Source organism: Gossypium arboreum, chromosome 12 (genome assembly GCF_025698485.1).
Source record: "Gossypium arboreum isolate Shixiya-1 chromosome 12, ASM2569848v2, whole genome shotgun sequence".
Taxonomy (NCBI): Eukaryota; Viridiplantae; Streptophyta; class Magnoliopsida; order Malvales; family Malvaceae; genus Gossypium; species Gossypium arboreum.
Genome location: NC_069081.1, coordinates 112,163,542 through 112,296,581, shown reverse-complemented (window position 1 = coordinate 112,296,581; position 133,040 = coordinate 112,163,542). Strand labels below are relative to the sequence as shown.

Below are 133,040 nucleotides of genomic sequence, written 5' to 3'. Positions count from 1 at the left end.
TACTGTTAGATGGATGATAACTGTGATACGATGAAATGTTTTGCTTTATAGTTAAACTAATCATTAGCGGTAAAATTGGATCAATGATTTGTATGGTAAAACAAATTATATATTTTCAATTGCTTCTTCGATAAATAGAGCTGTATATTGTATACCAATAAAACATCTCACTTTCATTTTGAGTCAATGTAGGTAATTTGAATGGTTTCAACTTTCAATCAATCCCTATTTATTAAAATTAGGAATCGGAAATAATATATATAACTTCAAAATATTTAATTATTAATAATACAAAAATAAATAAATAAATATAAAAGGAAAAAGACTATTATAACCCTATTTATTCTTATGACTCTTTCTAGAGCTGGTTTTATATTAGATATAGAATTTTAAATACCATATTCATCACTAATTTTAATAATAATTAATTTTTATGTATGTGTGCAACAAGTTGAATTATTTTTTTTTAAATGTTGAAAATGTAATTTTTTTTAAAAATGAAATATGGATAATTTTAAATTTTCCTGTTAAACATATTAATTTGTTTAAATATAAAATAATATTATATAAATATTAAAAAATAATATTGATTATATTCGTAGTTTTCTTAAGGGTAAACTATAAAATGGTCATTTTGTTTGCCTCAGATTATATTTTAGTAATTTATATTTGAAATGTTACGTTTTAATCACGTTATCATTTTGTTACAAAGTGGTCACTTTACAGTTAAGCTCCATTACCTCCCTAACGGCGGTCTTATGTGGCAGTCCAAATGAGTTTTAAATGCCAACTTGGATGTCCAGTTACTGGGATGAAAATAAGTTTTTAACTAAATAAATTTAATTTGGACTACCAAATAGGAAATCCAAGTTGGCATTTAAAACCCATTTAGACTGTCACGTAGGACCATCATTAGGGAGATAACAGAGCTTAACGGTAGAGTGACCACTTCATAACAAAACGATAACGTAAGTGACTAAAACGTAACATTTCAAACATAAGTGACTAAAATGTAATTTAAGGCAAATAAAAGTGACTATTTTTAAATTTACCCTTTTCTTAATTTTTAAACTTACCATTTATCGGTGAGGAGGCTTAGACTTAGTTGACAAACGAGAGAGTAACATGTTGTGATAAATTTAAAATCATTTCCCTGACTATTTGCTATATTAATATACGACTGTTTCATTTTCACATGCAGAGTTGTGGGAAGACTCAAATAGACTTGTCAATTTGGTTTTTATTTTTGCGGTTCAGTAATTTTAGATTCAAGTGAATATTAAATATAAATTATTTTAAGCTCTAATTATTTTAGCTTAAAATTTAAGTTGTTTTAACCAAATTAATATAAATTTAAATAACTTCAAATTTATTCAAATTAATTTGGGATCAAACTAATTTTTAATTTGAGTTGGTAGATTCAAATTTTAGTTTTTAAGATATAATCAAATTAATTCAAGATGATTAAATCAAAATTTAAAGTTAAAATAGGGATGACATATAATTATTTACCTTCGACCCTGGTACGAAGTTTGACCAATTCACTCTAACCTAACCTCAATTTTTAAAAAAAATTCGTCCAAATCTAAACTTGAAATTTAATAGGAAAGCCAATTTTAACTTCGACTCGTTCAGAATTTAATTTAATTGTTTTATTTTTATTTTGAAGTAAAATTACATTTTTATTTGTTTTATTTTTATTTTAAAGCAAATATTTTTTTAAATTTAAACTTAAAAGCCAAAATTTAATATTTTATAAATATTTTGAGACTGACGGAATTACCTCAAACCCAACCCGTATCAAATCTCATTTTTTTTGCCACCAGATCAAATCAAAATTGACCGTGGGAGGTCATAATAACTGGTAAACCCAAACTAAAAGGACGAGGGAAAAGGTACGAAATAAAGGAAAGATTAAAAGGAAAAGAATAAATATAATGCTGTTTACAGGGTACAGACATTAAAATTCCAGAATGCAATAATGAAGTGTTTTCCGTAATAAAAGAGTACATCAACATTTGAGTCACATGAGCATCCTCTGTTTTGTTGGCCAACCTAGTTAATACCCCCACTTATTGGTCTTACAGAAACTCTTTATATTACAAAGTTAGAAGTAGAGTAACATCAGCAGTGAAATTCTGCACCTTATGTCCTCTTGAAAAATCTACCACCTTTCTTTCCCATGCCGGTTCCTACAAGACTCGATGCAAGCAGTGATTTTGCATCCGGCCTCCACCTCAACTCTTTCAGAATGGAGAACAAAGTTGCAAGTGCAGGAGATATGTCGCTTTCATTTATGTTCTTGCATGATACCACTATAAGATTTTCAAGGTCCTGCCATGAAAGAATCACCGCTTCCAGACCTTCAGTTGTCAACAACAAGCATCCTTCTAAAGATAGCAGCTTCACTCTCCTGTCACAAAAGAAACTAATAACTGTAAAACTTTCAGCATGCCATCATTTCAGACATGTCAACTTCACGATCCATGCAAGTGATTGTAAATTAATTGATGCTCATTATATTGCAACCCAACAAGAACCATGATAGACTTATCATACATTTCAATAACTAGTTAGCCTGCAAATTGAGTGTAAAAAGTAAAAACAGGACATATATCATAATTGCATTGATCCAGTCCAACATAACCAGTCATATCTCATCTATCTGCATACCGGTGTGTTACGGATAACTTATTACTAGAACAATCAACAATTGTTCACCATGATTTGAACTTCATTGCATTGCTCAGCATTTCAAAATCAATGGCCAGACAGAGACTCATCATTGCGACAGAAAGCAACCCTTTTTTCCCCTTTATTTCAGGCCATGTTAACAGGCACTAAGGAACTGCAGAAGTGAAATATAGAAACTAAATGATTCCCTGAACAACTCTAACACAACTTATATGAAACTACGAGATGAGACAGAACAAATAAGCAAGGGAAATCATAAAGAACAATGCGAAAACAATCCAATGCATTACCTGCAAACACTTGCAAACCTGAACATATCATTATTCAATCCCCAGCAGTCCTGAATAACAATCTCTCTCACAGCTTCGCATACTCTAAACAGTGCTCTCACACTCTTCTTGCTCCGCAACTGACATTTCTGCAAATGCAACCGTTCGAGAGCAGGACAAAACCCCAAATACTCATCGCGGCCCGGACTCCGATCAATTCTCTTACAAGACAGTAACTTCAAAGTCTTCAAGTTCTCACAGTAAGACAACCCAGCCAACCATCCATCATCCATTTTATGATCACAAATAGTCAATTCTTCAAGCATCAAACAGCATTGCCCAATCGCTTTAATCCCATCAAAACTCCCTTCGCATCCACTAAGCTCAAGCCTAACCAACCTTTTACACCCTTGAGCTACGATGGTTAAACCAATGTCGGTAACCGACGAACTATAGAGTCCATCAACGTTGGCAACGAGTTTCACGATTTGCAAATTCTCACACGCCGCAATCCCACGTAAAACGTTGTCGTTGCACTTATGTAACTCCAATTCTTGCACAGTCAAACATTCTTCGGCCACCGTTAGCAGCCCCAACTCACTGGCGTTAATCACCACAAGCCTTCGAAGATTTGGACAGCCATTGGCAAGTGCTTGCAGCCCTTTGTCAACAGCTTCGACAGGCAATAGATCTTCTTCCAGAAACTTGCGATTTGAACAAAATCCAGAACCCATTTGCATAGAAACCAGCCGATGAGTCAACAGAATCCCAGAATCTCGCGGCGACAACAAACAGCCGTTGAGCAAATCCACGTGGGTCAAGTTGGGAAACCTCGTGAATAACCGCCCAGATTCAAGAAAATCCCAATCCAGGATCTTTAAGGACCGTATAAGGCGGCCTTGGAGATTGAGCCACCGCTTGCAGACGAGGGAGTTAGGGTTCCGTTGCAAATGCGGCAGCTTTGAAAGGATTTGTAGGAGGAGCTCGTCGGACAAGAGAAGGGTTCGATCAATGTTGGCGAAAGTTGGGATTATGGATTGGGATTTGGGGTCTTTCGGAGATAAAGACTGAAGGGGCATAGTGAACACCACATGCTTCAACGGCTTGGTGTTTCTGAGCCAAATGTCTGACCAGCTCGGTGGCTTCTTCTTCAATGGCGAATCTGCGTTTTCCGACAAAGCTGACATCGTTTCAATCAATGCCTTCTTCTTCTCCGGTTCTACTCTACTTCTTCCACTAAGTTTGACCTTTCTTTCACTGTTTTTGCCTATTTCACTAAATTACCATCTTCAATCTTTTGGATTATCCTTGCCCTGCAAAAAAGCGTAAAGTTTGAATTTCTCTGAAAGGATTTGGAGATTTTGGGGGTTTATTTTTGGGGCAGAGAAAGGGCGAAGATATTCTGAGTTTCAGTTTAGTGTCAAGAGAGAAGGCCAAGACTTTTATGCGCCTAACGGATTTCTTGAAGCGGTGGGGTCGGGATTTTTTGAATGTTAAACTTTCCATTTTACATTTCCTTTCTTTTTTTGTGGCGATTATACCCTCTCTTTTTTTTTATTCGAAAATTTGTTGTTATCTTCACGATCAAGGATTCTGGGCACCACATTACATTTTGTTTTTTTTAAGATTAAAGACACAGCTTTTCTTTTTAAAATCCGAATTTCTATTTAAACACGAATTATAAAAAAACTGTGATTTTCTTTTGTCTTTAAACTATAGATTCATCCATTTGAGATAGTAAACAGCATTAGAAGGCCACTCCTTTTTTTCTCTCATCAGATCTAATTTGGAAGTCTTTCCCAGATTTTTTATTTCCAACCACATCTGTTTGTTAGGCCAATATTTTTTTCATTCATGAATCAAGCTTCTTTTTGGCATCCTTCTTTTAGGGATATATCTCAGTGTAATATATAATCTTATGATTTTATATAATTATATTTACGAAATTTTAATTTAATTTAATTTAACTTTCATAAATTAATAACACAATTATTAATATAATATTATTTTATATTTTTATATTACATGTACAAATAATTATATTTGTCTAATATATATAAAAAAGATGTTGTACAATTAAATAACAGTTTAACAAATACTAATTACTTTAACAGTATTAAAATAACAAATAAATAATCTATTTACTCTAACCTTCTATATTTATTTGATTATTTCTTCTCTTCCATTTAACATATACTAATTATCTTATTGTTATAACAGAATAAACAAAAATTAATATATGTTAAATATCAGGAAAAAATAATGCGTTTCGACAAGAAACGAAAGCAAAATTACGTAAACATTTTTTTTTGGATAACTCGGCTTTCTTCTATATTGTTCCACCTAGGTTCAATGAATTTTAAATCTACCAATTTAACATCCTTATAATAAATTTATGGTTTTCAAAATTTTAATATTTTAATCTTTTCTAATTAATTTGTAATATTAATTTCTAAAAAAAGTATAATATCAATTTAAAAACTTTATGAATAATATAAATTAAAATGAGGAAGGATTTAAAGGCTATATTGAAAACATTTGGATCAACAATTAAATATTTTACCTATAAATAATATAGGCACCGTATATTTTTTTAATACAATATTTAAAGTAGGACATAAACTGATGAAGTTCAAATCTATATGTTTAATAAAATTTAATCACCTCTTAATATAAATAAATAAAATTTGTACAAACATTATTAAAGATAATACAAGGCTTCCGATTCATCACTATTTTGAGTCCATGATAATAACATCACATTATAAGTGAGTAAGACCGATTACTATTGGTAGTAAGCATTGAAAATTAAACAACATGAGAAATATCACATCACCACTCACTAAAGATGAACATTGTACCTACCTACCTGCTAAATTAAATTACCAACAAACTAATTACCCTTTTCAGAAGAGGTTTTATCGAGGGAGGTAGGTTTTTTTTAAGTAAAGTTTTTGAAGTGATGTCGAGTAGTTGATCATATCTTTAAATAATGGAGGTAATGTATATATATATATATATGGTGTTTATGCTCTATTTTAGTTTCAAGCTTTGTCCATGGATTCAAATTTCACTAAAGTAAAATGCTAAACATTTTTTTGGTGGTGAAGTACTTCCTAGAACTTGAGAGAAAAAACTCGATGCTAAAATCAAATATAAATGCCCCGAGTATAATACCTCAACTCTTTAAAAGTTCAATCGACTGCTCAACAAATGATATTTTATTTCCTGAAAGAAAGCCCTCAATAGGCTTTGATATTATTTGTAAAAGTTGAAGTCTTAAATTTTTTTAATATTCAATTTCAAATTTCACCGTGTACAATTGATGTGTGGATCTACTTCGTAAATTTTTAGACATTTATTATAATTGTATTGCGTTTGTATTGTATTTACTTATAAAGTATAAAAAAAATAAAAATCAATGACTTATAAGTAAAATTTTGTGTTCAAATATTGTCAATAAAACAAATGCTAAAAACACTTGCATTTAAAATCAAATACAATCCAACTCAGCTTCAGATTTAGTTAGAACCTTTATAGCTTACAAACATCGAAGGACCAAGACTCGAAAAAAACTCAAATGAATAAAATTAATTAATTTTTGCCCATATGAACTTTTGACAATTAAATCTACTTTGTACCTAAATTTTATTCTGATTCAGAACTTAAAAATGGTTCAACGTATAAGCCTAAAACATTAACGTGAGAAAGATGATTTGGTAACCTCAACCAGTAAGGTCCTTTTACATGTAATGCCACATCACTATGTTTGAAATATATATAAACATATATTAATTTTCGTTTTATTTTAAAAAATAAAAATGCTCTTTGACTATTTTAGAGTAAACTGTAAGTTACTTTATAATTCCTATTTTGATCACTCTTATTCTTTTATTAATTTAATCACTTTAATCAAAAATTATTCATATTAATCAGTATTATTAACCAATAACGGACTACTGACGTGATAAATTTTAGTTTCTAATTAAAACTATAGGCATCTATATAATTAATTCAAAACATTTTTATAATTTAATTGTAACAAATAACAGAAAAATTCCACATTGAAAAATAACCCTACAAAGGAAGAAAACTTCCGCCGACACCATGATTTTTCTAACCATTACTTGTTAAAGTTACAGTTATTTTTTTTTTTTTTTGAGATTAATCAGATCGGTTTTATTATTAGAGTTATTTATTTCACTAGTAAAAATAATTTTATTTTATTCAAACATAAATTTTTATTTGAAAAAAACCCTCATTTAGTTATAATAATAAATGCAAATGGCAATTTAATACAAAATTTAATATTACACCTATAAACTAAAATAACTTAAGAAATAAATTATAATCAAATTACATCCTGTATTAAGATATAAACGTCTTGAAATTATCTTAGAATATAAAATTATAGAATGACCAAAAGTTAAATAAAATAATCTTATTATAAAATATAATATTACAAGTCGTAATGTAAGATGGTCTACAGAGAAATAAAAACAAAGCAAATGACAACATCGCTCCTCTCAAAATGTAAAATTAAAATATTAGAAATTGAAAAAAAAGTAAAAAAGTAGGAATACTTGATGAAATAAAAAACAACAGAATAATTAACACAGAAAAACCAAAATTAAACCGTCAAATCTTAATAAACTTAAACTTATAAAACTTCAGTAAAAAGTTTCGAAAATAAACAAAAAAATATCCTTTCCCGTGCCGAAAAGAAGCCATGAGTGAGTGACTAAAAATTGAGTAAAATTAGATTATTGCTATTTATATACTAAAACGTGCGTATGAAAAAGTAAAATGATATTCCATAACAAGAGAGGTTGCAAGGGCCGGGCCAGAAGTTTAGCTTGTCTTGTTCTTATCAAAGCAAAAGTCCATAGAGATGGGTATATAAATATATTAATTTACATTAAGTTTGCCAAAGTCTGCAAATTCTGCTGGACTGTAAGCCGAGCATCCATGTTAGATTACCTCAATTTGCATAACCCAAAAGAGAACCTATAACTGATTAATGAAGAAGAAAGATAAATCTACATTGAGACATGCATACAGCCTTCCCCTGTGTTGATATTCATTTAACTTCGCATGCGCTTGAAGCGCAACAAAAATGAAAAACAGAAGCTTCTTAAGTGGGAAGGGAAGGGGGAGGGAGAAAGAGAAAACATGAATAATAATCATACATTATATTTAGGGAAGGAAATATAAGTTAGCTTTGTCTTACTGCAATAACAATCATAAGCGAGGAGCTGCCATCTGCTGTTTCTTTATCCTCTCTCCATTCTTCACATTGCTGTACAAGGAATCAAAATAATCCATATTTGTCAATCACAATCTTCATATTCTTCAATATCAACAACATGATCACAACTTCATATTTTGGCCGAGTGGCAAGTAAATAAGACGATCAGCCTGGCTTCATAACATTATCATGGTCTATGAAATTTGAACAGATTGTTGCTGGATATTATCAATTTAACTTAGGAACATAACTGTGCAAAAAAATAAACAGATGGAAAAAGAATTGGGTTGGGGGAGGAGCATCACGTACGCAGAAAGGAGAAACCGGACAAGCATACACAAAGTATAAACAATAACCTGATATCATGAGGTGTGATAAATATCCATTGGGATCCTTGAGCCAATGCAAACTCGACTAACGTGTCCAGGCTGATTTTTCGGCTAACAGCATCCTAGAGGAAAATATACATATGAATAGGAGTGTGAATGAGACACTAGTACTCGCACACTATTACAGTTCGACGCAAAAAAAATTCAAACTTGATACAGTAATTATAGAGCCGAGTTCGAGCAACTCGAACTATCGGTCGAACCGATTTCGAACTTAGTAACACTTTGATTCCAACGGCTTCAAAGCCTTACAAGCTTTTCATATTTTTATATTATTAAATTACGTTATTGCTTTTAATATATATTATTAATCCTAAGTTTAATTATTGAGATGAACTCGAGTACAAACATTGGTAAACGAGCTTAAAAATAGATGTTTGACCAAGCTCGAGCTTGGCAGTATTCAGGCTCAGCTCGATTACACCGCTACATATGAATCTGCTCAGTCTATAGTTTTATGCTTCTTGATGGACGATCACATTTACCTCAATCCCCAAGGGATAACACACACACCCCAAAGAAAACTCAAATCTCACCATGAACACATCAAACTCATCCATAGCTCGAAATGGGGCTTCAGTCATATCATGAAGAGCCAACGCAAAACATAATGTTGAGAAGGATCGCTCTCCTCCTAATCAGCAAATTATCAAAATAACACTAGAGTTAAACATTAATCAATTATGAAAATGTCTCTGACTGCTAATTTGGATGACATGGGAGTAAAAATTTTCCAAATAGATAAACATTTATGCCGGATTAAACACTAGTCATGAGACCACAAGCAGATAAATCTATATAGTGTTGTGAACTTGAAACTCTTACGAACACATTCTAAAAGGTATATGGAACGGGAAATATAAAACCTGAGAGCCCTCTTGTATCACGAATGATGGTGCTTGATGCATCTTGAGGCATTTTAACCTGTTAGACCAATAACAGGATCAGAAAATTCCTTAATAAAATGCAGAGAACTTTAAACTGGCACGGTGACCTGGTGAAAGACATAAGTAGTCTATTGAAATTACACCTTAAAGAACAAATAGAAGTTAGATATACTTACCTCTACTGAAAGGGTCTTTTCTTCATAACTAACATTAATGTGTCCACTGATACCTTTCTTTCCCAAATGGCCATTGAATCTAATTGTGAGGATTAACCAAAAAGGCATTAGCCATTACCAAATAGTTTAGATGACTCCCCCAACAAGAAGCAATAAAATATATACTCTTAAAGAACGCAACTTAATAATTGCAAGAAGCATGATACATACTGCCAAGTCAACTCGCGTCTCAGAAGTGATGCGTTACGTTGAAATTTTTTCCAACGCAAGTCGAGAGCTTTTTGACAAGCCTACAAGACAAGAATGACAACAGAAGGAAAAAGGCAAGAAACATTTACCAACATAAAATAAAACTTTATATAAGTAGACATACAGGGCACAAATAAGTTCTTTAAGAATTTACAATGAGCCGAAATAACTTTAAAATAAAAAAATTATCAAATGCCATATAACCTACAAAAAGGTTAAAAAAAGGTTGACATCACAATCCAGAAGCACGAATACTAGAAAAGATTATTTGACATTACTAAATAGAGAATTCTACAGAATATAATCTTCATCATAGAAGTACATTAGACAACAACCTTAAAGCTCCTAAGATCTACAAAACAATGTCTAACTGTTATGTCCTAACTCAGGCTAATTATATTGTATGTCAATCACTCTATAGTCTTTCAATCACACGTATTAATTCAAACAAAAGACAAGCAACAGATTGTCATTTCCATTCAGCATATAGGGATACTTAAATCGAAGGCTGTGACAAAACCAAAACTGAAACAAATCCAAAAATTCCCACCCAATTTGGGTTACCTATTTTGATCTCACTGAGCAGGTTACAACAATAATGCCATCCACATCACAGAAACTATACTAACATGTCTTCACTAAAAGAGACAGTTTTTATATCAAAGTTACACTTATTTCATGGAAGGTACTGTTTCCCTGGAATCACTGCCCACCCCCAACCAAAAAGAAACCAAAAGAACAAGCTTCTCTTCCTTTGTTGCCCAGACTCTCTGTTCTTTTTTGAAGTACCCATGTCCAACACATGGATACAAGGATGTGACCTCCAAGAATCCTTAAATAGAAAAAAAAATTCTTAATAAAATCTAACCATACCCATGTTGGATACATACCATATCTGACACACAACCGAGTCCAAGTAACATAGCATCCCTCTTTTCTTTTTCTCTTTCTAGGTCTCTTTCTCTTTCACTGCCAATTTGTCCCTCATGTTGCAATATTTATGATTGCAGATAAGAAGTAACGAAAGAAAATTAACCAACATAATGCAGAGAAGCACTTGATTTTAAGACCAGTGGACCATTAAAAGCTTGCACAGAAATGACAAACAGCAGCAAAACCTAGTGCCTCTAGAGCTTCTTTCCCCAGCAAAACAATCATCTTTCATTGGTTTCTTTCTTACTTACAGCATGTTCAGAGAGAACAACAAGAATATTCTATGACAAATGAATTTCTACAATGCCCTAGACGGCATGGAACTGATCCACTCTGAAAAACTTTCCTTTGTCGTACAACTCATTTCAAAACAAAGAGGGCCATGGGAAAAATGAAGCAAACAGAATTATCAAAATCCTCTAGATAGAAGGGGTTAACCCTGAAGTAATTAGGAATGAACACCAACAGAAACCACAGTACATCATGTAAAACAGATGTAAAAGCTCAGATCATGGTTAGCAATTTCATTGAATAAGAGTCCAACTGTCAAATTCTGGAGCAAATTGAACAACGGGTGGAACTTACATCTAATCTTTCTCGAAAAGCTTTATAAGTATGCAGTTCCCTCAAAATTCTACGCTCTTTCTCCTGATGCAACATCCTAAGATCATCAATCGATTCCGAATATCTGCAGAAAATAAAAAGAAAACATAGAATCTAACTGCAAGCAGATATTTGGGTATTTTACGAGTGAAAAATGGAAAATTAACAGCCCATACTGTTGGCTCTCATGCATAAGTCTCTGATTCAGTCTCTTCAGCTTAGCATCCAGTTGCTCAGTTGTGGTTTCATCCCTATCTCCTAAAGCTTCAATATCACTCTCAGGGCAAATAACAGAAGCCTTTTTATAGCTCTCCTGCAATGTCGCCAAGACATAACATGGACTACAAAATTATAAAGACACTCTAAATGATTGGTTCTATATCTAGAAAGGCATAAAAATCAACCTTACGATCCTTTTCAAGTTCCAGATATTTTGCCTCTGCCTCCTTGATTTGAGGAAGAACCTTGTTGTTCATAATATTTTCATAATGGAGCTTATTCTGAAACAGAAACTTTGATTCATGAATTCAAATTTCTACACTGTAGTTATAGAAGTAAATGAATAAAAAATTGACTGAGAAGGAAAGTAAACCGCTTCTGCATTGTGTATTTCTTTCTCTATCTCTGTTAACTCCTCCTCTGCTTTCTGAAAGGCTTCAACCTCCCCCTTTGTTGACTCTATAATACATATAAGGAGTAAATAAAATGCAGGTAACGCCACGTTCAGAATTGAAGTAAGCATTTAACATAATATCATTGAAATAATACCCCCTAAATCCTCAAATGATAACTTAAGAGTTCTGGCCTTTTCTTCTGCTTCATTGATCCTATCTTTAAGTGCTTCTAGCAATGCTTCCTTCTTCTTGATCACCATTTTACCATCCTAAATACAATTTAACGAGGAAGATACCATTAGAAAAGGTTTATAAATTAATAGAATCAAAGTATAAAAGCATGATTTGTAAGCCAAGTCAATCATGGAACAAACTGAAATTTCTTGAAGAAGTTCATTAGTAGTTGACTCGGGCAACAGACTAGCATCAACAGCATGTGACTTCTGCATATCCTGCAGTTTCATTCTCTTAGCCATGAACTCCCGTTCCACATCCAAGCGCCTTTTCTGCGGAACACAAAGAAGTAAAGCACGCAACACAGCGCATACTAGCACACATTAACCCAAAAAGAGATGCAGACAACAAAGAGAAAGATTAAAAGATACGACAAGGAAGATGAAAGAAATTCCCACCATTAGTAATTTTTACACCCATGAGCCTATGCAAGGAATTAAGGCGCAAAAAGTCAGCAATGATGACGCAAACTTACTTTTCAAGGTAGAAGACATTATGTAGAAGTGTTATCAAACCATAGAAATAAAATATTTTAATCTATTTTAAGTAATAGATATATGTTCTACAAACTATATAAACATCATAGTTAAGCACTAATACAAGCATAATTTGAGAACAATACTTCTAAAAACTGAATACACTAATAGGACATGACACAACAGTCAACTTAAAGATTCTCAAAATTGTAGTTAAAGTCTCTTACTGGTAATATCAACCAGATATTGAAGTAAAATGAAGAGATTAAGTGACGTTCTTCATTCATACGTAAGTAATAGATATTGAAGTAAAAAGAAATGAATCTAGATTGCAACAGGTAAGGAATACTTCATGCAACTCGATTTCCACTCTTAATCTTCTACCATTGCCTCTATCCTTCATCTTCTTAAACCTTCAACAGTTCAACAAATTAACAAGGAATGAATGAATCTTAATATGGAATTCATTAGTTGTTTGGTTTTATAAACTGTGGCTTCTTATTCTTCCTCAATTGATTAAACTCTGATGTTTTGAGAAAAATCTGAGGAAAAAATCCCTTCTACTTTGGTGACCCCACCTTGTCTGTTTGTATATTGACCATGACCATTTTCTTTTCTTTTTTTAAAGAATTATTTTTTGGCGTGTTTATGCATGTCCAATATGAATCCTGCTGTTCCAGCAGTCTGGCCAAGTTGGATACCGGCATGAGGATGCCATATCCTTCAAATTCTGTCTACAGGTCTAAAATCACATGCAATTAAAAGACATGTAACTTCAAAATCAATAACATCATGAAGCCAAGAAAGCTGGAATTGTGTTTAGCCCCCTAAGGGACAAATTTATTGAGACAGCGCAATATCGCAAATCAGACTCATGTCCATGTGCTTCCAATAAACAGCAATGCAAAGGAAAAGTTGCAACATGCTTTTAGACTAGTATTACGCTTCAAACAGAATTTTAAATAAAAGCGGAAAAAATTATAAGCATCCAACCTAAAACCAATTGGTAATGGCCGGTAGAGCTCGACTCGAATATAAGACAGCAGGAAACCCAATAATTAATATATGTGAAATAACACCACTCAACACTACCACTCATTTGTAACTCAAGTTCAAAAAGGGCCTAAACAAGGGCAACCTCACAAGGGGTCATCAACCCATACAGGATTAGTCAAGAATAACATAACACACCTAGGTTTTAATACCACGTTAAGAAGCATCCAACCAAATCCAATTGATAATAATTGGAGGGCCAACATCATTATAAAACCAAAGAAAACCCAAAATTTGATAAATCTGGGATAATACCACTTAATAAGAAGGGAAAGGAAATGAAATAAATTTCAAAAAGGAAAAAATATCGGCACCCAAATTTTAACACATTATTACCTTCTTATTATCCAGCTTCCTGTTAAAATCCTGAACCTTTTTCTCTAGCTCCCTCTTCCTACTTTTGCGCTGATCAATATCTTGTTGAATATTTGACACATGACTTTCAAACTCCTTAACTTGATCGCCAAAAGAACCCCGAAGACGGCCAATTTTAAGATTTTTGTTTATGGGAAGAACTGTCTGGACTGAACCCCGTGAAAACCTGAGAAATCAGAAAAACATCCAACTAAATCACTTAAAATGCAAGTTTAGCTGGTGGGAATTATAACAATCACATAAAGCATCCAAAATTACAACATCCTGTAACCAATCCCATGCTAGGTCAATTTCAGTAATAAAGCCAGCACTTGGATCATTCCTGTAACCTTTTCTTATACATATCTTTTGGCGCAACTACATCTGGATGGGATTGTTTGACACATGAGATGGCAGGTTTGGCTAGGTAATATAACGAAAATGTATTGGACTGCAAAACCAGAAATGAAAATTCAACCACATCCAACAACATAGCATTTTAATTAATCAAGTTATTTTAAATTCTTAAACTCCAAGCTTTTTCAATTATATTTTATGAATTCAAATAGCTTCTTAGGATAAATGTAAGTTTTGAATTAAAGATGAGAACAATCTTAAGATTTGAGAACAGAACTAATTATCTTCAGTTGGAATTTGACAGAACCAACATAAAAGAATGATCTAAGGTCTTAGATTTGTGCCTTTCCTATTCAGCACAGCTTTAAATCCTCCTAAACAATATATTTAGATTCACAATCCAAATTAAACCCTCACTCCCATCAAAAATTGGTTCAACAATGACCATTAATGAACAGTAGAAGTAAATAAAAAAGATAATACATGAGAACATGAAAAAGATATAAAATTAGTTCAACTTACATTTTAAACCCGTCTAGGGTAAAAACCTCCAACATATTCGGTATTCTTTGATCAAATGCAACAGCTCTTCCCATATTGTAATCCTTGACAAGAACTTGCCTCTCAGCTTTACACTGAAAATACAGAGAAAGTGCAACACATAAACCAGCAGTAATAGCTCCTTAAGAACAAGTATGAGAAAGATTCAAGGACCAAGCTCATTGATTCCTGCCAAACTAACAAACCTCTGCATTGTGAATAAGGAATAGAAGTTCTAAAAGAAATGAAATAGGTAGAGAAGGTTCTTAAAAAAAGAAACTTATGAGAGACATAAAATTACCACATCTACCAAGACATTGTAGATGGTAGGATTATCTGAATGTAAAACAGATAGAGTAGTTGGGTGGCTCGTCTGGGGGAGTGAATGATTTGGTATTATCAACCTACAATGAAAGCAGAACCAAATATCAAGACGGAAACAATAGTAAAACACCAGTGCTATAGAAGGAGGCTTTTTAAGAAAATTAGAATTCTCATCCCTTCACCTTGGTCTTGAAAACCTCTGTATGACAATTGGAAAGAAGTTATATCTTGCCTCCCTTGCACATTTTCTAAGAGCACAAGCATCCTCAGAATTTGTAACAATGAATGCATTTAGCATCTTCCCAATAGCTCGTTCAACAGCAGGAGCCCATGTATCACCATTGACCAATGTCTGCAATGCAATAACCACAAAGCTAACAGTTGCCAAAAAGTTGTCCAGAGTTTACACAATATGGAAGCAGTGATAACTGATACCTATGGTTGTACTTATAGCAAAAAACAAAAATGGAAAAATTTGAAAGTAAAAAGCCTCTGAAGTCGGAAAATAAAAGAACTAGGTTCAGATAAGAAAAACCCACTTATTTTTCCAGCAAAAGCTTCAATACAATTCCTGCAAGCAATTGTTCTTTCAGGTATGAAATCCTAAATTGTCTATACCATTAACATGGCAAAAGAAAAGTTCAATGATTTTCAAAGATATCTTGAGATAGGAAAACTTGAAAAAGATCCAGCATTCTGCAGCCAACACCAAATGGACAAGCAGATCTTATACTATCAAACAAAGCTCTAGACATTTAGTTCCTTCGCATACAAAATTTCTGTAGCAATTACCCATTACTCACCACATGAGCACCAATTGGACCAATTGGTGGCATGCTAAATGCCTTGTGATGCCTCTCAATTTCACGTAGAAGACGTAGCACTCCGTCACCACCAAAGGCAGTGACCTGTCAAAGAAACACGGAATAGAATCACAGTTGAAAGATGCTCTTAAAAATGTTCAGGGGAAAAAAGCACATCCATCCTCATTTGTTTCATCTAAAACCATAAAAAAAAGAGTTGCCCAGACCTTGTTGGTTTGATGTAGACGGAGCTCACAAATTTGATGATGAACTTCACGCTGCTTTCTTTCGTAGTAATTTATCTATAAAAGGGAAAACAGTATCACTGATGTGAAGTAATTCAAGAGGAAACTATTTCCATAGGCTAAGAGAAATTAAGCATGAAATTAGAAGAACTAAATCTGGAACAAAAGAACAATAAAAGCAATTTGCAGAAGTCAAAAATAACTCCTCTACACACAACTGAACAGGTTAAAAAATTAACTGTAGTCAGGAGTAATAAGACAAGGGTATTTTGAAGCAATAAATTGAGAATGTTCCAAAACCCTTACTTGGCATGTTAAAATGCAAGACCCTCTTATGTTCCACAGTCACTTATCCTTTAAAACCTTTACCAGCTAAAGATACCATTGAAGGGTACACTTTGCAGATGTCTAGCTATCAAACATAACAGCAACAGTAACTAATATCACCACAAAATAAAACATTGCATTTTATAACTCACATTCAAACATTTCACATGTGCACATAGGAACCGCACAACTATGCAAACTCCATGTGGCCATTTCAAAGTACAAGCAGAAGCTGAACCGTCCCAAAATCAGAGAGACTTCTAGGAGCTATAACAATATAATAAACTTATAAATGAATATCCAGAGAAAAAAAATTTGGAGGGGGGGGGAGGGTTTAACCCCACAAACAGCTTGCAGTTGTTGCCTGAATTTTGAGCTACACCGCATTAGTGGGAAGAGCATTAGTGAATTAGAGTGACTCATTGACAGAAAGAGTAATAACAAAATTGATCAAGGCTAAAGAATATTGACTGAATGCTCTTTCCTTCGGCAAGCTAAGAGGTACAACTTGAGTAAGGTTACAACTAAAGAAAATATAAGCATGATACTCGAAATCAGTACCATAATCCTCTTCTAGGGTCATATTGTAAAATCATAACTCACTACCAAAGAGTCAAAACAGAAAAGCAACCTCACATTCATAAAAAACTTAATAATATCTGAACTTCCCCCTACCTCATCATTAATCTTCTTCATTGCATCCATTTCTGCTGAAATCTGTTCTGATAAAGTATTCTCCTCATCCTTCAAACTGTAAGGTAATTGTATTTTAAGGGTCAAGGCAGATCTAAAACAACAAGGTGGTAACAGGAGCATAACGAATAAGGAAATGAAAAAGTGGATAACCTAGAGAGCAATGACTGGACATTATCAACAGCATATTCCAGTTCCTTAATCTGCTCTTCTATTTCTGATTCTTCAGCCTGCAGAACCACAAAAGTAAAAATATAAATCCCCCAATCCAATGAAGTATGCCAAAATTAAGCAACCATTGACCTTCCACTCTATATTAGGAGACCAAACTAATTGTATAACAACTAGATTAAGAATAATCAAATAAAGACCCAGACAAAAGAAGCATCATGGTAGTACTCTCTTCAGTTGGTTGGGGAAAGTTATTCAGCAATACACCAAAGACAACACCATTTTAACTGTTCAAAAAATTAGTACATTAAAAGGCAATGTTTCTCGAACCAAACATCTTTCATACTTACAATGGTTGAATATAAGAACAAAAGCTTGCAAAGCATTAATCACTGCACTTTTATGTTGCTACCAATGAGAAAGGTTATCATGAAATAGAGGCCAAAGTGAACAAAAACATAGTATGGGCATGTACTTAGAACTCAGAATACATATATCCTTCAAAAGATATCAAATTAAAAAAAGTGCATGTAATGCATGAATATTATGTAAGAAAAACCATAAAATTTACACATTTTATTTCAAAATGAATATAACTCATCAATAGTCAAAATAACAACTTAACAAGTCACATGGAAGAAAAAACCATGAAAGACCTGTGTGTTTCTAATATGTTTATCCTGAATATCACGGGCTTGCTCTTCAAGCCTCCTAACATCATTCCTCATCTTGTGAATTTGCTTAGTGCCGCGGCGATGCTCTTCTTCAAGCTCAAGCTTTTCTTTCCTTGCCTTAGAGAAATAAAGAGTGAACAGAACTCTATAAATATTATAGTCAGACCAATGATTACACAGCAAACACATGAAAGCCTACGCAGAAATTATAGGATGTGATGACAGATTAAATGAACAGACAAGAAATAATAAGAGTTCTTTATGAAAACTCAAAATTCAGCTTTTTATTCCTATTAAACCATGACTAAACCAATTAAAATAAAAAGTAGTACAACATTCACTCTCAGTTAAAGATTAAAAAAATAAACTGATAATAAGTCTAGCAACAACATAAAGGCTAATCAAGTAATCCCCAAAGGATTACAGCCCACATAAATTATTCAACCTGTCTTCTGAAAGAACAAAGATTGAAAACTATTCATGTACCGAGCAAAGAGCGTCCCACAATTCATCTTTCTTTCTTTTCACTTCAGATGTTTTCTCCACCAAAGAAGCAACTTGAACTTTCTTCTTCGAAAGGCGTTCCAACAACTTCTCCAATTTATCCTGCAAGTGATCAAAGAATTCCATTGTCAATGAATGAGAGCTAAACTTTTGGAAAACTAGCTTAAAGTAAGAGATTAAAGACAACAATAAACATTCATTATCATGACTCGGGCATAGAATATCAGACTAGTAACCAACCAACAGATGCGCAAAGTTATTCTTTTGCTATGTATTTAAAGACTAACAAATGACTTCTAACAATAGCACAGCAAGGACAAGTTGTTATGACATGTTTGACACAAGAAATTATTACTCACTAATGTTGAATCAATTTTAGCCTGGCAAGTGGGAATGCGCTTTTTCAGCGTTTCAATGTTCTTTGCTTGCTCTTGTAAACGCTTATCTTCATCATACACCAATGACCAAGCAAGCTTTTTCCTTAACAGCTGCACCTCCTGTGAAATCTGTTCTACACGCTTTATGTTTTCAATCTTTTCTTGCAGTTCACTCAATTCAAGCTGTGCAGGTCTTATCAATTTTTCCAACTCATCTACAAGAGCACATGCATCCTTCAATTGTTTAATAATACTTTGTAAAAGCTCATCAACTTGTTGAAGAAGCGTAGCCTTGAAAAAGAACTGAGTGATAAATAGTGTCAGCACGATGCCCAAATGGTTCATTTCAGAATAAAATTCGTAGCATTACCTTGAATTTATCTCTGTCATTCCCAGAGTGCAAAAACTCCCTGCTTTTGTCTTGACTCATAATAACACACGGATTCTCGACGTCAATCTACAGGAGTAGAATGCAAATTTTCAAATATCTGTGTAATTAGGCTCACAAGAGAGTATAGTTTTCAAACTAAGTGTGAAATCAAAGTAAAATGGTTGTCAGTAATTGATAGACATGGAGAATACTGTTAGGAGGAAAAACACGATCTTGGTCCGGTGTTATGCACCATCAAAAATTATCATAAATGCAACCCCATTTGACAATTAAGATTTCATCATGTCGCATCTTAGATCAAACAAATTAATGACAGACCATGTACTATCAAGAAAACAACAAAATGATGCAGATAAAGAATTTAAAGCATACTTCTTAGATAAACACTCACATTGAAATGTTCAACCAGCTCACGAAGGTCCTCTTTGCGGCTAGCAACTTTTCTACCTGTCCAATGCCTCAGGAGTAAGAGAAGATAGAGCAAATACAATAACCACTTTAGCATCACATTTGCAACAAAAACACAAAACAAAAGGAACTCATGAGATGATTAGTACAACACATACAAAACATTGGCTATTAAAGGAACTATTAAGACACCAGACTACTAAGGCCACGTTTAGCATTTCTTTCGGCTGTCCAAAAGCACTTTTTAACAGTAAAGGCAAATACTAAACAATCAGCTTTTAGCTTTAAAGCGGCTTTTCAAATGCCCTCTTTCAACCAAAAAGCTGAAATTAAGTGCTTTTGGCTTTTGAAAAAGTAGTTTTGATGTGAAATTATAAAATCACCCTCTTCATTTATGTTGGGCATACAATTTACATTCAAACATTAAAAACTCCCTCTTTCCAATTGAAACTTCGAACATCGTAGGTGACATTTGTGGGGTCAAACTTCTAAATTATTTTAAATACTTTAGTTAATTAAATTTTACAAAAACTATATTTAAAAATACTTCATTGAAAATTTTTATTATATAGTTTTTAAATTCTTATCCTTCTAAAGAATGAGAATCCAAAGTTGAAAATTTTTACCGCTAGAAGTTAAAATGTGACACATTCAGGGAACCAAAAGTATTTATAATATCTATATTGAATATACAATTATTTTCTCTTTCAAATTTTATATGATAATATGAAATATATAGTATTATATATTTAAATTTGTAATGATTATGTTTGTATGTAATTTTAATACTTAAAATATGGTTTAGATATTCAAATTAAATTTTAAAACAGTTTATATTAATTGCTTAAAAAATTAGATTTATACTTCATATATCATAAATTAACAAATTTAAATAATATTTACACTAATTAATTTTTAAAATTCAAGAGTATATCTAAAACATACATTTAAATCTCACTTACTTTTCGATAGTAATACTAAACATTTGAAATGAAGAGGCATACTTTTTCACAAAACATTTCAAAAAACACTTCACTGCAACAACAATACAAAAATAGCCCTAAAGCAAATTGATATCACAAGGGAAAATGATCCAAACCTTGTCGATCTTTCAAAACAGTGGAACTCGTAGTGTCAGAAATCCTGCGTTCAATAATTATGGTATCACCAAAAATTTCTGGCTTAAAAGAATCAACTCCTTCGTTTTTGATATCCACTTGAACCGTAGCATAACTGAGAATTAAAATGTATATAAGATATATATCACACAAATTACCCGTCACTAAACCAAGGAAAAATTAAAGGCAAAAAAGGGAACCTGCAACCAGTTTTTATGAATTCCTTCAACTTAGACGCTCTCTGAGTTTCTCTAGCGCGGCAGCCAAACGCGATACATAAAGCGGTCAGTATCGCGCTCTTCCCGCCTATGAACACATAAACCAAACATGTTGCTCATATTACAAAATTTTCACGCAACATAATTCAAGACGCAAGATGTATATATATATATATATATATATATATAAAGAGAGAGAGAGAGAGGGAGGGAGGAAGAGATATGTACTTCCGTTTTGACCGGTGATGAAATTAACCCACTCGCCGAGTTCGATTTCGAGACTACTGTGGCACATGAAGTTCTCTAACCGGATCCTCCTAATGGTACCCGCCCCGGATCGTTGAGCGCCATACATCTGACAGGAAAAAACCCTAGAACTACTCATGGTTGTATCCTGGGGTCTCCCGACCACCAAAACCCTAGAATCACGAGAAACGGAAAAATTAAAGTTCTGAACGAAGACAGTACAAGGAAACTTGCCCTTGACTCTTGAGATGGGGAGGTGTTTAAGGCGGGAAAGAAAAGGGGGTGCACCACTCTTGTCTATCAGACAATGAAGAAGCCCAGGCCCGATGCCTCCATTAATAGTAGATTTTAAGCCGGTTTAGTTAAAGGTGAACCTGATATTGAACCCTACACAATAATGGGCTCAGATCCGCTGATCTGCAAATGAGCTTTCCCTTGAGCAAATATTTTCATAGCAAGTGTTTTGACCAAAAACGATATGCATGTAACAAAAATGTTACTATGGATGAACATCAATGAACATCATCCTTGTGAGTTTGTCATTGGTGCATTTAGTCTGGCTTTCAATCCAACGTATCTATAGTGTGTTGGGATTTTGTGAAATTTTTACATTGATGCAATTATGCTGCCTTTCGATCCAGATGTGTTGGGATTTTGTGAAACTTTTATTTTTATTTTTTTTACAAACTGGTCACACTCATATGTAAATTTCAATTAGTGAATTTGAGATTTAATGAATTCACTAGACCTTCAGTGAAAAGGGCAATTTTCCATTTTCACTATTTAAATATTACTTTTATTATATTAATTTTAATGTAAATATTATTTTAATTATTATTTAAAATAATAGAATTTTAATAAATTTGGTTAATCAGTAAAATTGTTTTTAATAGTTTAATATATAAATATAATTTTAATTATACATTTGTTTAATCTAATTTCTTTAAATTATTTTCTACTTTCACCTCATTATCATTGTCACGTTATCCAAACATATACCTCATCATTGATTTTAATCTCTCTACTATAATAGTTAATCTCATCGTCACCGCTATTTTCAATCTCACTGAAACTAATCTTATCGCTCATCTAAACTAAGTGTTAAAGTAAATATATTACAGTTACTAACAAACTTTATATTAAAATTAAATATTTTTATTCTTCAAAAATATTTCATTTTTTAATAATTTTAAATTGTTTTTAAAGTAATATATAACACAAAATACTACCATATCAATATCGATACACTTGATATGCCACATCATCAAAATTAGTTAAATTTTATATTATGATAGTCGTTAGGATTTAATGTTAATGGTTCCTCTTCCTCAAAAGGGTTAATATATAGTCTTAATTTGATGCCTTAATTGAATGAAAAAAAATCACAAGAAATTATAAGGCAATGACTTTTTTAACCTTTAAGGCAAAACTTCCAAACCAATATTGTCACGAGTAGTGCTTACCATAAAGTATGCTTACTCGGTACATAATGAATTGCTTTTTGAAGTTAGCATCATTATATTAGGGTGTTATGGTAAAATTTAATTAAAAATATTATCAATTAAACATGTTTAAGGATTGGATTATCCGGCTGAATCTGAAGAATCGTTAAAATTAGATAAAAAATATGAGGTTTGGAAAAAGGATTTTAACAATATTTAAGATCCTTTTCTATACAAACAGCACTTTAACAAAATCTGGCATAGGATAGATCCAACTTGGTTATATATTTTTATATTTTAAACTTATTAATTACTTAGGTAGTGTTTGAAAGTTATTTAGTAATTAGATTTGTACGTAATTGTTTGTAATTATATAACGATAGCATGTTTAGATAATTATTGTAATTGGTGAGTCTCACTAAATTTGATGTAATTAGAGCATCCTAATTACACTTTCTAATTCTCTCATTATTAGGGAGTGTGAGAATTGAAATAATTATACTGTAATAACACTCAAATTCAATTTAAATTTTTTATACAAGTTATATAATTCTATTATAAGCATGAATATATGTATTCATGTTTGGGATGATTCTGATCAAAATCTTTTATATTATAAATCCTAAAAGATTCTATTATAAAATAATTTGTGTATTTTACAAAGTTATACAATTTTTATTCACCCAAAAAGAAAATAGAGATATGCAACTTTTATTAAAAAATAAATATGGCCTAAATTGGATTTAGATAAAAAATTTGAACCCATATTTTAATTTGGATTGAGCTTGGACAAAGGTAATATACATAGCAACGTTGTCTAGGTCTTACCGATAAAAGTACCACAAAGCTCTTATATTAATTACTTATGTTAAATCAAACAGTGAATTGGTCATTTTGTTGAAATTTCATCCATTTTATTATTAAATATTGGTCTATGTATGTCAATATAAAGAACACGTGAAACTTTTTACTTTTTCCGTCAATTACACCAATTTTAAAAACAAAATAGATAAAAATTTTAATAAAAATATCAATTTATCAATTTACTTTTGATTTAACAAATAACGACTAATTTATCTATTTTTAAAATAAATATGACAAAATATAAATTAACTATTAATTTAAAAATATCCATAATACTTTTTCGGATCCGACTCAACTAACCAAACAACAAATTTAATGTTAACAATTAAATTATTATTATTAAAAAATAACTTCTAAAATACAAAACGAAAGAAGTAACTTACATTTTGATCCAAATAATTTATTTGGCAGTTTATGATGGAGAACAACCATAAAAATGTGTGTTTTTCTGTTGGCTAACGATAAGATTTATAGGAGAAATGAACCTTTGCTTTATAAAATTTACCTTTATTTTTTTCCTTTTAACTTCAAAGTTGATGTCATTTCACATACTAGTCCAAAAACAATTGTCTTTTGAATTCATTTTATGGATCCTTACTTAGTGGTAAACATCATTAGCACTCTTCAAATATAATTAAGCTGCAATATCAATGTCATAATAGTACTGATTCAAAGAAAACATCAGAGAAATTAGAGCAATAACACTTGAAAATTCCATTAAAATAAAAAAGGAAAATGAAAAAAGAAAATCACTTCTCCTATACCAATTCCCCACCATTTTTAAAAATACCCCCCACCCCCAAAAAAAAAAAAGAAAGAAAGAAAGAAAGAAAGAAAAAACCCTCGTAAAATTAATCATATATTAACATTCGACAGTAGCCTTTTGTGCTAAAGAATCGTCAGTCCCATCAGCACCAACACGAATCACATTGCCTCCATTAACTACACTCTCCATCATTTTCCTCTTGGGTTTGGCTTCTTGCAGCATCAGCACCACATCCCTCATCGACGGCCGGTCCGCCGGGTTCCGGCTGGTGCATAGCAATGCAATTCTAAGCATCTGCATCATTTCTTCCCTCACCGATGCACATGATGCCCCTGCATTTTTATCCAAAATGTCAATAACTCCGTTTTTGTTCTTGATTTTAGACCTCACCCAATCCACAATGCTGTTTCCGTCTCCAAATTCTGAATCCACCGATTTTTTTCCACTTAGAATCTCCATCAACACCACCCCAAAGCTGTAGATATCACTCTTTTCATCAACTTGGAGAGTATAAGCATATTCTGAAAAAAAGAAAAAGAAAAAAAGCAAACGTTAATGATTTAGCCGAGAAACAAACATGATCATATCACAAGCCACAAAAATCCAAAACGAAGGCTGAAAGTCAAACAGGTAATGCTAAGGAAAATGATACGAATCAAAAGGGTTTGACAAATTTCTCTCCGGGGCCCATTCTATAAGAAGCATCATTACATGGATTTTAAAAAGAAATGAAAGTGCCACGCGCAAAAGTGCGTCATCGGCTGTGCAAACAAGTTACAAAAACCGCGCGGTGCCGAAAGAAGCGAAACCGAAAGGGACTTTGGCTGGTTTAGGGTTGGTTTGTTGTGCGCACTAAGCTCCACATAAAAAGTCTATTATTAATTATAAACTTATGGTGTTGTATGGTCTGGAATGGAAAGCTAACAATGTATAGGTTTTTCCAGAACAAGATTAAAGCACTTGTTTTTTTGTTCTTGAATTGTAAAAGCAAAGTATGCACTCAATAACAACAAAGAGAAAGCAAATCATGGGAAGATACAGTAAAGATATCAGAGTAAGAAAAAAAGTGAGATTAATGCCAACACTTTTGGACCCAAAAAAGTAATAGTAATAAGTGCACTAACCCCACCCAACAATATGACAAGTGTGTCAATGTCAATTTTTAATTCTAGTATTCTAACTAATGCAATCACTTAACTATATGTTGTCAAATCATAAAAGAGGTCAATGACAAAATCATGTTGATTTATCAAGATAAACATCATTATTTAAATTAATGACACAAAGTTTTTTAATTTTATTTTATTTTACATTAGATCGCTGTTAATTATTAGCTAAAATATAAAGTTGACTAGTTAATATAATGGTGATAGCTAGTATGGACCCATTAGTTATGGTAAATCAACAAAAGGGAAGAATAAGATAGATTCACCAAACCTAGCTCTAGCTGAAAAAGTTGGCATTATCCTCGAGGCTTATTATTTTTAATGGACATACAAAGCGAAAAAGTCTACCAAACTAACAAACAAAATTCATATTATGCTACCCCAAACAATGTATTAATGTTTAATATCTTTTACTAACGTGCACCAAATATTACGCGCAGGATAGCAAGATTCAATAGTGCTAAACTAAAATGAGCCAAATTAAACAATGCACCTGGAGCAATGTAGCCATAGGACCCAGCAATGACGGACATGGACTCGTCACTTTGAATCAACTTGGCAACCCCGAAATCTGCCACTCTGGCCTCCATCTCACCGTCCAATAAAATATTACTGGGCTTGAGATCACGGTGGACGATCACCGGATCACAGTCATGGTGAAGATAACAAATACCTTGAGCCACTCCAAGAGCGATTTTGTACCTTGTCACCCAATCCGCCACCAAGTTCTCCCCTTTATTCTTACCATGCAACAAGTCGTCCAAGTTCCCGTTTGGCATATACTCGTAGAGCAGCATCGTACACTCCCTGTTGCTGCAACATCCTAACAACCTCACTATGTTACGGTGCCTCACGTTCCCCAGCACGTCCACCTCCGCCAACACCCCTTTCCTCCGTCTGATGTTGTCTTTGTGCTTACCCCATAGCTTCTTCACCGCTATGATCTCGCCACCTGGCATCTCTGCTTTGTACACTGTTCCCGTGGAACCCATCCCTATGATCTTATCCGTCATGGACAGGCACTCTAGCACATCATCAGCCGTGAAATTCAACCGCTGGAAAGCGGTCAATCTCCACGGTCCGATTTCGATATCGTCGCTGAACCTACGGCTGTAATTTGCGTGGAAACAACGGGTCCCAGCTACGAGAACAAACAAACCAATCCCGAAAGCGGCTGCCATAATCCAAACGATTGCTCCAGCCGTTTTCTTTGGCTGCTGCTGCTTGTTACGAACTTCCATGTCACCTGTGGACAACGCCTCAGCCGGGCACGGTTTCGCTAAAATTCTGCCGCAAAGTCCGTCGTTGCCGGAAAATGAGGAAGGGTGTAAGTTGGGAAATATTGGACCGGACGATGGGATCGGGCCGGTTAGCAAATTATAGGAGACATTGAAATTTTCTAAAGTGCTACAGTTTTCGAAGTTCGAAGGGATAGTTCCAGTGAGCATATTATGGGAAAGATCAACTGCAGTTATTGAAGGAAGCGTCGATATTTCCCATGGAATTATTCCAGTAAACAAATTGCGGCTTAAATTCAAAGACAAGAGCTTTTCACAATGATCAATGTCCCAGGGGATGCTTCCGTTTAGAGAATTACCTTGGAGCTCGATTTTGTACACGTTTTTACAGCCGATGAAGTCTGGGATTTTGCCTGTTAGCTTGGCTGAACTGGCCGAGAAAATCTGCAAGCTCGGGGCACCCCAAATGTTGCTCGGCAATGCGACGTTGAAAGAGTTCTCGGAGATGTTGAGGAACTGTAAAGTTGGTGCATAGCCAAGATCACGAGGAATCTCACCGGTGAAGTTGTTCTTACTCATGTCCACGAACGTCAGGTTTGTTAGGAGTCCGAAGCCATATGGGATGGTACCGTTGAGAAGGTTGTTTTGGATTCGGAACCTTGAGAGTGACGTGCAGTTTACAAGGCTTGCCGGGATCTCATGCGTGAACATGTTGTTAAAAAGGATAAGCTTGAAAAGCCTGTTTCCATAGCAAAGATTTGGAGGAATTGGACCCGTGAGAGAGTTCGACGAGACATCAAGACCTAGCAACTTCCCATTTGAACCTAGTTTCTGTGGGAGAATGCCGCTCAGGTTGTTGTTCCAGAGAAATAAAGTGCTGAGATTTGGTAACTCACCGATGCCTTCCGGGATTGTACCAGAAAGGTTGTTGTTCATTAATCCCAACCATGTTAGCTCCGTTAAGGAAGATAACCCTTCTGGAATTGTTCCACTGAGTTGGTTGTCGGATACATCAAGGACCTTGAGAGCTTTCAACTTGGTGTAGCTCTCCGGGATTTCACCTATGAAGCTGTTCTTGAAAAAGTACAAAACTTCTAACTTAGTTAAATTGCCGAGTTCTTTCGGAAGTGAACCTGAAAGAGTACAATTAGAGATGTCCAAGTACTTGAGGTTGGGTAACAGTGCAAACTCTACTGGTATGGTGCCTGAGAAAGCATTGTAGCCAATCTCTATGCGCTCAAGCTGAGTCAAGAACCCAAGTTGACGCGGTAAAGTGCCTTGTAGTGCATTCCCTGCCAAGTCAAGCAGCTTTAACCTGGTAAAGCTTCCATAACCAGCTGGTATTTCACCTTCAAAGTAGCTGCCCCCAAGATTGAGCTGTTCCAAGAACCGTAACCGTACAAACTCTTGCGGTAATGGACCCCTGAAATTGTTGCTGTATGCATTGAAGACTTTCAAGAACCTAAGCTTAGAAACCCCGGGCGGGAACGTTGAGTTGAAGGAGTTGTGGCTTATATCAAGAGTTCTAAGTTCACCGAGTTTAAAAATAGCTGGTTGGAGAGGCCCATCAAAGTAATTCCCACTCAAATTCAAGTTCACCAAGCCAGTCAAATACCTTATTTCCGGGGGAATAACACCAGAGAGATTGCGACGAGAGAGATCAAGAGACGTGACTTGAGCTGTTTTAGGATTGCACTTGACACCTGACCATGCACACCAAACCGGGTCTTCAAAACTAGGCTTGGAAAACGTGGGAGTAGGGTCCCAATCTCCAAAACTTGAAAGAGGGTCTTTGAGGGATGATTTTAACGACAGAAGAGAAACCAAAGGGAGTGGAGGTGGTGATGCAGAAGCTGAGAAGACAAGCAGAGATGATTTCAGTAAATACAAGAAAAATGGGAGCAGAGATGGGAGAAAAGGAGGTTTCTTCATGGTTATGTGAAATAGGGAAGTGAAAGACATATGGAGCTGTTTTAGAGAAGCTTGGTGTTTACAGAAGGTAAATTTAAGGGAAAGGAGGGTTTGATGGAGAGAGATTCATGCTCTCTCAGGTTGCTGGGTGCATGGGAGGTTTCATCATTATCATTTACTTATGTTTTTTTTCCTTGATTGGTAACAGCAAAGAAATTGTGAAATAAAGAAAGAGATGAGAGAAACTACAACTTCAACTTCCTTGTATACTATATAATCAATTTCTTTCTGCTTTTTCTACTGCTACATGTTTCTCTTTATTTGCAACAACTTCAATATCTCTTTCTCTTTATTTCTTTCTCTCTCTCTCTCTCTCTCTCTCTCTCTCTCTCTCTCTCTCTCTCTCTCTGTATTTGTGCTTTGTCTGCTAAAATATTATCTCTATTTATATTTGATATATTGAAAATTTTAGATTTATCATAAGAATAGGATCGAGAATATTTGATTTTTCGTTTAATTATTATAAAATTAATTTTGAGTACATGTCATTACTTGAATCCATTAAATTATATAAAAATATTTGAATAATAGAAATTGATTTTTTTTAATAATATCTCAAATAATTTTGAATATCAAAATTTTTTGATATATAAATACTATTAAATATAATATATTTTTTATTTCTTGGGATTTCTTTTTCTTTTTTTTTTCCCCTTTTCTTTTGCTACCACTTTTTCATCATTCCTTGTTTCCTTTATCTTTGGGTATACAAGATTATAATTTTCTGTAACAGTAAGCAATGTCTCTCACAGGATCCAAGAAAAGACACTCCTTTCATTTTCCCACCATATCACCAGTTTGTTGTTTTAAAACAAATCCCTATTTTTTTATACCTCTAGATATTATATTTTATCAAAATAAACATATATACATACCTTCATTCTGTGATCTGTAAATGATTGAAAGGGATATTATAACAAAAACAAACAAAATCCAGAGTCTCAGGTTTAAAGGTAGAGTGTATATTAATATTTGCAAAAGCAATAGCCACTTGATGTTGGATATAACTGGTGTTTACGTTTCAGATTTTTGGTTATATCAGTCGTATATTAACTTCTTTTTTATAGGTAAACTGATATTTTAATGCTAATGAGGATTTAATTTATCATCATTCAATTATGTTTTTTTCACTTAATTACTATATTTTATAAAATGATCATTTAATTATTTAATTTTCATATCATTTAATTGTATTAGATTAATTTTTGATATTTTCATTTTTACCTTAGTCAGTTGGTGATAAAAAGACAAAATTAAATAATTAAATGACTATTTTGTAACTTTTCAAAGTTAGATGATAAAAAAATTACTAATAATTAAATGGCCATTTTAAAACTTTTTATAATTGAATGAAAAAAAATTAGATGACCTTTACTATACTTTATCCTTAATTTATTGATCCAAATCATATTGAATGTATTAAAATTGTTATTTAATATAAATAGAAAATTGTATAATATTAATTTTTAGGAAAATATGATTATATATTTACATTTTATTACGAAAATGTTCTTCGAAAAAATGAACGATTAATTATATAATATATTCTATTTTCATAAATAGATTCAACCTCCAATCACCGCACTAATTTTTGAAATTTTCAAATAATATTTATTTATACACATTATTAACCATGTTGGCAAAGATATAATTGTGGTTTTACTAGCACTAGTAACAAACACTATTAGTTATTATAATGATTGCTTATAATTTTGTATACTCTGAATAATTTACTTTTAAATCTATAAGGCATGGTAATTATGTCTCTTACCTTTCAAGTTTGTTTTTTTTTAAAGTTATCTTTAACAATAATGGTAATATTCAACTTATCAAACCCATCCAATCAATAATTTTCCAAAATTAAATTAAATTATTCCATTTAAAATATAATATTCAAATTGGATTTTAAAAAGTAAATTAAATCAACTTATCAAAGTGAATACATTTGATTCAACTACTTAAAAGGATTATTATGTCTTTTACAATTCCAAATTAAGGAGATGACTAGCCTTGGCTATCGGAGCAACTGACTCTACGGATAGAGACATGGATATACGTATTAGAAGAATGATACATCGGACTGGACCCAATTTGAATTAATTCTTAATATGTTTGTGAATTATTTCACTTGTGACGTTCATGGTGTGATTTACCTAAATCCTGAGTTAGTCACCGACCATGCGTATGTAACTCATGTGCTTTGATATAAGTGGAGATTTATGCTCTAAAAATAATCAAACCTATAGTCGATATGTTGGGTACATGACTTGTGTATAACATGACTTTACTGGCAACAATGAAATTCATAACCCAATTAAAGAGTTAATGATATCATTTCATTAGAATTGTGTGGATTGATAAATATGAAACGTGACCATGAGTTGCTTATTCTTGAACAAATAATCTATTACAATCATTAGTTGATAGTGTTCATATTAATCATTAAGAAGATACGATTGTGACAATAAGATAAAATAGGATTGTATTGAGTGAACAGGTTTAACTCAAATGAATCAATGATATTATATGAGAGTAACATACACATGTCAAGGTTAATGGACAAAACAATTAGATGAATTGCTTTCATAAAAAGTATACAATAAGGAGTTTTTAATTATGGTACTTCTTGTGAACTGACTCCATAATTAAGTAAATTGCAAATTACCGGAACGATGTTTCTGGATATAATTGCAATTCGCAATTGCTCGAGCCTAATTGTATATGTCTGATTAGTCTCTCCATTAGCTCAACAAAAGTTTGATCAGACTACATTTGAATTAGAAGAAAATTTTATGATTTTAGAAATGATTTAATTGAGTCAATTTATTCGATGTAAAACTAAATTGGGTGGTCGTGTGAATTATTCAAGAATTTGATTAAAGAATGTTCTTGAAAAGTTAATTTGAAAAATTTCAGTGATTTTTTGGAAAATTAATTTTGATAAAATAAAATAAATTAAAATAAATATGATATTTTTGGAAATCAATCTTCAAGTCAGACAATTAGCCCAATATACAATTGAACTTGAAAAATCAAATCCGAGATCAAGACCCAAAACTGGTTGAACCAAGTTAGGTGTATGAAACTGGGTTGACAGTCCAATCGGTGGTTGGATCTGACTGGTTAGGCCACCACTGGCTCGAACTGAACTAACAGCAACCGAATCAGCTATTGCACCATCAGCTAGGCATTCACATGCCTGGTTGGTGCGACATTGTTCAAACGATTAGCACCCGCTCCAACCACAGCACCGGCAAACTCGAGAGGAGGTGTCGAGCCGACCAAACCCATTCAGGCAGAGCAATGACAGTTCGAGGTGTTGGGAGGAGTTGCGTCGGTGATGACACCGTTGGGCACGATGGCTACAACAATGATGATCCGACGGTCAGGGATGATTTTTTGGTAATAAAATAGTGTAAAATTAGACTCTTAAGGGACTCTTGAAATCCAATTTTAAATAATATGCGAAATAAGTGCATATATATATATATATATATATATATATATGCACGAACCATTTAAAGAAAAACAAAAAAGTCCAACAAGCAAAATTCTGTGGAATCATAAATCGGGCGGTGGCAGACTGGCAGTGTTCATCAGAATCAAATATAACACTATCAGTTGTCGTCAATCTTACTATGATGTAAAAACATAAAAAAGCATTTAGAGCGGGCTATTTGAAATCGAATGTTTGCGCATCTTTATCTAAATTTATGGATGATAAAATATTTCCAATTCTGTGGGGAAAAAAAATCCAATTTGATGAGTTTCCTTATAGTACCGAATTTCTAGAGCTGTGATGGATATTTATTTTTGGAAAATGGATTTGGACGTTTCAATTGAAATTTCTAGAGCTGGGTTTTGATCAAACTTGCAATACCACTTAAAAAATTATTAAAATATCCCTCTTCATTTATATATAATTTAATTACAAATTTTTCTTCATTTTATCTATTTTTGGCATGTTTTAGTTAGATATATTAATTTTTATAATTAATATTTTATTTATTTTGTAGAAATTAATATACTATTTCAAAAAATATATATATATCATACCTAGATCAAATGGAAGTTGGACTTTTATTTTTAAAATTGTAAATAAAACGAAAAAGTATAAAAATATTGTGAAAACCGGGATGACCCCCTGCTAAATAAAAACCTGGGCAGGCAGGGAACTATTAAAGTAATTCACCCAAAATTCTCCTCAATAAAGTAAATGTATACGTACGATGAATATATATTTAAAATTTCAATTTGTGAACTGAGTTTGACTTTGATAAAGCTTTTCTCCATCATCCCCATATTTACTTTGTATCATTAATGCTGGTAAAGCATTTATTAAGATTAGGAACACAATCATGATTCATGAATCATCCCCACATCCCGTTTCTCTTTCCTTTTATTTTTTTAATTTTTGCAACACTCCCACATTCCGTTTTCTTTCCTTTCATTTATTTATCTGGATTTTACAATATCCTTTTATAATTTCTTTTTATTTGTAAATAGAAAGATAAACATGTTTAAATTTACGTTCTTTTACTTTAATAATGATGTCAATTTTAATTAAATTAAAATTTAATTAATTTTTTCAATAATTTATATTAATTTAGTTAACATTATTTAAAAATCTTTAAATTTAAAAGTTTGAAGAAATTTATAAATAATTTTAAAACTATATAAAAAATTACGCTTAATCAATAAATTTTGATTCAATGGTAAAATTGATGCCTTATGATATTTGAAATTTTAAGTTTGACTTTATAAATTCTTTTAAAAACTAAGCTACCTTCAACAGGTTTTAATTATTGGTAATGAAATACATGGATCATTATGTAAATAAACTATTCTGGATTTAAATTAATTAAAAAAACTTTATTGATAGCAAGGAATTTCTTCATACCCTAAAATACAAAGAGAAAAGAGTATATAACTATCTATATATATACATAAAAAGGAAACAAAGTAGCAAAATATGTTGAAAATGATGAATAAAATTGTTTATTTTCATATTTATTATTATGAATTTAAGTAGATAAATTACTAGAATTTTGTAAAAGTGCAAATTTGTCGTTTCCATGAAACTCATTCCATTTTAAGTGAAATGGAATGTGTTAAATTTTATGTAGCGAAACTGGTAGTCAGCCAATATATTTGAACATTGAAAAAGAATAATAATTTAATGCAAAGCAAGTAAAAACAAAAACGAAAGAAGGAAAAAAAAAAAAGTTATATATTGAATTCGCAACACATATAGACACACACACAGAGCAAAACACGAGAACGACAGTTCCACAGTTTCGAGAACTACAAGGCAAGCAAAGCAAAAGCGAAAGCAAAGTTTTCGTCACCCAACAACAAAACCGGCATCCCACCTTCATTCCCTACAGAAATGTTCAGTATAATAAAATATTAATCCAAATTAAATGAGATGAAAAAAAAAAAACCAAAATAAAAGTGGACCAAAAAAAATAAAATTAAAGTGAGTGGATACTGGATTCGTTTGCTTGCAGTGTATAAGGTAGGAAAAAATATGTGAATTATGTACGTAGGAGTAGTCGCATTCTCTATCATTTTTCCTTCTTTGCACCGCGCGCATGCCTTCCTCCTCCCATTTGTTTTGTCTTTTTATGTTCCACGCCTTCTATCACTTTATTTTGATTTTTTAAAATTAAATTCCATCCTTTGTTATAATGTTGGAGGACTTAGGGTTTAGCTAATTAATTAATTAATTAAAATAAATGCTGCTCACTCTTTTACTTAAGAGTAGATTTGAAATAGAAATTTTAAAAATTTCATTTCAGTTTTATTTTGTATAGATATGTAAGTTCCTTTAAATTTATTCTAATTAATTATTGAATGAGTTGTTCACTTCTTGCCTTTATAATTTATTTTAATTAAAACTATTGATAGTGATAAAGTTGTTGCTTAAAAGAAAATTGCTTTGCTTTAGATTTGGTAGCAATATATGTATATATATTGCGTTTCGTAATAATAAGTTTACGACTTTATATTTGCAAAATGAGCCTTTGGTAAATGGCACCCGAAGCTGAACAGGTAGGCGCAATAGATATTAGGTCTAATTTCTCTCTCCGTCCCTAGATTTTTTTTTTTGCATATTTGAAATTTATTTTCTCTATTTAATTAATGTAGTTCAAAAAATGTTAAATAGCATTCTAGATATTGCATTTCGAAAGGGACTTGGTATCATTGTTTGGGTATTATCCTGTACGTTCATAAAGACATGGATTTGTGATGATGGTTTTAAACCAATGAAAGGAAAAATCATGGATTATTGGAATCCCGACAAAAAGAAATAGTCAAATGATAAGTCAAAGTACAAAAATACCCATTTACAAGACTGTGGGTATAATACAGTACACGTATACAAGTGCCGCACAAAAACATTTAAACATTTGAAAAAATGGAAAAAAAAATTAGGGAAAGAAAACAAAGGTACACAAAAAAATTTAAAAGAAAAAAGGCTACATTAGGCTGATGATTGCTGATGGGCACAACACAACCCCTAACGGGGTCCCAACAACATTACAGTTCTCAGCTTCTCTCAAAAGAAGGCAGAGCAGAGGCCTGAGACTCAGAGAGAGAGGAGCAGCAGCAACATTGCAATGGCGGGCCTGGCTTGGCCAGGACACGCCAGGGAATGGTGGGTGGGGTCCAAATCCCTTTTCCACTTTGTCCCCCTCATACCATTCATTCGGAAAAGGGAAGGCTATGGCCTATGGATGGATGGCAAATGGGCTAGTCATGACATTCCCATTGGGCATTACGTAATAGAGGGGGTCACGTGCCTGTCATGTGCAGAGGTGGGCGGGGGAAGGCCGGGGTTTGGCGTGAAAGGCATGAAATGATCCTCCTACTACCAGAGTGCAACCTATTTTGTGGCATGACGATGATGAGGATTATGCATGCCTTGCTTTTGCGCCAAATTCATCATCTCAGTTATGCGCTAACTCGGTTCACGGTTAATGAGTTTTTTTTTTTTTTAAGTTTGAAACATTTAGTACTCTCTTTTCTTAACTCTTTGCCTTTTCCCCATCCGGTTTTCCCCCATTTCTTTCGTACAGGAAACCATCCCTTGTCTGTTTAAGTTGAACATGCAGATTGGGCAGCCAACCATTTGTAATATCTACTCTAGATTCCCATTAATTGATGCTGTTTTCCGTAATCATATTTCTATTATCTTCATAATAATTAATAGCCTCTTCACTCATTTGCCTATTGGCAAACAGTCTCGTGCTTCTTGGTCTGTTGCTAAAATATATTGGGAACCATTTATTTAGAGGAAAGAACATATTATATCAGTAAGTGATTCTCAAAAAATTTACCCCTAAATTTCAGGAAGTGATTGGTTAAACAAGTAAATATGGATAAAAAATTTCGGTCAAACAAGTAAAAGACGGATATTGTGAGGAATAGGGGTTGATTTGTTAAGAAATTGAGGGAAGTCCGAGGATCTTTAAAAATCAAATTTTCGTTGTGATTTCATAAATGACACTATATATTTTTAAACTATTTTTAATTAATATCATAGCCTCACGAATTTAACCTTAATTTTATTTCACAATATTTTAACTTTAATTTTTCTAAATGTTGTGTTAAATAATTAAATAAAAATTAACCAATCCTAAAATTTAGGGTTTATAGTTAGTGTTAAATTTATGATGTAGAGTCAGAGTTAGAGTTTGAGATTTATATTTCGCTTAGAATTTTAAGATTTACTACTTAAAATTTTACAATTTAAGATTGTTATTAAGATTAAAGGTGTTTTGTATGAGGGTCTGACGTCTAAATTAGAATTTTCGAAAATCCTTAATTTTATTAAAATATTTACATTTATTATAATTTTTCTTTATTGGATTTTTTTGTCAATTCTAATTGTAAAACTCATTTTAAAAATCAAAAATTATTTCTTCATGCTATTAGATTATTTCTCTTGTAATTATTTTATCAAATTCCAATAATGAAAATTTATTTTTTTAAAATATTTATCAAAATGCAATTACAATTTTAAAATGCATCTTTTTCAAAATACTAATATTTTTCATTATTTATTTGAATTTTTTTTTGAGAAATGTAGGTTATTAGAATTTCATGAGTAAAAATATATATAAAAGAAAAATAATATTAAAGTAAATAGCTTAAAATTTATGCAAATGGATCATTAGGTTTGTATTTTATAATGAGACGATTAAATGGAATAAGATTTTGTGAAATATTAGAAACCCAATTTTTTTTAGTTGGAATTTGAATAAAGAATTTAAGTTATTCAAATCTTCTTTTAAGCCAATAGTACAAGGGAATAGAGTAGTATGTACAAGAAGATCATCTTTGGAAATCCCTTGCAAATTTCAAAAAAAAAATTATAGAATTGAAATTCCTTCTCTAAATTCCTCGTCTAAATATACTCTTAAGATTTAGAATTTGAGTTTTTACGACTTAGGAGTTAAACGATTTAGATTATGATTTTAAGTTTGAGATCAGGGGCGAAACCAGGGGTAGGCATGGGCCCCGGCCTCCCCTAAAATGGAAAATTTTCATTTAGGCCCTTTAGATTTTTTTAAAATTTTAAATTAGTAAAGGTAAAATTGCACTTTGCCCCCCCTAAAATTATAAAAATTCAATTTAATCCTTTAAAAATTATAAATATATAGACTATAAAAAATTAAAATTTCCTTCGGCCCCCCCAAAAATTCTTTTCTGGCTTCGCCCCTGTTTGAGATCTTAAGGTTTATAATTTAGAAGGTTAGGGCTTAATGTTTTGGCTTGAGGTTATATTTACTTTGGTACATAAACAAAAGCAAACACATAAAACTTAAGAGGATATTAGTACGTTTAGAATTTTGGTTTAGATTTAGGGCTTAAGGTATTAAGACTCAAGGTTTAAGGATTTGAGTTTTAGATCTTAGAGTTAAAAAGTATATTTTAAGATATTTATTGTTTGAGAATTTAAGGTTCATAACAATTTGACTCGATGTTGATGTTGAAAGTTTAGATTAAAATTTAATTTTTTGAATTTTGTTTAAGAATAACTTTTAAGGTTTTATATTTTTTGACTTATAATTTTGGGTCTACTATTTTGAAGGTTGATATGCAAGTTTGTCATTATTCTTTATTTTTATTGATATTTTCCATTTTGCTTTTGAAATAAAATAAATTTACCACTACATTTTAACTTAATTAAACTTTTGCCTTAAACTCTCTCACCAAAACAATTGAACATTACGGAGAACATTCGACAAACAGCCTTGCCATAGGTTCCGTGAGAAAACTCACCTTTATAGTCTCACTTAGATGTCACACTTAGTAGGTCATTGGGGTAGGGAACTCAATGGTTAGGGTCTATGTCCAACTTCCCTTTCTATATTCTTTAAGGTGTGAACTGTCCTCATTTTAGTAGCTCTTCGCATCTGCCATGGTGGGAGCCATCATAACAAGTCACCTCCAAACTTTGTGTTGCAACAAACTCAATATTGAATTTTACCACGTAACTTTTCTTTATTGAATTTTGCTGCTAAAGTTTGATATTTAATTGAATTTTACTATTCAAATTTAATTTAAAATAATTTGAAGGCAAAATTGAATTAAAATTATTTTAGTATTTTATTTTAATTGATAATAATAAATTAATCACTATAATATTAAAACTAATAAAACTTTTTAATAAAATAAAAATTTCAAAATTTCTTTTTAATGTATTTTATTTTTCAGGTATTTCTTTCATTAAATAAACATAATTTATTATTTTTAATATTTTTTAAACAATTTTTTTTATACAATGCTTATCTACTCATAACCTCGTATTATTAAATCAGGAGAAAAACATATATAAATATATTTGAAGCCACATCCTTCATGTAATCGTAATAGCAACAATGTCAACTAAGATAGGGTTCAACCGATTATAAGTGAGCTTGATATTAACTATTAAAATTGAATATTTGAATGAGTATTTTTGTTATTAAATTTTATTTCAAATCATGAAAACCAATATTGAGCAGGGAAGTTTTAATTAACAAAATCAAAGTTAGTGTCAAAATTGACTAAAATTCAAAGTTTAGTAGTAAAATTTATTCATATAAAAGTTGAATGATAATTTTACCTATATTCTCAAAGTATAATGAGAAGCATAAATTAAAATGACAAATGTTAATATTCACACTTTAAACTAACTTTTATTTGTATGTTAATTAGATTTTAAAAATCAATAACCGATTCTTTAAATGCTTAAAAAACAAGTTTTCAGAGCTGTCCTGATCTATATACTATGGATTTATTTTTCATTATTTTTCAAAACTGCATTTTACAACCATAAGTAAACATATATAAAAGGACCTTGACACCTGTTCAGTTTCTTTTTCTTTTTGCATTTTATACAATATTGGTCAAATATCACTTTTAGTCCCTCTACTTGACAAATGTGCAGTCTTTCTCTCTTCTTTGCATTTTACTGAAAATTGATCAAATATCACTTTTGGTCCCTCTACTAGACCTAAAATTAAGATTTAATATTTATACTTGTATTACTACAACAATTTGGTCCTGTTTTTCCTTTTATAATGTTTAGTACAAATAATTAATATTTTTGATTACTTTGATAAACTTTTTGGCGTAAATTTTTTTAAACAAAATACTATTTTAACAAAAAAATATTTTGGCTTGATGAGTTGAAATAATTTTTTTTTAAATCTGCATCAACTACTAGAAATTATTAACACTGTTAATTATGTGGACTAACTAATGACATGAATTTTCCCTTTTTTAGTCATTATAATATAATAGTAAAATTGCAGCTGTAATAGGTCAATTTTGGCCTGGGCCCCCAAAAAATAATAACCGATTAAATAAAGCCAAATGATGCATCAAAAAGGGACAAATTGAAAGACAGTCATTAAATTGGGGCCAAATCAAAAAGATGAAGAAAGCCAAAGAGTTATCAGATTTTATTAACTTGGTAAAAAGCCAAAAATAGGAAGATATTATTTTATTTTATTTTATTATTAAATTAGTTAAGCTATTTTTAGTAAACCCATGTATATAAATAGAGGTATTTTGTTCACTTAGAAAGGGAGAGGAATCGAGTGCGAAGGAAAATTTTCGGAAAGGTGATTCTCTTTTTTCGATTAGACTCAACATCTCGTGGTTTTTTTTTTTAAAAAAATCCATTTGCAAAGAAGAAAATAAAAAGAAAAGGATAAAAGAGGGGTACCTGAACTGTTGATATGTCGTTGGAGTCTCTCCTTCATCAAAATCAAATCCGACAGAGAGCCCTTTCTTTTTGATTCTTGGTGGTTGAGAATGTCAAGCCCTTGAACAAGGCTCTTATGGGAGTGAAAATGGATGTTTAGTTTTTTTATTTCTGCTTTTAAATGACTAAGTGCTTTAATTTTAGGATTTATTTTTGGTTTTATAATGAATCTGAAACGGCACCGTTTAGGTCCTGCTTCAGTGGTTCCCCGTATAAGGCGACCCTATTCAACCCGACCCAGTACCCATGAGGATCCGCACGTTTTGCTTAAAGGGGATATCTGCATGATTAGTCCCTTTCTCGTGCGCAGTCCAATGATTGGGCCCTACTCCAATTTTCTTATTCTTATTTTGTCACTGAAAGTTCAGCATTGTTTCAAATTAGTCCGCGTTTAAACACTGCTTTTCGGAGATTTCGCACACTTTATTTTAATCTTTGATTTTGGTTTTTACTGCAATTAAGTCTGTTTTTTTTAGTTTATGTGTTTTATTCTTTATAATTTATTCATTATTTATCGTTAAAAGAATTTGTTGTACATTTTTATTTTTTCGCTTGATCTCGCATTTAGTATTTTTTTACTTACTTTTGTATATTTTATATTGTTTTTCAATTTTACTTATATTAGATTCTTTTTATATTTCTATGTTTTAAAATTTTATGTGATATTTAATTTAAATATTTTTATACATTTTATATATTTACACATAATTTAGCTTAAAATTATTTTCTTATTCTATATATATATATATATATATATATATATATTATTGATGTTATATTCTTTTATGTATATATTTTCTTTAAAATCTATTTATATATAATTTATTTCCTATAAAGACCCTGTTTTATCATATATTTTGTTTATTTCAAATATTTTTATACATTTGTATTTTCATGTATCAATTATTTATATTAAGTTTTTATTTTACGTATATTATTTATGTAGATTGACATATGTATTATTTTATATATTACTTACCTTGTAATATTTATTTTAAAATTCATTTGTATATTACTATTTAATATATTATTTATTTTTATCTATTTTAAACTTTTATATCTATTGCTTGTTTTAAAATTTTTGTACTGTTTGTATAGTGATGTTTTCAAATTTTCTTTCTTTCATATTATTTATTTTATTTTATTTTAAAACTTGTTATATTCCATTTGTGTAATTTGCTTGGAATTTCTTTTAAATTGGCTTTTAATTCATTATCCTTCGGTTATTAATATTAGTATTTGTATGGTATATGATGGGTTGTCATTGCATGTACCCTAATTTGTTCATTTGTGTTTTTTATTATTTTTATCATTCATGTAATATTATTGCCAGATATTTTTATTTCATGCTCGATACTATGCTTGTATGTTTCTTATTATTACATCAGGTTTTAAATTCCAATTAACGCCCAATATCGATTGCCTTTTATCTTTAAGTAAACTAAACGAATATATTTTGAGCCGGTTTTATAATCACTTATTCGAAAACTTCTCAAAATAAGGCAATATTTCGTTTTTGGAATTCGAGAAATCGTGTCCTAACGAGCTGAGTTTCGATTTTCCATTTGACCAAATAACCAAATATCCTTTTAAAATTTCGTTCGTGCTTTCTTAAATTAAAAAACAAGGTAATATTTTGTGTTTGAAAATTCGGGAAATAGTGCCCTAACGTGCTAGGTGTCGATTTTCCGTTTGACCAAACAACTGAATATCCTTTTTTTTTTTGAAGCATGAGTTTTGTAAACCCTGAGAGGATCTTGGTTTCGAGGGTTTAAAATGTCGCATCCTAACGTATTGGACGTGATATTTTGTTCTTTTGGAATAGGAGAATCTTAAAATCCAACTTGAGTTGTCCGCGCATTTTTAAAGGGATCATATTTTAACATTTTTTTAAATTTTCAACGTTAGGACATTAATTAATCAATTGGTACCAATTTTGGATGTTGCGAGGGTGCTAATCCTTCCTTGTACGTAACCGACTCCCGAACCTGTTTTATAAGGTAATCCAATCACACTTAAACAAAAGGATTGGTGGCGACTCCAAACTTTCATTTTGTAAAAGTCGATTCCCGTTTTTCAAAAAATGGTTTTGACAACAGTTTCGATTTCTCTACTATGCTCACATATGATATTTAATATATATATATTAATTTTACATAATTTAGTCCTTTACTTTTACAATGCATTAACTAGTTCAAATAATTTACATACTTATATGTAATATTTATATATATTTTGTTATACTATCATATACTTTTTACGTTGACAAGTTTCTAAGAATAAAAAAAAAAAGAAGTTATTTATAGTTAAAAGGCTAAAGGTGATTGTTTACAACTATTTATAAATATGTCTTGGCAAAAAAAAGAAAAAATTATGAACGTTGCAAAGTGGCATGACACCGTTTTTTTTGTTTCTATAGATTATATAATAGTGGTCAAGGTTCAATTTTGGTCTCTATCAAATACTCAAATTTAAGATTTAATCTTTATACTTCAACTTCTTGATATAATTTGGTACCTTAACTTTATTAGGTCATTGATTAGGCCAAATACTTTATTTTGATTAGGCTTATATGTCAAAAAAACCCTTAAAAAAATACAATAAAAAAAAACAATTAAGCACATGTATTAAATTTGCACCCAATTAAGTCCCTACCATTAACTACAATAATCAATTAAGCCCTTTCGTTAATGATTTTTTTATTGACCATATTGACTATTAAAATAGCCAATTAGAAAGTGACATGTGACAATTTTTAATTTAATCTAATATTTTTCTAATAAAAAGATTAAAAATTATCAAAAATAAAAAATATTAATAAAATATAAAAATAAAATTGATATACACTTATAAAAACCATAAAAATATAAAAATCGAATAAAATCAAATAAATTATAAAAATATAGAATTAATAAAATATATTTAAATATTAAAAATATATTAAAATTCTATAAAATCATAAAAATTATTAAAATTGATATAAACTTATAAAAATTACAAAAATCCTAAAAACTTGAAGTGGATCAGATTAGTCAGTTGGATCAATTAGATTGAAATTGGCAAAGGCACTGATCCAAAGAAAGCCATTAGACTTGTTGACTTAGGAACCGGATGGTTGAACCGTTTTTTTTAATTTTTTAATGTTTTATTTAATTGAACTAGACGAACCATTCGAACTGGCAAATCGGTAACTAAGCGGTTTGGCCACCAGTCTGATTTTGAAAACCTTGGTTAAAATATTTCATTTTGGCATATGCTAATGGTTGGATAATAGAATTTTGGTTTGAAAAAAATATTAAAAAATAAAAAAATCGGTTCTACTACCTAATTCCCAAGTCAACCGATCTAATGGCTTTCCTCGGATCAATACCCTTACCGATTTCGAGCAAACCGGTCTAATTTAAGTTTTTATTTTATTTTTTGTAATTTGTATAAGTTTATATCAATTTTAATATCTATTTATATTTATTTTATTTTTAAGATTTTAATACCTTTTTTAACTTTAAACATGTTAAATAAGTTTAATTAAATTTTTTATATTTTTTAGAATTTATTAGATTTTTAGAGTTTTATAATATTTATAAGTTTTAATATTTTGTTTTAAATATTTTTAATCTTTATTTTTTCTATTTTTATAAATTTTTTATGATTTTTAATCATGGGAAAATATTATATTAAACCGAAGTTGCCATGTGTCACCATTTGATTGGTCTGTCAATTTATTTTAATGGTCGAAATTGTCAATGATGGAAACCGTTAACGAAGGGGCTTAATTGATTATTTAGTTAACAACAGGGGTTTAATTGTGTGAAAATTTAGTGCTGGGGCTTAATTGATATTTGTGCATTTTCTTAAGGGCTTTTTTTTCTGACATATAAGCCTTTTGATTAAAATGATGATGTAATTTTAAGAGTCGTTAACACCATTAGAATTATCAATTAAATTCACGTCTTTGCAATGTATTTTTTTTACATGAAAATTTATTGGTGTTAAATTTTAAATATGAAAAATAGCCTTTGAGTACAAATTTAACAGAAAAAAGCCCTTAAGAAAATACAAAATGTTGCTCCAAGGAATTTAACAGAAAAATTTATTGGTGTTAATTATTGAGGTTAAATTTTAAATTTAAAAATAGTGAGATTAAATTCTAATAAAAATATAAGAGTTTAATTCTAAATGTATAAAGAGTAGAAAGACTTAAATTATATTGAAAAGTTAAATCTATAAATTAATTAAGAAAATAATAAATAGTGGTGCGTATGGGTAAGGTATTATTTGGGATTGAGGAAGGTAATTTGGAATTTCAAATCATTCAAATTTTATTATACTTAATTTGATTAATTAATTTAAACCGTTAATATAATTACAAATTTTAAAAAATTGAGAATACGAAAATTGGAAAAAAAAAAAGAGAGGCAACAAGAATAAATTAATTACTGTTCTTATTCCCCTTTTGCCTGCAACTTGTAGTGCCCAAGTTCCGAGAGCCTTTATGAAAGGCACTTCCCATAATTATAAAATTTGTCAACATTATATCAAATAGAAATTCGTAAAATTATTATTTTTTCAGTTAAAATTTCATTGCTGGCATATAACACGAGGAGTTTGTCAGATTATAAATTGAATAAAATATTAAAATATTTGATAACTGTGCTTTATGGAATGTAACAAATATTTTAGTAATAATATAATATTACTTAACATATTACATGATGTAAGATTTTAGTATTTAGTTAATACATTGTAAAATTAATTAAAACCACATTTTACTAAATTATTTTTATACATTTTGTTTCTATTTTTGTTCTTTGTTACACAGTGTTTTAATCTTATAGTATTTTATTTTATTTTATTGATAAATAATGTATTTCTCTAATAAATTAATTTTTATTTTTATTTTTAAATAAATAAATTAAATTGAAGTAAAATAATAAGTAGTTAGTTTTTCTTTTTATTAGTGTGACACGAAAAAGAAAGAAAATTACATTTTTTTAATTAAAACATGTTCCTTGCTATGATTTAAGAACAATTTAACTAAAATTATAAGCAAGGAATAGTAAATTTACTATAAATGTAACAACATAATATAATAGACAACATATTAAATTTTCTCAACTTACTTAAAATTATATTAAAGAATTGAAGAATTTAATTCGTTAAAAAATTATTGATTTAGGATAATATTTGAATTTTGAATGGGAAAATATTATTTTAAGCTGAGCCGTACCATGATCCTCAAAATAATAAATACTTGATAATAAGTTAGGCACTTTATAAAGAGGTAAATGAATCTCCACTTTTGATTAGATGAAGTATGCATGAGAGAAAGATGCGAGGAGAGTTTGTAAGTCAGGGGAAGTTAGAATTTTTTTTAAATTGAGATAAAATTATAAAATTTGGGTTAAAGCTAAAAATATTTTATTATGTTAATGAAAAATATAATTTATATTAATATATATTTTACATTTTAATAGTTAAAAATTTTAATTTATGTAAGATTTAACATGCATGATTTATATGAATAAAAATAAAATATAACTTTTATATTATTAAAATATTAATCATAAAAATAATTATAAACTAGCATAAAATCACTTGAACTTTTACGTCTATATAAGTAGATTCCTCCTCGTATATATAAAAATTTTCGAATTTAACTTATTGTTTAAAATTTAGTATTAATAAAAAAGAATATATTTTAAAACATTAAAATAAATTACATATTTTGATGAAGAAAAGTGGAGTATAATATTTTAATTGAGACAAAAATAGATGTTGATGGATGAAAATGAATGGTGTAAAGAGATATATGTAGTTATAGGAAGCAAATGAATGAGAATGTAGTAGCTATAGGAGTGTATGAGGAAGAATTAAGCAGAGTGATCCAAAATATGTGCTATAATGAGAAAGGAAGAAGTGGGTGAGTGAGTTGAGGGTTCCACATGGGAATGATGAATGAACTGAAATGACTGTATAAATTAAGATATGAGGAGAAAAAGTAAGGAGCTATTTTTTGTAAAAAAAGGAACAGTGGCTTTGGCACCCATCTTTTGCATTTGACTAATTCACAGTAACCTCTTGCTGGGATTGGATAGGGGCCTTTATTTTCCACATCAAACATAATAACAATATATTTCTCGTATCCCAAAGTGGACAACAAAATTATGAATGTCTGAAGTATGGGCATGTGAGAGTGAGACCTCATCTATCTTACTCGCAACTCATCAATACTTTACTAATAATTACACTTAATCACTCCCTTAATTAAGCTCAAACGTCTCCATTAACACAACTAGTGTGTTGCCATCATGTTAGATAGAAATGTTTTTTTTCAATTTTGTTAAGGATGTTTTGGATGTTAGAATGGGTAAACCCGTAAATAATCCGTAACACTATACTTGCCGTCATGAGTTCAAATTACACATGCGTGAAGCTTTTCAATAGGCAACTCAAAATTTGGATTGAAGTGGCAGTGAGATTGATATTTGTATGTATTAGAGGAATGGAAAAAGAAAACAGAAAATGGAGCAGATGTAATTAGGTTGGTTGTTTTATTTATGATGATGAAGAAAGAGGCAGAGGGTAGGGACTAAAACTTAAAAAGGTAAATAGGAGAAAGTTGGTTAAAACTTAAAAGAAGATAATTGAGATGTGAATTTGAATAATTAAAAAAAAAACAAACACATTGGAGAGCTTTATAAGAGTGGTGGGGGGGTACATAGCAAAGAGGATTTTGAAACGGGACTGGCGCAGCTGTCCCATGTAGTATCATTACATCTCACGTTCTGCTTTGTTTTTTTATATAAATAAAAGGTGCTTTAATTAATATGAGAGCGCACCGCTACTTATTCTGAGGGACGACGTAAGAATAGACAACCTAATGATTCAGACCTTCCGAAGGAAGAAAATGTTGTAATATTGGAACTGAAATTTTGTGAATTTTCCCTAAAATTAATTGCTATGATATATAAAAAGTAGTTTGTAAGTACATACATACATATACATGTGTGAAGTTATTTTTAGGGGAAGAAGGGAGATTAGATTATACTAAATGGAATGAGTGACTTAATAACATATATTTGAAGGTTGTTGGAGAAACAAACAAATGAAAAGGAATATTGCTGTCCTGTGGTTATTAGGGTATAGGTTAGATTGTTTTTTATTATTTTTTTTGAAGCATGATTTTAGGAACATAAACTTTTGAATTCTCAAGTTGCTGTGACCCCCTAATTTGCAGTTCCTATGGAGATGCCAAACCAAAACTTAGTTAAAAACCCATTTGACTAATTAAGGCAGTTCTCTCAAGAAGTTCACTTTTTTCAACTTTCTCTATGGTTAAAAATATATTAATGACAGAAAGCTTTTTGACCAAATTAGAAACTCAAATGAATATGAATGCAAAAAGAGCTTTGGTGGTCAAATTGGCTATGTGTAATGGGGTTTTTTTTTGCTACAAAAATGGATTCAGCCATGAATATTATCTATATGGTTAATGTGATACTCAAAATGTTTTTGTTAAGGAAATGCAATAACATTGGAGATTGGAGTGATGTTGGTTTGCACTCACTCTGAAGCTGTTTCACATTCTGTTTTTATATGTATTTTGTGTTTTATATGAATAAGAAATTTTTTTTTTCCCGGGCGGGGTTGGGGGAATCAAGCATTACTGCATGCTGAAGCAAAAGGGAGGGTAAGCATGAAAAATGAATTCCACTAGGAAAATGGATGGAATCCAACTGCCTCCTACGTATCAAAAACTCAAAAAATCACCATCATTTTGTTTTAGAAGATAATGTGAATGAAATGCCAACTGAACTACTCAAAGCTGATTTTTCATTTTTTTTTTTTTGGGGGGTGGGGGTTGTTGGAATTGGATACTTGCACTCCTAAAATCATATTGGTCTACTTCATCATCATCAATTTCCTATTTGTTTCTCCCACTTTTTTCTACCTTTTGTTTTTTTTTTCTTTGGTTTGGTTCAAGCTTTTCAAATCTTATAATTGCAAGTTACAAGGTGGTGGTGGCGGATGTGGTAGCCTCCTGTTCATGGAGGAGGACAGCCCATGAACCCCCCCGTGGCTTTCCTTATGAATCATCACTTTCTTCTTTTTGCCTCCCATATGCCTTAATTTCCTTCAATTATATTATTTTAACAATATACAAAAGAAATTGTCCTTTTCTTTTTAATTATGTGGCTGTAGAAAACATTTCAAAACACGCTTAGTATTAATATATAATCATATCAAATTTACTTTTGCTTACAATAATAGGGCCTCATCTCATCACAAATGGTTATTATGGTTTTTTCTTAAACGTTTATAACCCTTTTCTCTCTCCCTCTTTCTTAACGCGTTTTTTGTAAAAGCAAAGACAAATGGTTTTAGTATTTCATACATCACCCAAAATATCATACCTTAGCGGTGTAATATTTTAATTCAAGTAAATTTCAAATACAATAATATCTTAATTTTTATTACTTATTTTTTTATTACACCTTAAATAAGATAAGTATCACTTCCATATATATATATTTTTTTGAATTCTAAAACTTCACTCCTAATATATCAAATAATTTTCACAAAATTTAACCGGAAAAATTTCACAATGATTCTTATGAAGAAAATTTTCAAGGATAAAAAACACAAAAGGAATAGTTTTATTAAACCCTTTCTCCAAAAAGGAAAAAGAGAAAAACGTGAATGGTTGAGATGTAGGTACACACACACACACACATTATATTGTCTTGTCCTCTAGGTCCATCAGAAATTGAACTGTAGGCCCATTCTACTTATTAGCAGAAAGGAATAAAAGCTTTGGTGATTCCTTGGAAGAGGCACAGATAAAACTGCAAAGAAAAGAGAGAACACACTGGCATTGAATCTGCAGAAATTTCTAATCTATCAGTTTTAAACACAGTTCCTCACTTGTCTATTAATTTTCATGGCTAATCGAATATTGTCACCTTCGGGGACATCAACAGGAATTGTCAGTAATAATAACTTCAAAAGTTTGAACCTTTTGAAGAGGAATAGATCAATGGACACAATTCAAAATTTTAAAAGAACAAAAAAAAGAAAAGAAAAGAAAAGGTAAGTGTCATTCAAAAGCACCAAGTCAAGAATATTCTGGCCTGAAAACACTGTAACTTCTGTATATATCTTCAGCTTTATCCTAGTTGAACATTCGGAACAATACAAAATTCTTGAAGTTCTCCTTCACTATACCTACAAGGTACAACTTCTGTTTCTGACAACTCTATTCTACTATTTTTGCATTGCTAGGAAGAATTTCCTTTAAATTTTGTCAATTGAATGAATTTCATAATCACCGTCACAAATCCCGTCACAACTCGTTCAATAGATGATACATAAGAGGAATATTAGAAATAAGCTAAAGGGAGCTAATCCTACCTTCAATTTCAAAATGCAGTTATGGCCCTTCTTGATTTCAGTCTGAATGGTCGCGGAAATGGATAATTTTGTTGATAAAAGGCCTCTCACGCCGATAACTACTCATGGAGATAAAATAAAACATATTATAAATGATAAGCATGCATGCCAGGATATGGTATAAACCAATAGTTTGTAACAGATAATAGTTTTAAGAAGTTTAGGGAACTTGAAAGCATAGGATAGGATGATACTTACATGACAAAGGCTGAGGTGCAGAAGAAAGCGAACCCAATGCAAAAATGAATGAAAAAGGATGACCAAAAATTTTCACGGTCAAGAAATACTTTTTCTGAAATAAGAGTAGCTACACCCGATAGCAACAGGATTGTCCACCCTGAAGGTAAACAGCTGCAGAAAGAAAATGAGGAAGACTCCTGTGGAAAACAAGGAAATGTGATTCAGTATAAAGTTGAAATTAGTACAACATCGTGATTAACTTGTACAAGCTTAAGTCATACCTGAAAAAAGTGTTTGATGAAAATTGCTGAGTAGATAATCCTCAAAATCATATCTGTTTAATTGTTAAGTAAACCCAACGCAATGAATTTAATCTAACATGATCCTTGTTGCTAGAAATGGACATATTTGAGAAGGTCTATATGGATGTCTGTTAAAAGGCCAGCCTGTAACATATCTGACACAAAGGACGGGAATCAACTTGTAAAAGCTTATATCAGACATTGCTGAAAAGATAATTGCTCAAGACAAACATTTTTTTGCCTTTACAGTAACGTCACTGCTTTAGCATAAACCGAATATATTCATCTCTTTCTCTATATAGCTCAACAGCAGCACTTCTCAAAATTTTAAGATGTTCTATGGCACCTAGTTGATTAAATCACTGAAAGCAAATGCTCATAGCTAGGAAATTCGCCTTAATATGATAAGGATACTCAAAGAATTTGCAAGAATCAAACCAATGGCACCAACAGATCGTATCAGTAGGACATTCAATGCTACATATATCAATGAAAATACAAGCAATGAGTTGTTTGAGCGTTTGAGTTGGTTCTCAGTTGCAACTGCATGAAGAAATGCTTCAGAGGTCCCTGACGCAAAACCAAATATAAGAATAATATCCAGCAATAGCAACTCAATCATCAGCAGGAGGTTTATACAATAATGTCACATCAAGCATGTAACTTTCATCCAGTAAAGTCATATAGTTTTACGTTAATAACAAGAGGTAAAAAATCCAGAATTGTGCCACTTCAGTGTGATGTCATAGCACCTTTGCAAATATACCAGGTTTTGAGGAAACAAGTAAAAAGAGGAAGAATATGACGAAACTGATCTTGTTCAATATGACACTTGAGGAAAATGTTAGGCAGCCGCATACATATTGACAAGCAAAAAAGCCCAAATTTACTAACCATTCATAGCCAAAACAATGATGTAAAGACAATAGTAACGAAGCGCTGTGGAAGCTTCTCCATCACTCCATTTTTGACCATACAACAGTCTGATTAGGCAATAGGAGTAGCTTGGGCCAAAAGCCAAAAATATGAGACCTACAAAATAAGTAGCACCTTGAGGAAAACATAAAAAGAGCATTATGTTTTAAAAGAAAAAATGATTTTCAAGAACATAGGGGTATGCCAGGGCATACCAAACTGATCGAAAGGAAGCAGGTTCTGCCAATTAGTATAAAAATAAACAAAACAGAGATTATCATTAGAACAAAATTAATTCCTTAGATTAAATTGTACTGTACTATATCATCACTAAAACTAAGAAGCATTCTAAATCAGCCAATAGAAATCATAGTTTCTAATTTTAGAACTATTGTGTTACTATTGTAAGTCCCAAAATTATGATATTACTCCTATATTACTTCCAGAACCAATTAAGAATTTCATTACATTACAATATTGTTGGCAATGCCTAGAAAACTGATCCTAGGAAAGGAGGGAAATATCAAGTACAAAAAACTTAAGAACATACCGATTAGTAAAACAAGCTTCAGGGCCTCAGTAAGGCGCCTTCCTAAGTTCTTGCTTTTATTTGGAGACTGTCCTGTCCAGAGATATTTTATCAATATGATACAAGTTAGGAAGCACCATCTTAATTAAGGAGAATGAGCATCTGTGTGTATAAACATTCAAAGGCAACTAAGTAACAAAATATCTCATTTAGAACGTTAAGTCTTCATGGAAGCAAGAAGCAGGTTGTCTGAAGGAAAAGGAAGCTGAGTTCTTGTGTGTGGATAAACATTTTTCACAACAATAAAAAAAAAAAAAAAGATCACTAATTAGTTTAGGCCTTAGGATGCAACATATGAACATAAAAAAAACAGGGATGGGAGAAGCTAGATTAAAAGGCTGAAGATTCACCATAAATTACCACCTTCAAACTAACTCCCAGAAAACAATTGGATTAGTAACATAAAATGTGATACAAACATATAATATGGTGTTCATTTCATGCACAACATAGAGAAAAACCACCAAGCTACAAGAAAGAATACATCTGTCTGATATTGTGCCAGCAGCATTAAATTAATCCAAGCTCCCAAACACATGTAATCATATTCACTGTACAAATGCTGAACAAAAAGGAAATTTTCTTGTAATTTATGGACAATGGAGAGTGCTACTGTCTTTTCCACCTCCTAACATCCACCTATCCTTTATCTCTCTCTCTTCAAGAAAAAGTTCCTGTTTAATTTAATTGAAGGACATCCTATAGCAATCTGACTTCATCCTATTCATATGGGAGCTATACTTGATGTAAAACAAAAATATGGACACAATTCTGAGAGTTGGGTCCGCAAAGACAAAGAAATGTAGTCAAAAATTAATGTTAACCAGATATGTGATCCTAAGAAACAAGTTTAAACACCTCACAAAATGAACTGAAGAAAAGGACAGTAATAAACCTGATGCAGACCTGGCAAATGTAGAATATGAACTTTCTTCAAAAGGAAGAAATACCAACCTGACCACCAAGCTCCCTAAATTAAAAAAAGAAAAAGAAAAAAGAATGGTTTAGATCAGCCCTTGAAAAAATAATCGCATTTTCTCGATCGTAGTGGAAAATTATAAGAGGCATTGCATTATATCCAACAAAACAGTCCAGCGTCCAAAACCTACCAACTGAAACTTTATAAAGTATGAAGCAAGTGTGCTGATTACTCACCTAGTTTGTCCACAAGTCCATATACGGCTTGGTTATATGGTGTATCCAACCATACAAGGAAGATCTTTTCTCCCTCTTGAAGGATCAACTTTCGAAAGGATTGAAGGGTAAACAACATGCACATGTTTGAGAGCTGCTTATCAAAATTAATCATATGTCCTAGTCTGCAAAAGTTGTGCGTTATTTATGGATAATCTGGAGAAAGTAATTAAAAGGCAGAGCAAGTAGCTAGCAAACAATTCAGGAAATAAATGTGCTCTTTAGACATAAAAAAAATAAAATAAAATAAAAGAGATGTATTTAGGAGAATCAATGACATATGTATAGAATCAGACAAAGAGGGTTGAAGTCCAATACATGGATAGGATTCTCATGGTACTCGGATAAAGCCGTTATGACGACAGCTCTAAGGTATCATCAGGATGTTAATTTATATGAGGAAACCTAAATTTCCATCACGTCTATGTCGAGAAAAGTGGATGGGTATACTTATTTACCATTAATTCAAGTCTACTTTTAATTTTATCCACAAATAAGGGGAAGGAGGACTAACAATTCAAGCATACATATTACCTGAAAAGAATCAGGTCAAGCATAAAAGGACCAGTACCTGAAAGGAATAAGATCAGAACTCCTATATGCACGAAAAAGAAGAAAATAGCTCCAATAGCCCAGAAATATGCAGGCTCCATATGCTGCTTGGGACAACGCAAAGACAATTCCCTTCTCCTGTAAGAATCAGGTTCAAACATATTCATGAAAAAGTTACAAAAGAAGATCTCATAGCAAACCAACATAAATCAAAAGAAAACTGACAAAATCTATGAAAACAATAAAAAAGTATATGCATATAAAGAAAAGCATAGACACATTAGAGAAGCAGAAAAGGACAATTCATAATAAATGTAAACATGAAAGCTCCTCACATTAAGTGCATAAGTTCATAATCGAAGGCCTAATCACCATAAACCTCAGAAGCAGTCAACCACATGCATCACAAGCAGAAGCAAGAACATTTTAGCGGCTAACCATCATTCACAAGAACACTACATGGCTGGTAAAATTAGAACACCAGAACAGGACAATATATTTCATCTAAGAAAGTTAACCCAAGAATCATTAAACTTATATGCAACCATTAAAAACAGACACAAAACACACCTTGGCAGATCCACAACATGAATATACTAGTACTCGCAACATAATTCCCTTAAAAGCTTTACCATGTTAGTGAGGTTCACAATTAGAATGTACATCGTTACACAGCGTGAAAACGTAGCTAGAGTTTCAACCACCAAGCGCAGTTTGAGTAGAAACAATGTCTGAGAAAGGATATATAGAGGTTCCGCCAAGAGCTCTAATATACATGCAAAACCTGCCAAAGAAAAATAAGCTAGTGAATGAAATTGTTTTAAAAGGAATGTTTCCAGTAGTGAACAGAATAATCAGCTGACTACAATTAAGTTGATCTCATGCAGACTAACGAAATTGTGGTTCATTTAAGATGTAATACTCTGCTTTCAGACAGATTTGGGCAAAAGCAGTGATTCATTGGAGGGAAAATTCTTTTAACTTCTTTTTCAACAAAATACTTGCAATGAGGTTTACATTTTTAAAGTCACTAGAAGTTGCAGCACTGGAATATACTGAAAGAGCCAACATTCGCAAGCACAGAGCTAATTCTATACTGGCTATATCTAAACAAGCCAAAAGCATAAAACTGAAGGTCATCAACAAATGAAATTTGCTATAAATAGCAATTTCACAAGTAATAAAAAGTGAGAGACAAGTGAAAAGAATTGACATTTTTCACAATGAATAGCACTTAGAAAGCCACAAGAATTAGCAGAAAGTTTGGAAGCAGTTATAAGAAATACCATTAATCAAAATAGCTTGAGCATAAGGGTTAGAATGCTGTAACCCTTGCCACCAGAAGACAAATACACATCCTGCAATTGTGATAACCACACCAAGTGGGAAACTCATCCAGGCCACTTTCAACAATGCAGCATTGTCTTTTGCTGAAGCACCTTCACTGTAGTTAAAGACATGGATTCTGGGTGTAAACAAACAGCTAGAATACATAAAGCTAAAAGATCACTGAAGTTCGCAGTGTATCAAAAGGATGAGATGAGACCCAAGAGCTAATCTCTCCTGAACCCAATATAGTTTGATATAAAATCAAGCCTATATAGACAATAAAAGATTATCAAATTGCTCTCATATTATCAAAACTTTAAAAGCATTTGATTGATTTACTTGTATTTCAATTAATTGCATTTTGCTATGACTCTTTAGTGATCCCTGTCCTTAATAAGATTATTACAAAGGTTCATACAAATTAGACAAACTAAAATTTGATGCTTAAACAAAAGGGATAAAAAAAAATTCTTAAATAGAGAACAATGACCTTATTACTTCTTATATAACATCATGTAAAGCCATAAGACCTAAGTTTCTGCCCACTGCCTACATATGAAGCATTATATGAAGAATATAACAAACAAGCAAAATTTACTATAACGAAGCAAATAAAGGAAAGAACATATGCTGAAATCAATGAAAAAGGAGAGAGAAACCACAATTTAATATCAGCACGCATGCAGGCTCGCCGGAATCCTTCGCGGCTAAGAAACAAAACACACGTCACAAATAGATGGAACTGAACGGCATACACCTACAAAAGAAGAAGAAATCAATCTATAGTGAAGTGAAGGTCAATTCTAATGATTGAGAAATGAAGGGAAGAGCATTAGTTGCGGCTACCGCATAGTCCTCCTGGGTGAGGTGCCTCACTATCCATGAATTGAATATGAATGGGATTCCTCTTGACAAAAACTGTGTAGCTAAATCACCCAAACGAAATTCAACCCAAAAAAATTAGAAAAGGAAAAGCAGATAAACACAACTAACTAGCGTTACAATTATAAATAAAAAGGGAGAGAATTAAAAGTTGAAATAACGAACCCAATAAGTACTTGAAAGTACGAGACAGATTTGCACGGTCACCGTCTTTGGGAATTTCAGAGGGAACCGTCGACGAAGCTTTAGACATATTGAATCTGGTCTTACCAGTTGAGATTTTGTTTTGGTTCTTGACAAAATTCAATAGAAAAGCAAATGATAGCTAAAGATTAAACTTATTAGCAAATTAAATGAAAAAAGTAATTGATTGGAGGAATATATATGAAAAAAAACTCCAGAAATTTTGCGAGAGCGAGGTAAAAGGAAAGCTATTTTAATAAGAGTCGCGTTGAGTATATTAATTGCTGCGGATTAGATTAAAGAATACACATTTTACTATTAGAAATTTGGTCCCAGTAGATACATGGTTTACATGATAGTTACGTGCAATTATTTTGTTATTTTCTTTAGGTGAAATTTTAAATACAAATAATTACTTTATTATTTGATTTTGATATATGGACTAATTTGTCCTTAGTAAATGTAGCAAAATGTGATTTAATTTTGGTACTTTTATTAAGTGTAAATCAAACTCTTTCTTAAGAGAAGTTTTTATAGTATCATCAACTTGAGAGTCAATAGATCAGACTCCCAACAAAAGGTATTGTTCTTGTATTGGGGTTCTGCCATCGACCTTCACAGATAATTGGTGTACAATTCACGAAAAGGTGTCACAATTGGTGGAAATAAATATCTACAAACTCATGAGAGAGATGTTGGTGTTATGCACAATACTAATTATAGAGAATGTGCCTATAGGGATTCAAACCATCAATACTTAGCTCAAGTGGTACAATTGTTGCAAGGTAAAAGCAACATATGCTTGTTGGTGATTCGAATTCTAGCAGGCGCGTTCTCCATAATTAACATTGCACACAACACTAATGCGTCTTTCATGAGCTTACATGTACTTATCTCCACTAACTGAGAGCCTTTCTTCATGAATTGTACAATATCTCTTTGCGGAGACCTAGGACAAAACCTACCTTAAATCCTAAACACAGGGACAATACCTTCCGTTGAGGGGTCATTTTGTCGTTTCTTTATTTTTGAAATTAAACCTTAAAATCAGAATAAGCATGTGCCATCAAATTAACCACAAGATAAAATTAGTCATTAGATTGTTGGGGTCATTTTCAATTGAATTAAATGTTCTTGACTTTTCACGCATGAAACGATAATTGTGGGACCCTCTCATTTTTTTTTTACTTTTTATTTTTTATCTCTATTAGATAGTATAAAACCAAAATTTCATTATTCAACGATTGGAAATATTAGCACATGTCATGAAATATTATAAAGACTATTCACATTATTTAATGGTTGGTTTGATGCTATGTATTTATTTTAATTTTGGGGTTTAATTTAAAAATGATGAACTAATAAATAACCTTTTTATAATTCATATATTTTATAAATTTATAATAATTTTAATTTTTATGAATTTTTATAAGTTTATAATTTTTAATATATATTTTAGAATTTTTATAAGTTTTATAATATTTATAAGTTATTATGATTATTTTATAACTTTTTATAAATTTATATAAAATTTTAACATTTTAACATTTTAGCATTTTTATATATTAATGATTTTTATGAAAAAAAATTAAATCACAGGTTGTCACATATCAACATCTAATTGATTCCTCAATTGATTGTAACAATCAACTTGATAAAAACAAAAATTGTTAATAAAAAGTTTTAATTATTTATTTTAGGAATAAATCTCAAAATTATGCATGAACGCAAATTGATGTAATTTTACACGTGAAACTCTAATTGTGATTCAAATGTATACTTGAAACTTTAATTTTAATTTAATCATATGCATTTAAAGAAATAAATATATCAGTTTATTTTTATTCTGGATAAATATAATTACTTATGTATGTAATATATAAAAATTAAAATGATATTATATCGATAATTATGTTAACAATTTACAAGAATTGAATTAAATTAAAATTTTATATATAAAATTACAAATTAAATTATAATTCATATATAATTTTGATATTTATCCATAATTTTTATTAACCGGGAATTAAATTATGCACTTAATAGATTTTTTTTAGCTTTTTCTTGGGAGCTTCTTTATTCCTCTAAACCTAAAAAACTTCACCTATAAGGGGTTCGAGTCCGTGGTTTCATTTGATCGGGTCGGATCGAGCCTGACACTAGTTGGACCATTGCTTTACGCTCAATAAAATCATAAAAGTTGGCCTCTTTCTTCCTTCCCTTTGTACACATAAAGGCCCACTGTTCGAGGCTTATTTTTGAAAAATATATATGTGAAATTATCAAATTAGATCCACTATGACTAACTAATCTTTCTCCACCTATGAGAGTTTGGGTTGTTAGCAATTTCTCCTTATCTCCAATTATAAAAAAAAAAATCTAATCTTTCATTTAGTTCCATAAAATAAGGCTGAAAGTTATATATAAATATATTATATTTAACTAAAATAAACTATATGATATTTTTTATTTAAAATTAAAAGTGTAACTTCGATTAAATCACCAATGGAGTGACAAAAGATTTACGTTTAAAATTTTAATTTACACTTATTTAGTACTTCAAATATGTCTTGGTTAAAATTTTAATCCACTTTCTAATAGACATTAAAAAAATTGGTGACCAATCACATAGCACCATGTAGCATTTTTTTAAAACAAAATTGAATATTTTTATCAAATATATATAAACATTAAACTATATAAAATGAAAATAAACTAAAATTTTGACATGTTGGGATTTTTAAAGAAATTTTGTATAATGAGATAAAAAAAAAAACCAAATGTAACTATCCAAAACTCATTTATCTATCTTAAATTGATTAAAGAACTAAGAAGGAAAAGCATATCTACTAGAGATCCAAAAATGCAAAGATCTCCGAAACAACCGGACCAAATTAAACCTCTCAGTGCCATCTCTGCCACATTATTAGCAACTATTTTGAACCCAAAAGGCACCCATCAAGCAGGTCTTTCGGGATTCCCAACAATGAGAGGCACATTCCTGCCATGCTTGCGAGGCTCATCCCGCATATAGCACCCATCACGAAACGCCGTTAACTGGAAAGGGGGAATATCAGTGGCCAACCACTGATCAACATAGAACACGGTCTGGGCGCATGGTTGTTGAGGTCCGGTGGACGTGACCTCGATGTAGTCGCAGTACCAGCCATGGTGCCACCCCGAGCCATCGGAGGTCAAGTTGAGGCGGCAGGGAGAGCCGATGCAGCTGCCTCGCCCACTGAAGACATCAAGGTTGCCACGCTCGAAGTAGTCGTGGGCGTATGGCATTAAACCCCACGAACGGAGTTCTGGAATCCAAACTGACCGCCCGAACGGATCGCCCAGAACTACACTGATCCTCGAGTCCGTCCCTGCTTTCATCATGCAACCCGTCTTCACGTACAACGTGTAAACACAATCATTCTGCATTTGGAAAAAAAAAATCATTAAGATCATCGCGTAGATCAGCTTGACAAAAGAAAATATTGTAAAAACAGCTTAAGATGGATCCATATAAGTATACTTACATCGGTGGGTCTAGCAGCTACTGAAAAAAGTAGAACAAAAAAAGATATTGAGACCAACTGACAACCTTTCATTTTCTTTCCTTATGAACTGCAATTTTTTAACTTGGGATGTGCGATTATGGAAAATAGGCAGGTGTTTTATTTATACATAGGAAGGAGGAGAAAATTAACTATAATTAGAAATATGCTGTCCGTCCAATGTATCGGATTTGGTTGATATTACTATGTTAATTTTTAACATGACAAAAAAGACATGAACATCAAAATAAACTACAACTATGTAATACTGATTATAACACAAAAATTACGATGCCCTCTTGATTTATTTCTCAGCTATACGATATGGGATACAAAGATGAAAATCATTTGAATATTATCACTTAAATAAAGTAATTTTAGGCTTAACATGTTTATGAGACATGAATATAATTTTAAAAAAATAAGTAAACAGAATTGACATAAAAAATTATACCAACACAACCATATTAAAATAAACCATCACTTGCCACTATTTCTATATACTTTTTTTCTGGATTCTTCACGTTCTCACTCCGGTTGACTCTTTTGATATTCCTTATTGGTACCAAAACCTGCAGCACATGTTTATACATGTTGCATTACTTAAATTCACTGTTTTGAATTGTGAAAAGTGAAAACAATGGAAAATAATTCTAAACCTTGTAAGCCAATGTTGCAAGCACTTGTCCAGTAGATCAAGTAACGTTGATCCATCTTTCACCGCAGAAGGCAACGTTTTCAGTGGAAATAAACAAGAGCCCTGGTATTGGACCGGCTGTCGTGCACAGATGGCATTGGAAAGCCTTTAGCAGCTTCTCTCCTTCTTTCACAATAAATATTTGTCCGAAAACACTGCCAATTCCTCCTCCTAGAATTATTCTTGCCCCAAAACTCAACTTTCCCTTCACTGTATAATCTCAAGCACGTACAGCACAGTCCTTAATACTTGTAGCAGTAAAGTTAAATTTCAATCATATAAATGAAAGATCTGGGTTACCATGGTTAATGATCCTGGAGGCAAAAATGCTGTTTTTATTCTTCAACTTTGCGGTATCTTCCCCTGTTTATTATCAGTTAAACCTTCTGGATTAAAATATAAACAGAAACAAGGGTAGAGAAAAAGATTTAGTAATGATATGAATTGTAAGTGCTTATTGGATTTGAAGGAAGAAGAAGGGCTTTGGGTTAAGCTGAGAAGTTTAGAGTGAAATAAATGTTTCAATGGAGTTTTCCAATTTGATGATCTTTTAGATGAAATTTCCATAGAACTTAATGTGGAGTAGTGCTCAAAAGGAAGAAAATTACCACTCCTAACTTCCCCCAAAATTCTGACATAGACTTTAATGCCTTAAAATTCGATACTATCCTAAAATATGGTGAAGTTTAGAGCTTGTTCAAATGATAACATTTTTTTTCTGGGTAAGGTTTGAATCCACGACTTCTAATATATATGAGTTTTTGGTCAGTTATTAGTCATGACCCGGTTACAATTCTTTCGTGGAGAGTGTAGTTTTAGCCCATTCACTCCAAGTGGGTACGACTTAGGCTTACGTTTTTTTCACTCGAATTTACATTTACAATCTCTCGTTTTCATTGCAAAATTTCGGACGTCAGCAGTTACCATCATTTGAAAAGGAGATAAATTATATACCAAAACAAAAAAATATTATGAAACTAAAGGCATGTGATTAGTTCCTGATTGGTTTCGATCATTTCAAAGAGTAATTTAGCATAGCATGTCATATGTATCATCCGATATTCAAGGGACTCTGTCCGGACAGATTCTATTTGTTTTGTCCATAAACCAAGCGAGTTAAGCTCATCAGTTTATACATCAATGGATAATATATATTTAACATGCGGTGACATTTTAAGTTCATATTATTCCCAAGGTTCAAGCTTCTTGTTGAATATTCAAACCCCACATGCTCTTACAAGATTTAAGTGATGGATGGTAATGTTTTGTTTTGTTGTCTTCCTTTGAAACCCAATAATTCATTGAGACCTTCCAAGTCAAACAACACTGTAGTGACCATATATCGTCCCAAATTATCAGGAACTTGAGTAGGGTTCCCTTTTCCAAAAGCTCAGCTGTGTTCAGCGATGGCGGTTGCTTTGGCAGTAACAGGTGGAGGTGGGCAATACAATGGTAGGATGACCTGGTTCGTTGTTCTGTCATGTATGATGGCTGCCATGGGAGGTGTCATCTTTGGCTATGATATTGGGATTTCAGGTTTGCCTCTGCAAAATTTGTTTGTATAATATATATATTTCCTTCTTTGCGTTGACGATTTATGGCTAAATTTACTAATCTTACATGCTTACAAGTATGACTTAAAAAGTCAGCGTGAAAGCTCTCTGTCAAGCCACTAAAACATGAGTTTAATTGCTTATTTATGTCTTCTTGTTAGTTTGGAGTAAAAGAGAAAATAACCTGAAGTGAAAAGAGTTCTTGATTGAAGTGAACTGAATTGACATAGCATCAATTTGTACATGCAAGAAGCCAAACTACACGCCTTAATATTTGATGTCTTCTTGTTAGTATGTCCTAAGATAGTTCCAATGATTATCTGTGTGAAGGTGGAGTGACATCTATGGAGCCATTTCTCAAGAAGTTCTTCCCAGAAGTATATAGAAAGATGAAGGTGGACACCAAAATCAGTAACTACTGCAAATTTGATAGCCAACTGTTAACCTCATTTACATCTTCACTATACATAGCTGGGCTAGTCGCTACGTTCTTCGCCTCATCAGTTACAAAAGTTTTCGGTCGTAAGCCGTCAATCTTGACAGGAGGTGCTGCATTCCTTGCTGGTTCAGCCCTTGGTGGTGCAGCTTTCAATGTCTACATGCTGATATTTGGTCGTATCTTGCTTGGAATTGGGGTTGGATTTGCAAACCAGGTACATTATTTAACATTTCCATTATTGATCCAATTCTTACTGCACAATCTTAATTGTTTTTTCTTCCTGCAGTCAGTCCCTTTGTATCTCTCAGAAATGGCACCACCTAGATACAGGGGAGCAATCAACAATGGCTTCCAGTTCAGTATTGGCATAGGTGCACTGGTAGCTAACCTTATTAATTTTGGCACCGAAAAGATTGAAGGCGGTTGGGGTTGGCGGATTTCCCTAGCCATGGCAGGAGTTCCAGCCTCAATACTAACACTAGGTGCACTTTTCCTCCCAGAAACACCCAGCAGCCTAATCCAAAGTAGCAGTGATCATGACAAGGCTAAACAGCTGCTGCAACGTGTCCGAGGCACCACTGATGTCGAAGCAGAACTCGAGGATCTCATCAAAGCAAGGTCAATCTCAAAAACCATCAAGCACCCATTCAAGAAAATCATACAAAGAAAGTATAGGCCTCAACTAGTAATGGCAATAGCCATACCATTTTTCCAACAAGTGACAGGCATCAATGTCATTGCATTTTATGCCACACTTCTATTCAGAACAATTGGAATAGGTGAAAGTGCTTCCCTACTCTCCTCTGTGGTAACCGGTGTTATCGGAGCCGGATCAACATTCATATCAATGCTTATCGTCGATAAATTCGGGCGAAGAGCCTTATTCATGGTTGGAGGAATCCAAATGCTTATTTCACAGATACTTATAGGAGGAATCATGGCAACTCAGCTAGGGGATCATGGTACAGTAAGCCAAGGGTATGCATATTTAATTATAATCTTGATATGCATATATGTAGCGGGTTTTGGATGGTCTTGGGGTCCATTGGGATGGTTGGTTCCGAGTGAGATATATCAGCTAGAGATTCGATCCGCCGGACAAAGTATTACGGTGGCGGTCAGCTTTATATTCACATTCATTGTTGCACAAACATTTCTAAGCATGCTTTGCCATTTGAAGGCAGGGATTTTCTTCTTCTTTGGAGGATGGGTTATAGTGATGACTGCATTTGTGTACTATTTGTTGCCAGAGACTAAGAATGTTCCCATTGAACAAATGGAAAATGTGTGGAAAGAGCATTGGTTTTGGGCAGGGATTGTTGGGGAAGAAGATGAGAAGATTAAGATTCAAGGTGTTTGACAGTAGAATTTACTAGAGATTTTTAAATGTAAATTATTTGTATTGCAAGGAGAACAATAGGGAAACAAGTTTGATTAGCAAGTGTTGGAGAAAACATGAAATTTGAAATTCTATGTATAACTTTAAACCCTCCAACCTTGATCGTTCTAGTGCATTTGGTCTAATGATGATTGTAGTCTCTTTACTATAATGAAATTTAGGGTTCAATCCCCTTATTTTAATTTGATATATAATTTGATTCTTCTATTTTTACAATTTAAGATTTAAGAATTTAGTTGATATGTAAATTCATTATTAATTGAACTTAGTTAACATAGACTTTTTCGTGGTCCTAATCTTATGATCGAACAAAAAGTAAAAAATTTCACGTGATCACTTTACTGGTGACAACAATATGGACCTATTGATAACACTATTGTTGGACCTCTACCAACTTGAGACATGTGGTAGCATGATAGGCCACCTAAGAAGCGCCCTCCACTCACTACAAATCAGGTGGCCATCAAAAGCTTTGCCCCCTTATTTGATTATCTGATTAGATAGAATGTAGTGGCTCAAAGAAACTAGCCACTTGCTTTTTGGAAGGATACTGTTATTTGCCCTCCCAAGCATCCGATCTCTTGTTAATAACATGATTCTTTAGGCTACCGAATCTCACGTGGGCTTAATTACTCCGTCCCACAATTTAGAGGGAATGGCAACAGGTCCCATCACAGACATCTTCGTCCAATTACGGACATCCTCCCCACGCATCCCACAACAATGGCTTGACAGTGAATCCGCCACGATAATGCCACCTAACACGAGACTTTGCCTATAAATAACCCCTAAGATGATAAAGAATGGATGAACTCTTCAACATCATAGCCTACATTCTACCATCTTACTCTCAACCTATCTCTATCACTAATACTTCCACTCTCTGTATTCTCCGGCTCTCCACCAGATAGGATGAACTAGCTTCCATCAACTCCACTTCTTTCTCCTTATATCTCCTCCTTGGTCATCCCACACATCAACAATTATAAAAATGATAGAATCAAAATAAATACTATGTAATACATTTAAATTTAATTTACAAAGTGATTATAAGATATGATTAGATCATTTCATTGCATTATATGATTGATAAATTAAAAATAGTTAAAATTAAATTATATTTATACAAACAAAACAATCTAACTTCCTAAAAGGAATTAAAATCCTAATTCAGAAATAAATATTAATAATATTACAAAATATTTAAATGATTTCTATCTTCTTCAATTTGTCCTCATTGTCATAATCTTCAAATTTTGTCTTCTTCTATCTCTTATCATCATTTTCGATCAATATTAATTTTTGTTTATCAATAATTAATTGTCTTCTAACTAAAAGAAAAAAAGTACTTCCTTATTTTACTTTTGCGAGGGTCAATCTTCTATCAAATTCACCTTTTCTTTCATTATCCTATCAAAACAATTATTTTATATATAACCAATTATCTTAAAATAAATGGATAAATGTATAATGATTTTTTTCACTTCCATTACATCTTTCTAATATTTTAATCTTCAACATTCAATCAAACAAAACCGTTTATTATCTAAACATTTAATTTTATCATCAACCTGTAAAAAAGGATTTACACAATATTTTTTGTGTTGACATATATTTGAAGGCAAAAAGTTTTTTTTTTGGCTGATTCTATGATTAAAACAGCCCCCACAACTTCAAGTAATATTTTATTTTCAGAGTTGACAAATTAAATATTAAATTATCTATTTGGAAGATATTTAAACTAGTTAAAATTCAAAACATGGAAATCAATTGAGTTAAAATTTAAGACTTAAGTTTAGTTATTCTGAATCAAGTTTGATTACTTACAGAAAAAGTAAAATCACTTTCTATATGTGAAGACATAGCGTTACTTTATATAAAAGTGATTAGATTGTAACTCCTATGTCAACTAAGCTTAAGTGATATATAAATTTAAGTTTTGCCTAGATTAAAGATGTTAGAAAATATGAACATCACGTATATAATAAAAGTAATTACATGATAAGTTAGCCCAAATTAAAAGTGATCTAATTTAGTTAAAATTTTATTGGGATGATAGATCATGTTGAGTTTTATTTCAGATTTATTCTTTTAATTTCGTGATTAAAACTGTAACCACATTTCCGAACACTATTTTAGCCACCATTTCTATTTGCAAAGTATCCCCACCATTTCTACACTGTGCTTCATTTTCAAGTAAAAGAAATTGGAGTATAGAAGAAGCATGAAGTGGGGTAAGAATGGTAGTTGGCTCCCCAAAATAGGAAAACTCCATTAATTAATGATCAAAGTGAAAGTCATTGATCGGGATGAGTGGGGGAGTTGGAGAGTAGGATTTGGGAGGAATAATGGTCTCTGTTCGATTTTGCAGGCAGAGCTGCAGGCGTGGCTGAGGGGCTTCACTTGACTTGGCAACAAGGGTATCGGCCTGTGGAGCTAGAGGGTGATAGTTTGGAGGCCATTAACCTGCTACAGAGCAGTACACCAGAGGAGAATTGTTTGCGGAATCTATGAAACTCAGTGCAACAGATGCTTGGTCGGCAGTGGACTGTAGAGATCCGACATGTGCTGCAGGGAAGTGAACAAGGTAGTGGATTTTGTGGCGAAACATTTCAAGATGCGATCGTTTGCTCTGCAGCTGCTGGATACGCCATTAGCGGGGAGTTGGAAGCTGTTAATTGATGGTGTTGGTGTTGGTCGGATATCCCATGTTAGCTCTAGCTGAGGCATGTTAGGCACTTCCTTATTCAATAAAAAAAAAAAAAAAGAAGAAGGAAAAAGTGAAAAACATTGTGTCCTATTAAGGAGATTTCAAGGCATTAGTAATGGGATAACATATATCTTTGGCTGAAAATTTGTGAATACTCACAATTGCAGTAGAGGAGGATAATGTTTCAGCCCCATGTATTTGATGTCTACCATGAAACTTGACAAAACAGATGATGACCGAAACCTTCTAGATCTTGATTCTATGGACTATATTTAAAGTCTAAGATTGAAGCTCTCTTGACCATACAGATCTAAGGATAAACTCTTCTAAAGCTTTTAAGATGAAAAGATTCATCTAATTATTTATATTTTCCTTTTATTGTCTACCTAATTTTATGATTTCTCATATAGTTAAAACTAAACTACTTTATTGTATTTTCATCTTTATGTTTTTTAAGTCGACTCTTATTTTTATTGAGGTTACAAACTTTTTACTTTTTTTTATTTTAATGTCATTTATTTTTTAAATTCATAAAATAAAGGTTACGCATGCTTTAAAAAGTTTCATGCTGTTTTGTCCTTGAAGATTTGCTGCAACATTTAAATCTATTGATAAATTATATTGGGTTGCGTAGAAATGTGAAAATTGTGTATGTTTGTAGAGAAGTCAATAGTTGGCAAGTTCTGTTTTTTGTAGCAAAACATGTACTGCTGATGGCTGTAAATGGATGTACTACTTTCTTCATTTTAATAAAATATCATATGGTTGAGTGAAAACAACAAACAAAACTTAAGTCAATTTTTCATTCTCTTTTTCATTTTTCTCCTTTCCTACCTACAATATGTTATATATAGAACTACTTGGCCCGACCCTAAAGCCTGTCCAAGATATGAGAGGGTTTGAGCAAAAATATAAACTCGAAAAATGAGCTTGAACAAAAAAATAAGGTCCGTTTAAAAAATAGACCGGGCCTCGGATAAGGTATTTTAGCCCAGCCCGAATTCACTAAAAGATAAAAAAATCTGTATTTTTTTTTGTTTTTGAATGTTATTTTCTTATTGTTTTCTCCCTATTTTGCTACCATTTTACGATTATATTGCTATTATTTTGTTGTTGTTGTTTGAATATTGTATAAAGCTTATTTTATTTTTAATTTTGTTATTATTTTAAAGGCATTTCTTAATTTTTTATTATTTTAGAAGTATTTGCTTGTTAAATTGTACATATCTTAGTGTTATTTAAGTTTAGATATTTTTAAAATTTATTTTCAATTTATTGAGAAATATTTATTTTGATGTTTTTAGTATTTTTGATGTATTATATATACTTAAAATTATATAAAAATAATATAAAAATTAATACAAAGTAATTTGGTCCCCAAGTTTTAACATTTTATCTCTGGTTTAGTTTGGATAAAATTTTAGGCCCATTTTCCAGGCCAGGCCCATGAGCACCTCTAATTATGTATATTCATAGTTTATTAAGCAAGTAATTTTAGAATAGTTAGAAGATTTGTAAGAACTCAAGTGAATTTTTTTATGGAAAAAAGTAAATCAAATTTCTTAAAATAATTATTGTATTTTTTTAAAAATCAATATTATTGAAATGATTGAGAAATTATATTCAAAAGAAAGATTATTACAGATTAATTTTTAATAAATTGATAGTTTAACATCTATGTTTAGTTTTGAGATGTCGATTGAGTTTTAATTTGATTTGTATCGGTATTATTATCAGTACAGGAGAACGTGGGTTCGAGTGCTCTGAAGCATATTATCCTCCTATTTAAGGGTTAGGGAGGGCTATAGATAATTCTAAGTGTTGTATAAAAAATAAACAAATATGATAAGAATTTATAATGAAATTAATATTAAAAAATTAGTTGTGAAATTTACTATTTTTTTATCATTATCATTATGAAGAGGAACTTAGTTCTTTGATGTGATATTATCAAGTTATAACAACTAACTACTATTTTCATTTATTTGAAAGTATAGAAAAATACTATATTGCGTTTATTTAAAAGTTTGTGAATAAAATTATTGAATTAAAGAAATTTAGTATAGGTATTTTTCTAGACCGATCATAGGTTAATTCATTCGTTCATGTTTGAAAGTTTATTCAAAAATTGAAAAGTTTGAATAAAAATATAGATTTAAAAAATGAATTTGAACAAAAAAAATATTTTGGCCCGTGTTCGGCCCGAATCAGTCTATACTTTCTTTTTTGTTGTTTGGCTGCCATTTGTTGTTGTTTTGCTTTTATTTCGCTATTATATTGTTATTATTTTATTACTGTTTGGATGTATAATTCCTGTTTTATTATTAATTTTATTACTATTTTAAAAATATTTACTTTGTAATTTACAATTATCTTAGTGTGTATTTTTAATTTGTTGAAAAACATGTATTTTAATGTTTTTAATGTATTTCTAATATTTAGTTTCATATAAAAATTAATAAAAAATTTAATACCAACCAACTGAATGATACTCAAAATTAATATTTTTAAGGTGAACCGGAAAACAAATCTTAAATTTTATATGGAATTTAGCCCGACCCAATCAGATGTAAATTTGTCCGAATCAATCATTATTAATTTTTTATGGCATTTCTTAACGAAGTTACACTTTCCCAACGCATAATCTTAATATTGAAGAATAGTGTTTTTTTTTGGTGAAGAAAATAACAAACTCGTAAATTACAAAATAAACTTAAGAATAGTCATTTCAATCATCACTCTTTTAAGCTATAATAGTTTTTTGGACTTTTGACCACGATATTTGCTTTAAAGAATTTTAACATGGATATTTTATTTGAATAAAAGATTAAACCATATTTATATTTCTTTTGTTTAAATTTATATATATCTAATAACAAATTAATCAGTTATAAAAATATATATAATGAAAAATAATTAAAACGTGATGATATTCCTAGTAAATATATTAAAACTAAAGGCCCATTCCTTGTGGTTTCGGATGGCAATTAATTATTAAATTTCAGCTCATAAAAAGTCAATTATAGCGACTATTTTGAAAGTGTCAACACTAATTAAGTTAAGGTAAATTTGAGGAATATGTCAATTTTATAAAATATTTAAAGTTTGAGATAGGATTTTATTTGGATATTTAAAGTAGTAGGTTGATTTTGGAAAGAGAATATAATGACATGTTTTTATTATTATTTGTTTTTTGTGTTAGACATTGTAATAGTTTTAAGCTATATTTGATATGCGATAGTGTTTGGAGACCCACACAATTTTTCTAGAGTATCGAGATGAAATCATTACCTTAGAAGCCCATCACATTGCAATTTAGATACGATATTAGGTTGAAGTATAACTAAGGCTTCTAGTTGGCCGTGGTTATGAAGTCACGGGTTGGAGTATAACTCGAGAGACCAATTGACAGTGGTTATGCAGTCACAGGTTCAAGTTTCATGATGCTGAAAGAGGATGCTTTATAAACCTTATACATAAGTTTGAGACCATAATCATAAGGAAAACGAAGGCTTTTCGGTATAATAAACTTATTCTTTGTATCCATCTCTACCAAAAATAGTATCCTTAATGTAATTTTTTGAAACTTGTGACAAAATTAAATGTAAGAGGACTTTCAGGAGGGGAGTCATTGTGGAGGTAGAGAGAAGCTAATGCTCAAGTCGAGGCAGCAATGATTATAGTTATTAATGAATTCTTTAATACAATAATCGTTATCGACCCGAAAGGACTTTCAGCTTTTCTCCACTGTTACAATCACTCCTCCCCCTAAAAGTCTTATTGCGCCCAACTTTGTCACAAGTTTTGAATAATGAGGTTAAGGATATTGCTTTGATGGAGATGAAAAAAAGAATAAGCTAATTTTACCGGAAAACCACTTAGATTTTCCTTATGATTATGGTCTCAAACTTGTGTACGGGGTTTATAAAGCATCTTCTGGGGTGACATGAAACTTGAACCTGTGACCACATAACCACAATCAATAGGGAATCATAGTTATACTTCAACTATGATCGTATAACCACCGTGAATTGGAGCTCGAGTTGCAATGTGATAAGCTTCTAATGTGATAGTTTGATCCCCACATCGTAGATGAAATGTGGGGTTTCTAAGAGTTATCGCATCACTGTGAACTCAAACATACCTTAAAACTATCATGTTGTCTCCCTCAAACACAAATAAATCTTTTCGTCCAAAAATTTCAACACTCAATAAAAAAACAATTTGGAAAAGATTTTCTAATTTTACAAAGGACAGTAACCGATGGAGTTGATGGAGTAGAGGGAGCAAAACCCCATTTATATAGACAACCGAGGGGAAAATTTGAAAAAAAAAAGTGGAAGCCCAATTTGAAAATTATCTCGGGATTCTTAGGATGTTTGAAAATTATTTCGCGATCCTCGGGTTTTAGAATTTTTTCACGGGTTAGGGTTGAAAATGGGAGGGAAGAAAATGCGTTCTGTAGGATGCATTTTCAGTTGAGGTGGCAGAATGTTCTCTGAAAGCACAACCTGTAAGACACGCTTTTAGCCTATATGACAGCCAAGTCAACTTAAAACGCGTCCTATAAGATGCACTTTCAGAGAACATTTTGGCACCTCATTTGAAAATATGTCCTGTAGGGTGCATTTTTTCCCCCCCATTTTCAACCCTAACCCTAACTTGTGAAAAAAATTCTCAAAATCATAACCGTAATCCTAAACTAGAGATTCTCGGGCCATAGAATCTCGAATAAAATTCAGACATCACATCCAAAAATGGCTTGATTTATATAACAAATAAACTATTTGTTGAAAAAAAATAGTTGGGAAAAGTTACCGTTGGTAGTAGGACTTTTTTTTATTTCTCTCTCCAAAATCAGTCTATTTCTGTAAATATCCAAAAAAAAAAAAACCCCAAAATTCTATTTTTTTTTTCTAAAAATAGTTTTTACTTCAAATTGACCCATTAAGTTATTATTTAGGATTTTAGTAACAACTGTTTGTATACAATTATAATAAAATTATACAATATAATAATAAATACATATAAATAATTACAAATTAAGTTTAAATACATAATTCGACAAGAGTAGAGACCCGCAAATATTCCATTACTATTTGATTAAATATAATCATTAATAATTTAACTCAATTATTTTCAAAAGAAATTTAGCTCAATTTCACTAGAAGGATAAAATTTCCAGTCCTACTTATTAAAAATAAAAATAATATTTGGTGGTGCTGCTGAGGAGAGCCGTCAGAATAGTTGGAAGCTTCCAGAAACCCGGGTATTCTCTGAGCAACTTCCACGTGGTTTTTTATTTTCTAAACTGTAAACTTAAAAATCACTGACCTAATTTTTAAAATTTAAACTTCTCAAAAGAAAAAAAAATCTATTTTAAATTGAACTTAATATTAAAATTGAACTGTTACAGCTATAAAAAGAAAAGTAGCACTTTCGACTTTCGCTATCACCTACCGATTCATCTCGCCAAAAAGAAAAGTTCGTCTTTGATCGTTGTTTCATTTAAGCAACACCAAAAGGTAAGTATTTTTTTTTCAGTTTTCCGTCAAAAATTAGGGCTCTGTATCGATCATTTATTTTTTTGATCACTAAAAACGATTATGTATCAATTCAATATCGCTTATTTTCTCCCAAGTTTCAAATCTTTGCTTTTTTGGTAGTTCCTTTTTTTCGGTTTGCGTTAATCGGAAGCGATGCCTTCAGCTGTATCGCAGCAGTGGCAAGAGAAGGCGACTGGGTTTTTTTCTTCCTCAGGTAATTTTTACTATCAATTCTTCGGCATATTATTGTATTTTTATTTTTTTACATGTTGCAATGTCAGCGGGCTTTTTTTTATTTTTATTGCAGGGGTGAAGCTGAAGGAAGCTAGCCAAACCGCCGGCACGTTTGTTGGAGAAGTTGCAAAGGATGCCAAAGGCAACGTCACTGACGTGGCGGAACGAGTTGGTTCCATGGTCAAAAACCGATGGGCGTTTCTCCGGCAGCCAGCGACAAGACATGCTGTGCAAGAGAGCCTTATATCGGCTGCTGCAACGACCGGAACCTTTTTGAGGAAAGGCATCACCGGGACTAAAGACAGGGTTGTTGTTGGGAAAACAAAAGTTGAAGAGGTAAAAAGAAAAGAATCTCTAAGAGTAACTTTAATTGATCCCTTTTTAATAAAAAGGATCTTACGGACTATTATATATGTTGTTCAACGTATTAATAATCAATTACATCGTGAGAGAGGATGGGCTACCATTTAAATTTTGATGTTTCCTGTAGCATTTGATATATCTGCCTATAGTGTTATGCCTCTGGAATCTTATTCCGTGCTTGACCAATTATTCTTAATTGTGATTGTTTGTTTTTTAGACTCTGTTTCTTTTCTGTCTAATTTCCTGCTTTGTAGATTGCCTTTCATTCGGTTCTTTACTCTGATAGGTTAAGCTTGTGCTGTTATCAAAATTTTGTACACCACGGAAAGGGTTTTAGTTGCTTCTTCTTTTTCCATTGGGTATTATTACTTGATTCACTTCTCTTATTGCAGAACTATCAAGGTTTCAAGTAACTAGTGAATTTCGGACCTCTCTATCCATTCGTGTTATTATGATATTTGTTGATGTTACAGTTGACCTTGTATAATTAAGAATGCAATATATTGATGCTTAAACAAGGCATTGATGTAACTATTTTTTGTCTTACAGACTAGGCTAACCTAGGCCTCTACAGAAATCATGGTAAAAGATGACTTATATGTAATGGTGAATTTGTTTACAGGTGGCAAAAAAGACTGCACAGAAAAGCAAGACAATTTTGACAGATATAGAACGATGGCAGAAGGTATAGAATTTTTGCGCTTTACTTCTCTTTTTTATGTTTGTTTTTCAATCTTTCAACTTCTTACATGCACTTTCAAGCTTCTGAACTGTTATCATGTGAATTAAATTTGCAGGGTGTTGCCAGCACTGATGGTAAGTTTCTCTATCCCGGCCACAATGCATTCTCCAAATGGTGACTTCTTTGGGGATCCTTGTCACTTTCCTTCTCTCTTTGTGGATATTTCCAGCTATGCAATGTGTTTGCCCCTTATTTTTTTTTTCTCTTGTCCTCAGTATTTGGAGTTCCTATTGAGGTTACTGTGCAGCGGCAGCAAGCCATCAAGCCCATCCCTCTTATATTGGTGAGATGTGCAGATTATCTCATATTATCAGGTGATCCAGACCTGTACTTATTTAGCAAATGTTGCTGCAATATACATTTTCTTTTTACAGAAGGTAACATATTCGATTTTGACATTTTTTAGGTATAAATTCTCAATACTTGTTTAAAGCTGAAGGAGATAAGAAGGTCATTGAGCAATTGGTTTCTGCATACAACCAAGGTATCTTGCATGTTATCTGCTATAATTTGACCAGAAATTATTCTATTTGGATTGTCATAATTTGTCGTCATATGTATATCACAGATTTAAATGCCTCCATACCAGAGGGCGTGAATCCAATTGATGTAGCAGCTCTAGCCAAATATTATATTGCTAGTCTTCCTGAGCCATTGACCACCTTTGAGCTTTATGATGAGATCAAAAGTGCCCGTTCTAGCATACATGCTATGAGGAATGTACTAAAAATGCTTCCTAGTGTAAATTACATGACTCTTGAGTTCATCACTGCATTGCTGCTTCGTGTTAGCCAGAAATCAGTCCTTAACAAAGTAGGAGTTATCTGTTTCTCTCTCTCTATCTGTCTGTTTATCTCTTTGCTTTCATGCATTTCATTTAAAGGTGGTTTCAAGTAAGGTTGGATATAATTGTAAAAGCTTATATTTCTCCACATATGTGAGTTGCCATTCAGACCTGATGAATTTCTATATTGCCTTGTACTGATGGGCTAAAGCTAACTTGATGATCAAAATGATCTCTGTTTCGTGGAAAATTTATCTCTCTGAGGTCATTGTTAGCATCTTTTTATTAGTCTTATGAACAAAATACCTATATAAATAAAGCAATTTCCTGGTTTCTTCACTTCCCCATCCCTCCAAACAGTTGTCTTGCAGTTATGTGCTTATTATTATCTGATAGACAAGTTGTACCTTTAACAACGTTTTATTGTTATCTTCCAATAGATGGATGCACGAAGCCTTGCCATGGAAATGGCCCCTGTTATTATGTGGCAGAAGGATAGAAAACCAGAATCTTATAGGAAATACTGGAGCCATCCACCCAAAAGTCCTTCTAAGGGTAGCATGGATTCAACCCCTACTTATAGTGCATGGGACATGCTTGAAGGTAAATTCTCCTATCAGCTACAGTTTGCTCTTATGTCTCTCTATTGTGTATGAGAAAGCATACTTTCATGCTAATACTAACAAAATATTTAATAGAATATGGTCTCTAGTCTACTTGGGGAAGCTAGTTCTTAATCACAGGACTGGAAATGATGGGAAAAATAATGTGACTTGATAGTTATATACCGCTGCATTGACTTGCGCTTGTTCCTAAGAAATGGTGACTGAAAATGTATTTGTGAACCTTGAAGGTTCTGGTTTTCATTCATGATTTACTTTTTCTTTGTTATGGCTACAGATGATGGAGAAGATATGGATGCTTCCTCCCACATTCCTTTGGATGATGGTATCCCGGTTGATTTTGGTGCCATTGAGGTCATTCAATGCCTCATAGAACAACACAATCCCATATTTACAGACGCTAATGAGACAGTCTGGAGATGACCGAGACTAGATGATTCCTTGTGGGCAGCCAAATCAATCATATCCGGGTATGAAACTCGAAATTTGAGCTAGATGATTGGTTTGCAGTAGTGGATATTCTTTGTGGGCAGAAGCACTTGAATGTACATTTTATTCATTAGTATATACTTGTTTGTATTTGGAGATGAAAATGAAATTACCTTAAAGCTACTGCTTGTGAATGGAAAATGCTGGTTTGTTTTTCAGGAGAAAGACAAGGACAGAGTAAATATATAAATTCTTTGAAGGTCTATTTGCCACCTGTTTTGTAACTTTTAACAGAAATAAAGGCAAATTGGCAATAGTGAATATTTTTACATGAACAAGTTGACAATTACAAGAGTCCTCTGCAAATGCTTTTCACATGAAGTTTTTAATTGCATCACTCTCGCTTATTCTCATATTTGGGTTTAACATTGTGTAATGGCAAGTAATGCTACTTTGACTAAGGTGTGATTATTAGACTTGTATATGTGTAATTATAAATTTTAATTTTCTATTAAAATAGTAATTTGACTAAATGTGTGTTTGATAAGTAGAAAATATTAAATTGTTTAAGATTAAAATTTAAAAATAAATAAATTTTAAAATGTTTTTATTAAACAATATAGTTATATTCAGTATTTATATTTACTAATTTATCAAATAAATTTTTAATATAAATTTAGTATCTATAAAATTTAGCATTAAAAATTTTAAAAATATTTTAGTAATCTAAACTTAAACTTGAATCTAAGTTGACCTGATCTATGCATCCTAAAGTTCAAATTACAAGAGATCGGCTTTGTTTTAATTTTAGGGTAATTATTAAAATATGAATAAATTTTTATTTTGTTCATTTAAGGAAAAAGATTATAATTTTGTTATTAAACTATTTAAAAGTTTTTATTTAAGTTATTAAAATATGTTAAAGTTTTTATTTAAAACACTTGATTGTTAAGTTTTTTTAAATATAGTTTTGTAAGGAGGCAAACAATGATTCGACAATTTATGTGGTAGATCAATATTTATCAACGAGTAGATCTAAGTTGATTTTATTTATCAACTAGTAGATCTAAGTTGATCTTATAATCACTGTTGAAGATTTGTGAAAATTTTTTTAATTAATACAGATTATGTGAATAGAAAAATCATATAATATTAATTTTAACAATTGAATCAACTCGAATGAAAGCTTATTTATTTATTAACTAAACTTATAATTTAGGTTTTCCTTAATTTTATCCTGAAAAGTACAGTAACCCAAATGGGCTCCACTACAACATACTTTGATTGGTTTGTTACTTACCCGCTCCTCATCAAGGTGACTACAGTGACTCTACCCTTTGCAACATTCACTTGAAAAGTCCACTATATGTTCGTTGAACCTGCGATCGAAAACAACATCTTCAGCTATTCTGATGGCTCCTACAAACCTCATTATCGCACCTCTCTTCCTCCTCACCTTGTTTTCCTTGGTAGTTTTCTTCGACTTTCGTGACATGGGTTTTGGGCCTTTTCATTCCTCTCCTTCAATTAATGATATATACATTTGTTTGTTATCTCATACATATTGTATTGGTTATCAGGTGAGAGTACAAGAAGGGGTTGAGGATTCAGGGAAGTACCCAATAGTGGTGAGCACATGGCCTTTCCTGGAGGCTGTGAGAGCTGCGTGGGAAGCGGTTGATAAAGGGTTCAATGCTGTTGATGCGGTGGTGGAGGGTTGTTCCGCTTGCGAGGAATTGAGGTGTGATGGTACAGGTTGGTAGCATAAACTCTGGGTTCCTTTTATTTTTTTGGTTTAATTTGTCAGAAATCAGGATGTTTCTTGTTTGGGTTGAGTTGGGTTTTTAGCCTTTGTCTGGTTAAATCCTTAGGTTATGCAGGACTTGCATCCATTAGTTAACCAGACAGGTAATTGGTCCATCGTTTTCTTTTTCTAGGATATCTGTTGCTATCAGTTGAAAGTGTACTTGTAGAAAATTTTATCACTAGTTGAAATCATACTTTGAATCTATTAAGCAATATCTGGTTGTCCCAAAGGTATGATATATGTACTTCTTTAATGTATTCCTTGAGAATGTTCTTTAAGGTATGTATGGTACCAAAAGTATTTTAGAAGTAAAAGCTCAATATATGTTGCCTCCTCTTTAATGGGATTCACTAAAAACAATTGAACATGTGCAGTTTTGTGATTTTGTTTAGCATTTAATTCCCTGATTGACATGAATTTGGCTGTAACAGTGGGTCCTGGTGGAAGTCCGGACGAGAATGGAGAAACTACAATTGATGCATTGCTTATGAATGGGGTATTCAACATTGTGTCAAGTTTGTCTTGTGTGTTATTTTGATCCTTATTTGTTTGCTTTTGTTTAGAGAAACAACTTAATCTTTTGTGTTCACCAAGGACATGCAATAGGCCACAATGGAGGTTGGAGCTGTTGCTTCTATGAGGTATGTGAAGGATGGCATTAAAGCTGCAAGATTAGTCATGCAACATACTAAACACACAATGCTTGTTGGTGAACGAGCATCCATCTTTGCTATTTCAATGGGTCTTTCAGGACCCACAAACCTCAGTTCATCAGAGTCTATGGAAAAATGGACAAGATGGAAAGAAAACAACTGTCAACCTAATTTTCGGAAAAATGTTGTACCTGTTGGTAGCTGTGGCCCTTATCAGCCTAAGGATAACCTGGGGCATAATAAGGGGATTTGTTCTGAAGCCAGTTCGATAGGAACTATTGAATCCAGGACATGTCTTGTTGGTCCTCATAGCCATGACACAATTTCAATGGCTGTTATCGATAAAGTAAGTTGTAACTGATGATTCATTGCCATTTAGGTGCATATATTCTGAGATTCACATTTGTTTTCAATGAGATTTTCTTTTTCTTGCATAGATGGGACATGTGGCTGTTGGTACATCAACAAATGGTGCAACCTTTAAGATCTCTGGCCGGTACTAATCTTATATTTCTTGAAATTTATTCAGCATTTGGTAAATTATTATCTCATAAACCTTTGAAAGAGATTGAATGATTTCAAATAAAATTAGTTAGATAACAAGATCACTCTTGGCTCCACTTATTTGTAGCTGGTGGACAGAGAGACATCTAAAGTAGGTGTAGTTAGAGTGGATATCTCATTGTGAAATAAAAATGTTAAGCAGCACCGATGATGTTTTCCACTTTTTAGTATCAAGGGTCCTGGATGCCATGAAAAAAAAAAAAACGTCACATATAAAATTTGTTTCAAAAACATGGATAAGTTTTTTTAATGAAGTTTTGTCTTGGTTTTTCATAAGCATCTTTCCCTTTTTATTGGAGGGAGGGAAATGGTTGAGAGTTGGGGGGGGGGGGAGGATTACATTGTCACCAGAGTTTTTATTCACCTAACATTAACTTCCCTGATTGCAGGGTGGGTGATGGACCTATTGCTGGATCTGCTGCATACGCTGATGATGAGGTTGGTGCTTGTGGTGCGACTGGAGATGGTGACATCATGATGCGCTTCCTTCCATGGTATCTAATAAACTCAATACTCAACTTCCACTATTTGGGTCAGGTTAATACTAATAAAATATCAGAAAAAGGAAGTGGGTTTTTCTCTTCTTTTCTAGACGAGGCCCCATTAATTGAAATATTTGAGAACAATGTTCTTAGAGTTTAGAAATCTTTTCAAGGGTGGCAAATTACTACGATGGAGTCTTTGATTTGCATTGCTTTGTTAGCATGTTATTTCTTATGGCTAACTTTTCATTTGCTCGGTTGTTTCCTTTCTCAAATTCACCCTTTGCAACTGTTCTACTTCGATTAATCTGTTGTAGTATGTGCGAACCTCATCGTATCTGTTTTCAGCTATCAAGTTGTAGAGAGCATGAGACAAGGAATGGAACCAGAGCTTGCGGCCAAGGATGCAATATCACGAATTGCTAGAAAATTTCCTGATTTTATGGGAGCCGTTGTTGCTATCAATAAGGATGGTGTACACGCCGGCGCATGTCACGGGTGGACATTTCAATACTCAGTCAGAAGCCCAGATATGGACGACATAAAGGTTTTCACAGTGCTGCCTTGAAATTGCTGGTGGAACATGTCTTGTTTCAATATTATCACCATAAGTGTTCAACAATTCATCCAAGGACATCATCTATTATTGTATTTTACCAATGAATATTCATCCAAAAGCATTTGTATAAGAGACATTTATGAGGCTAAGAAATGAAGAAATTTAAGTAAAAATTCATTGGGAATTGTTTGTTTTAATGTCAAAACTTTCCCCACCCTTTGTTTCATTCCTTGAAATAAGGAATTTTACATGAATGTTGATTGAAAAGTCGAAAAAAAACGATACGTGAAAAACACAAAGCGCCAATTTTCAACGGCTCCAGGGCCTCGTCCCTTGAATAGTAAGTGAATGCCTTTCGTGTTGAGGGTGGACCAAACCCGAATGCAATTTACCCGATCTCTCCATTCGGACCTTATAAAAGTAAACGCCAATACAAAATAAAAACCTTAGCTCTCTTCTTCGTCATTCTTGTTTCTTTTTTGGTATATGAAGCATGGTTTAGGGCTTTTAATTCCAACTAATTTTTTTTTAAAAAATCTAGTGATTTTTTATCTCAATTTTTATTTTTCCAAAGAAAATTTGTATACTAGTTAATCTAATTAATGGAAATAAATGGAAGTGTTTATAATTCTGGGAATATATCCCAACGAAATGTCGACGCTGAGGGTCAAACATCCGTTTTGAGTTCGAATTTGTTCTTGGATCACGTTGGAGAGGTTACTCTTACTCTTAATTCAGATGGATTGTCTTGGAAATCGCTTTATTCCTTGGATAATGTAAGTTCTTATTTCGTTTTATCTTGTCTATTGATTCTTTCTTCTTAATTATCATACCTCTTCATGTTTAGTTTTATTATTATTATTACTGTTATATAATTTTGTTTTTCTGTTCATTTGATCTCAACCCATCATTTTGTTATTCATTTGTTTTTCTTGGATGATATTGAAATTGCCTTTTGTCTATTTGCCCTTTACCTTCTTGAAGTGTATGAGCTGCGTTACCCTTTGATTATTGAGAAATTAATCTAATTTTGGTTTAGGTTGTAAGATAGTTTCTCCTTAATTATCGTACGTTACAATACACTATGGTTTAAGGTAGGTTGTTTCAATACCTTTTGATCAATGAAAGAATCCTCCATTGTTTTCCGCTTCTTTGAGCTGTGTTTTTACACGAATATAGGGTCATAATTAGCTTCTGATGGCTTCTTCATAATTACTGGAACAGGATGGATCAACATGTTTGGGAATTAAATTTCTTCCTAGAATGGCAACTAAAATGGCAACGAAGCTAAAATTCTCTGATATCTATGCCGTAGAGATAATAGACAGTGATGTGATTCAAGAATCAGATCTCCCACTTGCTGCAGAGTGTTTCATGGGGAATGAATCTCATGATTCTGGGGTTTGTTTGTTTGTTTGTTTTTTTTCGTCTCATTTTATATAATGATAACATTTTTCACTAATTCATCATACTTACTGCTGCAGATGAACCACTTTATGGTGCATACTTTTCAAAAGTCTAAGTCACAGCCTTGCCTTTGGAGCTTGGCGGTTTACAAATTTGGTAACAAGGACTTGCAGACATGTCAAATGTGGGTGAATAAAATTAATGATTCTCTTAGTAAGGAAGTTGGGAGACCAAAGAATCTTCTGGTATATATCTTCTATAGTATGTAAAAAGTTTTTCGTTTCAAGATATAATGCCAACGAGAAATTGAAGATATTTTAAGAGATTTTTTCCCATTTAATAAGGTATTTGTTCATCCAATGAGTGGGAAAGGGAATGGACGGAGGATCTGGGAAACTGTTGCTCCTATATTCTCACGTGCTAAAATAAACACAAAGGTAAGCTTCCATAACAAATGCAGATAGATGTTATTGCATTATTTTCCTAACATTATCAACTGTTGCATTTTCCCATTAATTGTCATATTTTCTTATCATGGAAATTTAAACCATATTAATCCTAGTTATAAAGGTTCAATTAATACCTATTACTAAGTCAAGCATGCCTGGCTAGTTATAATAACCTGTTGTTTCAATTTCAGGTGATAGTAACACAGAGGGCGGGGCATGCATTTGATGTGATGACATCTGCCACAAATGAAGAGCTGAATTCATATGATGGTGTTCTAGCTGTTGTAAGTGACTTGATACCTGCATGTTATGGTACCATATGCATCTTTTCTCTGTCTAGAATAACTATACCAAATATACCACATAATAGGTAAGTTGCTAACTTGATGGAAAAGATTGTTCTTTTTAACTTCAGGTTCATGTTTTGTTGTTTAAGTGGTACAAATTTAGTTCAAAGCTTTCTGTAGGCTGTAAGAGTGCCGAATGACCTAACTCAACAAAAACCTAATTTTTGGGCGGGCTTGGTTCTGTTTTCTGTTTTTTAAGCTTTAACCTATTGGTACAACACTATGTGACAATTATAGTACCATACATAAACAAATGTGATTTTTTTTCATGTCAATTTGCAGGGTGGTGATGGTTTCTTCAATGAAATCCTTAACGGGTTTCTTTCTTCAAGGCATAAAGCTCCTTTCCCTCCTATCCCTTCAGATTTTCTTGATGCTCTGGGGAATAACAGCAACCCCTTAGTTAATGATCCAAATGGAGCAGATTCTGAGAGTCATAACAACATAGAGAGTGATCCTCTTCTCTCAAGTTCGGCTCATAATGAATCAGGATTCTCTCATTTGAGTGTGTTTCATGATAACCATATTTCTATAAGAATCAACTTTGTGGTTGTTCTGTTTATCCTGTATAACCATGTTTGCTTCTTTTTACAGGAACTAATGATGGTTCTCACATTGAAGGTTAGTTTTTACTGTATTCTTACAAATTACCATGACAATGAAACTCTGTTTGCAACTCTCTATATAGTGGCGGAAATGGTGTCTTTATATTGTTTACATATTATCAATGCTTGAAACCTAAACAAATTTTTTGATATGCAGATCAAATTGAGAATCCACTCCCTAACCAGAGGCTTAGACTTGGAATAATTCCTGCAGGTTCAACAGATGCTATTGTTATATGGTATATTCTTCCATCCTTATGAATATTCCTTCTTTAGGTTTTCTGCTATTTTAAGGCTCAACATGGTAAGGTTAGGTCTGTAGCTTGCATGTGGATGCATGCAGCAGGCATTTTGGGCGACTATTTGTAATATCAGGATACAGTCCACCTGCCCAACTTTGAATTGTCCTTTTGATATGGATACTGCCCTAAGCTTTTACATTTTTGCACCAAGTGGCTGCTCACTGTGGCAAGTGGTGATAAATTGGGAGGGAAAAACATTAAAGAAAGAAGTGAATATTATTACTGGGTGACTTCAAGTTACATTGATTTCTATCAACAGGCCTCTTCTTGTCAAATACTCGCATATAACTAAGTGTGATCTAAAAGTCTCTTTTCCTTTTTCTCGTTTTAGATGTGATGTTTTACATGATGTTAGATGGAATATAGGATTTTATAGCATTTGAAAAAGTTCTTTGCTGTTCTGTTTTCTTTTTGCCTCCGGTATTCCATGCCTCACATGTTAAGCCCACCTAGCCTACAAGTGTAGGGCCCATGGTCCCATGGGTGGTTTATGTCTTGGGCTGGCAAATAGACTTGAGAGTCCAATTCTTAAGAGCTGCCCCTTATGCTAAGGATTTAAGTCCTAGGAACTGTTTCTTATGCTAAGTACTAAATGTTAGGATTTTTATCCAGATTATCTGCCCCACAACCTTGCTTTGATGTAATTATAGCTAAGGTAATAACAACTTTCGTTAGGTATCACATCTCTATGAGGAAAATGGCATGTGATTTGTAGTGCTGACGTGCTTAAAACATATATCTAACTGAAAATTGTTGGAGCTAATCATAGATGTCATTTGATTTCTACTTATATTGTTTTGTTGATTTCTTTATTGCAGCACCACTGGTGCTCGAGATCCTATAACGTCTGCACTGCACATTGTCCTGGGTAAAAAGTTGTGCCTTGATGTTGCTCAAGTTGTAAAATGGAAAACTACGTCTACCTCAAAGATTGAACCTCGTGTACGCTATGCGGCTTCTTTTGCTGGGTAGTTTCTTGTTATAACTAGTGTTATGGTTCTGTGAGAGTATTGGCATATAAATGTCTTAAATGTTGTTGAATGCATGCTTGTTTGCTGGTTAATAACCTTTCAAGCACAGTCATGATAATTGAAAGGCATTTTAGTGTGCTTGTGTTCTTTTGTTGCTCTAACAATTACCCTTAGTGTCACTTTGCAACTCATCAGTGAAATTTATCAGGTATGGATTTTATGGAGATGTCATTACAGAGAGTGAAAAATACCGCTGGATGGGCCCCAAACGTTATGATTATGCGGGAACTAAAGTGTTTTTGAAACACAGGTATTTCTCGTCATCTAGACTTAACGAGTTTGTAGATTAATGATGTTAGGTTTTGGGGGCAATAGCGTTTAATAAGATAATCAGCTTCAAGCATTTGTTCCAATTTAGTTATAGAAGAATTGCAGTTAAGTCTGAAATTTATAATAAGTTCCCCTTCAGTTATGTGAGGCCTTTGAAGCTGGTTCTTTTTGTTTGTATATAATGCATCGTGGAAGAATTTTCCCTTCACCTCGCTTTGCTTTAGGACAAGAGATTTTTGCCCCCTTTTTAGTAAGATATTTGAGCTGGATTTGGCTGCTATTATTGGACTCGAAGTCTTCAAACAACTTCAGCTTTCTAGAGATCTCATTTTCATTTTAGCTTGTTAATGTCTGTCATTAATTTTCAGCTTGAGATTTCCCTTTCCCAGGGCATGTCTGAGCAATATTATTATTGCAAATGCCACCTTTTAATATTCGATATTTAGCTGACTATGCAAAGTCATGATAACCTCTTTTCTTCATAAAGGTCATACGAAGCAGAAGTAGGATACCTGGAAGTTGAATCAGAAAAAGATAGTTCAATTTTAGATGGAAGTAGGATGTTTAGTAGGGTGCGGAGCTTGAAACGAAAAAAATCTGAAAGAATTATTTGCCGAGCTAATTGCGATGTGTGTAATACAAAGCCAGTTTATTCTTCAACAAGAATCCCGCCTGCAATAAGTTCACCAGAAGCAAGATGGTTGAAATCTAAAGGGCGTTTTCTTAGTGTTGGGGCTGCCATAATGTCTAACCGAAATGAAAGGGCACCTGACGGTTTAGTGGCTGATGCACACCTTTCAGATGGTTTCCTACATCTTTTATTAATTAAAGACTGCCCTCATGCATTATATCTCTGGTAATTTGCCGCATTTGCTTTTCTCAATAAGGATTTTTGGGATCTCTATTTGGTCCTTTCATTTCCTTTTACATCAGTGCATTTGCAAATTTTGTACTGTTTCTGCATAGTTCTTCATTGTCTAGAAAACGATTTTTCTGTAATGGCTCTTAATCAATACCTGCAGGCATCTTACGCAGCTGGCAAGGAAAGGCGGAAACCCCCTGAATTTCGACTTTGTGGAACATCATAAGGTATATGTTCTTCCCAGGTTTTTGTCTTCTGGTGTTCCCTGAAATTCTTTCTGAACCCATTATTGATGCTATTTCTAGACCCCGGCATTTACATTCACTTCAATCGGCAAAGAGAGCATCTGGAATCTGGATGGTGAGCTTTTTCAAGCACATAAACTTTCAGCGCAAGTATTTCGAGGCCTTATTTGCTTATTCGCATCTGGTCCTGAAGTTTAGGATACAATGGGAACATGCTTTCATCAAAGCATGCAGTAGTTGAGTAATATACAAATTGAATATACAATTAGAACATTTGATAATATTTGAGTTCATTCACAGCAAGGTTCTTTTTTCTTAAAAAAAAAAAAGGAGAAATTTAGTCAACTATAACAATGACAATGGTGTTGCTGTTCAAGAAAGTACAGAATGAACAACCACCCACCAAACAATCACGAATTCTTGGAAATGGATGGAAACTAACCCGCAATGAATGACCAGAAATCACCTATGGTAGTAGCTCATAAGCATTCCGGTATTCGGTTGGTCACTTAATCAAGATGAAACATCTTCCGTATTACATGCCTTCGTGTCTCGTAACTGAATTAGATCGGATACCAATCAGAAATTCTATGACCTTCAGTTGGATGCTTGAAAGATCACCACTCTAGGTTCCGGGGAGCACCCTGAGAGAAGACACTTTCTCCACAAGTATCAACACAATGTTCTATCTTTTTAGCTTCAAAAGATTACCCTACTCTTGCTATTCCGGTATAAATCATTGTCTTCGTTGTTAACATTATTACCATGACCGTCAAAGGGGATTAACAAAATGTAAATTTAGAAACTCCGACCAAGACCAATGAAGAATGAACTACTACCAGTTCCTACTTCCCGATTTCTTCGAGCATCATGAGTACTCGTCTGCTATTCGGTCTAAGAGTAGGAGAAGGAGAACAACAAGTCATGGCAAGCTGAAAGAATTTAAGAAAGGATTCTTCTGTAACCGGATTTCCCTTATCATTGTTGTTCCTCAGAAGTAGGTCTGGATGATACAGATCGCTGATTCTATGATCAAGAACTGCATTACGCATGAAGTTTGGCAGATAAAAATCCTCATCAGGTGTTGGCTTTTCATTTATCGGTTCTTTCCCCGAAAGTAGTTCAAGAAAGATCACCCCAAGACTGTAAATATCAGTCTCCGGACTTGCATCCCTCATTTTGATGAGCTCAGGAGCTTTATAGCCCTCAGCTGCTGAAGCTTCAAGTATTTCTTGACCAGAGGTAGGATTCAAGAGTAGGTGTATGCCGAAATCTGAGAGATAGGGCAGATAATTTCGATCCAAAAGTACGTTCTTAGACTTAAGGTTTCCATGGACTATTGGCTTTTGCAATCCTGTATGTAGATGATCTAACCCTCTAGCCATACCAATGGAAATCTTGTAAATCACTGCCCATCTATGAGATTCCACATTCCCATCTGCCCAAATAAACAGTCCATTCAAAATATTAAAACATTCAAACGGTCCATCCAACATAAACATTGTCCTAACTTGTCTGTTAAACATTATCAGATAAGATTTGCAAGAGAAAAACATAGCCATAAAACTCAAACCAGTATTTCCAATTGAAATGTAGTTATGGAAAAGTGAAGGGAAAAGGACAGAGGTAGGTGCCGACAATCAAATTATGCAGCTAACAGCGTAATTTCGACATACAATATATCTACACACAAAACAAAAGTTAACCCACAATGAATACATGTTGGACCTTTTCTTTACAGAAAAGAAACCCCCGGCCATATCTAACAATTGGAAATGAAACTGAATAACAAGAACTTAAGGACAAATTTTAACAATTTTCATTCTTTTAGTATCATTTTGAGATTTGGAAAATGTCAAAAACGTACAAGAAAAACATAAATATCAATTTAATTAAGCCACCTGACTGGTTAGCTACTTTTTTCAATTTTTCCTTCAGGGTTTTCTGTTTGGGGGAATCGAAAGGAGAATCTATCTTTCCTTTGTCTTCCTTTCTTCCTAGAAAATGAGTAAATTTGACAATAAAAAAAGAGAGAGAAACTTGAGCTTCAAAAGATATGAAGCTCAGTTCAGCTAAGCCAATAAACAGAATTTAACATTCAATCAATGTTTTATTATTATTATTATTATTATTATTATTATTATTATTATCTACATTTTCAGCATTTTCTTCCAAACCAAACACAAAATAAGACGATAAGGAAAAAGGAAAAAGGAAAAAGGAAGAGAGTACCTCTGATTAACTGAGCCAAATTGCCATGCCAATAAAAAGGTTGAACAAGAAGCTTCTCTCCTCTAGGCCCAGCATAAAATCCCAAAAGAGGCACCAAATTGGGATGTCTAATGCACCCCAACATCTGAACCACATCACCAAATTCTTCACCTCTCAAGGCACACACAGGCCTCAAGAACCGAAGCAATCTCACCACGTTACTCCTCTGCAACAAGGCCTTATACACGGTTCCATAGTTGGATTTGCCAATCACTTCACCGGGAGCATCGAGAATGTCACATATGGTGAGGTCTTCTCCACCGTTGAAAGTGATGACGTCCTCCATTTCTGACCCATCATCTTCTTCTTCATCATGCTTCTGCCCTTTGCTTTCAATGTCATCCAGCTGATCATTTGTCGCTTCCCTCTTTTGGTAAAAGATGAAGACAAGTACGAGAATGAAGAAGAAAGCTATTGAAGATAATGAAAGGAGGAGTTTTAACATCATTTCTCCGAAATTTTGATTCTTTTAGGAAAGAAAGATTGCAGCTTGTTAGAGAATGAAGATCAAGGTGATGTAGTGAAAATAGGAAGTTTGGGTTTTTTTTTTGGTTGTTGTTGTTGTTGTTGGGGAGCTGTGGAACCCAAGATTCTAGCGAACTACTGATTTTTAGGACCAAAAAGAAAAGAATTTAACTCAAAAACACATTACTTTGGATCTGTAATGTGAAAGGTTTATAATCTTGTTTGACCCTTTTTCTTATTAAACTGGCTCAACTACCCTATTTGTCTTTGTTGCTGCTCCCAATTTTACCGTTTCCTTCAAATATTTTTGGACAATTGAGCAAAAGAAGGGACTAAAATTATAAATTTACCCATATAATTTTGAATTCTAACATTTTATTTTCTAAAAGTTTATTATTACTACATTAACCAACTGTGCAATCAATATATTAATAAAAGATTGATATAAATAATAAATCATACTTTAGTTTATTAGTAAAGTATAAAGGTTTGAGTTATTTTTATCAGGTTTAATCATAAATTTGGTCATTAATGTTTACATATTTTGTCAAAATGGACTTAATTATATTTTTGAGTTTTTTTATTATAAACTTTTGTTCTTTTTTTAAATTGTTTTTTAGCAGATTTGATGAAAATACCTTTTAAAAATTAACAGATGATGTAAGTAGAATATTTTATTATTGAGATAACTTAACAAAATAATTACATGTGGAAAACAATAAAATAAATAATTCATGAAGATAAAAAATAATTCTTAATTTAAAGAAAATAAATGTAATTATCTAAAAGTTTTCAAAATGATATTATCGGGTTATCTAAGTAATAAATTATATCTCATTAAAAATATCTCATATCATTCCGTTAAATTTTTTAACAGTACAATTAAGTCTATAATCTATTAAAAAAGTAATTTGGGAAAAAAAATAAAGATTGATGACCAAAAAGACTCAAAAATACAATTAAGTCTATTTTGATAAAACATGTAAATATTAATAACCAAATTTATCATTAAACCTAAAAATAGACAATAATAAAAATTATTTTATAAAATAAAGATATTTTCATGGTTACACATTGACTGTAAAAATAATATTATTATTTCAACTGAGTTAAAAAATTGAAAAGCAAAAATAAAGTCACTAGGATTGAAAAAAAAAAAAAAAAAAAGAAAGAAAGAAAAGGTTTAAGATTCCAGTTCCACACTCCACACCTTACACCTTACACCTTGCATAGCTACTACCATTGATATGCTAAGATTGCTTTTTCCCTTCCCATACATTTAATAATTCATATCAATTAAGATTTCAAATTAGAAGAAATCTTTATCATTCAGACATTGGCTTGCTTCATATGTTGGAATCTAAAGGTTTCCTAAATTTAGTTTCTTTTTTTTTTTTACAATTTTTTTTAAATATAAACAAAAACAAATTTCAATGTTCTCCATCTTTTACAGACATTTTCTTTTTTTATATAACATAAAACATGAAAAGATATTTATTATTTTTACATGTTTAAACAAAAGTAGCAATAAACAGAATAAATGTGTTGTCAAATTTGTAAATGTTTGATTCTATTTTCCAGGACATTATTTCATTTCTCCAGAAATTCAATCATATAATGATTTTTATTCCATTGGTGGCCCATTTACTATCATGGGAATACAAATATGGGGGGAGGCATTATAATGATTTTTCTGATAATATCATCATCGCATAGGAAGTCATACATTCGATGCGTAGTAGAAAAGATGATAGGAAATGGATGGCTATTAAGTTGGATTTGGAAAAAGCTTATGATAGGATTAGCTGGAAGTTCATAAATGCTTCTCTTGTTGCTGCAGGGATACCTGATTTAATTAGGAAGGTAATTATGGATGGTATTTCTTCTTTTACCATGCAGATTCTTTGGAATGGAGTTCCCTCTAAGCCTTTTAAGCCGTTACGAAGGGTTAGGCAGGGGTGTCCCCTATCGCCCTTTCTTTTTGTCCTTTGTATGGATTGGCTAAGTCACTTGATCAGATCAGACATCGTAACCGATAGATGGAGTCCTATTCGCTTATCCAGATCGGGACCGGCGTTATCTCATCTTTTCTTTGCTGATGATCTCGTCATTTTCGGTAAGACGGAGATGAATCAGGCCAGAGTCCTCAAGGAAATCCTTCAATGCTTTTGTGACTATTCTGGTCATAAGATTAGTACAAGGAAGAGTAATATGTATTTTTCTAAAGGAGTGGGTCTTAGTGTTTGTGATCAGATCAGTCAATTTTTTGGGTTTCAAAAAGTTCCTAACCTTGGAAGATATTTGGGGTACCTCTTCTGCATGACCGGGTTACTAGGAGCACTCTGAATTTTGTGGTGGATAAAGTAAGGCGCAAACTTCAAAATTAGGAAGCTAGGAAACTTTCTTTTGCAGGTAGGGTCACTCTCGCTCAATCTGTTCTTCTTACTATTCCTAACTATTTCATGTAGCCCTTGGCAATTCCTAATGGGGTTTGTGATGAGATTGAGAAGATTGCTAGACAGTTTATTTGGGGAAGTACAGCTGGTCATACTAAAACCGCTTTGGTTGGTTGGGATTCTATTTGTCAGCCCAAGTCTTGCGGAGGTTTGGGGTTTAGACACCTTCAAGATCAGAATAATTCATTCCTTATGAAAATTGGGTTTAACCTTGTTTCTCGTAAGGATGCCTTGTGGGTAAGAGTTCTTCGCTTAAAATATGGGTGGAAAAATCAGCTTCCTGAATCTATTCATAGAAGCAACTGCTCTCATTTATGGAGATCTATGTCTAAGGTGTGGCCCCTTTTTCATGAGAATCTTATGTGGTCAGTAGGGAATGGCTCTTTAATCCGGGGTTGGAAAGATATTTGGATACCTGATGTTGGGCCTATTTTTTCCTATGTTTCTGCTTAGAATAGACTTAATTTAGATAGTACTCTGAAGGATTGGGTGCTTCACGATGGTTCCTAAAATGTAGATATGCTCCGTATTTGGTTGTCTGAGGATATAATCAGACGTATCGTTAGCATTCCTCCTCCGCATCCGGCTAGGGGTGAGGATAGAATCATTTGGGCTCGTTTTGGATCAGGATCCTTTTCTGTTCGTAGTGCTTATTGGTCCTTAAAGGGAAATTCTTGGAGTCCTAAAGATGACTTTTGGAAGGTTTTTTGGAAGTATCAAAACCCTCAGAGGGTGCGTCTTTTCCTTTGGATTGTGGCTAAACAGAGACTTTTTACTAATGCTGAAAGGGCCAGAAGAGGCATTGGACAAAGTAGTGAGTGTCCACAGTGCGATTATGCCAATGAAGATATCATGCACGTGCTCCGTGATTGTTCGAAGGCTAAGGACGTGTGGAAGCTTATTGTTCCTATAGAGAAGCAAGCCAGGTTCTTTTCTGACCCTTTTCATATTTGGTTTTCAACTGACCTTTGTTGCCAGCTTAAGTTGCAGGATAAGGGAATTACTTGGTCGTGCCTCTTTGGACTAATCGCTTAGAGAATTTGGAAGAACGGAAATCTTTTCATCTTCCAAAATATTGATTGGACGGCCCTAGATGTTATCAAATCGTCTCTTAGTTGGGCTCAACATTTTGAATCTTTTCTGCTTGAGACCAATAATGGATTCAGGCATTTAAAGATTCACCGCCATTGCTCAGAAGATTGGGTGTCTTTATTTACGGATGGAGCTGTAACCAAATCTTCTGGGATTGCCTCAGCTGGTGGAGTCGTTTGTGATCGGGATGGACATTGGATCTTGGGGTTCACACATTATCTAGGCAGATGTTCACCTTTTGAAGCAGAGCTTTGGGGTATTCTTGATGGCATTCTCATACTTTTAAATAAGGGGTATAAGAGAGTCAGGATCCAGACGGACAATATGGAGGTGGTCAGAGCCTTAAATATGGAAGAAAATATGGAATCTGGCATTACCTTGCTTAGAAGAGTCAAAAGAGTTCTGCGTTCTGAAGGATAGTGAGAAATCACGTATGTTCCTAGAGAGTATAATCTAGTTGCTGACAAGCTAGCGAAGATCGGCCTCTCTTGGCAGACCTCCCTTCAGACTTTTGAAGTCCCTCCTGATGTGGTGGCTAAGCTCATCTGGCAGGATCGAGCTTTTAGTTTATCTTAAAGTCTTTTAAAGTTGTCTTCCTTATCATGTTCTTTTCACCAAAAAAAAAAATAAATATAAATTGTTAGTTTTTTGGTAAGTTATAAGATCATAACAATAATATAATTAGTACGGCTCAAATCTAAACTAATCATATTAACTCGTAAAATTTTAATTTATTATTATTAAATTTAATTTTATTATACACCTAATTTAGAAAACCAAATCATCCACCACCAACGTATCAATGATTAAGGAAGCAATAAATCTAAAATCATCATTTTGATGGTTTTACAAGAATCATAACATTGGTTCAACCCTAGAGTTCAATGATTGTAAAAGAAGAATTAAGGAATACGATTTTAGAAAGATAAAACTAATTTTTAATGAATAATTACGTATAAAGTAAGAAATAAAAATAGCATGGAAATGTGGTTGTGGATTATAATATCTGTGGATATATATATGTAAACTGAAAAGTAACACGTGTGAGTAAAAGCGACGGGTTGGTAAACACAATAGAGAAGTGATGATGTCAGAATGCTTGATGCTGGTTAAAGGAGGAATCAGAATGCAAATTAACGGCGTAGATTGATGAGTTGTGTTGGGACCCACGCATTGCAAGCCAAACTAATGATATTACATCTCATCATGTATCGGGTTACTCGTTCGCATTCAAAAACCTGTTTGAAAATTAAAAAGGATTTAGGTAAAAATATAAGGTTGAAAAATGAGTTTGAACAAAAAAAAATAAAATATTTTTTTTAAACTGGCCAGGACTTGAGTAGGTTTTTTTAGCCTGAATTTGGTCTAGCCCAAATTAATTATTTTGTTGTTGTTTAATTATTATATTTGTACTATTTTGTTGCTATTATTTTGGATATTGTATAACTGTTAATTTATTGTTAATGTTATTATTATTTTAAAGATATTTGTTTGTTAAATTGTAACTATCTATAAAGATTTTTATTTTTTATTTTTACGTATTTTTAATTTATTAGAAGATATTTATGTTAATGTATTTAATATAATATATTTTTAAATTTGAAAGATTTAAAAAGTTAACATCCATTAGACTTTGATAAAATTTTAAGTTTATTTTTAGATTGGAATAAACTTTTTATATTAATCCGAACTCAACTTATCCTGATTCATGATAAAGTAGGTTATTACTTTGTGAGGAGTCAAATTAACTTAAAAAATAAAAATTTGATGGGTTTCTAACCATTGGCAGGCATATCCCTTCTCTTCAATCATATATATTATGTAAATCTTTTCATAGTGGTTAATCAGGCAGAGTCAAGCTATCTCACCTTCATATTCTTTATCCAAAACATTTTAACTTGGAAATTTTACTTAAAACCGTCAAATTCCTTTCTATTTGACTTAATCATCCTTGCTTCAATTTAATAATTTTATCTACCACAAGTTGAGCCATTAACTTTTCTTTATAATTTCAATTAATTATCTTACCTCAATTTATTATTTAATCATAAAATTTGTCTAAGAGTATTGGTGTGTGGTAGATAAAATAATTTATGAAAATTTAATGAAGATATCAACGTATGTATCAATACTTTTTTTTAGTGTTCTATTTATCTTCACTTATACAAACGATTTAGTTGAAAATAAACTTTGATGATACAATAAAACCTAATGATTGTTTATATTTTGCACTTTGCGAAAACAATTCTCTAAATACCGAGCAAAGCATAGCAAGAATATCAATTTCTATAAAAAAAATTCTACACCAATTCTATATAGAAAATCTAAGAATATAAAATATGGAGGAGAATAGAAAAAATTTTGTTTCTATGTTTTTTCTTTTATGTACTATACAAATGAAATTTCACTCCTTATATTTCTTCATAGATACATAATTATCCAATGAATAACATAATTATTCAATGGATATTTAGTTGAATAATCATAACTCTTAATTAATAATTGATATAACTTATCACTATAAATAATGACAACTCTTGGTTAGTAACCAATTGATATAATTTTTGAATCATTTATAATTTTTCAATTATATCTATTGAAATATTATAAATATCTTAAAAATGTAACAACAAAACCCTTTTTAAGTATTGTTGACTAGATTTGGTCCCTCCTATTAATCTTCTCTCCCACTCAATTAACCTTAACAAAATGATATTATTTTATTTAAATTTAATTACAATAAATATTAATTATAATTTTTTACCTAACTCTAAATGAAATGAATATATTTGGAGCCCCATGTAACTGTTTTATTTTCAGATTTTTTTGCTCTCAGCTACATTAATTAAGCTATAATATTTGAAGCCCCATGTTGTTTCCGTTTTTCTTAAATATTGATCTGTTTTTGTTGAGAAAGAATGATGAATATAGTACTAAGACAACCCAGACGAGCGGATGTGAATTAATTGTAGAAAACGATGATAAGCTCAATTTAAAAAAAATATATAAAAAAATTTTAAAAAAAAACAAGCATTCGACTGAACTTTTTGGCCAAGTGGATATGATTAAAAATAGTGAAAACAATATGATTAAAAATAACAAAAAGAAGCAGCACATGACATGTGATAATGGGACATTATACTTCTATGTTTCAACAATATGCCTAAATGAAAATTAAGAGAACCATCCAGTGAATTACAACTCATTTTTCGGTTTCATATTTGTCTGATCAACAGCACAATATCACATGAACTCTCTCACTTTAATTTTTTTTTTTTTTAAAAGAAGAAGAAGAAAGAATGGGAATTTGTAACTTTTGGCATCTGAAAATGAAGCATTGCACATGCAAATCTAATTTAGATTTGAAGACCAAAGGAAAGAGTAAATGAAATATGTATTGCTTCATTTTTTTTCCCCCAAATTTCGCACTATAAAATATTTTTAGATTTAATAGTTCAGCAACACATTTTCTTTAATATTAGAATATCAGTCAAGAGTTGGGGACAATTTTTTTGAAAATGTGTGAAAAATATATTAATTAAAGTTGACATAAATATTAAAAATTGTTTTTGGTTTAAGTGGTAAAAACAAAAATTTTATATGCATCATTATGGTAATTTTTTTTATTGATTTAATTGAAAAAGACAGGTTCACCCTCTCAACCATTTAAGTATAGATAGATACACTTCATTATAGTATAAAAATATCTTTAGATTTTATAACCTAATGATTTGGATTATTGGGAACGTTACTTTCAGTTGCTAGACTAAACACATATGCTGCCCTTGTGTTAAGGCAACAGTGGAAGTGGAAATTCCTGCTACGAATTTAAAGTTCAATATTTTTATCCTAAAACAATTGTTTGTTTTGAATTATGAAGGGGGGAGAGAGAAAGATTCCTCACTGTTTGATGGGGGCTAGTTGTAAGGCAGGGACCAATGAAGCGACTGAATGGTAAAGCCGAAGGGTGGCTTTGGCGATGTGGTCCTCATAAAATAATGGAACACTATACGTAATCATCTGCAGATACTTGTGGGAGAAAGGTAAGGAAACAGTGACTTTGGATTCAGGTCACTATCAGAACGAAAATGACAATAGATTCCATGGAAAAACTAGAGGGAAGTTAATGGTTTTCAATCAACAAACTATCAATCCATCACTTCTTAATTAATTGTCAGTTCCAACATCTTGCAGTTAATGAGTTTTTGAAACGAAACTCGGTCATTGCTATAGTCCTTGTGTTAACAGAAAAGATACCAATAATCTGGCATAACTTTGATTTTTATTTGGTTGTTTATTACTTATCATTTAAATACTTGTTATACCTCCACCGATTTAAGACACACAATAGACTACCTGAGGACTGACCTCCGCCCGCTATAGATTGGGCAGTTATTAGAAGCTTTGCCTTCCGTTTCAACTATCCCACCAAATGGGATGAAGCTGCTCAAAGAAGCTATCGACCCATTCCCTAGAAGGATGCCACCACTCGTTCCTCTAGGCACCCAATCTCTTATTAAGAACATGACTCTTGAGGCCACCGAACCCCGTGTGGGCTCAATTACTCCATACCATAATTCAAAAGGAATGACAATATGTCCCACGGACATCCTTTCCATGCATCTCACAATGATGACCTGATAGCGGGTCTGACACGTTAATGCCATCTACCATGGGACCTCTCCTGTAAATAACCCCCAGAATGAGGAGGAAGGAACTGACTCTTCAACATTCTGACCTCCATTCTGCTACTCTGCTCTCAGCGTTCACCTCCACCACCTTTACTTTCAATATTCTCTGGCTCTCCGCCCAGACAAGGTGAACCGACCTCCATCAACACCACTACATCCTCCTCCATGTCTTCTCGTTGATCCCACACATCAACAATACTATATCTCTCTTCTACCATTTTTGTCCTCTTCTTCTATTTAAACACTGTTTCTGGCTTGCCGTGGACTTCGAAGTCTCTGTACGGAATGAAAATATGGGAATTAGTTGGCAATTGAAGCATCCGTAATTTAAAGCGTGAAGACAACATTAAATATTTCTATGAGCAGATATAGATGACAGAAAACCAAAGAACAAAATGAATTGAGGTCTGGAGGTAACAAAAGAATCCAGGGAATGATTTTGCACCTCTGGAACTTTCAAAGGATGCGATTTAAAGCTAAATGATTCAGTTAATAACAGCATTATTACATAGTTAATGCAATTAAATGGAAGAGTTGCCAGCAGAGTTCAGACCATGTTTCAAACAAGTCAAAGAACCGTTCATATCCTTGTAAAAAAAGAGTGATGATGTCCCTCCCAAGCAGGTGAACCCGGAAAGAACAATGTTTTCAAGCATCAAAGCAGAGGTATGGAAGATCAATCGCATTTTATGTTCCATTTTGAAAGTTATTGTGGTGCACATGTATGCGTTCTATGGAAAACTGTCTTTCTCAATGAACAATACTATTCCCCGCTTTCCTTTCCTAACAAAGGCACGATTTAGGAAACCATCATTCATGTTAGAGAAAAATCCCATTGTTTCGAGGCATGCTATAAGCTCGACCAAAGTTGATCTACAAGCTTCCCTTATATACACTTGGAGAAACTAGAAAATTTACGCATTCATAAGTTGGCAAAGGAGATAGTGACAGATAAACCGAATGTATTCTCCCATACGATAGAACAATTTCATTTTTCTCCTTTATTCTTCCTTGATTTCACTCCATACAGGAGTTATTACTGTTTATTTGGCATAAAAGAAATATACAGCGAAGACGAGTTTAGATTGAAAAGAAAATTAAGAAACTCTGGGACCAAAGCCTATCATGGCACAGAAACTAGTAACATTTACCTACTCCATCATATAGATAGTACCTACTGTTGTAAAATTGTGGTGCAAGAAAGAAAAATTGAGGGAAATAAAATATAAACTTGAAAGTGTGATACACTGTCCTTAAAACCTTATATTTTTAAAGCAGTGAATCTATGTTTCATCATTAGAAGTCTTTTCCGAAAACCCAATTGGTAAGCACACAATGGGCTAGCCACCCAACTTAATTACCTAAATTATACTTTATATTATGTTTGCAATGCGGGATTTCTAACTTTGCAAACTATTAACACCAACTTCCAATAACAAGGCGTCTATGAAAAATCCGAGAAAAATATCCTTGCAGTCCAATATATGTCATTTAATAGGATATATAAGTAACAAATAACCAAATCCACAAACGTCAAACGGAGGAGTAATGAGTAATGATGCTCACCTTAAAATAAGCTTGTTCCAGCTCCGAAACCCTGCTTTAGTCAAATTTTCAATAGTCATAGATCTTTGCTTTTCACTTCTCCCGGTCAGCAAGAAAACTTTAGAGCCCAAATTTAAAACCTTCTTCAAAAAGTTTCAGGCTAGGGTGGGCTAGGCTCTATTGCTGGTGCCATCTCCTCTATAACCACTTATTGAACTCAACAGGATCGAAAATCTCCAAGCTGCAAATTCACAATGAAACCCGCCCGCATTAGAAATTAAGCAATTTCAGTCCCACAAGAGAGCAACAATTAAAAAGAACAAGTTTGTAAACCTCCCAAAGCCATATTAATATGAATGTTGTTCTCCTGCAAGAATGGTGAGAAAAATGATAGAATTATAACAAAGCACAAAAATTTGTTTCTGCCTAATCTTTTGCATCAAACTATCAAATCCAGTGCATGTCTGCTTATATTTCTCATATTCCCAAACAGCTTCCAATATGCAAAACAGCTCAAGATTACAGACAAAGGGATACATAAATTTCAAGCAAATTTCTTTGCTGAAATCAACCAGTTGTTTCGTGTGAAATGTGAATGGTGCTTGATTCTCTCTTCTTCTTCTTCTTCTTTTTTTTTTTTTTATAAATTTATTAGTAAGATTCCTAAGGCAATGTATACGTCTCAAAATTCTAATCCTAGCTCCCATAAAAGATACCCAAATTCCATATTTCTTCTACTTTCCCGCGTTTTCTTAGCAACCAAACAAAATTATGAAAAATTAAAAAACCTTACCCATAACCATGCTCAACGTAGTGGAGAACAAAGTTTCATCAATGTCAAAAACTCAAACGTGTTTCCCCATCTCCGCTCAGATACAGGCTCATTGCAAAAACCCTAAACTCAGCCTCAGTCAAAATCCTTTCGAGATCCACCTTATAACCTCGACCCATCATGCAATCTTTAACACAGAGGAAAATAAAATTTGGGAATTGAATGGAAATGAAATAGAGAGAAAAGAGAAGGAAAAGAAAATGTTTTTGTAACATAACGATTGCGGTGTGAAGAGGAAGAAAGAAAGGAAACACTTTTGGCGACGAAATCAAGAGCATGCGGTGCAGACAGTGGAGGGAAAGTCCGGTTGGAGGATGAATCTATGAAGGACAGACCGCACCATGTTAGCTGGACCCATTTGGTCAGCTCAGTCTGGTCAATCTTTTTCTTTTTTCTTTTTCTTTTTTTAAATTACAAAATAATTTTATATAATATAATTTAAATTATTAATTTAATAATAAAACATCTTTTACACTATAAAATTAATTAAAAACATTGTTTTATTCTTGTTCAATCTTCTCTATTTTTAGTTTATTTATAATTTTGATCCTGAGATTTAATATTATTAGTTTACTAGAACATTTTAAATTGATTAAATATTTACATTAATGCAAACTACTCTTTAGAAAAAATTGGTCAAATGATTTAAATTTAATACAAAAATTGTATGGCAGTTAAATACTTAAAAATAAATTTAAATCAGCATTTTAATGATATTATAAAAACAAAATATATAAATTATATTAGAGTGCAATAGATTAAAGTTATTAATATTAAATTTTATACATAAAATTTAGTTTAATGTGTGATTTAATACATAAATTTTAATTTGATACAATTATACATATTAAATTTAAATTGTGATTCATAGATTTATATGAAATTTTGATTTTGATTTAATTGTACATATTTAAAAAATATATACATACATGTATATTCATATTGGATTAATATAATCGATTGTGTATGTAATATATTATGCTAATTCAATAATGTTGTTTATAATTAGTGAAAATTGAATTAAAGTAACATTTCATTTGTAAAATCGTACAAGAAATTAAACCTTAGTTATTGGATCATAGTTAATGGATAGTTTAAATTTCAAAATATAACATAGTGAACAAACTAATACCATAAAAACTTGGTAGAATGTAAAGATGGAGTCCTCAGTTAATGACCACTAAGCCGGTAACTTTTCCCCCGAAATGCAACGCCCTCGCCTGAATTAGGCTGCCTTGCTGAATTATCGGTCTGGTTCTGCTCTGACGGCGCCGTAGTTGTTCTGGCTCGATTACCATCGAGTCGGTAGCTTCTTCCTCGGAAAGCAACTCCGGCAGAAGGGTCACGCTGCACTGGAGAATTAATTTGGATTCCCTCCCCCCAGTACGCTACTAGTTTGTGTCTGCAAATGCTCATTAAGGACTATACCACACAGTTCAACATCCCACTAAAATTTGGTTAATCCATAAACGTACATTTACTTCATACCAAGCGGTTTAAGTTCCATCACGAGTGAGTTTGTTTCGATTATATTCATTGAAATTTATATCGTAAGCTGAAAAATAAACAATGGAAAGTAAGGATACACCCAAAGAGGGGTCTTGAGAACGTATTTGCCACCAGCAAGACGATGAAATACTGTTAGAAAGTAATAAAGATGCCCTGCAACCATCCCTATTATATCTTCCATTAAAGAAGCCCCAAATATTAGATCCAAAGCTAGCAATGCCCATGGTAGATAAAATCCCTGCTTTGCCAATATCCAACATTTAGAACCAGTTTCTAAAAATAGCAATTCCAACTCCATACTAAAGTTGTTATTTTGCAGTTTCGGCTCTTATCAACGTACCTTCAATGTTACTACACCATAGATGCTAATTTGTGCATTTGGGAACTCACGGCTCCAAACATAGACGATCATGAAAACCAGTGAACCGGCCATGAAAGGTGTCCATAGAAATGGAATAGCAGCCATCACCTAAAGAATCAACCAGTAGTATGAAATTATTTTCAGTTTTTATATTTATATGTAGGTAAAGGTCGATTGGTATGCTAAATTCACTTGTTACTCACCAAAAGTGACAGTGCTCCAAACATCAGCATCCAGACATAGTCTGCTGTTCTCTTGTCAAAAGGCACTCTCTCTAGTAACACACCATATCTTGCTCTGTCAAATTAAACTTTAAATGTTTTACACTATTTTCTTCTCTAACTAAATATAATACTGCAAGGTTTGTATCTTGATCATGTGTCTGGATTATTTGTCCATATATGTATAAAGAGGTATGATTCTTTAAATATGGAAAAGGTTAAGCATACTCGCATGAGACATATACTTGAGCCCACTAATTCTAGATAACATAGAAGAGTAGAGCCGAAAGATTTAGGTACTGACATCATTATAAGACGGATGGCGAAAAAGGGTGAAAATGGCCCAAGGAAGAAGAAGTTGGTGATGAGCCTCCAAACCTGCAACAAAAGAATATCAATGATGAACCAAAAAAAAAAAAGAGCTCTCCAAGTTGTAAATTTGATTAAAAAAAAAGCTTACAAGTTTACCTGGAAACGTTTAAATACTTCTTGGTAAGAGAGAGCTATGTTCCAGGGATCATAAAGGGCAAGATAGAAGGCGGAGGTGGTCATCAAACAGGCCACTCCATAGAACTTGCTCACAGGCGGCAACGATTGATAATATCTGATTATATTTGAAGCTAACACACAATTAGAACCAAAATATTAAAAGAAAAGTATCTAAATCAGACAAAGGAAGAAAGGTTACTGTGCTGGTGTAGACATTGCAGGAACAACTAATAATGCCTTGGGTTGTGCAAGATCATAAGAACATGATCATGGACTTGTAGTAGTGGTGGTGGAAATACCAATGGCGTGACTTTTGAGTTTGGCAATGATCAAGTCAAGAGAAAAACCATAATATTCCGAGTCGTCTCTTTTAATTGTGCTAGCTCATTGGACCAACCATTCTATTGCAATACCCGGTTGGTTCAGTGTTTGAAAATTTCTTGGTCTGACGAAGCACACATAAATGACCAATTATGGTCAATATTTATTGATGGAATTCGTTATCTGGTCCATTTTTTAAACACCATCTATATTATTTTTAAATTCAAGAGATTTTCTTTTATACTAGGAAGCAATTAAATTATAATGGAAAAGGGGTTTACTGATCCAAATTTAAACTTCATGTCAATTAATTTGAAACACACAAATTTGCTATTGAGCCAATAACTTAATTGGTGGATTGATGAGAATTAAAGGTAGATATCATGGAAAATCGAGAATTTATTATGAAACATTTCATAATATTTGATAATATACAAACTTAATTGTATATTCAAGTGTCACGGGACTAGACCTTTCGTCGCGCAATCCGTGCGGCCTTAGGCGATTCGCTCGTCCAAACTCGCCCAAGTCAGCCTTTACTCGAATGAGGATTCTTTAAGAACTCCTCCAAGGCACCGACTGCAAATGGAAGCAAACTTATGCCAAAAGAAGCTTATAAAGAACAATGAAAGGGACGCACACAAAGTGTTTGAGTAAATGCTCTCTATTCTCTTATTCACAAAGAATAATGAAACAATGAATGGAGTGAGTACAAATGAGGGGGAGGCTCTCTATTTATACTTGAGCTCCCCCAAAACCGACGGTCAAGATACAATTACATCGACGGACGAGATTAAAGGGTACCTACCATCAAATCTTTAAGAATATAATATCATATCTTCTAAGATTACATATCTTAGATAAGATATGTAATCTTATAAAATAATATCTTATAAGATTCCATATCATATCTAAGATCTCTAAGATTATAATATCTTTTAAGATCATGTTTCCATATTTGTAGATGGACCTTCAATCTCTTCAAGCAACGGGCCAGTCCGATCGGGCCAACCAGACTTTAATCCGACAAGCTTCTCCAACAGTTCCTTGAATCGGGCCAGCTCACGTGGGCCAAATGATCCCCATCTAAGTAATAGACCTCCATCGGATGCATTTGGTTCAATGGTCACGGGCTTTGAACTCTGGCCCGTGACACAAGTAGCTACATAAGTCAATTTACATTCAATCAAAATCTTTGTTGCATAATTGTGTGTGTGTGTTGTAGTGTTGCAATCGTTTTAGCTGGAACAGTTAATGACAATTGACAATAGGTAGTTGGTAGGTGAGAATTCTCTCTCTATATATATTATTTATGTAGATATAGTTGAGCTGTGATGGAGATTCATTCATTCGACTTATTCCCAGAAGAGCTCCAATCACTTTTTTTTTTTTTTTTTTTGGGGGGGGGGGATGTTGTCACCTTTGGTCAACCCTTGATTTCTGCACTAAATTGTTATCTGGGTCGATATGAAATTTCGTGGACCCCTTCTTTTTCCTTTTTTTTTCCCCTTGTCTTGCCAAACAATCAGACAATTGTAGCCTTACGGGCCTGTGGTTATTCCATAGTTGGTGCCGCAAACAATGGTAATGAACATTTATATTATTTGGTAGTTAAAACTGACATTAAACTTGACACTATTTTCACAAAACAACATCCAGGCTCACACCCTTGGGGTTACCTGGTAACTAAAAAGCTTGCTAAATCCTGAAACTTTCAAACATTGGCTAAAGTTGTAATATAGGGATAAGCATCGTCATATTCGAAGGTTGTACAACCTTCAATGTCTGTGCAATCAGGAGCAAAATCATGGAGCAATGTGGAAGTTTTGTCTTTGAAACTGTAGGTAATGACCTTTCCGGGTACATGCAACACCATGAAAGGCGATGACGACCCTTGTCCGCTTCCTTCACCAACAACAATGGCTAGTACTCTAAATGCATAATAATCCCAATGATCTAATGCGTGACAGTTGCTTTGGGTCATCTTCGGATTTGCTGAAATCAGCGCATTAAGGTCGACTTGATACTTCACAAACCATCCGGAGAAGTTATTTTTCATCTCGTAAACATTAAACTGGCTGGTACTATGCTTGCAACTTGTTAAGATAAGATGCAGGCGACCTCCGCATTCCCCGAAGTATCTGCACTTGGTCTGTTGGTCCCAATCATCTGGAATTTTAGGCATTGGGATCTCTTGAAATCTCTCTTGATGAACATCAAAGCGTAGGAAAGGCCCAGAGTTGTTCCTCCAATGAATACCACCACAACAATAGACCCCTTGACTGAAATTATTAACCTTGGAAATTTCACTGGAGAAACTCCATTGATGAGTTTCAGATGAGTACATCTCCAGCTGATAAAGATGAGGAGATGTCTCTGAACTTCGAACAAAAATGACTCTGTAATGTACCGATTTCAAGGGGTCAAAAGCTAAAATAACACCGAAAATAGTGTTTGGACTTTGAGTTCTGTTATCTGGCTTGGGAAGGGTAGTGTATTGGTGTGTGGTAGGATTGTAGATGTAATAGTTCCGGTTGTATTCTCCTAACCGGTTGTTGCTACAGCACAATAACAAGCCATTGCAGGATTGCAGAATCCTAATGCCTGCAGGGTCATCAACAAAAGTGAAACATTGAACTGATGGCTCCCGAACCGGGTTTCTATCTAGTGAAAGGAAGTGGTACTTGGACTTGTTTAAAGATAACTGCATCTGCAAGAAGATGGCAGAGGGAAACATCGGGATTTGATTAAGACAACGAGAGAAGTAGGGGCTAGAAATCAGAGAAAGCCAGTGTTTCGATACGTTTCTGAATCTCATGAGAGACTTTCCTGGGAGACGAATGAGAACGTTAATGAGAATATCATCGTTGTAGCCTATCAACTCGTTTGATTCGGTGTATGAGTTTGAAAACTCTAGTTTTCCCATGGAGATTGTTTTTGTGCACAGTATGTTGTGCTAGACCCTGAAATTCTCATAAGGCTATTCCATACTTCCCCTTTATATGAGGTGGATTCTGGTTGAATTATCTAAAAGGTTAGTACAAGAAAAGTCATTGGAAGCTGTTCTGCAATTGCCAAGCAATTCTTGGAAGATTACATAGCAGCTTGGTATGGTTTTTTTTGGAAAGGAAAACTCAGCATTCATACATCAGCATCTTTGATTCTTTGACCATGAGATTCTTACGTGAAAAACAGACCAGACATTGTATATGTAAAAATGTTGGACTCGGAATTATCTGTTATATTTTAAAGGAAAATCATTGACCTCAAGGTCTGCAAGGCGCCTGATTCAATTTGATATGAAGTTGTGGAGAACTTTCATGTACAGCAGCAACTCAGAAGGTTCAACATAGCGTGAGATATCATAATTTTACTAATCAAACCCAAATCGCTGGGTACAGTTTTCCTATATGTGGACCCACACCTTACATTGAGAAAAAACATGTAGCGCCACGTCATCTATTTTCAATAGTTTTATGCCACATCAGTATTTTTATCCTGAATTTCAGGATTTCACCCTGAAAAAAATTAAATCCGAATTAAAATACTAAAATTCAGGATAAAATCTTGAAATTCAAGATAAGAATACTGATGTGGCATAAAACTATTAGAAAGGGCTACAGATGACGTGACGTCACTGTTTCATACAATCCTTTCCCGTAGCATCAAGCAACACTTAGAATTTTCCAATAATCACTTTCACGCTAAAGTTACGCCATATTTTGTTATTGCTACTAAAAAATGAATAAATTAATTTTTATATTGCTATTAAAAAATAAATAAATTAATTTTTATATGTTAGATTAAAGTATAAATTAGTATTTTATTAAAATTCTATCTATTTATATTACTAAAATTAATTTTTGTACATCACAATGAAATGAGGTATACTCTATCGAGTTGAAATTTTTAACATAGACTAATTTACCTATTTTTAAATAAAAAATACAATCTATCTCCTAATACAAATAATACATTTACTTTTACCTCACTCTCACACACAAGCAAAGCTCTCAATGAATTGATAAGCATCAAAATATTCAAACTCCAATGAACTATCTCCCCCAACCCCAACTCTAGAACGAAGTGGAGCAAAATCATGCAACTTTCTGAAACTGTTGTCCTTGAAATTATACCTTCTGGCTTTGTTAGGTAAATGCAGCACCATGAATGAGTCCTCATCGGTTTCTTCATGAACAACACATAGTATTGAAAACGCGTAAGAATGTAAGTCTATTGGATCGGCATAGCCCCTAACCATCTCAGGAAATGCTGCTGCAACTGGATTTAGATCAACTTGGTACTTCACAAACCACCCAGAATGGTCTTTCTCCATCTCATACACATCAAACTGTAAATTGTCCGAACCATAAACTTCAACGAGATGCAAATGGTCTCCGGATTCTCTGAAATACCGGTACAACCTTACGTCACCATCGCCAGAGGGCATTAGGATATCCCTCATTTGCTCTTCTTCAACGTCGAAACATAGCCAACCTCCCCAGTCACTGACCCAGTGAATAGCACCGTTCCAGAAAACACCGTTTTCGAATTGCACATTACTTGGTGCTACGAATGGACGACTTGAAGGCCTCCAGGGATCGATTTTCTACGAGTAAATCTCTACCTGGTAATGATCTAGCAATTCGGGGTCGTAATTCTTAATGCAAATAACTTTATAATGAGGTGACTTTGAAGGATTGAAGGCTAAACTGACACCAAAAGTGTAGTACTTGGAAGAACTGTGGTGTGTAATGCTTTGTAGTGGGATTGTAAATGTAATAAGTTGTGTCGAGACGATTAGGACGAAAGTTACAACAGAGCAGCAAGCCATTACAAGATTGCAAGATTTTGATCCTGGATGGGTCGTCAATAAAAGTGAGGGACTTAAAGGGAGCACAAGAGGAATGGGGAGTTAGGTTGAGGACGTCATATTTTGGATTGGTAATATCTGAAAGACGGCACACAAAAAGCCAGAAATGGCTTTGGAATTGTGGTGGGGACGAAAGGTGGGATAGGTGATGAGATAAAGCCAGTGTTTAGACACAGTCTTGAATTTGAGGAGGGATTTTAGGGGCAGGCGATGAAGGATTAGAGTTAAGATGTCATCGTTGCTGGCTATCATATCAGCTGATGACGATGATACAGGCTGGGTAGGACTTGAAGGGGTTGCCTTGATTTTCTTGGTGGAAAGCATCTTGGGTTGAGAAATCTATAGCTTCTGGTGTTTGGGTTTTATTGTTTGTAGGAAGATTACAGTGTAAGACAGCTAAAGATGATTCTCGAGCACGCTTGAGCGTTGACATTTCGGCGAAAAATATTACTTAAAAAAAGATGGCTTAGTTTTCTATTTCAGCCGAATTAAACACTTGTCTATTACTCGTTAGTTAACCACCTAACCTATAGTGGGATTCCGGATTGGGGTTCATTGGATGCTCATTTACTTCCACGGCACTGTGTGATTAACCATTCACTTCAAGATAGTATTGTTTAGATTCAAAGCCTCAACTTAAGTTAGTGCTTGTTTAGTATTTTGCTTAAAATAGGTTGTGGTACACAAATTGTTTTTGGTGGAGATTTTTATTTTTTTTCTAAAATTATTTTTTATTAATGGTAGTTTTAATTTGGGTAAATTACACCAAGAGTAACTTAATTTTGAGGTAGCTAACAAAACAGTCACCTAAGTTTCATTTCAGTCACTCAACTTTTGAAAAATAACAAAACAGTCTAAAAATGCTTTGTTCACTGGGGTAATTTCAGCAAAATTATTGGAAATTATCATTAGTTGTTTCACTGCAGACTTTGATGCTTCCTCATTTAATATACAGTCTTATGCAGATTAAGGTGGATTGTACTCACCAGTACTGATTGTGAAATACAAATGACTTAGTTGCCACTTTTTTCCCATCATTATTGCGGTTCCAATGGTAGAATGCATGGGTCCTATTTTGGATTTACAGTGTCAAATGACCATAACTAGCTTCTCAGAATGTAGAATACTCTGGTTGGGGATCTAAAAATCTGCAGAATCAAAAAACCATTTGCTTAATTTAGCGAGGTATTTAGTTTGTAACAGATTAACTGTAACAAGTAGCTAAATATCATTCCTGTATTTGTTGCAATATGCCATCAAACTAACCTTCCAGCTAGACCTTCTTGATTTCCACCATCTCCGTCAGTGATGTAAACTGGAGTTGATTTGTCTGGTACAGGGTAACGTTCGCCACTTGATAATTGTACCTTATATTTGATATTCGAACATGAAAATTCAGAGGAAAGAAGCATGAGCCTTCCTTCCATAAAATAAACCAATGATTGTACTGAAATAGATACAATGGACAACAAATTATGCATAAAAGAGTTCAGTATAAAGGATTCAGGTGGCTCAAAAATACTTGAATCCAAGCTTTCCTGCACAATGCATGAAGGAACATGTATCAGTAGAGATGACATCCACAATCTCACATCACTTTGATTGAGTTTCACAGAAAAGATAAATAAATTAGATTCTAGGTGCTAATGCATGAACCAACCCATAAGTCAATTTTGGTTGTTAGTCATAAAATTACAATGTGGCAACATAGTACTGCCAGTTAAAGATAAACATACTGACATTATATCAAGTGATGACTAGTGAGGTTAACGTAGAGTGAGAGTGGTCTTACCTTCAAGGAGACCTCTCTATCAAGAAACCCAAAAACAGAGAAGGAGACTTTGTTTCGTACAGAGTCAGGAGCTTCAACAGCTTGAACGATGTCATTGGTCTTGAAGAAAATGCGCCCTATTGTACTTCTGTAGTTGCCTCCTGGTCACATGAGATTCGAACAGTAAACTACATCCCAATCTGGAAAAATCATAAGACCTCGCCAATAATGGCAGAAGGTTACAGAGTTACAGAGGAAGAGAGCCAAGAAAAAGAAGAAGAGCAAAGACATGGTATTTCAATGGCAAAGAATCAGGCCCAGACAAATTAGGCAAATAAGACTTTTTTTTTACAGTCTTTTTCTGCTGCTGTTTCTTCTTCTTCTTCTCTGTTAAGGTTTTTTTTAGGGTTTTTTTTTCAATTTCTGATGTGGACATCCTACTTGGCAAGTTAACTGGCTACATCAGCTAATTAACTTGCCACATCAGCAGTTCTGTTAAAACACTAACGGAAACTATTAATCAGTGACTGTTTTGTCAATTTTTTATAACGTTAGTGACTGTTTTGTTATTTTTCAAAAGTTGAGTGATTGAAATGAAACCTAGGTGACTGTTTTGTTAGCTACCTCAAAGTTAAATGACTGTTGGTGTAATTTACCCTTTTAATTTTTGTTGTTGGTGATTAATTACAAATGTATTAAAATCATTAATTAAAAATAAAGAAAATATTTTTAAAATATAAAAATATGTTAATATCTAATTACAAATATTTGACGGTTATATTTAAATATTTAAAATATAGTTTATATATTCTAATTAAATTTTATAAATAATTAATATTTATTACTTAAAAATATTTAAAATTATATTTCATATATTAATATATTAACACCAAGTTATAATAAATTATTTTTATATTCTTACTAAAATATAATAATATTAATTAATTTAAATATTATTTAAATTCATATTTGTTACTTGATAATATTATGTCTAAAATGAACATTTTATTTCTCAAAAACACTTTTTGACAGTAATGCTAAATACTTAAATCTTAAACTAAACTTTTTAAAAGCACTTTTCAAAAGCATTGCTAAAGTAGTTGTTGTAACAGCCCGTTTTCAGTGAAATTAGAACAATAGTTTTGGGACTACAAATATGACGTGAAAATATTTAATTTATTATTATTTTAATGTCTACAACATGTTAGTAGTGTTGTTTAAAAATTTCGTTAAGAAATTTTATTGTTTGCATGCTTAATTTGATAAAAAAGGATTAAATTAAAAAAGGTGCAAAACTTGAGTTCTATCTGCTAAAGGGATCTTTTGACTATGATATTAAATGATTGGAGGGTTTATGAGGCAATTAGACCATTTGAAATTTGAGTGGACATTTATAGACATTATACATGTGTTTTCAAAGGTTAATTAAAAGGTTAAATAAGTAATTAAATAATTATGTCTAAATTAAAATGTGTGTAATGGTTGTATCATCTTCAACCTTGTGATGTTTGACCAAAAATTAGAAAAAGAGAAGCCATTTTTAGGGTTCTTACATTCGGCCATTGCTTCATTGTGCATGTAAGTGATTTTTGGTCACGTTTTTAATGATTTCTATATTTTTGGAGTCGTTGTGATCTAGCTAGCTCAGGGACTAATTTGCAAAACTGTTAAAAGGTTAAGGTTTTTCCATGAATGAATTCATGTTGTTTTTGATGTTTGATGAAAGAAAATGGTTAGTTGTTGTTAGATAAACAACTTTTATTAAGTGATTTTTTATGAAATTGTCATTTAGGGATTAAATGAAAAATAGAACAAATATACATGGTGAAATTGTGAATTAAATGAAATGTAGGACTTGCTAGGGACCTACATGAAATTCGGCTATGGTGGGTTGAAGGTGAATTGCATGAGTTTTCATTTTTATGACCTAATGACTAAATTGTAATGAAATCAAAATTATAGAGGAAAAAGTGTAATTTTTCTAAAATGTGAATTTGAACTAAATTGAATAGAATAGTTATTAAATTGATCGAATTTATTCATTTAGATCAAGATAGACCACGTACGGTTCTAGATCGAGGCAAAGAAAAAGCTTCAGATTAATTGACTCCATTTCTACGTTTATTGTCGAGGTAAGTTTGTACGTTTAAATAGTGTTCCAAATTATGTTTTAAATGCTATTATTATATATAATATCCAATTGTGTCTCGGTGGAAAAATCCAATGGGGTATCAACAATCATCGATTAATAGAAAGGGATAGCTTCGGCTATCAAATTATGAAAAGGGATGGTGACAACCATCAACAATGAAAAGGGATGGTGACGACCATCGAACAATGAAAAGGGATAGATATGGCTATCGGATTATGAAAAAGGATAGCTTTGACTATCAAATTATGGAAAGAGATGATGATGACCATCAACAATGAAAAGGGATGGTGACGACCATCGAAGGCTATATAGCTATGAAAAGGGTTGGGATAATCATCATAATTTTACTTGTGTGAGCTTCGGTAAGGACTATTGATGCATTTTACCTTATTACTATGGAAGGTAGGAAGTATGTGTTAGCCATGACAATGAGAAGTATAATTCACTTGATTTAAGTTTATGAATCATTTATTCTTATGTTGGATTGATACATATGTATTTTGAGATTATGCAATGTACAAATAAGCATAATTTGTATACTATGAACTTACTAAGCATGACGTACCTATCTTGTGTTTATTTTTTTATGTTTTATAGTTAATCGAAAGCTCGTTCGGGTTGGAAAGTCGTCAGAGACTTATCACACTATCCATCGATTAAATTAGTAGATTTCGGTGTTTCTAAGTTTGGTTATTGTAACACCCCTTAACCCTATCCCGTAGTAGGAACAAGATTACGGAGTATTACTGGTCACTACAATTCGATTACGATTAATAAAGAAAGAAAATAAAATTCAGTTCATAAAATATATCTTAATGTTCCTTTAATGGGCCCTCAAGACTTAAAATGTATGTTAGAACTAAACCGGAACTCAATCGGAAGCTTATAAATTTTTTCATAAAATTATTAAATTTTCCCTTTTATGAATAGTACCACACGCCCGTGTGGCTTATGTGACACGCCCGTGTCTTCTACTTGTGGAGCTCTCTGACTTTGCTTACGAACAAATTAATTTCACACGGCCAAAACACACGCCCGTGCGCTCAGCCCGTGTGACAATCTATTTTGTAGCATTTTAGGTGTAGACACACGGCCTAACAACATGCCCGTGTGCAAGCCGTGTGTCTCACACGATTTGGTCACACGCCCGTATGCCAAGCCGTGTGGACTCAATAATGAACCTTTCACACTTTACTAGCCAACCCTGCAAATTTCAAACCACAACCAATACAAAATACCAATACTAAAACAATCCAATACTTGACTTAAAACACTTATCATGTATCATTATCAAATATCAATTTACTTATTTCACTATTACAATCACAATGCAAAATAACACACTTAAGACATCCTAGGTACATGCCATTAACAACAATTAACATGCTTTACCTTATTGAGTTTGGGATCGGCCTGGGATGCTGATTCAACGGTCTAACTTTATTTAATTTGCGCACAGAAACAAACCGTACGCTGAGTATGGATTCAGTGATATTTCTGTAAACCGATACTTAAGCCAATAATAAATCATATATCAATGAACCTTGAGAATTCAATCTATTACTATTAATAGTTCAATCATTTGTTTTTGATTTATAATACTAGGATCTTGTTAATCACTTTCGATGAAATGTACACAGTTTCAATATTTATTCATTATCCATTGATTTTTCATATTTATTCAGTAACAACCAGTATTCAGTATCATTCAGACATTCAGTAGTAGTCCAATATTTAGTAACAATTAGTTTTTCAGTACTTTTATTTACAATTCATTTGAATAATAATATTATTCACCTTTCATTCAATATTCTGTACTATTTCATTTCAATAACAGTCAATATTCTTTGGTAACAACCAATTGATCTTTATTATTCAGTACCAGTCAATCAACAGTAATAATCGGTTAATCAGTAACGATCATTTATTCAGTATCAGTCGTTTATTCAGTAACAGTTAATTATTCAATAGCAGTCAGTCTTCAATACTTTTCATTACCCCTATTAACATGACTCGGACCTGGACGGATACACGGATCCAACCCACACACCGGGGATAGTACATAGTGTTTCATCGGCCGGAGCTGGATTATACTGTGTCAGTAATGGTAACAGTAACAGTAATAGTAATAGTAGCGGTACACAAAGTACCTCATCGGAACAAATCTGGAACAGTAACAGTCAGGTACGGAGTACCTCTTCGGAACGAATCCGGAACAGTAACAATAGTCGACACAAATAGTGTCTCATTGACACAAAGTCGGAATATCCCTGAACACTTCCAATCATATGGCATGCCAACTATATCCGACTAGCCCGATACTGTTAATAGGGTTTTCAGTCTTCTTTTAAATAACAGTCATTTTTCCGATGTTTAAAATCAGTAAATATTTCAATTCATTTCTTAATAATCACATACTTATTACATATTCAATCCAATATCAATAATCACATATAATTCATGAATTTTTATTCTATTCAATACCATAATAATAATTATTACCATTCATATTAAATAATAAATTCAACAAATAATTATTAAATTCGGTTTATAGAAATACAAATCTTAATTTCCGAGCTATCCCTCGTCGACTTTGTCTTTTCCTCGCTTAGCCGAGATTTTCCGAGGCAAGGCTAGCTACGAAAATTAATTAAATATTATCAATACACTACCATTTAATTTTCACTTGGAATATTTCAATTTTTATTCATCTTTTGCCTAAATTCCAATTTAGTCTCTAAACCGAAACTAACTTTTATTCTTCACATTTAACTCAATATTTTTATTCAATTTTCACTTTAAACTAATTTCAGCCCTTTAATTTCACATAGAACCATAATCTTGAAATTCTTTCAATTTAGTCCCTACCATTCAAAACTTATAAATTACTTTACAATTCAATCATTTAACCAATTCTAACTTGAATTTCTATCAATTTAGCCCTTAATTCATCTTTTTGTTCAAATTGAACAATGTCTAATAATTAACTATCTTTCAAAATATCAACTTAACTTCATCAAAACCTTGTTCCAAGACTTCTAAAACATCAAAATTAAGTAAAAAGGGCTAAATTGACTTACCTATTATACTTCCAAGCTTCAAACCTTTAATTTTCTCTTTTCTTCTTTCTTTTCTCTTTTTCTTTCTTTCCTTCCCCTGCTCTCTGTTTCGTTTTGCTTTGTTTCTTTATTTCTATTCTATTCTTTCTTTATTTCCTTATATATATATATATATATATATACACACATATGTATTTATACTTAAATAATAAGTATTATTTATTTATTTATGTGTATCTTATTAGTACATTTGTATCCATTTATAACCATACATTTGTCATAATTTAATATATTTATCACATAAAATCTTATAATATAATTATTTAATTAATAAATATCTTTTATAAATAATAAATATCTATTAATACTTAAATACAAGTATTACAAGTGTATATATTTTATTTATACCCTTGTATCAAATTATTAGCATACACTTGTCCTTTAATTATTTACTTTATTTTAGTTATCATATAAAAATCTTATACTATTATTATTATCACCTTACACTTATCATATTCTAATTTATTTTCCTAATATAATATTATAATTTTTAATAACCCTTACAATTATAAAATACATAAAATCTAAAATTCTCTCAGTTTTTCTTTAGTTTGCCGCCTCATCTTATGCAAAATGGCTTAATTGCCATTTTGGTCCTTTTCACTTTCTTTTAATCTATAATTAAACTTTCACACTTCATTCAATTTAATCCTTTTATCTGATTATCCTTAATTTAAGCTAATTCACTTTATTAAACTTTAATTAACCACTCACTTAACTTTGTAAATATTTTTAATAAATATTTACGAATCCATTTTTTAGAAACAAAGACCCGAAAATACACTTTTTCGATAACTGTAAAATTCGAGTTATTACAGTTATAATGGCATGTATAGGTATTTTGGTTGGCGAAGTAGCCATTTGTTTTGGCCAATGTGTGTTGGCTTGTGAATTTGGTATTTTGAATGTTTGAAATGGTTGAATATGTTGTTATGTGAATATGGTATTATAATGGTTGAATTTATAATTTATGGATGTTTAGATGGTGGAAGTGAATATAGTCATTTTGGTATGAAAATGTAGTTGACATATATGAGTTATGATGCTAATTGCTAAATGGTAAATTTGGTATTTTGTGGATGTGAATTTGATATGTGAACAAAGTGATAATTTTGGTTAAATGATGCACATGGTTATGTATTTTTATATGTTGTCATTAAGGTGCCTTTGGGCATATTGGTTGTAGGGTTATTGACCTTATTTGAATAATTTGATTGTGCATGGTTTTAGTGCATTTTGAATGCTTGTTTATATGTGCAAAAGTGATTGTAGGTACATGCATGAATGGGTGAGAAAAATAGCTTGGAATTGGCCCATTTTTTGTCCACACGGGCAGAGACACGAGCGTGCATCTCAGCCGTGTGTGACACACAGCCTGATGACATGGCCATGTGTCCTTTGTAACTTTCAAATGATTGTAAGTCAGGCTGTTACATGGCCTAGCACATGGGCGTGTGAGGTTATTTCAAAGGGTACACGGCTTGACACACGGGCGTGTGGCTTGGTCGTGTGACCCAAGTAAGTGAGTTACACGAGCTGAGACACAATCGTGTGTCCCAACTTCGAATGGCCACACGGCCTTATGACCCTTGGAATTTTAAAAATTTTCATTGTTTTCTGAAAAATTCTATAAGTTTTCTATTTAGTCCCGGCTTGTTTCTAATGTGTTTTCAGGGCCTCGAGGGCTTATATAAGGGACGATATACATGTTATAGATTGATTTTGTTATGATTATTGATATAAATTAAAATTTTTATAAATTTTGTTTGTTTTGAAATGAAAACTTCGGTAATGCTTTATAACCCTATTCCGACGACAGATATAGGTTAAGGATATTATAGTATCCCTTAATATTATCACAAACTTTACATCAACTGTTATAACTACATTGCCCAATTTTGGGGACTCATTTTAAAATTTAATATTAGACTTGAAAAATGAGTTTAAAAAAAAGTAATCTATTTAAAATATGAACATATTCAATTCAAGCATGTAAGGTTTTAAGTCTAGCTCAACATATATTTTTAAAATTTGTATTATATTATGTTATTTTTATATACTAAATAATTTTTAACACAAAAATTAAATCTATAATAATAAATAATACTATAATGTAAGCATACAAAAAAATGTTAAATTGCTTATATATACAATTTTGATAAATAAAATTATCTAAAATTATTAAATATTAAATTTAAAATAATATAAATATATTTTAAAAATCAAAATAATATGAGCAAGCCTAAAATGGACTTGAATTAACTATTTACAAATATAGGCAAATTTGAGTAAAATATGATTCGGGCTGAATTGAACTTGAACAAACATAAAATATGTTAATATTATGCTTAAATTTGACTCACCCTGACTCATGATGACTTCTAGTGGTAACTTTTTTTTGGTATAAAAAGAAGAAAACATAGACTAAACTATAACTACACCTTTCCACAAGAATCAACTTGTAGAAGAGGTAGGAGACTCGCGAGAGAAAAAACAAGCTAAGTTGAACCCAAATTATAACTTTTAAGTGAATTTCGTCAAATGATCCGTACATCTATTGTCTTCTCAAAGAATATGTCAAATATCAACCATTTATTCTTCACGTGTCATGGTCCAACAAATATGAATGAGAGATTCAAATGGTTGACACTAGTTAAGTGATCGAGTTAGAAAACAAACCACCAACAAAGCATCATAAATATTAGTAAAATATTGCACTGCCGATGCCCACTTTCTTGTTCCATTAGCAACTCTAAAGTGTATTGATGATGGTGGTGTGAAAAAGATTTTGTATTACGATAACCCTTAAGAACCCATTTACCAGATGTTTGTTTTGGACGTATGCTCCTCTGGCATAATCAATACCCTTATGCATTGTTGAATTGAAGACAAAGAACTTTGGAACTCACCTAACTCCTTTCCAAATCAAAAGCCTGTCTTTTGTGATATTCAACTTCCTCATTAAAGCAAACCCCTGAAATTTGTACCTCCAATGCCTATTTGATGTCATTACAAATCTGTAAATGATATATAAAGCACCATAGGCCCATGATCCTAAACTGTTACTGGGAGATTAAAGAAGTGCATTGGAACATAAAACATCATTTTATAAAAACCTCCATCAAACCTTTCCCCAAATTTGTTGTTTGTCCAAGTAAAATGCAATTCAAGTAGCTCCTCAGCACTCCCTAAATCATGATTTCCAAATGATAATCTATCCCTCTTACACAATATGTACATCCATCCTAGTCTCCGAAAGCAAACAAAAGTGGTTGACCCAATCCCAGATCATGGCCCATTGATAAGCGGATTTAGTGAATATGTTCCTTCATGCGGAAAGAAATGGGTCTGACCTGATAAAAACGTAACAAGCCCATTATACTATTTTATTCAGTCAAAGCGATTTTTGTCGTGCTCGTTTTGCTGAAAGAAAAAGTGAAAAGGGAGTCGTATCTACTTCAAATTTTAAACCACTCTCCCCACTCTCAACTGAATTTTCCACTTATTATTATTTTTTTTTTTGCGATGGAAAAACCAAGGAAATAGGGATTTCGTCTTCATTGAATTTCATTCAATCTAAATCTGGAAAAAATTCTAGGATTATTTTGGTAAAAATGGAGTTCACTGAAGCTTATAAACAAACGGGTCCTTGCTGTTTTTCACCGAATGCTCGTTACATTGCGGTTGCTGTCGATTACCGTCTTATGATTCGGGATACACTCTCCTTCAAGGTACAGTATTTTCAATTTTTCCTTCTTTTTCTTCTAATTCCCAATTCATTTGCTTTCTTTGTTTGCTGATGAAATGCGAGGAAGGAGAGGACTGATATGATAAAATGCGTTTCTCTTTTTCTTTTGGGTGCGTTTTGATTTGGTTTTTTTGAATGAATTGTATGCTTGATTCAAATTTTAGTTATGTAGATTCACCTCATTTTAGTTTCTGATTAGATCTTCTTGTGCTTATTTAGACAACATTTTAGTCAGATTCGATTACTAATGCTTCCTATTTGCTTTGTATTGCTTCACTCTTTAGACCAAGCTAATAGATTTGATCTTTGTTCTGTTTCTTTGGGCATTGTGTCTGTTGTGAAATCACAAACTATTTGAGCAAAATTTATCTTTTAGCATTGAAACACTCCTCTCAATGAAAAAAACTTGCAAATTAATTATGAATTTGCCTAAGCATTTATTGTCATGCAAAGGTCATTTTTGAGGTTCACAGCTTACATTTCCTGTATTTCCAAATGGTAAATTTACTCAAATTGCTGCAGGTTGTGCAGTTGTTTTCTTGCTTGGACAAGATAAGCTATATTGAATGGGCACTTGATTCTGAGTACATTCTTTGTGGTCTCTATAAAAGACCCATGATACAGGCATGGTCACTCACCCAACCTGAATGGACATGCAAAATAGATGAAGGTCCTGCTGGTATTGCTTATGCAAGATGGAGCCCAGATAGCCGTCACATACTGACCACCTCGGAGTTTCAGCTGCGATTAACAGTTTGGTCCTTAGTGAACACAGCCTGCGTTCATGTACAATGGCCAAAGCATGGTTCCAAAGGAGTTTCATTTACTAAAGATGGAAAGTTTGCTGCTATCTGCACAAGGCGTGATTGTAAGGACTATATAAATTTGTTGTCCTGTCACTCTTGGGAGATAATGGGTGTTTTCGCCGTTGACACATTGGATATGACTGATATTCAGTGGTCACCGGATGACAGTGCAATAGTGATCTGGGATTCACCTCTTGAATACAAAGTATGTGAACTTTGTTTTCCTTTCAGTCGCCAAATTGCCCCTTTCTGGTTCCTAGATGATATATGATGTGTATATTGGGAAGAACCATTTCTTCTCTTCTTTATTTATTTAAAAAAAGAAAAGCATAAGAAATTTGTGGTGAAAATGGTATCTTATGTAAGATCTTTCCAAATGAGAATTTACATGGCCCTGATGATATATGATGTGTATATTGGGAAGAACCATTTCTTCTCTTCTTTGTTTATTTAAAAAAAGAAAAGAACAAGAAATTTGTGGTGAAAATGGTATCTTATGTAAGATCTTTCCAAATGAGAATTTACATGGCCCTGATGGTTGCATTTCTACTTAACCATCTATTAGCACATAGTTATGTTTATGGTTTTACTGATGTATAAGCATGCATTTCTTTTTGTGTGCCAATACTTTCTCTTGGAGCTGATATAGTTGGAAATATTAAAGTGTTCATGGTTCCTTATTTAATTTGAGACAGGTTCTAATATATTCTCCAGATGGAAGGTGTCTCTTTAAGTATCAAGCATATGAAAGTGGACTGGGAGTAAAAAGTGTTTCATGGTCTCCCTGTGGCCAGTTTCTTGCTGTGGGTAGTTATGATCAGATGCTACGAGTTCTAAACCACCTTACTTGGAAAACTTTTGCTGAGTTTATGCACCTATCAACCGTTCGTGCTCCTTGTTGTGCTGCCGTTTTCAAGGTAATTTGTTTTCATTGTTATGATGATTCATTCTGTGAGAAGCATCTACTAACTTTGTATTTGATATTGGCAGGAGGTAGATGAGCCGTTGCAACTTGATATGTCTGGATTATGTTTGGACGATGACTTTATGGGAGGCTCTGGTAAGGATAGTGAGATTCTATATCTCTTATTATTGACTTTTCATTAATTTGATGTACTGCTTGATTGAAATTGTGCTCGACTGTTTAGGACCTGAGTGCTCTGTTCTTTTGTATACAGTTTATTAAGCTTAAATGCTGTTGCATGCCTGCCTTTCCAGTCATTTTCAATACGTGAATTGCAGCCCTTCAGTTATTTAATATGGTTCATATGCCCCACTAACAGATGCCCCAGGCGGACACTTCAAAGTTAGATACGAGGTTATGGAAGTACCCATTACTTTTCCTTTCCAAAAGCCTCCTGCAGACAAACCTAACCCTAAACAAGGAATTGGTAAGTCTTACCGAATTGATGTAGATTTACTAAACGTTTTATGTTTTTCATACCATATAATAAGTGACACAAAATATGAGTGCAAAGAATTTAGTATGCTCTATTTCTAATTAGCACAATGATCTTGCAGTACATTTTATTTTATTCGAGAAATATTGTTTAATTTGAAAATAATCTCTCTCCTTTCCACGTTACCCCTACCACTAGACGTGTCAGCCCTTTTGCTTGATGAATGCCCTTGGTGACTATTAAAGCATCCGATTTAAAACCAATTTCCAATGACTGGCAAGGCCAAACTTAATATAGGACCATAGGAAACCTAATACTTTTTAGAATGTGGGATAGTACCACCTATGTCACTACTCGATTTGCCGGACGTGTGTCATATTTTAGAATTGTCCTATTCATCTAGTAGATCATTGGTATTCAATCTATAGAGTGCACTCCTTTGTGAGTGAGATTGTGGGTTCAAAAATGTGGTGGCGCATCTAAGGTTGACAAAATTTTGAGGGACCTATGAATACCTAAAGAGGACAATTTCTGAATATGAAAAATGGCCTGGCAGGCCGGGCTGTGACATAAAAAGTGTAGAATGGATACCACTAGACCAATTGGTATTTGTGCTAGAGTGTGCACTTCTTTGTGTGTGAGGATATGGGTTCAAGTTTGTGGAGGCGCATTTGAGGGTGGTAAAACCTTGAGGACCTTTGGGCACCCAAAAAGAAAACTTCTAGATTATGCATCACGAGTCAATTGGGGTTGTGACAACTTAACACTTCCCCTTGTGTACTTAGCAAGGGTCCACACGTAGACAACGTCACATGCAGTTAGGCAAGAAAACTTAACACCCGTGGACTTTGATATCATGTTAAGCATCTAGCCTAAAACCAATTGGCATTACGTTGAGAGGTCAAGCTTTTTTTTTTTTTTTTGAAGAGGATGAGACCCAATACTTAATAAATGTAGGATACCACCACTTAAAAATGACAATTACCAACTAGCGTGGCCAGTGCCACACTAGGATTTCAGAAGATGTAATCTTATTGAATATAATGATTTGGTTTCAAAATATTTTTCTAGGGATTAATCATGCTATGTACACTCAAGTTTAAGGCTGCATTAAGCTACTCTATAAACTAATCAGAAATAGTTGACCAAATTAACTTTGATTTTCCTCCCTTCAATGCTGTTACCAACAAAATTTAATTTTATTCTAGGTCTTCTTTCATGGAGCAATGATAGCCAATATATTTGTACTCGCAACGATAGCATGCCAACTGCACTTTGGATTTGGGACATTCGCCATTTGGAGTTAGCTGCCATCTTGGTGCAAAAGGATCCTATTCGTGCAGCAGCTTGGGATCCGATAAGCACTCGTCTTGTTCTTTGCACTGGCAGCTCTCATTTGTATATGTGGACCCCTTCCGGTGCGTACTGTGTAAGTAATCCGCTACCACAGTTTTCTATAACTGATTTGAAATGGAATTCAGATGGGAGCTGTCTTCTTCTCAAAGACAAGGAATCATTCTGCTGTGCAGCTGTGCCTCTACTGCCAGAATCAAGTGACTATAGCTCAGATGAGTGAAACAAATTTCTCTTGTAATTTGTCTTGCTGTTATCTAGAGAAACAGAAATATAAATAGGCATCTTTAGTTTTTTTATATGGATTCCTCTCTCTCAGTCACTCACTGTTGTAATATGCACTTGTGTGTTTGAGACTTCAATGAAGAGTTATCAAGCTATGAAAATTCTCTGTATTATGCCATTCTTTTCCCATTTCGTTCATAGTTCTAGGAAAAGAACAAAACCTTCTAGAGGGATACCAGATTAAGTACAGTTTGCTAGGTTTTCTGCAGGAAATTGTACCCAACCCTTAAGATGGCAATACCTCAGTTGTGTGTTTGTTTTATTTATGATTCTTGTGATATTATCGCTTCTTTTTGTCAACTGTTTTTTGGCATGTTAAGTTCAGATCATTACACTGAAGATAATGAAGTGTAGCAGAGTCTTGATACACAGGAAGGTCATTTGCCTTTCCCTCTTAACACCTCGTTTTCTATTTCTTCCTGGAATAACAAAAAATGGAAAAGGGGTAGGGGTAGGGGTAGGGGAAATAAAGAATAATGCTATAGAAGAGATAAATCTTATATATACACATATAGTTTGTAGTGTTTTTTCATTTTTTGGATTTATATACATATATTTTTCAGTTAAGTATTTGATAGGTTTCGCTCAACTTTTTCAGTTTATGTTTTGCGTCAGTTTGGTAATGTATATATATATGTGCGCGTGTATTGCTAATAGCAAACAGCTTTCTATAATCTGCAGAATAATCTAGCTTAAAGTTTTCCATTTTATTCAGTTATTTTCTGTACGATATTGATCATTATATCTTACCTTTAAAACTCCTCCGGCTGGCCTGGACGGCTCCTTTCCATTCATTTTAGTTTTTGAGAAGTGTGATGTTTGTATCTTAGAACATTTAGAAATCCAAAAACAGAGGCTGCTGAGGTTGGAAGCGTGCTTAGGATGTTTAGCGTGCAAGCCTTGTACAAGGCATTTTTGTTTTGATGAGGTTAGATGATTACATGAGCTGAAGCAAGCATGCTCCAATTAGGTACATGCGTGCTTGCCCTAATGTAACTTTGTTTTCACTTTCTTTCTTTTAGCGGATACCTACCTACACGGAAATCCCAGGATTAATGAAATGTAAAGACTAAAGGTTTAATCACATTTGCCCTCATCCAGGATTAATCATCATCATCATTATTATTGATTGTTTTCGTTTGGACAAACACAGTCACGAAACAAAAGCAATGTAATAAATGGAAAAAGAAAAGGTTAAAATTTTATTACACGTATTAATTATTTATATTTACACTCGACAAAAAAGAAAAGAGTGGTTTTTTTTGTTGTTGTGGAAGTGGTTCTAAGTGGAAGAAAAAAGATGGTTTAAGAAGCCCGGGGGATATGATTGAATGGGAAATGGCATCTAAGGCACCAAATTTGTTGGTGGTCTCACTTTGCTTCCAATGCAATACCAGCACAAGGTTGGTGGAGTTGATTGGAATATATCAAAGCCAACACATTATAGTTGAGGTCCCGGAGGACCTATCTTTTTAGTAGACCCATACATGCCTTTGCACATTGTGGAAGAGGGTGACTTTGCACTAATTTATAAGTACTGGGCTTCCTTTCTTGGTTCTAAACTCGCAGTCGTCGACACAGATCAGTGAAGTGGGGCACCACTTCCTTTTTTTGGTGGTTTCTTTATTACCATCACTAGCCATTGGGGATAAGCTAAGCTCCAATGGAGTAGGAGATTAAGAGTTTCTATTATATGATTATAATTAGATTAACATGGCAAGTTAAATACGTGGGTTGTTTCTAGTTTAAATAATTATTCAATTTAGATTCAGTATTTGTATGGATTTATTCTGGTAGAAACTACTAATGTAATTGTCATTTCAAAAATATATTTATGTTTCCTATTTGTATTTTAAAATTGTGGTATACATACTAAGTTGTAGAAAAATACGAATATGATAATCATTTACAGGTTTCTATCTTATCCATTTTTTTTTAAAAAGAAAACCCTAGAAATTAAAAAGAAAGAAAAAAAAAGGTAGGAGCCAAGACATGCAAACAATAGAGATGAATGTTTAATTTTAGGGACTTTTTATCAAAAAAAATTGTAGGGACTATAGATTTATTTGTGTGGATAATAAGAGAAAAAAAAGAAGCAAAAGGACAATAAAAATTTGGTCAAATGATTGTTCATCTTAATGTTTTTGTACAAATTTGTTTAATGTCTTTTTCTTTGTTGTTTTTGGCTAATAAATAGATATTCACTCATCTATTGCTCCAAATATCACGTGGATTGTAATTCTAGCCAAAAAAAAAAAAAAAAAAACTCAAAAGTTTTCCAAAAGAATCATTAATATAGGGTATAAAATTAAAAATATGATTTGTGTTTGGAATTTCAGCTTTCAAAAAAATTCAAAACAAAATGTAGCATTCAGAGATGGGTCAAGATCGCAGACAGTCACAGCAGACTTGAACTCAAAATTGTAAATTTTAATTTTATTCTCTTTCAAATTTTGTAATTATAAGTAAATAAAATGATAAAATTATATTTTAATTTTTAAGATGATAAAATTTCTCTTTAAAAATTCTAAAATAGTAAAATTTTACTTTAATCTTCTTAATTTATCATGCCAAAACATACTTTTATGGAGAACTGTCTGCGACAAAAAGTGAAAGGCCATTTTGAATCCCTTAGAGAAATTTCCACCCGTGGGATAAAAAACTCTTCACCAATGTTACTTCTCTCAACTTCAATTAACATATAACCATCAATCTTGTATCATTACAAACACCAAAACTTTGGTTCAACTTCTTCAATAGACTGAGTCTCATGATTCATTCGGTAATGAGTCTAAAAATCTAGGGTATAAAATGGATTCTTCTTCAACATTTGAATTCGATGGTGCAATTCTATCTATACCTAGATGTGTTTAAGATTCACCTAGAATACTAATAAGCATGTAATTATTGAGTTTGTCGACAATTTCATTTGTAGTTGAAATTATAGCATGATCTTTTAAGATATATTGGACTCATAATTTTTTTTTCTAAATTAGGATATGTGTTGTCAACGATGTCATAAAATGAATTGAAATTTCTTTTAATTAAAAAATGTATGGTATTTTAATATTTGAATATTCATATGATGAAGAATTATTATACCACCACCCAAGTCCAATAATCATTTGTTGAAATCTGAAGTTATATCATAAGTAAAATTTCGTAACCTGATTTAAATATTGTAAATGAGACAAGGTTAGATCTACTACTTCATGGCACAATTAGAAGAATTTGACTAAAATCAACCCTAATAGAAATGTTTTTCCTCCAAGTCAAGTTTAGAAATACAATCAATTGTTTCAAAAGCATGTATATGTGCTATTGGAGTTTCATCCCAAATGATTAAACTTGATTCCAAACAACAATGTAACAGTCAAACTTTCTTGCTTCACATCATAATATGAATCTTTATTTAGATTTAGTAAAATCTTTAATCGGAAATAAATAGAATGTAATTTCAGAAGATGCAACATAAATAAATTATATTATATTTGATTATATAAGTATTATTATTTAAAAACTAAATAATAAAATATTATAAATAAAGAAGATAAAATTTTAATAAAAATATTAATGAGAAAGGATTTTGTATAAAAAATTGGAAGAGATGAAACCATGAATTTTTTTTAGAAGGAATGAAGCAATGGCTGCCAGAAACGTAGAAATGGATTTTTTTTTTAATAGGGTTAGAATTAAAAATAATAAAATATAAATTGGCATATGTCAAAAAATTAATTTGCCACTTGACTGCCTTAGAAGTATTCTACATCACCAAGTACTCCTAATTTGGAGAGAAGATTGCTTTAATATTAAACAACACAATTGAGGTTAAATAGGAAAACTAAAAGTAACATAACAAGATTTGCTTATCATTATTTGTAGAATCATAAATTTGATTACTAGCGTTTGAAAATTTTCCTATTGGTAGAGTCCATCGCTACTACGCTTTCCTTCGCGTTAAGGTTTTTCCTTCTTTCTTTTACACTCATAAATTTTCTTTGATTTTTAATTTCGTAGTAACTCTCGCATCTCTCATCTGTTTTGTTCTAGCGCTTTCTCTCTCTTTCTCAATTTCTTTTCTCGAGATTCTTCAAATGCTTGATTTTTGTTGTTAGTTTTTTTACTTATTATTAGCCGACGTTGAACGGGGCTGAGAATATATATAATTTAAAGTAATTAAAGATGCAAAACGGCATCGCCGCCGACGGAGTTTGCTCCTCGGAGTCCGCGAATGGGAGTCGAGATGTTTGGAGTTGTAAAGGTTCCGATTCTTCATCAGCTGATCATCTTGTTATCATGGTCCACGGGATCCTCGGCAGGTGCCTTTCTTTTTCTTCTTAAACTTTTTTTGTTAAGAATTTTGAGATATTTAATTTAATTTACCTTCCTTCTTCTGAGTTGGATTTTGGAGGCTTGAATTAGTTTAGTGGATGCTTAACTTTGTATCATACACATGTTTTTGTGCTTGGTTTGATTGTGATCGGTCTGATTTGAAGTGATTAAATTAAAATTTAGTGATTTTGAGTTTAACTCAACAAATGTTGGATTCGAATTGAAAATTTGGCAGTGTTTGACTTTTGATTATAGCATCAATATCTTTGTTTTCAATTCTGTGATGATAAATTGTGTTTAAGTTCTATTAGTGCTTTTTATAGGATTATTAGTATTAAAAATTCTACTGAAATGGTTTTGGCCCTGGTTTTATGGTTGCTTGTGCAGTTCTTCAGATTGGAAATTCGGAGCTGAGCAATTTGTTAAAAGGCTACCGGATAAAGTATTTGTCCATTGTAAGTAGCATTCTTTTAGGCACCATTTTTTAACAGAGAAAAAAAAAAAAAAAAGGCTTTCCCCTTTCCTTCCAATTGTTCATATCCCCTTAGATTGCCGGAGATGATGAATCCATTAATGCATTCATAGTGGCATCAAAAACCATTAATTTGATTTTCTTCATTGCTCCAAAACCACACTTTTATACATGTTCTTTAGAAAGTGTTTAATTCCTTTTGAAGTTTTTGAGATCAACATGATGATATCTAAGTTTCTAGCTAGAGTACTTCTGCTTGATTTCACTTTGTTGATTAATATGTTCTGCAGGCAGTGAACGGAATATGTCTAAGCTGACTTTAGATGGTGTGGATGTAATGGGTGAACGACTGGCAAAGGAGGTTAGCAATATTTGATAATGTCCTATTTAGGTCATCAAAACCAGTGAAATTTATTATATTATAGGACTATCAGTTTCATATTCCAATATGTTATCGAGAAAAAAATGTTTGAATGCTAGGTCCTTGAGGTAATTCAAGAAAAACCAAATTTGTGCAAGATCTCTTTTGTTGCACATTCTGTTGGAGGACTGGTGGCAAGATACGCAATTGGGAGGCTCTATAGACCACCTAAGGAAGAAGTTAAAGAGGATAAATCAGGTGATGGATGCAAGGAGGAACAGAGGGGTACAATTGGTGGCTTGGAGGCTATGAACTTTATCACAGTTGCATCTCCTCATCTTGGTTCAAGGGGTAATAAGCAGGTATGTTTTTTGTATTAACAAATGTTTATGCATGTAATAACCAAAATAAATTATTCTTCTCTTTTGCTGTGTATCATGTGCAAGTACTTGCACTCACTCAAAGATTGCCATGTCGCAGGAGTTTATTCCAACATTACAGGCTTTTGTATATGCCTGTATGGTGATTTCAGAGTGTAACTTATTTGTTGCTTCTGAATGAATTTTAGTTTAGTAGATGAGTTTTTCTTTACTGCAGTAGTTTATTTGTTGTAAGATGAGATGCTTTTATTTGTTGACTTTCGTTGCTTGCTATGCAACACATTATCTGTCATCCATGTCAGTATGTCAAGGATAGTAGCTGTTGTTGGATTGTCTTTGCTTATTGGTCTGCTAAAATATTTGTTTCCAGGTACCATTTCTTTTTGGAGTAACTGCTTTTGAGAAAGCTGCTAGTTGTGTTATTCATTGGATATTTAGGAGAACAGGTCGACACCTTTTTCTTACTGATGATGATGAAGGAAAGCCACCGCTACTTAAGCGGATGCTGGATGATTATGATGAGTTCTATTTCATGTATGCAACTTTCCCTGATGTCTAGATTTCTTTCTACGTAAAGTTACTCGAAATGTCATACTTTTTTGTTCTGAATCCGTAGCATGACTGAAATAGTAGTGAATTCATCTATGCAGGTCTGCATTACATACATTCAAACGCCGTGTTCTGTATTCCAATGTGGCCTATGACCGTATCCAATTTACATTTTCTGTGTGACTTTGATAACTTCTCCAGATTTTGGTTAATTTGATTTTATTTGTTTCCATTAATGAAATATTGTAAAGATATTGTGGGCTGGAGAACCTCATCAATAAGACGAGACGGTGAACTGCCAAAGGTATCATCATCTTTGTGAAGCTTTTCATTTGACTTCACGTTTGCTTCTTTTTGGGGTTGAAGCTGATGAGCAAAAACCTGTATTGTTATTAGTGGGAGGAGACTCTAAATGAAACATATCCACATATCGTGTACGAAGAACACTGCAAGGCCTGTGATGCTGATCAGCATGAAACTATTTCAATAGAGGATGATGGCTCATCCGACAAGCTAGAAGGTATATGTCTGAACTTTTGATTGTGAAGAAAATAGAAATTATACTTTTGCTAAATTTACTTTCTTTTAGTGGTTTTCATAATTCCGTTAATTGGATAATTTTGTGCAGAGGAACTTGTGAGAGGCCTATCCCGAGTTTCATGGGAAAAAATAGATGTTAGTTTTCAGAGCAGTAGACAGAGATTTGCTGCTCATAGTGTTATACAGGTTCTCTCTCTTTCTGGAGTTGATAAAAGTTTATACGATCATATATGCAGTCGGAAGTTCTTACTAAGCGAAGTTTTGCAGGTTAAAGATGAAGTTATGCATATAGAAGGTGCAGATGTCATCCAACATATGATTGACCATTTTCTTACGTGAAACCTTATGGTGTTTGAGATACACATCATACGAGCAAAGAAGATTAATTCGCTACCTCACCGTATTTGTCGACTGCTAAGTTATTGCTCGAATTCCCATTGGTTAAAGTTGAATGATGGATCAGTACTCACATTGGTTGGTAAAGATGGCTATGACAAGGGCAATTAAGTCAGCAGTTCATTCATTAATTATCTCTAGTTTGCTTCCTAAGAAGGATGAATACGGATAAAAATGAAAAACCCGTTGATTTAATGGTTAAGATTTATAACTATTTTCTCACTTTATAGCTTAACCATTAGAGTAATAAGAGTTTTCCCTTGTTATCCTTTTTCATTCCTTTTATTATTACGAGGAAATTCAATGATATAAGCGGACATTGTGTGTGTAAATTAAGAAATTAATTTCTTTTTCCCATGTTAACAAATTACTGTTTCTTTGGACCAAATTAGTCAATAATCGGAACTTTGAAGCTTCTGGTTAGTAATTTCTTGATAGTTTCTATTTTTGGTCGATTTAGGGCCAGTTTGGTAATGTTTTTTAGAAGTGCTGTGGAAAAGTGCTTTTAAGAAGTGCTTTTGAAAAATTTAAGTGTTTGGTATTACTGTCAAAAAGTGCTTTTGAGAAGTAAAATGTTCATTTTGGACATGATATTATAAAGTAACAAATATATATTAAATAATGTTTAAATTAGTTAATATTATAATATTTTAACAAAAATATAAAAATAATTTATTATAACTTATTGTTAATATTTTAATATATAATATTAATTTTAAATATTTTTAAAGTAATTTATATTAATTATTTATTAAATTTAATTAGAATATATAAATTATATTTAAATATTTAAATATAATAATTAAATATTTGTAATTAGATATTGACACAATTGTATTATTTTAAAAATTATTTTTATTTTTGATTAATACTTTTAACACATTGTAAAACTCATATTAGATATTAACATAACATTGTAAACATAAACCTAACAAATTAAAATATATACTATATTTCATAATTATTTCATAAAATCAAAGAGAAGAAAATGAGAAGGAAAAGATAAAACTCACCAGTGGTGGAGAAGAGGAACAAACCAGAGAAGAAAAGTAAAGTTGAGACAAGAAAAAAAGAAAAAAGAAAAAAAGAAAAAAATCTTCTAATGTCTAGAAAAAGCAGCAAGGTTAAAATAGTAAAATACAAACCAAGAAGCACTTTTGACTGAGAAAAGCCAAAAATTTCTCCTTTTTCATCTGTGTAAAAGTGCTTAATTTAAATTAAAAAAATTTCAATACTGTTGTTTGTTCTCTATTGCTTTTAAAGAAAAAGCATTTTTTTGAGCAAAAGCCCATCAGAAAAGGCATGAAGAACGAATGCACCTTTTGATGGAGTCCGGTGATGAGATTAATTATCATTGTATTTCAGATTAAAATATTAAAATAAAATTTATAAATATATGCATATTTAAATTATTAAAAAAATACTATATTTATGGTAAATTATATTTTATTAAGATATTACAACATTTTCAAATAGTAACTTACACTAGTATTATCTAAAAAGAAGGCAAGCAAACTGCAAAATTTACAACGTAAATTTGGTGGCTTATAATGATATTGATGATATCTATACAATTGAAGCATTTATTCCAAAGTAATTTTATAATTTATGCAAGCTAATGGAAATGGTAATTGTATCTTTTGAAATCAATCATATTTCCCTTTGGTATTTAAAACCCTAAAAACAAACCCACACAAAATTCAAGGAACACTACATTTTCCCTCTTATTGTATTTTACTACATTTTAAGACCAATCTGTCTTCTTTTTACCTACAACAAAATTTATTGGTCATTTTATTTTTTTGTTGATATTACTACTTGAGATTTGTAGAAACCAGATTACATTCTCCTATCTTCACAAAGTTATACCTCTTTAGTATTTATTTTATTTTAACCATTATCTACACAATCAAATTGGGATTATATGGTCTTACATTTTGAATCCCTAAAAAACACATTAAATTACCAAAAAAAATCTATAAATTACGTAGCCAGATAATGATGATTAACACATTCATCCAAGTCAAGCCTAAATTCACAAAATTAAATTTTATTTGATGTCTATAATCAGTGCTATGTAAAGAATATACCTTATACCAGAAAATAACTTGAAACTTTACAATACCACACATTTAATAATTTATTTCTTAAAAAATCATGAATTTAAACATCTTGTTTTTGGTATACAAGATTTACATGCCTTTGTCGGTTCCTATAAATATTAATCATGAACACATTTAATTTAATTTTCACCCAATTTCCTTTCTACCTTTTTCATTCATCTTGTACGTACTTATTAAAAATTCCAATAAATATTATTATTTATAAAACTACTATTTACTTCATGTCACACTCTCAACTTCTTCTCACTTTTACTTCAATTTTTAACCTATAAATTGTAATAATGTTAGTTTTATATTTATTTAATCAATAAACTAAAATAATGTTTTTTTTTTATCAAGGACAAAAAAAAAAAAAAGGACAAAATCTTAAAATGGGTGGTCCAGTCAACAAACTGTACCTTCTAGCAGCATTTGAAAAATTACGGCACTCATTTGTTCAAACACACTACACTACACTACACTAGTGTCATCCACAGTCTAAAATTGTGAAACACACTGCATTGACTAAGGTAGTAGTACAAAAATATTAGGAAATGGATTCTAATCTTTAATGTTAAAGCCATGGGCAAAGAAGAGGAGAAGACAATTTTATTTATTAAAGTAAACAGAAGAAAGAACAAATGCAATTTGATCTGAAAATGCTTAGGCTTTAGGCATCCCATCCCTACTAATTACCAAACACTTAAAAAAAGTAAACACAGCCACATTCCTTGCTAAGCTTTTACATAACCTCAAGCCTGGAATACCCAAACCATGGAAACGATGATAAGGGTGATAAGAGTGGGCCACCGAATATTTCATTTATATCTTCATTATCCCCGATCCCCGTCTGATTCGACGGCGTTCCACATTCCGCCACCGTTACCTCCTCCTCTCTTCTCCCTGCTTTGGACTCCAACAGGCTCACTCTCTTTTCTCCTTCTCCTTCCTCTACACTTCTCCTCCTTTTCCCTGACTCTGAGAAATTTGATTTTCCTGCTTCATGAGGAAAATTCAGTATAGCTTTGCTACCGCGTAGCTTAAAGGCAGCTCTATCATATGCTTTTGCCGCTTCTATGGCGGTGTCAAATGTTCCAAGCCAAACCCTTGCCCCTTTCTTGTTAGGGTCTCTAATTTCAGCCGCAAACTTCCCCCATGGTCGTCTTCTAACACCTCTATAATGACTTTTCTCGTATGATTCAACCGCCACCGCAGCCGAATCTGGAACCGGGTTTGGGCTTATGTTAAAACTTGTGGGTGGGATCATAACGTTAATAGAAGGACGACGTTGGCTGAGACTCGATTGTTTTAACCGGGTCGGGCTATAAACATGAGATGACTCGGAATTTGAGAGTTGATAGAAGGGTGGTGGAGTTTCCATGGAAGCAAAATCAGTAAAGAGATGTTGCCTGATAAGTTCTAACTGGGCTGATGTTTCATCAGAACATGCCATTTTGGTATTTATGATATCAATCCGGATAAGAGAAATGGAAGGTGGAGACTAAAAAAAGGGAAAACTGATGGATTTGAGTGGAAATTGGGGAGCGTGGTGGATTCGTATTTATAAGGGAAGAAGAAGCAGAGCTTCCAGGATACACACTATAAGCTTCCAAAGCGGATTGTCTAACAAATTTATATTTGGCCCCTCACCTTTACATATATTTTAGTGGAGGAGGGCCCCTTAGATTTTATAAACATTCCACACCCCAATAATTAATCAACCAATCAGCACTTAATCCATTACATTAGACACTCTGCTCCCAAATCATTGGCAATGTTAACAGTTTTGGATGAATGCAAATCTTCTGCCCCTCTCTGTGCCCCCTACATCACATTATGCCGCGTGGTTTTCTTCTTCTTCTTCTTCTTCTTTTTTTTTTACTATTTTTCAATTTCACATTAATCCTACAACTAAAATTGATGATAAAAAAAAAAACTGTGATAATAAATAAGAAATTAAATCATTTCATTATCCTTTTAATTTAAAAATATAAAAATAAAAATAGTAGAAGACTGCGCAAATTAAGTTGAGTTTTGATAAGGTAGTTCTTGAATAAAATCTTCAAACATCAAACTAGGGGTAATTATTTGATAAGTATATCATTTGTTTATATATCAATTTATTTATTCTTCATTCTTTATAAGATATATATTACACCATCAACCTGCTTTTAAGGTCTAAAAATTTCATATGTTATGGGTGAGATAAATTTCCTTAAACTAAATAATTAACTATCTTGAATTAAATTTGTATTTTTAAACCACGCATAATTATAATATGTAGATCTTCAATCATAACATATGTATTTGTAAAGGTTGGATCTTTTCGATTTTTATTTACTATGTTTGAATTCTATTTTGTAGTTGCTCGAACCGTTAAATAGTAAAAATAAATTATTGTAAAGAAGGATACGAGTTACATAAATTAAAAAATGGCAAGTACTTGAGGGATAGAGGTAGACTTGATCATGGTGGCTCGGCCCGAAGACCCGCCTGAAATTTGGGAGGGTTTGGGCAAAAATATTAGCCCGAAAAATAGGCTTGGGCAACAATAAAGCCCATTTAAAAAATAGGCCGGGCCTTGGGTTAGGCATTTTTGGCCCGAGCCCGGCCCGAATACACTAAAAGAAAAAAAATCTGCTTTTTTTAATATTTTTTTATTATTGTTTTCTCCTATTTTGTTACCATTTTACTATTACGTTATTACTATTTTGTTGTTATTGTATAAAATTTATTTTATTATTAATTTTGTTATTATTTTAAAGACATTTGTTAATTTTGTTATTATTTTAGAGACATTTGATTGTTAAGTTGCATCTATCTTAGTGTTATTTAAGTATATATATATTTTAAAATTTATTTTTAATTTGTTGGAAAATATTTATTTTGATATTTTTATTAGTTTTGATGCATTATATATATATTTTAAAATTATATAAAAATTAATATAAAAATTAATATAGACGGGCCAAGTCGGGCCCAAATTTTAGTATTTTTATCTGAGTTAAATTTGAGAAAATTTTAAGACTATTTTTCAGGTCGGGCCGAGTCCAAATCTAACAAAAGGACCTAAAATTTTAGTTGAGTCTGACCCGACGATGCTCACCTCTAGATACAGGCATGCAGAGGGGGCAGGGAATTCGCTTTCCCTTTGGGTTACACGACTCCCCTCCAATTTTTTATGCTAAATTTTAACCTTTAGATGACACGAGTGTGGTGTGTTTGAGCAATCGCTTTCTCAATTTATCAGTGGTAACAGTTACAGTATGTTCACTGGACCACACCCATTTTACAACTTTGTCCCTTTCTTTTGGTTTTTTACGTGCAGGATTAGTGAAATGTAAGTACTGCACAAAGTATATCTTCTATGTTTTGTGCACTTTACATCTTAATAATTTATTCAACAAAAATATTATTTAACATAATAAATAATTATAAAAATTATTTTATTGATTAAAATGTTACATAAATATATAAAATAAAATTATTACTTTTTATACGTTAAATATCATTCTAAAATAGTTATTAATGTACTTATATATTAATGTAAATTATTGTTTTTAAAAATAAAACAATGAAGGTAAAGATAAAAGTGTTGTAATATACTATTATTTTATTAAAATATAATTTAAAATAAATA

At 32.6% G+C, this 133,040-nt stretch overlaps 16 protein-coding genes and 2 long non-coding RNA genes across 23 annotated transcripts; 6 read left to right on the top strand and 12 right to left on the bottom strand.

Annotated features, from left to right (window-relative positions):
* Positions 1-1,966: 1,966 nt before the first annotated feature.
* On the bottom strand, positions 1,967-4,840 carry LOC108476958 (F-box protein At5g07670-like). Of its 2 annotated transcripts, XR_001870174.2 has the most exons (3): positions 2,985-4,840; positions 2,674-2,848; positions 2,292-2,413 (listed from the first exon to the last, which is right to left on the bottom strand). XR_001870174.2 is itself a non-coding variant. In XM_017779346.2 (2 exons), the coding sequence occupies exons 1-2, from the start codon at positions 4,148-4,150 to the stop codon at positions 2,146-2,148; spliced, it is 1,434 nt and encodes a 477-aa protein (XP_017634835.1). In that variant the 5' UTR covers positions 4,151-4,657; the 3' UTR covers positions 1,967-2,145. The 2 variants fall into 2 exon arrangements, 1 of the variants encoding a protein (XP_017634835.1); XM_017779346.2 differs by lacking the exon at positions 2,674-2,848 and having other exon boundaries at positions 1,967-2,413; positions 2,985-4,657.
* A 2,979-nt stretch (positions 4,841-7,819) lies between these two features.
* LOC108479663 (structural maintenance of chromosomes protein 6B-like) lies at positions 7,820-21,928 on the bottom strand. Its single transcript, XM_017782383.2, has 28 exons — positions 21,558-21,928; positions 21,312-21,417; positions 21,093-21,226; positions 19,977-20,032; positions 19,565-19,651; positions 19,177-19,497; positions 18,800-18,919; positions 18,296-18,430; positions 17,622-17,698; positions 17,451-17,526; positions 16,431-16,505; positions 16,204-16,308; positions 15,583-15,752; positions 15,378-15,480; positions 15,059-15,171; positions 14,162-14,366; positions 12,437-12,568; positions 12,217-12,331; positions 12,041-12,126; positions 11,853-11,948; positions 11,625-11,761; positions 11,431-11,533; positions 9,874-9,953; positions 9,664-9,742; positions 9,467-9,524; positions 9,137-9,234; positions 8,568-8,662; positions 7,820-8,262 (listed from the first exon to the last, which is right to left on the bottom strand). The coding sequence occupies exons 1-28, from the start codon at positions 21,712-21,714 to the stop codon at positions 8,205-8,207; spliced, it is 3,177 nt and encodes a 1,058-aa protein (XP_017637872.1). The 5' UTR covers positions 21,715-21,928; the 3' UTR covers positions 7,820-8,204.
* Positions 21,929-24,479: 2,551 nt separating this feature from the next.
* Positions 24,480-29,388, bottom strand: LOC108476567 (leucine-rich repeat receptor-like protein kinase TDR). The gene is made up of 2 exons (XM_017778806.2): positions 26,307-29,388; positions 24,480-25,168 (listed from the first exon to the last, which is right to left on the bottom strand). Exons 1-2 carry the CDS (start codon positions 29,011-29,013, stop codon positions 24,744-24,746), a joined length of 3,132 nt encoding a protein of 1,043 aa, XP_017634295.1. The 5' UTR covers positions 29,014-29,388; the 3' UTR covers positions 24,480-24,743.
* A 20,021-nt stretch (positions 29,389-49,409) lies between these two features.
* On the bottom strand, positions 49,410-56,175 carry LOC108476502 (uncharacterized). 2 transcript variants are annotated; one of them, XM_017778715.2, is made up of 14 exons: positions 55,844-56,175; positions 55,643-55,722; positions 55,456-55,553; positions 54,754-54,911; positions 54,100-54,251; positions 53,487-53,605; positions 52,877-53,040; positions 52,617-52,691; positions 51,683-51,754; positions 51,112-51,249; positions 50,632-50,787; positions 50,197-50,249; positions 49,934-50,112; positions 49,410-49,794 (listed from the first exon to the last, which is right to left on the bottom strand). In XM_017778715.2, exons 1-14 carry the CDS (start codon positions 55,929-55,931, stop codon positions 49,734-49,736), a joined length of 1,593 nt encoding a protein of 530 aa, XP_017634204.1. In that variant the 5' UTR covers positions 55,932-56,175; the 3' UTR covers positions 49,410-49,733. The 2 variants fall into 2 exon arrangements, with proteins under 2 accessions (XP_017634204.1, XP_017634206.1); XM_017778717.2 differs by having other exon boundaries at positions 55,459-55,553.
* Positions 56,176-58,562: 2,387 nt separating this feature from the next.
* LOC108477502 (PLAT domain-containing protein 3-like) lies at positions 58,563-59,633 on the bottom strand. The gene is made up of 2 exons (XM_017780049.2): positions 59,389-59,633; positions 58,563-59,284 (listed from the first exon to the last, which is right to left on the bottom strand). The coding sequence occupies exons 1-2, from the start codon at positions 59,458-59,460 to the stop codon at positions 58,820-58,822; spliced, it is 537 nt and encodes a 178-aa protein (XP_017635538.1). The 5' UTR covers positions 59,461-59,633; the 3' UTR covers positions 58,563-58,819.
* A 1,649-nt stretch (positions 59,634-61,282) lies between these two features.
* Positions 61,283-63,688, top strand: LOC108478802 (hexose carrier protein HEX6). The gene is made up of 3 exons (XM_017781258.2): positions 61,283-61,639; positions 61,987-62,309; positions 62,382-63,688. The coding sequence occupies exons 1-3, from the start codon at positions 61,510-61,512 to the stop codon at positions 63,453-63,455; spliced, it is 1,527 nt and encodes a 508-aa protein (XP_017636747.1). The 5' UTR covers positions 61,283-61,509; the 3' UTR covers positions 63,456-63,688.
* A 7,883-nt stretch (positions 63,689-71,571) lies between these two features.
* LOC108476727 (uncharacterized Rho GTPase-activating protein At5g61530) lies at positions 71,572-75,155 on the top strand. The gene is made up of 10 exons (XM_017779016.2): positions 71,572-71,729; positions 71,871-71,964; positions 72,058-72,320; positions 72,970-73,032; positions 73,145-73,163; positions 73,305-73,403; positions 73,496-73,573; positions 73,658-73,902; positions 74,314-74,476; positions 74,774-75,155. Exons 2-10 carry the CDS (start codon positions 71,904-71,906, stop codon positions 74,917-74,919), a joined length of 1,137 nt encoding a protein of 378 aa, XP_017634505.1. The 5' UTR covers positions 71,572-71,729; positions 71,871-71,903; the 3' UTR covers positions 74,920-75,155.
* Positions 75,156-76,210: 1,055 nt separating this feature from the next.
* LOC108479321 (probable isoaspartyl peptidase/L-asparaginase 3) lies at positions 76,211-79,174 on the top strand. Of its 2 annotated transcripts, XM_017781851.2 has the most exons (7): positions 76,211-76,394; positions 76,506-76,680; positions 77,164-77,228; positions 77,339-77,731; positions 77,823-77,881; positions 78,339-78,443; positions 78,780-79,174. In XM_017781851.2, exons 1-7 carry the CDS (start codon positions 76,338-76,340, stop codon positions 78,997-78,999), a joined length of 1,074 nt encoding a protein of 357 aa, XP_017637340.1. In that variant the 5' UTR covers positions 76,211-76,337; the 3' UTR covers positions 79,000-79,174. The 2 variants fall into 2 exon arrangements, with proteins under 2 accessions (XP_017637340.1, XP_017637341.1); XM_017781852.2 differs by lacking the exon at positions 76,211-76,394 and having other exon boundaries at positions 76,608-76,680; positions 77,327-77,731.
* A 240-nt stretch (positions 79,175-79,414) lies between these two features.
* Positions 79,415-84,811, top strand: LOC108479319 (ceramide kinase). The gene is made up of 13 exons (XM_017781849.2): positions 79,415-79,766; positions 80,215-80,391; positions 80,475-80,642; positions 80,742-80,834; positions 81,038-81,130; positions 81,476-81,698; positions 81,788-81,814; positions 81,956-82,037; positions 82,919-83,068; positions 83,280-83,381; positions 83,889-84,257; positions 84,424-84,490; positions 84,569-84,811. The coding sequence occupies exons 1-13, from the start codon at positions 79,593-79,595 to the stop codon at positions 84,704-84,706; spliced, it is 1,863 nt and encodes a 620-aa protein (XP_017637338.1). The 5' UTR covers positions 79,415-79,592; the 3' UTR covers positions 84,707-84,811.
* LOC108479320 (putative kinase-like protein TMKL1) lies at positions 84,746-87,531 on the bottom strand. The gene is made up of 2 exons (XM_017781850.2): positions 86,741-87,531; positions 84,746-85,946 (listed from the first exon to the last, which is right to left on the bottom strand). Exons 1-2 carry the CDS (start codon positions 87,225-87,227, stop codon positions 85,354-85,356), a joined length of 1,080 nt encoding a protein of 359 aa, XP_017637339.1. The 5' UTR covers positions 87,228-87,531; the 3' UTR covers positions 84,746-85,353.
* A 7,391-nt stretch (positions 87,532-94,922) lies between these two features.
* On the bottom strand, positions 94,923-98,241 carry LOC108478391 (uncharacterized). The gene is made up of 3 exons (XR_001870296.2): positions 97,822-98,241; positions 97,050-97,269; positions 94,923-95,759 (listed from the first exon to the last, which is right to left on the bottom strand). It is a non-coding gene; the product is annotated as an uncharacterized LOC108478391 (long non-coding RNA).
* Positions 98,242-98,855: 614 nt separating this feature from the next.
* Positions 98,856-101,610, bottom strand: LOC108478552 (derlin-1.1-like). The gene is made up of 7 exons (XM_053023422.1): positions 100,640-101,610; positions 100,420-100,555; positions 100,256-100,329; positions 99,934-100,027; positions 99,710-99,838; positions 99,447-99,607; positions 98,856-99,262 (listed from the first exon to the last, which is right to left on the bottom strand). The coding sequence occupies exons 1-7, from the start codon at positions 100,654-100,656 to the stop codon at positions 99,031-99,033; spliced, it is 843 nt and encodes a 280-aa protein (XP_052879382.1). The 5' UTR covers positions 100,657-101,610; the 3' UTR covers positions 98,856-99,030.
* Positions 101,611-102,327: 717 nt separating this feature from the next.
* On the bottom strand, positions 102,328-103,736 carry LOC108478979 (F-box protein At5g07610). Its single transcript, XM_017781425.2, has one exon. It carries the CDS (start codon positions 103,685-103,687, stop codon positions 102,476-102,478), a length of 1,212 nt encoding a protein of 403 aa, XP_017636914.1. The 5' UTR covers positions 103,688-103,736; the 3' UTR covers positions 102,328-102,475.
* A 1,019-nt stretch (positions 103,737-104,755) lies between these two features.
* Positions 104,756-106,067, bottom strand: LOC108477503 (F-box protein At5g07610-like). The gene is made up of 3 exons (XM_017780050.1): positions 105,908-106,067; positions 105,495-105,712; positions 104,756-105,370 (listed from the first exon to the last, which is right to left on the bottom strand). The coding sequence occupies exons 1-3, from the start codon at positions 106,065-106,067 to the stop codon at positions 104,756-104,758; spliced, it is 993 nt and encodes a 330-aa protein (XP_017635539.1).
* Positions 106,068-111,929: 5,862 nt separating this feature from the next.
* Positions 111,930-112,767, bottom strand: LOC128285311 (uncharacterized). Its single transcript, XR_008275809.1, has 2 exons — positions 112,638-112,767; positions 111,930-112,194 (listed from the first exon to the last, which is right to left on the bottom strand). It is a non-coding gene; the product is annotated as an uncharacterized LOC128285311 (long non-coding RNA).
* Positions 112,768-116,074: 3,307 nt separating this feature from the next.
* On the top strand, positions 116,075-120,369 carry LOC108476742 (uncharacterized). Of its 2 annotated transcripts, none has more exons than XM_053022571.1 (6): positions 116,075-116,407; positions 116,956-117,435; positions 117,926-118,147; positions 118,221-118,290; positions 118,514-118,621; positions 119,839-120,369. In XM_053022571.1, the coding sequence occupies exons 1-6, from the start codon at positions 116,291-116,293 to the stop codon at positions 120,204-120,206; spliced, it is 1,365 nt and encodes a 454-aa protein (XP_052878531.1). In that variant the 5' UTR covers positions 116,075-116,290; the 3' UTR covers positions 120,207-120,369. The 2 variants fall into 2 exon arrangements, with proteins under 2 accessions (XP_052878531.1, XP_017634527.1); XM_017779038.2 differs by having other exon boundaries at positions 116,947-117,435.
* A 3,643-nt stretch (positions 120,370-124,012) lies between these two features.
* LOC108476981 (lipid droplet phospholipase 1) lies at positions 124,013-127,665 on the top strand. Of its 2 annotated transcripts, none has more exons than XM_017779376.2 (11): positions 124,013-124,230; positions 124,403-124,587; positions 124,988-125,055; positions 125,363-125,433; positions 125,553-125,795; positions 126,184-126,347; positions 126,464-126,519; positions 126,614-126,666; positions 126,759-126,882; positions 126,991-127,088; positions 127,170-127,665. In XM_017779376.2, the coding sequence occupies exons 2-11, from the start codon at positions 124,451-124,453 to the stop codon at positions 127,239-127,241; spliced, it is 1,086 nt and encodes a 361-aa protein (XP_017634865.1). In that variant the 5' UTR covers positions 124,013-124,230; positions 124,403-124,450; the 3' UTR covers positions 127,242-127,665. The 2 variants fall into 2 exon arrangements, with proteins under 2 accessions (XP_017634865.1, XP_017634866.1); XM_017779377.2 differs by having other exon boundaries at positions 124,384-124,587.
* A 2,302-nt stretch (positions 127,666-129,967) lies between these two features.
* Positions 129,968-130,998, bottom strand: LOC108478211 (ethylene-responsive transcription factor ERF105-like). Its single transcript, XM_017780645.2, has one exon. It carries the CDS (start codon positions 130,851-130,853, stop codon positions 130,143-130,145), a length of 711 nt encoding a protein of 236 aa, XP_017636134.1. The 5' UTR covers positions 130,854-130,998; the 3' UTR covers positions 129,968-130,142.
* Between the last annotated feature and the right edge of the window lie 2,042 nt (positions 130,999-133,040).

Excerpts from the sequence above, each read along its gene's own strand:
- LOC108476742 (XM_017779038.2), top strand. The coding sequence starts at position 116,291 with ATGGAGTTCACTGAAGCTTATAAACAAACGGGTCCTTGCTGTTTTTCA. Across the intron at positions 116,408-116,946 it reads GGGATACACTCTCCTTCAAG|GTTGTGCAGTTGTTTTCTTG; the intron begins GTACAGTATTTT and ends AAATTGCTGCAG. Across the intron at positions 118,148-118,220 it reads GTTGTGCTGCCGTTTTCAAG|GAGGTAGATGAGCCGTTGCA; the intron begins GTAATTTGTTTT and ends TGATATTGGCAG.
- LOC108476727 (XM_017779016.2), top strand. The coding sequence starts at position 71,904 with ATGCCTTCAGCTGTATCGCAGCAGTGGCAAGAGAAGGCGACTGGGTTT. Across the intron at positions 73,404-73,495 it reads AGATTATCTCATATTATCAG|GTATAAATTCTCAATACTTG; the intron begins GTGATCCAGACC and ends GACATTTTTTAG. Across the intron at positions 73,903-74,313 it reads AGAAATCAGTCCTTAACAAA|ATGGATGCACGAAGCCTTGC; the intron begins GTAGGAGTTATC and ends ATCTTCCAATAG.
- LOC108478552 (XM_053023422.1), bottom strand. Across the intron at positions 99,608-99,709 it reads ATGGTGTAGTAACATTGAAG|GGATTTTATCTACCATGGGC; the intron begins GTACGTTGATAA and ends TTGGCAAAGCAG. Across the intron at positions 99,263-99,446 it reads CTCAAGACCCCTCTTTGGGT|ACACAAACTAGTAGCGTACT; the intron begins GTATCCTTACTT and ends GAGCATTTGCAG.
- LOC108477502 (XM_017780049.2), bottom strand. The coding sequence starts at position 59,460 with ATGAAAGGTTGTCAGTTGGTCTCAATATCTTTTTTTGTTCTACTTTTT. Across the intron at positions 59,285-59,388 it reads TAGCTGCTAGACCCACCGAT|AATGATTGTGTTTACACGTT; the intron begins GTAAGTATACTT and ends TTCCAAATGCAG.
- LOC108476502 (XM_017778715.2), bottom strand. The coding sequence starts at position 55,931 with ATGTCTAAAGCTTCGTCGACGGTTCCCTCTGAAATTCCCAAAGACGGT. Across the intron at positions 52,692-52,876 it reads TGGACTTGTGGACAAACTAG|GGAGCTTGGTGGTCAGGTTG; the intron begins GTGAGTAATCAG and ends TTTTTAATTTAG. Across the intron at positions 49,795-49,933 it reads TGCACCTCAGCCTTTGTCAT|TTATCGGCGTGAGAGGCCTT; the intron begins GTAAGTATCATC and ends CTCCATGAGTAG.
- LOC108479663 (XM_017782383.2), bottom strand. The coding sequence starts at position 21,714 with ATGAGTAGTTCTAGGGTTTTTTCCTGTCAGATGTATGGCGCTCAACGA. Across the intron at positions 21,227-21,311 it reads TTCATAAAAACTGGTTGCAG|TTATGCTACGGTTCAAGTGG; the intron begins GTTCCCTTTTTT and ends TTTAATTCTCAG. Across the intron at positions 20,033-21,092 it reads TGTTTTGAAAGATCGACAAG|GTAGAAAAGTTGCTAGCCGC; the intron begins GTTTGGATCATT and ends GGCATTGGACAG.
- LOC108476567 (XM_017778806.2), bottom strand. The coding sequence starts at position 29,013 with ATGTCTTTCACTTCCCTATTTCACATAACCATGAAGAAACCTCCTTTT. Across the intron at positions 25,169-26,306 it reads CTATGGCTACATTGCTCCAG|AATATGCTTATACTCTCCAA; the intron begins GTGCATTGTTTA and ends TCTTTTTTTCAG.
- LOC108479321 (XM_017781851.2), top strand. The coding sequence starts at position 76,338 with ATGGCTCCTACAAACCTCATTATCGCACCTCTCTTCCTCCTCACCTTG. Across the intron at positions 76,681-77,163 it reads ATTGAGGTGTGATGGTACAG|TGGGTCCTGGTGGAAGTCCG; the intron begins GTTGGTAGCATA and ends TGGCTGTAACAG. Across the intron at positions 78,444-78,779 it reads ATGATGCGCTTCCTTCCATG|CTATCAAGTTGTAGAGAGCA; the intron begins GTATCTAATAAA and ends ATCTGTTTTCAG.
- LOC108479320 (XM_017781850.2), bottom strand. The coding sequence starts at position 87,227 with ATGATGTTAAAACTCCTCCTTTCATTATCTTCAATAGCTTTCTTCTTC. Across the intron at positions 85,947-86,740 it reads TTTGGCTCAGTTAATCAGAG|ATGGGAATGTGGAATCTCAT; the intron begins GTACTCTCTTCC and ends TTATTTGGGCAG.
- LOC108477503 (XM_017780050.1), bottom strand. The coding sequence starts at position 106,067 with ATGTCAACGCTCAAGCGTGCTCGAGAATCATCTTTAGCTGTCTTACAC. Across the intron at positions 105,713-105,907 it reads CTTCAAGTCCTACCCAGCCT|ATATTACCAATCCAAAATAT; the intron begins GTATCATCGTCA and ends GCCGTCTTTCAG. Across the intron at positions 105,371-105,494 it reads ACACACCACAGTTCTTCCAA|AAAATCGATCCCTGGAGGCC; the intron begins GTACTACACTTT and ends ATTTACTCGTAG.
- LOC108478211 (XM_017780645.2), bottom strand. The coding sequence starts at position 130,853 with ATGGCATGTTCTGATGAAACATCAGCCCAGTTAGAACTTATCAGGCAA.
- LOC108478979 (XM_017781425.2), bottom strand. The coding sequence starts at position 103,687 with ATGGGAAAACTAGAGTTTTCAAACTCATACACCGAATCAAACGAGTTG.
- LOC108479319 (XM_017781849.2), top strand. The coding sequence starts at position 79,593 with ATGGAAATAAATGGAAGTGTTTATAATTCTGGGAATATATCCCAACGA. Across the intron at positions 80,643-80,741 it reads GGAGACCAAAGAATCTTCTG|GTATTTGTTCATCCAATGAG; the intron begins GTATATATCTTC and ends CCATTTAATAAG. Across the intron at positions 81,131-81,475 it reads ATGATGGTGTTCTAGCTGTT|GGTGGTGATGGTTTCTTCAA; the intron begins GTAAGTGACTTG and ends GTCAATTTGCAG.
- LOC108478802 (XM_017781258.2), top strand. The coding sequence starts at position 61,510 with ATGGCGGTTGCTTTGGCAGTAACAGGTGGAGGTGGGCAATACAATGGT. Across the intron at positions 61,640-61,986 it reads CTATGATATTGGGATTTCAG|GTGGAGTGACATCTATGGAG; the intron begins GTTTGCCTCTGC and ends ATCTGTGTGAAG. Across the intron at positions 62,310-62,381 it reads GGGTTGGATTTGCAAACCAG|TCAGTCCCTTTGTATCTCTC; the intron begins GTACATTATTTA and ends TTCTTCCTGCAG.
- LOC108476981 (XM_017779376.2), top strand. The coding sequence starts at position 124,451 with ATGCAAAACGGCATCGCCGCCGACGGAGTTTGCTCCTCGGAGTCCGCG. Across the intron at positions 126,520-126,613 it reads TTCCAATGTGGCCTATGACC|ATATTGTGGGCTGGAGAACC; the intron begins GTATCCAATTTA and ends AATATTGTAAAG. Across the intron at positions 126,883-126,990 it reads CTCATCCGACAAGCTAGAAG|AGGAACTTGTGAGAGGCCTA; the intron begins GTATATGTCTGA and ends AATTTTGTGCAG.
- LOC108476958 (XM_017779346.2), bottom strand. The coding sequence starts at position 4,150 with ATGTCAGCTTTGTCGGAAAACGCAGATTCGCCATTGAAGAAGAAGCCA. Across the intron at positions 2,414-2,984 it reads AGGTTTGCAAGTGTTTGCAG|GAGAGTGAAGCTGCTATCTT; the intron begins GTAATGCATTGG and ends CTTTTGTGACAG.